The sequence below is a fragment of the Desmodus rotundus genome, chromosome 10, assembly GCF_022682495.2.
Source record: "Desmodus rotundus isolate HL8 chromosome 10, HLdesRot8A.1, whole genome shotgun sequence".
Taxonomy (NCBI): domain Eukaryota; kingdom Metazoa; phylum Chordata; class Mammalia; order Chiroptera; family Phyllostomidae; genus Desmodus; species Desmodus rotundus.
In genome coordinates, this window is record NC_071396.1 from 97,284,038 (window position 1) to 97,428,216 (window position 144,179).

Below are 144,179 nucleotides of genomic sequence, written 5' to 3' on the forward strand. Positions count from 1 at the left end.
AGGGCCTTTATCTCTGAGAAGGATTTGACAAATATGGTCTCTAGGCATTAACATTCTGTGATTTTTAAAAAAAAAACTTAAAAAAAAAGAATTTAAAAAGTGACATTTGTACTTGTATTTGAAAATATGCTTCTTTGGTGATAATTAACACTGGATTTAAGAGTCTTTTTTTATTCTGCAACTTTGTGGTGCCTTGAGCTTTGTAAGTGATGGCTGGGATTTGGGACCAGCATTTCCCAGGTCTTAGGCAATCAAACATTGGGAACTTTTCCAGACAGGAGCTCACTCTGAAGGAAATAAGGAGATAGAATAGTAACAGTCCTTGACTAGTGTTCTTTTTTTGTTTGTTTGTTTTAATTGTGGTAAAGACATATAACATAAACTCTACCCTCTTCACAAATGTTTAAGGTCCCTGCAGTAGCGTTGCCTATTGCACGGAGGGTCTCTAGAACATTTTCGTCTTGCACGATGGCAACTTATCCTCACTGCTCTGCGACTCCCCATTCCCCGCTTGGCCTCCGGCCCCTGGCATCTACCACTCTACTTTCTGATTTTATGAGTGTGACTGCTTTGGAAACTTTACATAAGGGGAATCATGTAGAATTTGTCCTGGGAGGGGCTCACTTCACTTAGCATGATGTCTACAAGCTTCATCCATGTTGCAGCTGTGACAGACTTCCCTTCTTTCTAAAGGCTGTGTAATATTCCTTGGCTTGTGTACTACTCTGAAATTTTTTCTGAGTTTCATACAAATAAAATTAATATTCGCATATTTTGTCCAACACCTTTTCTTGCTACTGCTGGTAATTCATGGTGCCTTCACCAACGCAAGAAGTCTTGGGGCACATTGGCCTAGTCCCCACTCACATCCAAGGATGGCTCTCTTTACCTTTTGATGTATTGCCAATATTGCATAAAGATCCTTTTATTGTTTTTCATTAGAGTTAGGTTTATACAAAACAGAAGCCTCTGTCTCCAAACATGGCCTTTTTGATCAAATGATCGGACTTTTGGGGGATATCCAGATTCATATTCTGACTTTGAGCAGTCCCCAGGGCAAGTTCTTCCCACCATGGGCCTCAGTTTCCTCATCTGTAAAATGGAGAGGTTAGATTAGTTCCACAATCCCTAATGAAGGCAATTTTGCCCTTCCATGGACATTTGGTAGTGTCTGAAGATGTTTTTGGTCATCATACCTGGCCTGTCACTGGGGAGGCCAGGGATTCTGCTACGTATCCTGCAATGCACAGGACAGGCACCCTCCCGTCTCCCCCACGAAGAATTATGCAGCCCCCAAGTGTCAATAGTGCTGAGGTTGTGGAATCCTGGACTAGCAAATGCCTAAGTCCCCCAGCGTCTATAAAATGCCATGACTCCTTCTATCACTTCAATTTCCCCCTCACTCTGTCTTTGGCTTGGGGCTTAGATTAAAGTGTGAAGCAGGAGGGTTTATCTAACTTCTTCCTTCTCCTTTCGTAGTCTGCCCTTCCCGAGCTTCCATTCTCTTTCCCCTTCCTTCAGTGCTTCCTCACTATCTGGGGCAGGTCTAAGAGGCAGATGCTTTCGAACAGGGTTTAAACTCTGGGTGGCATAGGGCTGGCTTGAGGAAGAAAGACAGGATCCGCCGGGGCCTTTGTTGTCACATCTCTTCCTTCTCATGTTCCAAGTTAACATGTGACACCCCCACCCTCCAGTTATGTAAGCTGGGGGAGGGGGCAGTACAGTTTGGTATTAAAATAAGATGATCTTTAGCTTCTAGTTTTAATTTTAGCTACTGTTGGGTTTTGTTCCTTATGCTTTCCTATCCTGACAGTTGTCGTCTTGTGCAGAACTCTAATGTGTGAAAAAATAATAACAGGCGTACCTGCCTGTGTAGGTTTGGTCCCGAGAACCAAGGAAATAACATCCCTTGTATCTACCTTGCCTTTAAGATAAAATCTTTAATAATCTATTCCTAGCATGTCTTTATGCTAGAAATATAGTAACTATTCAAACATAAAAGCCAGAACCTAGGTGCTGTCTTTGATGCTTCCCCTTCTCTCAGCTTCAGACTTAATTCATCTCCAAGTCATGTCCACTTTGCCTCCTAAATATCCTCCAGATCCACTACTTAAGCCCAGCCCTGTCAGTAACTTCAGTCCAGGTTCCTATTACCGCCTCCTGGACCACAGCAATCTACTCTAAACTCTCTAAGCACATCTACCCGGTCCCCTCCAGTTTTGTTTACATTGAAACAAGAGCCACCATTTCAAAATACAAGTTGGAGTACTTCAGTCCCCATGGTAAAACCCTGCAATGGCTTTTTACCTTGCTGAGGACAAAGGCAAAACTCCTTTACAGGCCTCTATTCTCCACTCCTCCTCCTGCTCCTCCTGATCATCTGCACCCTGCCCCCACCCCCACCACTTTTTACTCATTTTTTAAATTCCAGTAACAGGAGTCATTTTTCAATTCCTTGAACTCTCCATGTGCCTTCAGAGCCTTCGCACAAGTTTTTTCTCCAGTCTGGAATGTTCTCTCCATCTTTACTTCTACCCTTTTGTCTTAGGTTGGATTCTCCCCCAAGCAGACCCTGACAATTGGGACTTGTGTCTATATACAATAAGCCCCCTTATCCATGGTTTATGTCACCTGTGGTCAACTGCAGCCTGAAACTATTAAATAGAAAATTCCAGAAATAAACAGTTTATAAGTTTTAAATTGAACACCGTTCTGAAGAGTGGGACAAACTCTCATACTGTCTGGCCTTGTCCCACCTGCAACATGAATCATCCCTTTGTCTGGCATCCGAGTGCTGTAGATGCTCCCTGCTCCTCGGCCACTTTAATAGCTTCATTGGTTATCATTGCGCTCATGTTCAAGCAACCCTTACTTCATTTAATAAGGACCCCAAAGTGCAAGAGTAGCGAGGCTGGCAATTTGCATATGCCACAGAGAAGCCGTGAAGGGTTTCCTTCAAGTGAAAGGGTGGGTGATGCAGACAGTGAGTGGCCAGGAGTGTCCGTGGCGTTATGGACGAGATGAGACAAACTCACACGGAATACAGAAATCCTGTGGAGGAAAAGGGATGACGCGGCCCCTCTCTCAGTGAAAGAGAGGGCCACCCTGGCCCTTGCCTAGACAGGCTTTTATTTCTTTTCTGGGCACATTACATTGAGGATGGCCTTCATTTACTATGCAGAGGTTCGCTTTAGGTGGTTACCTTTTACAGAAAACAAAGGAGAGGGTGTTGCTAATTACATCAAAAAAGAAGGATATTTGCAAATGTAAAGGGAAAAGTGGTTGAACTGGTTACACTTGTCCTTGGGAGGTTCAGCATAGATTTTAGGAAGTTACTTTAAAGATATGCAGTAAAGTTTGCTGCCTCAATTCAGGGTGAGGGAGTTTTAGCAAAAAGCAAGTCTCAAAGTGGCCTAGGTACAATGCAGGCCTGATTCTCCACTGGAGAGCCTATCCGTGGGTGTGGGTCCTGTGTGCCAGGTCTCGCTCCCCACTGGCCTTTCCGAGTGGGGGCTGGACTACGCTTCCCACACCACAAGGAATGAATGGTTCCATATAGGTGGTGGGTACAGCTAGTCCTTGCATAGAGCTTCAACGTGGTTTCCATATAACATTGATGAGGAAAAAAGTTTCTTCCAGCTGGTGCCACCATCTGTGTGGAGTTTGCACGTTCTCCCCACGTCTGTGTAGGTTTTACTGGGTCCTCAGGCTTCCTCCCATATCCCAGAGGTGTGCATATGAGGTGAATGGCGTATCTCCATTGTCCCATCTGAGTGAGTGTGGGTGGGACTGGCCCTATAATGGAAGGGCACCCTGTCCAGGGTGAGTCCTGCCTTGTGCCCGAAGCTGCCAGGAGACACTCTGGCTACTAGGACCCTGAACTGGAATAAGCAGGTTGGAAAAGAGTTATCTGATTTGTTTCTATTAATGTTTCTTAAATGTATGGATAGCTTGCATTTATTTCAATGTTTAATATGAGAAGAGTTTTGGCTTCTATTTAGAAGTTTGATGATGGTTTTGTGCTGTAGGAACGTAACTCTTTTTGCATCAGTGAGTCTACGGTCAAACTGGTTTCGTTATCTGTCATTTTGCTTACAGTTGCAGTTTCCAAAAACCTGTTGATGATGTAAGTGAGGGCTTGTGGTACAGTACAATACTATATTTTGACACAATACTTCTGAATTTTGAGAATTAACAATTTTCTAATTTTTATGAGCTTTTAGCTTAGTTATGAGATAGTCGAACACTTTACCTCAGAGGTATGTACTTATTTATATTGTGGCAGCATTTGTTTCTTGATGAATATTGGGTTAACTCCTCAATTAAATACATTTTCTTTTTTGTTTTTCTCCTCATATTCTCCAGTAGTCAGTATAATATTACAGCATACCTAAAACATTTTTGTGTGGCTGCAATTTCTCTGACGGAATCTGGATGGAGACAAGGCAGGAATCTATCCACCCTGTGTCTTTTCTTAAACTCAGGCAATCCCCACCTCGGTGTAGACCCTCAGGCTGCTGTCTGCCTCACTGGGGCCAGGGTCAGGGCCTGAGCTCCTGGTTTTTCTGCTGCCTTCTTGGCTGGAGATTAAGCCCTGAACTTCTTCTGACTTGGGGAGTGGCTTCGGCAAATCTGGCCTTTTCAGCAATTGTCAGGCTCCTTGGGTAAGAGACTAGCAGCTTCTGGTGATCATGGGGGGAACACAGTCCTCCACAAACTGGCTAGTGGTGAGAGGTTGCAATGAAAGCAAATCTTTGACAATATCCTGCCAGATACACCAGCATAAAACCCATCATGTCACCTGCTGCTGGAAGCTCAGGGGAGGCTCCTGTCATTGACTTCAGGACAGTGTTAGCTGCAGGCGAGTGCTATGATTTCTGACGACTGGGGTCAAGATTGGCCGTCCTTGTCATCATAGATCACTGCATCCACACAAGGTGCTTGTTGGAGTCCCTGAAGTGTGGGGACAGGACTTGTCTAGAGGTTTCTCCCAAGGTCGTGGGTCCTGGGCTTATCTCATCCTTATACTTCATTCATGTTAGCATAGAAGGGGTGGATAATTTTTTTAAAATTTTGGTGAAATATATATAACATAATATTCTCACCATTTTTAGACGCAACACTTCAGCGGCATTGGGCACAACCACGCTGTTGTGCCGCCACACCACCATCCAGCTCCAGAACTTGCTCATCCTCTGAACTGAAACTCTGTCCCCGGAGATATTCCCCCCAGCCCCCCAACCTCTGGCAATCAGCATTCTACTTTCTGCCTCTAAGAATTTCCTGCTTTAGGAGTCTTATATGAGTGGAATCGCACAGTATTTGTCCTTTTTTGTCTGGTTTGTTTCAGTTAGCATTAATGTTTTCAAAGAGCCTGCATAATTTTTTTATAGCAACTATATTAGAAATAATTTATTTTTACCATCCTTTATGCTCTTTAACAAACCCATGGAGTAGTTTTCAGTACCAACGTTTAAGGGGATTCTCACTTACAGTTTTTCTTATGCTAACTAATCACCATTTGCACGTGGCATAGTTCAAACCAAAGCCTGTTTGCAGTAAATTACCGCATGGACACTGAGGCATAGTTAACATGCAAAAGCTCCTGATGGAGGAGGTGAAGGGCTGAGTGTTAATATGGAAGGAAGACTTCTCATCAAGTAGCAGGGTCACATTTTGGTTCTGTGGAGCAGTAGGGTTTTGGGGATGTCTAGATCTCTGTTCCTGGGGTAAGTTTAAGTTCTCAGCGTGGACCATGGTCTCCCTAAAAATGTCACAAACCATGTTAGAGGGTGAAATACTATTTTCTATAGTGTCTTGGAGGGAACAGATGGCAAAACCATCTGTTATATATCCATCCATATATCCAGGTGGGATGGGACAATGTGCCGAATGTTTATGTTACCCCCAAATTCAGATGTTTGGCTCCTAATCCTCAATGTGATGGTGTTAGAAGGCAGGGCCTTTGGGAGGCGTCAAGGTCATGAGGGCAGAGTTTATGAATGGGATTAGTGTCCTTATCAAAGAGACTGTGCTATTCTGTTGTAGCAGCCTGAACTAAGATAGGGGGAAATACCTGAAAGCTCGGATTTGTTGCCTCTAAATCCTGAGTCGCCCAGAGCTGAGGGTCCTGGCTGGGGGTGGCTCCCAGCAGCAGGCTGAATTGAGTAGAGCTGCTGTGTCCTCCTTGCTTACAGAGTTTTGATCCTTTTAGCTGATTACTTCCTCTAAACACGTCTCTGATACCATGTGTGTCTTCCTCCCAGAAAGTTGCCTTGGCTAATGGCTCTAATTGGTGTGTGTGTGTGTGTGTGTGTGATCCCCTAGCTGGAACTATGTCCAGGCCTTCAGCATGAGTGTCCATATTTTGTAATTCCTCTTCTCAGGGTCAGCAAATTCCTACCAGATCTGACGCCTTAACACTTTTCCCATCCATGAGGACAGCAGCTGCATCTCACAACTCTAGGGGGCACTGTTCACTTTCATTCTGTGTGCACGGCACGTCCTGGAGTTGGGCAGTGCAGCAGGCTTGTTAATGAATTATCAAGGCTTTCTCGTGGGGGCGAAGGCCACCAGAATCTTCACCGACATCTTTTCTCTCCTGGCCAATTTACTCCTTCATATACATGTTTAGCAGGGGGTGTGGACGAGATTAAAGAAGAATCAAGATGAGGACACTTGCATCTGTCTTCCAAATTAGCAAGGTGATTCTTGGTATTTTGAAAAGATTTTCACAGTGATCAGCTAATGAGGGAGCAGGGAGATGAGTAACATCAGGAAGCTTTCAAGGCAAACACCGCCTCAATTTTACAGGCTGTACACTGCTGTAGCCTTTCTTTCCTATACTTCTCAATGATAGGCCGATTTAGCAAGCTGACATAAACCATTCCCTCCTACCTGGGATGCTCTTCTCACTCTGCCTGTTTAGTTTTTCTACATTCTCGGATCCCAGCTCAAGTCCCACCTTTTCCAGGAAGTCTTCCCTGACCACTTCTGCCCACAGTCCCTGTTCCCTTATCTGAATTCAGTACCGCTCAGAGCGTGCACCGCGCCGTTAGCATTTACCACATATTGCTATGCACTGTTAGTTTTATGTGCGTGTGTGATAGGATGACATTTGGAAGTGTTACCTGGTATGATTGTCATTGTGAAACCGGAAAAGACACCGGCTTTCGGGCTGCCTGTCACTACCAAACCCAGTAAGCAATGACAGTGATGAGTCTTTATGGGTGCTGTATTCAGATGGCGGTGATCTGAGAAGATGGTGGGTTCATACGTTAACAGACCATCTTCTTTTTTCTTTCCAGGCCAAGGTTTTTACAGCAGGGAATAAACAAGGTAGGTGAGGGGTTTTGAAATTCAGGGAGGGTCAGGTAGAAGAAATTGCAACATTCCTGTCCTGGGTGGTTGTCATTTGCCCCTCCCTGAAATACAATGGCCTGGATGCCTCCACTTGTCCCCAGGCGTAACCTTTAGCAGTGCCCCAGGAGGTCAGCTGTTTTCCCAGGAGCCAGGACAAGCCTTATCTATAGTTTCTGAAACAAGTGCTTTAACATATACATTACCTGCTAGACTTACAACTTTTTACCTTAAGCTAAAATTTTGCAACCCTTGAGTCCCCTATCAATTGCTGGTAATTTTTGTGGCTCTGCAGTCCTCCCGTCCCATTGAAGGGGAGGTATCTACCGAATCAGGGGTTGCAGACCTAGAGGGACAGTTTCCAAGACAGCCCTCACTTCTGACACCAGTTGCAAGTTCAAGGGGTTTTGAAGAGTGTTCTCAGGTTTGATAATTCACTGGAAGGACTCACAGAACACACTGAAAGCTGTTACACTCATGGTTATGGTTTGTTACAGGGGAACGATACAGACTAGCCATGGGAAGAGACACGGGGCAGAGTCTAGGGAAGTGCCAAGTGTGGAGCTTTCTGTCGTCCTCTGCCATTGTGATGGATAGTGTTGCTCTTTCAGCAAGGACGTGTGATAATGTGTAGGGAGTACTGCCAACCAGAACCTCAGTGTCCAGAGTTTTTATTGGGATCCTAAGACCGACAGCTTCATCAGAGGTTGAACTGATACTATATGACTCCGAGCCCTCACCATAAATCATCCTGAAAGGCTTTCTAGTGTGGTCCAAATCCCCCAGGAAAGCAGGGGCATTCTTATCAGGTAGGACATTCTAAGGGCTTAGAGATGACTTCCCTAGGGACCAAGACAAAGGTTAGACTTCTTTGGGCAAAGTTAAATTCTTTGCTATATAGGCTTTTTTTTTTTTTTTTTTTCCTTTCCAGAATCTAACTGAATAGTAGAGACCAATTTCTTTTCCTGACTTCCAAGATAAATTCTCAAGGTGTGCTTCAGAGACACAACTGTGATTTTCATTTGCAAGATTTTTATGTGTAGAGCCAGCTTCTTGGGGAGAGGTAGGGTTTGTGGGTTCTATGGGAGTCAACACTGAAGGACTAGAGTTTCGAGTTTATACAGGTGAACAATAGAAGAGAGAGCTAGGGAAGCTGTGATATAATGGTGGTTTTCCACACACAGCGAGGAAATAAGCTGTGGGCTGGGAGGAAGAGCTTGGGAGATCAAGAGAGGAGACCATGGAGGGGCTTTAGCTTGACCCACCTATGGAGTTGAAGCCAGGGGGTAGATGTGGGGGTAGAAATTCCCCAGATTCATTTGAGGATCTGCGTGCAGAAAGGACACCTGCCCTTCCTTCTGCCTGGAAATTTTGGAGGCGACCAGCTCACACCAGTAAACTGTGAAGATAAAGCACACAAAAAGTTTTCTGGGTTGTAAGCAAGCCCCATATCAAGATGGCATGTGTGGGACCACGTGCATATCCATTATTACGCTGCATGATGGTACATAAACACAGAAGACTGCCCACATCAATGGCAAGAATTAGTGTTATTTTTTTCAAGCACAATAGGCAATTTACAGTTTTCTTATCTTAGTTGTCTACTCTCTGAATAAGCAGATTCATAAGCAGATAGTTGTGGGCAATTTATAGCTGATTGCACTGGGCTATATCTTTCTTGCTCAGATGCTAGTGATAAAATTCCCTGTTCTTTGGCCTGGTGTTTGGGCCTCCAGAGTCTGGCCTCAGCTCTCCTTCCCAACGTTAGCTTCTATTCCTCCTGCTTAACAGGACCGAGCAGCTCCTGAATGTGCTTTCCCTCTTTGTGCCTTTACTCAGGCTGGCATTTCTTCCTGGCCTGCCTTTCTCCTTCTCCACTGGGCTTGAATTCTACTTCCTCCAAGAAGCACTCCTCAGTGTTTCAGACCTGATGTTCACCTCCCATGGCACACTGGCCTTACCTCTGTTATAGGATCTACAAAATGTTGCATTTGCCATTATTATCTATTATCTGAATACAGGTTGTCTCCTGTGTGAGACTGCCAATTCCTTGAAGGCAAGGACCACACCTTTTCTTACCTAATCTCCATTTCTGTAATAGCACCAGGCACAGGGCCCTGCATGCTTAGGTGCTGAGAGCATCTGCTGAATTCACACACACACACACACACACACACACACACACCCCTTCAGTCTCAGTCTCCCAGGATTGGGGAATATGGGAGCAGAAGGAGTAAAATGATTTGGAGGGAGGGCATTTAGGGGTTGCTGAGGTTCAACTCCAACATGAAGGGCAGGGGAGGGAGCTAGCATGAGGCTGGGATGGGGTTTGGGATTTGTGTAGACTTGTCATCAGGTGGGGTGACTTCAAAGTCCTAGAGCAGGAAACTAAAAGAGCAGGTACTTTTTCATCAGCGCAGACCCATGCTTCTGTGCCTCTACGCATTTGGGTAGCAGGCTAGGGGCATGGGCTAGGGTAGGGGTGGGCCCCGTGAGAAATGGAGAACTTCTCTTCCGACTCTTACGAAGCTGTGAGAGTAGAGAAAAAACAGGCTTCCTTAATATCATCCCAAAGTGTCTTTGTGGCGGGGTGTCCAGGGGTCCAGGAGTAAAGGTCAAGAATCACCATTCAAAAAACAAAGAGATAAAAACAACCTACAGCTATTTTCAGAAATGGTCATTCTCACTAGTAGTCCAAGAACTGTGAATTAAGATGACCATGGGGTTGGTTGCCCCTCCCCATGTCTTGTTTTTGTCCAGTGGTAGTGAGGGTGAGGATGAGGTACAGGTTGTTCCGTTGGTGCATTTATTTACAACACAAGTCTAAAACTGGTACAGCTGTGGCCAATTTAAAAGCTTTAAAATTGCTTATCCTCTTTGTTTCAGCAATTCTACTATTAGAAATTTATCTTTAGGAATTATTTATGTCAATGCACAAAGACCTGGCAAACATGTTCACAGGGATTCATTAAAAACAAGTCCTAAATGTGTGATATTTGGAACTGGATAAATAAACAATAAATGAAAAAAAAAAAAAAGACGTAAATACCGATTCTCACCATAGAATACGCTGAAGTCCGTAGACATGATGTTGAAGATTTTGGGCAGCGTTCTTTGAAACTGTAGTCCTTGATTCAGGGCTGTTCTGTGTAGATGACCTGCTGTTCACACCAGGACCCTCTTCTGTGCAGTCCCTGAGAAATGAGGCTCAGATCCTGCTACCTTTGGGACTGTCCCGTGCTTGCCTGATGATGCAAACCTCACCGAGACCAGAATGAGTGGAAGGTAAGGGCGTGCCTGCATATCGAAGCTCTCAAGCCTGCATTTTAGGGGCTTGGCTTGCACATTGGCGCTAAGCTGGCCGGCTGCTCGTTTGGGGTGATATATGATCAGCCACTCCCAGGAGGGTACAGGTCAGAAGGGAGTATGGTCTCATCTTCGGTGGCTTCTTTTCCTGTATCTAATGGATGGAGGAAATGGCAAGGACATTAGCCTGAATCACTGACCTGCCTGACGTTAGAAGAGTATTTCTCAATATGGAAAGATGCTCAGTATACTTCGCCAAATGAAATAAGCAGTTCATAAAACAGCAGAGTGCAGTAAGTATTATTTCGTTTTTTCCCATGGAAGCTCTATCTATTTCTGCATCTACACCTACTATCTTTATCTATACACATGTATAAGAATGTCTAGAAAGAAGGCTTATCAAAATGTTTACACCTGTCATGTCTGGGTAGTAAAAATGCGGTATTTTAAATTTGTGTTTAATTAGTATTTAAAAGTTTTGTCTTCTTTCTTTTTCTTCCATCTCGTCCTTCCTATTCTCCTTCCCTCCTTTTGTTTGTTTCTTTCTTTCTCTTTCCTGCAAATATATATGTATATATACACACACACATTACTTATGTATATATATTATATATATTACTTATGTAATAAAATTATACACATATATTATTTATATAATAAAAGTTTAAAAAGAATAATGAGCTCTGGAGAGATTCACCTCTGATTCCTCTTGTTCTGCCAACTAACCCGAAGTAAGGAACTCCTGATTCGAGGTGTAAGTGGCCTGCAGCAAGAGGCTGGCGGAAGAAGCCATTTGTTCTGACTGGGGCACCTGGAAATGTCAGGAAGAGGTGGCCTTTGAGAAGGGGGCCTTTGAGAGGGGGACCACGCTGTGTTGAGGGTGCAGAATGAGCAATGAAAAGAGCATGGCCTCATGGTGGGCGCTGGTCTTCCCTAGGCCTCTGAGGACGTGGGTGCTGGTGCAGGGTGCTCAGAGAGGCTTTGAGGGTCAGTGGGGTGTGGCAGATACTCATACTTATTGTGTTCCATCTGTACCATGTGTACCGCCTATTAGCACTCTTATACCTTTTGAGGTTCAAAGTCTTGGCGTGAAAGGAACTTCAGGTTCATGGGAGGCAGACACTTCTTACGAAATTTGCTCAGCAGGTTTTCCCAGCAGAGGGGATGCCCAGTGGATTGACAGGACTTAATGCAGCTGCAGGGAATGGCTTCCTCCCTCATGTTCCTGGGGTCTAATGAAGCCAGCCTATGGAAAGAGTTTCTTTCTCTAAGGATGTTCTTAATAGAGGCAGGAGGGGTACTCATAATAGTTAAATCGGGTTTACAAATAACTGCCTCTTTACTCCTCACAATAGTTCCATAACAGAATAACTCAAGCTCACTTGTCCTCTGACATCCTTCTTGCCAGGGAGGCTGCCAGCCTGCTGAGAATTACATCACCACTAAGATCCTCATGGCAGAGCGAACCATTTTCACTGATGTACCCTTTGTAATTAAATTACTCGCACGCTTATGAATGTTCCTCTAACTACCACGCTGGGAACAAAGAAAGCTGGCTGTACTACTTGGGGTCTTGTCAAAATCTTGGACTGACATGGACGTGCAAGAGAGGTTCCCCAGACTGGCCTCCCTTGGTGTGTCAGGGTGGACGGTGTGGCGGCTCTGAGGTCTGTGAGGTGCGAAAGCCAGAGAAGGGCCACGAAGAATGCTGGTGTGAGGGAGCTGAGAGGGGAGAGCCCGGGCGGCAGGTGTGAGGTCTGAAGCCTCTCCCCTCTGCTCTCCAGAGCATCCCTGTGGCAGCCGAGGGGAACTTGCAAGGCTGTCCACCAGGCAGCAGACTTGGAGGGGGTCATTTTTTAATAGTTGGTAAAGTTGGCTTATTGCTAAGGGATGGGGCCCAGGTCCTTGAAGGGAATAACTGAACGTGGAAACCACACGAGGAGCTGTGAGTCTGGGGTCCTGGGGTGGAGTTGGCAGTCCCTAACCCCATTCCCTCACAGATAGGACCTGTGAACATACTGTCAGCAGGAGCGTTCACTCCAGACAACCTGGGAGCTGCACTTCCTCTTTGTTCCATTCTCTGGAGGTAAAGTGAGTCCTGCTTGTTCTACAGGTGAGTCACGTTCCTGCTCTCCTGACCATATTCGCCTGCTAACCCACATATAAACCAATTCAAGACTGATTTTATCCACTGTCTCCATCATAACCTATGTCAAGTGAAGAATGCATTATTGAGGAGGCAAATCTTACCCGGACGCTCCTCACTGGACTTCTCCTTAGGATGCATAGGCCAGGGTCAGGTCATATGCTCATTCCCCAGCTACAAGGGAAGCTGGGAAACTGAGGAAATGACCCCGTGTGGTGGGCGATGGGCTGTTCAGTCAGGAAGAAGGGCCAAGGCAATGCTTGTTGCGTAGGAAACCATGAGCAGCTGCCACATGTCCCCAGTGTCTGGTTCTCCAAACATCCGATCAAGGCCATTGACAGCAATGTCCAAAAGTCCAACAAATCCAACTCAGCTACCTGAGCTTGTTCCCTCTCTAGCTTGGAGGCTGTTGCTAGAATGTGGAGGTCCTGCTTATAGCCCATGCACACCATCCCCTGCCATCACCTCTTATCACTGTGCCCTGTTGGCCAGAGCCCGAATCCCAGGTGCCAGTCTGCTGGCAGTCTAACTAGAGGCTCTGATACTTGCTCCACCCTTCTCACCATCTCCTTGGAGAGCTGCCTTCTTACTACTCTTCATCCCGCAGCTCCATCCCCTGTCAATAGTGTCAATTCTGTTTGCAGACAGGGGGGTGGCTGGGCCGACCTTAGTGGGGTCTGGCAGCACCTCATCTGTTTTTTTCCTTAGTTCCCTGTCTTAGGAACCTGAAAGACGACAATTTATAACAATGACACTAACTCAGGGGAACGCGCCCGGGGAGCGCACCGCTGCGCCTCTCCTCCCAGTGGGTTGGTTTCCAGGACAGCCCGTGTACACTAGTTCATGTGTTTCTGACTCATCAGTTACAGTTACATCTGACAGTTTATACCAGAACCCTGACTGTGAAGAACCAAATAGAAGTTTTATTTTTTATTTTTTTGTAGAAAAAGAAGTCTGGGGGAAGGCAGTCTGGAACTGATGCGAAGTGCCCACAATGTTATCAGGGACCCAGACCTGCAGCTTTCGTCTTGCTTGGCCATCTGTAGTCTGTGGCTTTTGTCATTGCAGGTTCAAATGTACCTCAGAGTCATGGGACCTTCCCATCGTCCGGGTTCCCACAAGGCAGTCAATCCACATGTGTGAAGGATGGCTTGCAAAACTCCCCCATCCCCCAGAGTACTGGTACATACCGGCATTGGAGCATTTCTGCAGGGGGCCCGGCTTTTTAAAAGGAGTTACTCACTTCCGGCTTCCATCTTATTTCCTTTCTTCCAGCATGCCTGCCTTCCTTCCTTCCTTCCTCTTTTTTTCTTCCCTCCCTCTCTCCCTCCCCTCCTTTCTTCCTTCCTTTCCTCTTCTAATACTTCTTGAGTCCCCAGTCTGTGTCAGACAATGTCCTAGGCATTTAGGGACACTGGCTGACTTCTCTGCTTCCTCTACTGAGCAAGATGCCAAGTATGGATGCCACTGGATGCCACACAAGAACCGTGGCTCTCTGGTGGGCGTCACCAGTTCGGAAGTAGCCAGGCAGGGGATGTGTGCTTGTGGCTCATGAAGAGTTAAGGGAATTTCTGGAAAATGTGTTTGAACACACTGCAACCCTTCTGAAGGATTGCTCAAAGGGGAAAGATACAGGCCCCACATCTCCCTGAAGGACTGAAGCCATCCCCAGCCCTCTGTCTGCAGACTCACACACGTGTGTGGGAAGCTTGTTTTCCCTGTTACAGATGGCTGGGCAAGTTAAATCAACTCAACAGAGCTGTGGCACGAGGCATCCCCTTGCTCCTGTTCACGTCAGTCGGGGATCTTGCTGGTGACAGATGCTGGGAGCAAGGCAGCCCAGGGGCCAGCCTTAAGGAGGCTTGTGGCAGTATAGTCATAGGTTCGTGTCTGTGCGAAGACTCCGTTTTGAAAAGCTCTCCACCTGTAGATGACAAAGATGTGTGTGACAATTCATCCCACACGGGGGGTGTCTGCTGGGGAAGGTCTTCATTAACCAGGAGCAACTATTAACATCTTATGTTCTTTATAACCACTTACATTTGTCTGGCAAGTTATACCTTTCCGAATGCTAATGCGTACCTCGTCTCATTTGATCTTTAAAAACATTTTACTGTAAAATCTGTCTCATACTAGTTCAATAGTTCCTATTGACGTATTTACAACTCTTTTTCCTACTGCCTGTTGGGCCCAAAACATGACGCCCCAAAATCTCCCACGGTGGCTTATTGATTACTTTGAATTACTTTGATTACTTTGCAACAAGCCGCTGGTGCCAGAAGGGCACCTTGACCTTTTCTTGTCTCCTTGAGCGCAGGAAATAAATCGGCCTCATGAAGCCTGCCCTCCCCGCTCTGGGACGCCTGAGAGAGACCATCTTATCACCGGAGGCAGAAGATCCAGGGCCAAAGAGCCTTTATAAACTATTGATTTGTTACCCAAGCCCCAACTTGAGGTTCCTCACTGACGAATGCCCACACCGCGCTGAGATTCCTTTCTAATGAGCACTAACTTTCTTTGTCCTGTCAATTTCTCATAAATGTATTGTTTCTTTATCTAAACAAATATAAAAAGGTACCCAGCTTGATCATTTCTCCAAGTCTCATTTTTTGATCCGAGCATCATGGTGTGATTCTCCTGTGTGCACGTATTAAATTGTTTTTTTCTCCCATTAATGTAGTCTTGTGTCAATTTTATTATTTTACTACTAAGCCAACCATAAACACTAAAAAAGGGCAGAGGTGGAGAATTCTCTGCCTCCCTCGCATACCTAACAAAGCCCATAAAACGTCCACAGTCGCTGTATTTATACGTCAGGGACGCTAACCGCGGACTGCTTTGCTCTCTCCCACTTGCCTCGTGACCCTGCTTCACAGCACACATCTGTACTTCTCATTCTCCCACGGCCTCCCCACATTCCCATTTCCCCAGTCTTTATCCCCGATGTTGTGTTCTGATGCCCCACTCTAACCCACTTTGTTGTTTGTTTTTGCTGTTAGAGTTAAAAAAAAGAGTTGATTGTATTGAGGTACAGTTGACACAAAGTGAACGGCACACACCTGAAAGTGATAACTCACAAGTTTTGACACTGGTGTAAACCCATACAGCCGTCACCACAGTCAAGACAGGGAACACACCCATTTATTTTGAGTGCCTTACGTTGGTCTTTATTAGTTGCAACCAAAAGAAACTGAACTGAGGTACCACTTCACTTACATTTTCTGGTTCTAGGCTACATTTGTGGGCAACTCTTTCTGGTTCTGGACTCCTGGGGCTGTCAGCTTACTCTGTACCTCGGTGTTAACAAGAGATCCCGTATTTCAAGTCTCGATCTCCCCAGTTTCTCAGCAGGTTCTGTCCATCCCATGGGGTAGTTGAGGAGCACAATTGTGGAGCTGGGAGACCCGAGTCCATGTCCCCGCCATGCTACTATTTATAGATGTATGACGCCGGAGGTGATGATAAGCATGTTACACAACTCACCCGATTGCTCAGGATCACGTGCGAACCTCCTTCCATAACAGGATGTTAAAATGGAAGTTTCTATACAGACACCAAGTCACGATACAGTTATATTCGGAAGCCAAATCACCACATGGACAATGTTCAAAGAAAACGTGCCCAGACTGGTTGAAGATCACTTGAACGCCGCCTGATTTGAGATCGGCACGAGAGTGCAGGAGAGGACAGAGAGTGTGAGGAGGTTTTCTTGGGAGAGAATCATTGCCGTGATGTAAATTCCTGCCCCTCTGGAGTCCAGTGGGGGCAGGTGACTCAAGGGGACCATTCAGAGAGCTGATGTGTGTCCCTGAAGTTGGGGGAAGAGCCGGCAGGGGGGTAGCTCATTCATGGCTGAGAAAGCCACAGAGGCCCAGGGGGCAGGTGGGTAGGGGGTAGAAATGGGCTGTAGTCATTTAGTACCCTTCCTGCCACTGGAGACGGTGAGTGGGAAGAGCAGAGGAGGCCCCGAGAGAGGTTGTATGGAGGGGACTGCAGAGGGCCATGGGGGACAGAGAGCAGTCCCCCGAGAGACAGGGCAGGACCCATGTTTTGGGAGTGTGGCCAGCGGAGTGGCCTCCAGTGAGGCCAAGAAAGCACCCGTGGGGGAGGGAGCGGCTGTAACGTCCACCGACTGGCCACGAGAGTGAAAGCTCTCAGTCACAAGGACAGCTCTTTGCTCCGCCTCACCCCTTCCCCTCTTCCCTCCCCATGTGCCATCCCTTGAGGGGCATCGAGCCACCTCCCAGGGGTTTGGGAGGGCAGGGGAGAAGTCTCATCTTTCAGGGTGTCTTCTAATTTCTGAAATGGAAGAAGATGTTATCTCAGAATGAGCAGAGGAGGCGTAAGACCTGACCATGTTTTCTTCTAGGGACGGGTGAAATTTACTCCTACATTTTAGAGTGAAAGATGAAGTTGTGTTTTAATTACATCACAGATTATGCTTGTTTGTCATATAAGTTACATTCAACTTGTAAATCATCACACAAATCGTGGTGACTGTGTTCAGTACGGCCTTTATCATCATCTCTCTTCATGGGTACTAAGGCTGTGGCTCTCGAATGAGCTGCGTTGAACTGGACGGCTGGTTTAAGCGCAAATCTCCGGCCCTGTTTCCAGAGCTTTATAGACTGTGTGGTACTGTGACTGATGATGAGCAGGATGTACATTTGGTCTTTGTCCTATTCCTGGCAAGGGGCCCCCCACCCCTTGGTGTTTCCCCAGTGATGAGAGCAGTAAAGGTGTCTTTTGTTATGGTAATGAGTGGAATTTTGGGATGCCTGTAAGGATGGTGGTTTTTCTCCAGTTAATCCAGTCATGTTAATTTTATTACTAGTCCAGTCATTATTTGTGCAGACTTTTGAAATGCTCTTAGGTCACCATGTGATTGGCAGGTTGGAGCTTTCAGCACCACCTCACCCCCCACCTCTGACCTCCAGGGAAGGGATGGGCTGAGAGTTGAATCCGTTGCCAGTGGCCAACGATTTAACGGGTAAGTGTGTAGTGAAGCCTCCGTAACAACCCAAAAGGATGGGATTTGGAGAGTTTCCAGGTCGGCAAACAGGTAGAGGCTTGGAGGAGAGTGGCATGCATTGGGGAGGGCAAGGAAGCTCCATGCCCTTCCCCACACCTTGCCCTGCGTATTTCTTTCATCTGTGAGTGATATCCTTTTATAATAAACTGGTGATCTAGTAAGTACAACATTTTTCTGAGTTCTATGAGCCACTCTAGCAAATTAATGGATCCCAAGGGGAGGGTCGTGGGGACATCTGATTTATGGCAGTCAGTGAGAGCACAGGTAACAGTTGTGAGTGGCATCAGAAGTGGGGCAGGGGCAGTCTTATGGGGCTGAGCTCTTACGGTGCTAACCTGTCTCTAGAGGGGTGTCCAAATTTTTGGCATCTCTGGGCCACACTGGAAGAAGAAGAGTTGTCTTGGGCTACACATTAAATACACTGTTAATGTAACCACACAAAAAAATCTCATAGTGTTTTAAGTAAACTTAAGATTTTGTGTTGGGCCGTGTTCACAGCCATCCTGGGCTGCATGTGGCCCACAGGCCACAGGTTGGACACCCCTGCTTAGAATCTGTGGCTGTCGCCTGGTAGATAGTGTCAGAATTGAGTGGAGTGGTGGGACACTCAGCTGGTGTCTTGGAATTGCTCCTTGTTAGTGTGGGGAAACTGGAAGTTAGTCTCAGAAAGTGGTCCTGGGGTGAAGGGACAACACTTTGCATTTCTAACAAGTTCCCAGGTGTCCCCGATGCTGTGGATTTGAGGCTCTCCTCCTTGGAGAACTGTGGGGGGGCTCCACCTGCAGGGCCCCCTGTCTGCCACAGATGAGAATAAGTCTACCAAGACATGATCTGCTTGGGGAGGAAAGGTGGCTAATCTCTCAAAGGAGAAGGGCCAAGAGCCTTTTCCTCAATTGGCTTTTACTGGGCTTAATTTGCATAGGAACACAGGGCGTGTATATATGTAAAGCTCAGTCATTGTCAGGCAGTAATGATCAAACAATAGATAACATTCAAAGAACTATGAGGGCTTATTTAGAGTCAGGGTCAGATAGCTAAAGGGCCTTAAAACTTTAGGGAACAAACTCACTTGTGCTTGGATCCTTATCATTTAAATTGAGGGTATTAGCAAAGCAGGTTTCACAGGATTTTATGCATTCTTTCTTAGGCCTGATCACCCCAGGGAACCCGCCCTTTCCAGCACAGGGCTGCACCCACCTCCCATTGTTTCAGGCTTAAGGCAGGCAGGGGAAGTAAGGCAGCCAAGACATTAGGAGACTTCTTGCAGACAGAATGAGGACTCAGGCTATGTCAAAGCCGAGGGGTGAGGGTCCATGGCCTCCTTTTTCTATAGCCCTCCAAGTACTTCCCTGAGGGCCTCTTCATGACCATGCCTGTCTTAGGTCATTCCTCCCTTGAGGAATCTTACCTGTCATTGGCTAACCAGTCATGCACTGGGGGCCAGGCAGGGTGAAGTAAAGGGGGCAGAGGTGGTGCCCCTGCCAGGGAGATAAGCTTTGTCTCCTTAGTGGTTTAGGGTCCCAAGGTCTCTCACTCAGCTTTAGCCATGGGGGGTTACAGCTTCTGAAACCAGGCAGGGCGGTCCCAACAGAACCACAGCTCTAAAACCCTGGTTCTCTAGTTCATGAATTAAAAGCTGTCCAAAGAATTAGAGGGGAATATTTACTTTTATTTTTAATTCCCGATTTACCAAAATGAGGGTGGGGATTTTGACTTTCTGCCTTACACATTTTGATGTTTTTTAAATTTTTAACAATGAGCATGTATCGCTTTATAAAGACCAAGCAAACTCATGACTTAATTCTTCCCATGCAACGGGTCCATTTTAAAGTGTACAATAACTCTTTGAAATCCTGATGATGTTTGGAGCTCCCCTCTCTCCACTATTCCTTTGAGCATTTAAAAATTTCTTTCTTTTGGTCAATAAAATGTACAACCCAAATTCTGCCAAATTTCTATTAAAAGATTAACTTCAGCTAATACTATGGGGTGTTGAAAATGATTTTATCTTACACCTTATGTTTCATAATCTCCTTCTTTCTCTCCTACAATCCAGAACATTCCACCAATCCACTTCTCTTGCTGGCATATGTATTCGAGGCATATACATGTAAGTAAACAATCTTTTGTGTCCTCACAAGTCAGTGAGAACACTTATTGAGGGTTTATGACGTGTCAGACACTGTGAGAATTTTTTTTCCATTTGACAGATCAGGACATAAAGGCTTAGAAAGTCTCAAAATTCATTATTACAAGATTATGTAGTTAGCATTATAGTTCTCCTTCCTGTGCAAATACTTGCTGACTGTGAACCATTAGTAAACAGACAGAAGTAATATGTTCAGTTTCTGGCTAGGTGGGTCGCCCAGTTTCTGCCAGAATGTATAAGGCAGAAAGTTATGAATTCTTCAGTCTTCCCAAACTCTGCCCAGAGATACTATTTATTATGGACTGATTTTTGGTGACTTCTAATGTGTCTACTTTTTTTTTTTTGTACACACAAATATTCTTGTGGGAAAGGAAGATTACTTTTGGGAGGCAGTTATACATTTTACTACTCCTGGGCTCCATTCATACGTAGCATTATGAATGTATATCCGGCAACTTAGAGCTTCTTTTTCTCAAACATTCTCATTTTGTATATTAAACAAAATTCTACTTCCACATGATTCCCTTTCCCTGTTATTAACTTGTGGGAAGACCCCTAAACCCATTCCCTTTATGTACACTAAAAATCTCTCTAGGTCCCTGGCCAGTGTGGCTCAGTGGATTGAGTGCCGGCCTGCGAACCAAAGGGTTGTTGGTTTGATTCCCAGTCAGGGCACATGCCTGGGTTGTGGGCCACATCCCCAGTGGGGCCCCTTGAGAGGGAACCACACATCGATGTTTCTCTCCCTCTTTCTCCCTCCCTTCCCCTCTGTAAAAATAAATAAATAAAATCTCACCAGGTTTTGTACAAGTGACTCTGGAAGTTGACATCACAGGGGGTGGCCACATGTCCCCTTTATGGCACAAAACAGAGTGGGCCAGCACCTGGCATGAGAACGAGCAGAAGAAGCCACAACTTAAGACAGACTCGGAACAAATCCAGTATTCTGCCAGGAATTCCTCGCCCACACACTAATGCTCTGGAACCCAAACTAAGTTCTGTAGAAACATGAGGTTTTCCTTCTGGACACAAAAATTTACTCCTGTTTCTATATGGTCCTGTGATCCCTCCTTCTAGTAAGCATTGAAAAATGCCACCAGATGCAGCAGAGGCTATGAAAATACCATAAGAGACGTACAAAAATCCAACCTCAAATAGCGTCTCTCTGATTGTCATACCCTCTTCCTAAACCTGAAGTCAACAGATTTTCTCTGTATTGGGCACTGCCAGTTGTCTCCTGCATGTAGCATGTGTATCAGGTACATTGCAGAATGAAGTTCATTAAAAAAAAAACAAAAACCTCTAGGTATTAAGTTTTATTTCTTGTAGTATTTCTTTGTGTGGGCTGAGTACACCCTCTTCTTGTAGTTGAGCCTTGGTTGCTGTTGGCAGGTCAATGAGAGGGATTTACCCAGGCCAGTCAGCTGCAAGGATTGGCTGTGACCACTGACCACCAACCCTTGCCCTCTGTGCAGGATCAACTGTGCAGGGGCAGGGTGGTGGTGTTCAGATTGGTCTGTAGCTGTCCACGGGGTGTGCTGGCCCTAGAGTTTCCAGGTGGTGCAGGCCAATGTCAGCCCCCACCTATGTTCTGCTGGGGGTGACCCTGCACGAGCTATAAAGCAATCTGAGATGGCTGTTACTTGTGCTGGGCTTGGAGGTTCCCAGGCAGAGCCAAGCTGTGAATCAAGGCTGGCCGCTGCTAGTTCCAGGTCTGGGGCTCACTGAGGCCAGCTGTTGCTTGTTTGAGAAGATTTACGAAGTTGTGAAGCATCAGCCAACATCAGCCATTCATGTGGAAAGGAAGGTTGGGTGGGCCCCTAAATTGGGTGGGGCGGAGTCTCTGGGGATCTCTAAGTCAGGTCAAAGAGTGTGAGCCAGGTTGATGGAGTCTCAGCTATGGCACCAGCTTGCTGGCTCTGTGGAGGGAGGGTTTAGAAAAGGGACAATGGCCTCTGCTCACTTTCATGCCAGCCACTTCAATTCCTCCCTGTATGCCACTGGTGCCTTTCAAGCTACCACCCTGGTGCTGGAGCTCAGAGGGAGAGAGTCTGAATAGGTGAGTCTGTGTGTGGGTTCTTTAAGGGGAACTGCTTGGGGATCCAACAGTTTCTACCGCCAACTCAATCCCTGCTGGTTTTTGCAGCCAGAAGTTGTGGGGACTTATCTTCCTGGCACTGGAACCTTGGCTGGGGAGCCTGGTGTGAGGCTGTGACTCCTTGGTCCCGAGATATCCCTCCCAAATTTTTATCCACCACACGTGGGTGAGAGACCAGCCCCTTCCACATCTGCGCCCCTCCTACCAGTCTGGATGGAAGTGGTTTCTTTAATTTGTAGTTGTCAGACTTCTGTTCAACTTGATTTCTGATGGTTCTGAGTGATGGTTGTTCTATATTTTAGTTGTAATTTTGATGTGGGTGTGCAAAGGGGTGAACCACGTCTGCCTACACCGGCATCTTGACTGGAAGTCCACTTGATATATTTTGACAGATACCTGCCACCTAGCATGACTCCACAGACAGGGACCATAGTTTAGGGTTCACAGTGGCTTTCCTGCCCCCTAGGCTCAGGGACTCTCTATGTTGTCTGGTCATTAGTCCGTTCCCTCCTTTAACATCAACACCATAGTCACCTCAGCTGTTCTTTCTCTGCCTTTTTTGCGTCTGCTGTTACTCTCTTTGCACGTTTCTCCACTCCTGCTCTACGTCTGCATCCCTCTTTGGGTGTGTCATGAGAGACGGTCTAATGGGTTCAGCCAGCCACCACCAATGCGAGCCATCCCTGTGAGGGGAAGCTTGCCAGATTTCAGATTTACCTGGCACTGCAAGCAAATTGTTATTTTGATTGCTTCCTCTTGAAGGAGGCTGGAACTGGCAGGCTCAGCATCGTGTCCAGGATACATAGTAGACTTAATTCTGCCCTCAGAAGCTGAAGGCTTCCTCGTCCATAAAAGAAAAAGTACCAAGCATGTGGCTAACCCGTTTCTTCCTTTGCTATAGTTTATCTCACTTTATATCCCTCGTATCGAACCTCTTTTGTGTCTTGTTACTTTGCTGGAACTGTTAGTCCACCTTAGTAAGTAACTCAAGCCTTTGAAGCTTCCTGGAGGAGGCAGACCTTAAACTGCAAGGGGCTAATCACTCTACTATGTAAAAAACTTGTGTACATCATCAAGAGAATGTACTACAAACCAATAGATAAATGGACAAAGGACATGAATAGCTGGCTCACAGAAAAATGAATTAAAAAGGCCCTAACAGGTGAAAAATTGGCTTTGACTAATAAGCAAATATACTACATGTAAATATATCATTACATATAATGTATATAATTATTAATATATACACATATAATAAAATATAAAAGTAATAATAAGGAAACTATCCATCAGCACTACAATTAGGTATTATTTCTCACCTATCAGACTAGCAAAACCCTAATCCTCTAACTTTTTAAGAGTCCAATCCAGCTTCACACGACACTCTTCTCCATGGTCAGTCAATGTTAGAAAATCCTGGAGGAATGCTCATAAAGTCCGCAGGGAAATACAAACATTTTATACCCAGTTAAACTGCACAAGGTAAACAAGTAACTGAGAAATGTTTTCAGGCACGGCAGAACTTAAATGATGTCAGACATGGCTGCGTCACGTGGCCACTCATCACGCAGAGTGTAACAGGACGGGGCTCCCGGGAAATGTGCGGTGCACAGCCCGCCCAGACGAGTGCAGCAGTCACGGACACAATCCCCACGAGACCTTGTGAGACAAAGAGGACATAACTGTCTAAAAGGTGAATGAGGAGGCTGTAGCGAGAGAACTGGCAGTGGAGATTGAATCTATCTCAGTGCAACTACAAAACTGACAGTAATGGCGATCGTTACAGAACGCAATGCAAATGCTACACAGGAAAGCAACATGCAAAAATAATTAACAACATCAGATGGTAGAGGGAGTGAGAAGGTGGGCAATCGTGTGTGTGTGTGTGTGTGTGTGTTATCTTTTCATAGCAGGTGATCAAAGATATCATTTAAATCTGCTCAAGCAATCAGATGTAAGTACATATAAAGTATAAAATATAAAATAAAAAATAGAAGAAAGGGCTGTAACAACAAAACCTGGGCCATTAAGGGGAGACAAATTTGGTATGAAGAAATACATTAATTTTGTCTTATTCATAATGTGTAGCCAATAGTTTTCCTTTAAAAATAGAGCATTAAAGTCTGATTCTTTTCCGCTACATAGTGGGAAATCAAAAACACCATGGTTAAAAGATGAGGCTTTGAAGTCAGACTGCCTGGCTTTGAATTTTGGGTCACTCACTAGCTGTGATATCTTGAGCAAATTCATGAAATTTTTTCTTTCCTTTTCTCATTTAAAGTGAGATTATAATGTAAAATCTATTTACTTTTCAAAAACGTAATCTTCTATTAAGCAATTATATCTATGGAATTGTTTCTGATGTTCTAGTTCAATTTTTAGACATACTATTAAACACATGACCATAAACAATTGGTTCACATGCCCCATAAAGTCATCTTAAGTACCCCCAGTGGTTCACATAGCACACTTCGGGAGGTTCTTCTTTTTATTCATTCGATAAATTCTTCCGAGTGCCTACTACGTAAGAGGCACTGCTCTAAGCAATGGAGATGCAGCAGTACATTCGGTCTACAGAACTTCCTGCTTCATGGAGCTCACGTTCTACCAGGAGGGACAGATAACAAACAAAATACAGAAATGTCATTTACAGTGTTTGAAATGGTGATATGTATCATGAGGAAAAACCAAGCAGGGACAGGATATAGCAGTATTGGAGGAGGTACTAATGGGTGGATTAAAATTTTAAATATACTGGTCAAGAAGTTTCCCTTTGAGCCAAGTCCTATAGGAGGTGAGTGAATACGCCCTGTGCCTCTTGGGGGAAAAGACTTCCAGGCTGATGAAAAAGCAAGTTCAAAGGCTTTGAGGTGGAAACATGCTTGGAATGTCCGAAGAACAACAGGGAGGTCAGGGTAAGGAGGGCCGACAGCACCGCAGAGACTGGCAGATGGGGGAGGTCGGAAAGGTCACTATGGGTGGCCCAGCAGGCAGGACCTGCTGCTGCGACTGCTGTTGCTGCCGCAGCAAAGTCTATTATTTCAGGGTATGAGGCAGAAGAAGAGAGAGAGGGTAAGGAGACATAATATCCACTAATCAGTTTGAGTGTAGAGCCTGATTCTTAAATTTTTGCCTGTGGGCCTCTTGGTTCTTGCAAGTCATTAAACCTGCATGCCACTTAAAAATCCATTGCACCAAATCTACCACCTGAAAATACTCCAACAAGGAATAATGGAATAAATGAGAGGAAACTTACTGGCCACTTTTGGGCCATTACTCTACTAGGCTCAGTACAGAATACAAAAGAAGTAAGACTGGACTTTTGATTTCAAGGAACCCATAGTCTTGTCGGAGTAAAACACCTTCCAGACAGATAGGAAATTCTTGGAGCATAGGACACTCTAAAGTTCTGTGTCATTGGCTCAGTGCAGGAGGTCAGGGGGAATGATGACTCTAGAAAGGATGGTTAGGGGAGTTTCCTGGACAGGGCAGGCCTGGGAGCTGCACCTTGAAAAGTGAATGGGCAGGGAGAGGGAATTCCAAGAAAGAATAAACAAACAAAAAACTCCCCCCAAACCCCCATAACAATAGCAATGAACTTAAGCTTGGGTATGGAGTGGGAGATGAGGTTAGGGAGGATCTTGACAGCTCAACGGTGAACAGACTAATGTACATTTCCACGAGTGCAAAAAGAAAACTCACTGGTATATTATAAACCTTGCAAGAGAAGAGATTGGCCAGAAGCCCACCTGGATGCGCTGCAAGCAGAAATTCGCTTGGAGAACTGCCGTGGGGAACAGTATGCTGAAAGGAGTCCCTGGATGCTTGCTGGCCCCAAATTCTTTTCCTATCTGGGGGCAGTTGGGAACCTCTCCTATCAGACCCCTGTCTCTGGCTGCCGCAAGCCAGACTGAAGCCCGCAAGTTCCAAGATTAGAGGTTGCAGAAATGTCAGGGATAAAGGCTGTTCTCCCGTTTTCAGCAGATGGAGGGGAATTCAGAGAGCAGAAAAACAAGAACATCTGTTGTTGAAGGCAGGGAGCCGGGGTAGAAATAAGGCCAGCCCCACACCCTCCTGAACCCAGAAGTCCTGCCTCAGGCAGAAACCGCACATCCACCTGCTGCAGGTGAGCTGCTGCTGCTGTTCCTGAAGCCCCACGGACCCCTTGAGTGTTTCCCTCCGACACAGGGGTCTGATTTTCCGCCTCCACACCTTCCACAGCTCAGAGGTGGGATGCCATCCCCTCAGCTTCCCATCTGCTCATTGCTCTGATCTTCTCTGATCTTGAATCTCTTAGGGAAAATGAGCCAGAGGAACAGAGAAACCATGTGGGGGAAGTTTTGAGATTATCCCATTTGCTATGGCCTGATCCACAGGCCCTACATCTGCTTCCTAAGCAGTTCTTAGAGACTCAAAGTATGTCCAAAGCATCATTAGCAGAAAGGCAGAATCTCAGCACCCGCCTTCCAGCCGGCCCCAGTGAGTTAGAATCTTCATCTTACCTAGATCCCCCAGCAGATGATTCAGATGCACATGGGCATTTGGGAAGCGCTGGCCTGGTTCCATCTGGGTATCAGAGCTTCAGGAAGAGGCCTTCACAGACTGCAGTTTGAGAAGTAGATGAGTTGGTGCTGCTGTTTGACTGGGAGAGCCTGGCTCCCTGGACTTCTTTCTGGGCTGTCCCTCTGCTTCCTCTCTTCAGCCTGTAGACATTGGATGAGTGCTTGGCTGCGTGCTAGGTACCAGCCTAGGCTCTGGGATACAAGCATGAAAGGACCAGCCCAGCCTGATAATCCAATGGGAACAAAGCATGCATATGCCAAGGGGGAATACAGGGAGATACCTGTGTCCTGTTAGGTGAGGCAGATACTTTCCCAGTGGCTCCTCCTCCTCCTGAATTCCCTGGCAAGCTTAGGTCATACTACACTGACTCTGAAAACCCTTTTTCCTGGGATGCTGGACTCTCTCTGTAACTGATTATCACTGCTCTTCAGTGTTCCCATTAGTAAAGTCCCTTCCTTCCTACATCAAGCCCTTCCTCTTTTGCCTCTGCCAATTCTGGAACCTGCCCCCTTTTCTCTAACTTCAATACGATTAGCCTGATCCAGGCCCTTTGTCTTTATTAAAAATAACTCATTACCTTTGAGACTGGTCCCCCTGTCTTGTATCTTATCCCTGTCAAATCCATTCTCCACAGCAGACAGAGGGATCTTTCCGATACACAAACTGTGTGCTCTTTAAAACTCTTCATTGCCTTCTGGTGTAGGATACGTTTGTTCTAAGGTCCCCATCAAAGCCTGTGGCACCTCTCATGACCCGTCTTCTGACTGTCTGCCTCATCTCCCAGGGCTCTGGTCTTGTATTTCAGCTCCCACCAACCCCGAGTCTTCTTGTGTTTCATCTCCCTGCAGGTGCACAGATAGTCAGCCTTCTGTTTGGAATGGTGTTCTTTCCTTCTTCACCAGGTGGATGCCTGGTCACACTGCCATGCCCAGTTTGCCTTCCCTCTTCTACAGGTTTCCCACCTAGGCTGGAAACCCCTGTTCTACAGGACCCTCTGAGGCCTCTTGGCCATTGGTCTCCCTCAGCTGCTCCCAGTTCCGCGTGCTGCCTCTGGTTTTCTGACATTTCTGATCACGATAAGGCTTCCTCCAATTCTCAACGCAGCCATCATTTTCAATGAGCTGCCTCATGAGGGGGGAAATTTCCTGTGCCTTTTTATTAAGCAAACACTGTAGCAAAAAGATAACTTCTCTTTAAAATCCTTTATGATTGGCAAAATGTCAAAGAAAGACATTTTTCAAAGAAGCAAAGGAAGGATGGTTTGTTTGCTTTAGAAAAAAACTTGTGCACCGTGTGAAGTATTTGAAGGAAACAGCAAGTACAGATGGAAAAAGAAACTGAAGAATTTCCGTAACAGCGATAGTAATAATGACAGTAGCTAACACTCCGTAAGCATTAATTATCTAAGTACAGTAGTGCCCCTTCATCTGCCATTCCACTTTCAGACCCTTGGCCAAGCAGGGTCTGAAATCGTAAATGGAAAACTTGAGAAATAAACAATTTGTGAGTTTTAAATTGCACAACATTCTGAGTTGCAGGATGAGATGTTTTGCTGTTCTGCTCCATCCCACCTGAGACGTGCATCGCCCCTTTGTCCATGAGTCACAGAGTGGCCATCTCAGGGATCCGGCTGACGGTCGCAGTGTGGCAGTGCTTGCATTCAAGTCACCTGTACTTTACTGAATCATGGCCCCACCGGCATTCACATGACTTTTATTACAGTCTATTGTTATAATTATCCTATTAGTTATGGTTGTTAATCACTTACTGTGCCTCGTTTATAAATTGAACTTTGTCACAGGAATGTGTGTGAGACAAACACGTATAGGGCCGGATACTATCTGTGGGTTCAGGCGTCCCCTGGGAGTCTTGGACCATGTCCCCCACAGACCAAGAGGGACTGCTGTACTGTCCTGAACGCCTCATGCGCGATGGCTCCATTAATCCCCAAATTCTCCCTTGGCATTGTTTCTATCAATTATCCCCATTGCACAGGTGAGGAAATGGAGACACCCAGCTGGTACACACCCTGCGGTGTGGACCAGCAAGTTGCTCAGGAGACAAGTGAGTTAACAGTAAAAAGTATGTCACGGAGCTAGAACCATGCAGAGGCGGGAGACATCACTGAACATCCGCGAAAGCAGATCACTGGAGAAATCTTCCGGGAAAGTGCCCCTTCCCCAGCACAGAGTTTACACGCTTTCAGTGGTGTTGGCCATCATCCAGTTGGCTCCGTGACTTCGAATGCAGTGAGAAAACCCTGGGAACAATGAAGAGAATGCTTACTCTGGCTTCAGGGGGCTTTACCAGGAATAGATGTTATCTGTCGTCTAAACTTTATTGCATTTTTATTTCCAGAGACATCATTCAGTCTAGACCATGCTGAAAAATTCTGCCAAAAGACCTTTTAAAGATTATTTTAATATTAAATATTTGGATTTAATATTTGCATTTAATACTTAGGAGGTTTCTAAAAAAGCTATACCAGTAGTTTCACAAAGTATACCTCACATATGGTATTTCTATGGTCTAAAGGGCTTTCCAGAAATGAAACCTACATTTTTACAACTACACCTATAGGAGATAAGCATTCCGTATGTGGGGCTTGTATGTGAGGCTTGACAACTCTCCTGCAGGCTGTTGGCCAAGCCCCAAGCAGGCTGTGGGTAGGCCTGTGTGCACGTGGGTTCCTCAATAGTTTAAGTGCATGTTTTCTCAAGGGCCAGGATGAGGTGTATTCACCTTTTTATCCAGATCCTGGCGCTGTACTCGATATGCTTATTGAACCAAACCAGTACCAATGGCTAGTGCTGTCTTCTAAGTGCTTTTCATTTACAGACTTGCTCAATTCTTACAGCAACTGTAGGAGATAGACGTTGATATTACCACTTTGTTACAGATTAGGAAAGTGAGGCAAAAACATATTAGTTACTTGCTCAAAGTAACACAGTCCCAGGAAAGCTAGCTGTTCGGTTTGCACCAAACCACGATATGAAACCGCCTTCTTTAAAGTGGAAACTCCCTGCAGTGAGGGCCCCTGCTTTCTCCTTCTTCTCTCTCCCAGATCGGTTGCTTAAACTCTCAGAGCCAAAGATTTTGCCCAGTGAGGATGGTGATGCTTCTTGGGAGGGGCAGTGTGGGGACGAAGGGCTGTCATACCTTGGGTGGCGTGGTGCCAGGCACGCGGTAGGTAATCAAATGTTTTCTGGACAAGACTTAGGGCTTCTTCTTTGGACCCCCCAGTTTTTGCTGCTGTGTTGTTAAGGAAAACTCAGCTGTTTTTGGACAGAAAAGCAAATCTCTGCTCATGTATCATTTACATCAATTAACATAGTGAGTATAAACAGATTTATTTCAAAGAAAAAATGTTGAAAAGTTAAAACCACCAATACTTGAGCTTCAACTCATCTGAAACACATAATAGGTTTAAGAAGATGGCCCTGGCTGGTGTGGTTCAGTGGATTGAGTGCTGGCCTGCAAACAAAAGGATCACCGGTTTGATTCCCGGTCAGGGCACATGCCTGGGTTGTAGGCCAGGTCCCCAGTTGGGGGTGTGTGAGAGGCAACCACACATCGATGTTTCTTTCCCTCTCTCCCTCCCTTCCCCTCTCTCTAAAAATAAATAAATAAAATCTAAAAAAAAGTTAACTTAAAAAAAAATGAAAAGAAGTTAATCTCCTAATCTGTATTGGGAGATACAGCGTAAGGCTTGGGCCTGGATAGGCAGTATGCAGATTCAAGGAGACCCAGAAACTTGGCCTTTGTTTCAGGTAATTTAGCTAAAATGACTCCTTAGCACAGTTATATAGGATAATAATCACAACAGATATGTTTTGGAATTCTTGTCCTATCCACAGCCTCCTTTTTGAAACTGCTTCTCTTCTCCACCAATAGTCTCAGTGGAAGGAGGGGTCCAGGGGGCTGTGTTTACACCAAGTGTCCTCCCCTTCCCTGATTGGACCTGTGGTGAATACCTGACCAGAGTCCAGCCAATCCACTGGCTGGCAGCACCCAATCAGATTTACTCTTTTGAGAATTGGAAACCAGGGGCCCAGAGAGTGAAGCAGTCCTGAAAGGTCTAGCAGACTTAGGCTTGTGGATATAATAATGCAGAGGAATCTTCCAAAGAGAAATGGAGAAGAGGGAGAGAGCAAGGAAACAATGTCTCGCTCCCAAGAGATGGAACAAGGTCTGTTTCCAGCATGGGAATTTCTGTGTATCCTGCAATACATTCCTTTTTTGCTGAGTGGTGAGTGGATTTGTGTTCTTCAAAATCCATTGATTCCTGAGTGGTTTTAATCATATGATCCTCTCTGGTTGTGGAGTATATATCGCCTTATACTTGGCATGTTAATTGATATACATGGAATACAATGTAAAGTTGTTTTCCTTCCCCTCTTTTTGGTCAAAATGAAGTTGTGTTTCTCTTGACAAGATAGTATGATATTTCCAGAGTAGACTCTCCAATTCTGGTCAGCAGATATTTGAGGCCTGTCTCATATCAGAGGGAATCACATAATTGGATACATCAGCACTACCTACAGACAGCTTTTCATCAGCTGTTTTTACATAGCTAAGTCCTAATTACTAGTTATCATTATCCAGCTTACTCGCTTCTCTGTCTTTCTGCTGTGATTGCACTTTCCAAGTTCACTGTGCTTAGGCACTTCTGTCTCTAGATAGAGGGAAGAGGTGCAGGGTAAAAATTTAAACCTGCCAGTCTTGCTCCATACTTTGAGTTCTAGTTCTAAGTTTGGTGGAGGACAAGGTTTATAGATCGACCAAGAAGATATTTAATTAAGAAGACTTTGCCTCTGAATTCTCACCTACATCTCCATTAGTTTTCCTAGGCTCCTCATACCATGGCGGCAGCAGACTGTGGTGGGAAAAATTCTGACCAGTAGCCTGTGTCCTTTCCAGTCCTGGCTTTGCTATCTGGGGGACCTGAGCACGGGTCACCTCCCATCTCTAGGCCTCTATTTCCCCCATCTATAAAAAGAGTGTTAATAATGCCAGTTCTGTCTAGATCAGGGTGGTTGTAGGATGATATGAGAAGATCGATGGAAGGAGATTTTGAAGCCATAAAGAGTAAAAATGTGTGTGGGATCATTAGCAAGGCCATACTGGAGAAATGACTGTGTTCAGGCAGTATAAATCTTAATTGACTCAACTCACAGCAACTCCAAGAATACAGACTTCTGGTCAACCCCCAAACCCACTAACTTCCTCAGGTTCCTTTCTCTCTTAACTCTTTTTCTTCTGGAGCTCTATTTCAGGGGGATAAAAATGCTTCCAGTAGGGCTACGGAATCCTGAAACCAGCTTTCACTTGGGAATACTTAGAAAAGTATTTGTCTTTGTTGAGGGTTCTTGAGGTAAATCATTGCCAATCTGAGTACCAGCCATTGAACTTCTTTTCCCCAACAGTCTAATTCAGAAAAAGGTGGAAAAGCACACTCATCAAAGGGCTGGAAGCTTTCCTGTGTGCATCAACCCACTGGGGGCTGCCCACCAAGACCCTGCTGCCCAGCCATTCTGTCTTAATTGGTCTGGGGTACGACCTGGACTTTGGTGCTTTCAGAAAGTTCCAGGAGGGTCTAATGCACATCCAGGACTGAGAATTTACTGATCTTGTCGAAACCTTCAGTTTATAGGTGAGGAGCTGGAGCCCTGATTTCTCTCAACCTACAGCCTTCCATTTAAATTTGTGTTGGCCTCCCCTGGAAGTTTGGCTAATACCTAACTCTCAAACATTCTAAAATGGAAAAATGTTCCTCTCAAACCAGCTTAAACTCTCAATGTCACTACCATCATCATCCTGAACGCCTACCTGAAAACCTCAGGCATCTTTAACATCCTCCTCATTCCCAAGCTGAACTCCGGAACTGGGAAGAAATATCTTTGGCAGATGTCTTGCTTTACTCCATTTCTCTCCGTTTCCACTGTCTTCATACTAGCTCGTGTCTTATTAGCTTACATTTAACGTTGTCCATCAGCCTGCAAACTGATCTCCTGCTTCTTCTCTCCTTTTTACTTTGCACCAAATACGAGGCATAACAGAGGGTGGGGTCTCAACTCCACAGCCTGGCCTTGAAAGGCTCCTGCTATTTGGTTTTGCTCTACCTTTTTACCTGCTTGGCTGAACTGGACCTCTACTTTCTGAACACATTTTTTATTAGGTTTTGCTTTTGATCTTCCACACTTTTTTTTTGCCTGTACAATTCACTTAATCCTTCAAAGTCTAACCTGAGTATGGCACTTCTGCTAAATCTTTCAGGATCTCCTCCTGCCAAAGGGATTTCTCTCTGAATTCCTGTAGCACTTTATTTGCTCTGGACTTTGGGTCCTTGGTACAACTGAGTTTCTCATGGAGACTTTGTGGGGACCAGTGCCCTGTTCTATACATCTCTGTGACTGTCTAATGCAGCAGAGCCTTCTTTGCCATGGCAGGTATGCAGCAAGTATTGCTTGTGTGAATAAATGCAGAACTGCAATACAGCCAAGTGACTTTTGAAAGATCATCCAGCTCGTTTGATGGGCTGAGTTGGAAGAGATTCCATGTCTCTGACATGTGCATTCTGTGCCACTTCAAGAAGTACAATTTGCTTAAAGATGGCTCACTTTACGTTTTTTTTTAATTAAAAATATAGTTGTCTCACCCTGGCCAGGTGGCTCAGTTGGTTGGAGCATTGTCCCACACACCAAAAAGGTTTGTGGGTTCGATTCTTGGTCACAGCATATGACTAAGTTGCGTGTTTGATCCTCGGTTGGGGTGTGTACAAGAGGCAACCAATGTTTCTCTCTGTCTCTCTCTCTCTCCCTTTGATCAATGATAAAAAATATCCTTAGGTGAGGATTAAAAAAATATGTCCTCATCAAGGATATCTGTTTGCTAACTGAGAAAGAAAACAAGTATGAAAAAAGTTGAACAATTTGGGAGAAGAAAAAACAATCTTGTGAGCAGCTCTGCCAAAACCAACCAGAAAACCAAATATTAATATTTGTGGAGAGTTACAGTTTCCTGTCATTTCTGGAGAATAGGGGAAAGCCCAAGAAGAAAGGAAGAAGGGACAAGAACAAGCTTCTTCCAGAAGATTAAGGCCCCAGGCTTTCTGAAAGCATCTGTTCTATGTGGCCACTCTGACAGCTATATGCTTTTGACAATGCAGGACAGACTGCGTACAGCCGGGTTCAGTGAGGGCTGGGCAGTTTCTTCTCCATTACCCCTCGTTAAACGTCTGAGTGCCGAACTTTGCTAGTGCACTGTATTAGGATTAATCTCTCCTGAATCCCACACATTTCATTTAAATGGCACTGTTAATTGCCTGAGGGGTCACTGAAAATGCAGCATGAAATGCGTGGTAAGTGACCTGTTATACAGACCTTAAATTCTACATTTCTGATGAACTCTGTGAGCTTAGCACCCATTAATGGCCTTCTCTTTGAGTACTAGCATTTGGTTTAGGCCAGTGAGTTAGCACTCATGCATGCTTTTAAAAATCTTACCTGCCACCTTGATCCCTCTGTTTCTCTGTCTCCCTGTCTCTCCCAGTCTCTCTCTCTCTCTCTCTCTCTCTCACACACACATCTCTCTCACACAGACACACACCCACATACACACAACTCTGTTCTATTCCTGGGATGGTGTATTTCTGAAATTATTCACTATCTTGAGAATTCTCTTTTGAAATGAACGCTAGAAAAGCAATGACTTGACCATTGGACAGTCCTGGCTTCCCATCAGGCACCTGTTCATAGAGGTGTCTCATGTGCTATGGGGAAGCCTACGGTCCCTGTCCCCGTTCCTTAGCTCTATAATGATGAGGTGTGAGGGTTCTGGCGAGGGTTCCCTGCCTCCCAGGTTAGTAAGTAACCACCAGGCTGGGCATTATATTCATGCAACCTTCTTTCCCCTGATCCAAGTGGGAAAATAAATCCTGTTGTCTCATGTGTTTTAGAAGAAAGGCCTTCCATCTGTGAGGTCTGGTTCCTAAGGGGACCCTGTGGCTGAAGAGCTGTGCCTGACTCACTGCAGAGGTGGCCTGGGTGTCCCTGCTGGCACATGCAGTTGGTCTGAGGCGGGTGAATTGGCTCATGGAGAATGGTGGATACATGATTGCAGCAAATGTTTGTTCCTAACTGATTTGCATAGGATTGTATAAAGTTGGATGCTCATGAAAACATGCAGGTGAAGTGTGCGAGGGGTGGATATAGAGGAGGAACTGAGGAGTGGAGAGCTTTGCCCTGAATTCTGACCCTGCCCTGTCACTGCATGTGTCTGGCCTTTTGGCAAGTGGCTCACTGCCTTGGACCTGCTTTCTCCATGTCTAAGAGGATCTCTTGGGCCCTTTCATCTGTGAGAGACTGTGATGTCTAGGAAGGCCCAGACGCACTACCTCCAGTGCTCAGAAACCATGTGGAAATACTTTAGCATGGACCTCTAAGGATAAGGAACCAAGCCACGGGGCGTGTATTAATAAAACCCACGCAGGTCCCAGTGCTGCCCCCATTGTCAGCATCAGCTCAACGAACTTCATGGATCTGTCACCTCATTTAGTCAGGTCCTATCCTTCCTTTGCTAACTGACCTCACTCAGCATTTGCCATTGTATATGGGCTTGTAGACTTTTCCTCCTTTCCTGTGGGCTTAACTGTCTATAGCAATTGAAATCTGTGCTTGCTGGTGATTAGGAAATACTGATTAAATTAATAGCTCTTTCCAACAAGAATATCTTTAATGGAGGTAATACAAAAATGTCTAATTACAGGCTTATCATTGTCTGCTTTGAGTCTAAATAAATTTACCGTTTAACTTGGGTGGGCTAAGAGGTTAATTGGGAAATAGGGGTTCGACTGCACCCGCATGCTCACTGGCTTTGAGCAGGGGGGGAGGATGACTCTATCCAGTGTAATCCCCTCCCAGTGGAATGCTTTTGAGGGGCACAGGCCTGGCATGGCTCATGCTGTGGCTCCTCCACCCAGCACATTCAGGCAAGTATGGAGTGAGGAGTAGATGTGTCCTGCGAATGAAGATGCCTCACAAACACAGAACTGAAGGTCTTTATCCAGTCATCTGCGATGGATACTTAGGTCATTTCCATGTCCTTTGACTCCTTTTGATAGCCAGTCATCCCCTCATTTTCAGAAGTGGGGAGTTTAATGGCAGATCTAATGCTTGGCATGAATATCTAACAATTTCTGAGTTTGTGGCACCAGCTGGAAAATTGTCTGTATCTTCCTCTTTGTCCCCCCAGAGCACATCTGCACACACTTATGACCACACATAAGCCAACTATAAGTGAAAGATGAGGGGTGAATCCAGGCTATGTGACCCCTGACTTATTTGATTCCACCTAATTTATCAAGTGTTTATTAAGTGTTTCAGCTAGCACTGTGTTCTAGGGAATTAAAAAAAAATAGTTTAGAGATAAACCTTGACATGGAAATGTGTGGGAAGACAAGTTTTACTGACCAGAAATAATCAGACAACAATCGTGGTCGGTATATAAGCAGCTGCTAAGACAACTATAATCAAGTTCTAATAGAACCAGTCAGAATAATGTGCTGGGGGCTGGGCAGAGGCAGAGCCCAATTGTCTTAGCTGAGGTGGTTCCAGAGGCCAGGAAGGAGGGGTCAGATTGGGACAGAGGAGAGGAGGTCGGAGGATATTTATGAAAGAAAGGGAGGGACACAGGTGCCGGATGGTTATTCTACTCTCTGCATGGAGTGAAGTCCATTCCACTCTTGCTTCAGAAGGAGAGAGACCCCCGCATCTGTTTATTCCCTCTATTTGGTTGACCACCTGGACTACGAATGCCCAGGGAGCACCCTGCAGTCAGCAGTTCTCTTAGAGGGCTGATGGCAAAGCATGCGTGTAGACCTCGCAATCACAGAGGCAAACTTCCCACCTTAGGATTGGCCTCACCTTGATTCAGCTTCTTCCCATAACCCATCTTTACATTTTAACATTCAGGAGTTGAATTTCTGGCCTCCTCTTTCTAGGTCAGACCTCTCCCCTGGGGACAAAAATATGAATATTATTCCAGGAATTTTTTTTCCCTAGTGATTAAGGGTGGAGTTGTCCTCTGTCCAGGGACCCTCTGTTAACGTCCAGGTCTACAAACAAAAAAGAGATTAAGATGTGGATTGCTCACTGTAGAAAAGCAATCTGTTACAGAATTAAAAGTGTTGTGGACACTCAAGTGATCTCATGGCTTGTTTTTAAAACCCAGGCTATGTTAATACTCCTCTCTGTCTTAGCAGAAAGTTCTGTAATAAAAATTTACAGCTATAAGCCCTGTGTGCTTCTCGTTGCTGTTGCCTTATAAGAAAAGAAGGTAGAGAGTAAGAGATGGAAATACTGTATCCTCTTAAGATGATATTGGTCTTCATTTTATCAATTGTTCAAAATGCACCTTTTTTTTCTTCAGGAGGTGGCAGTTTTGCTTGTAAGATTTGCTGTTGTTTTATAGAGAAGGGCTTCTCTTCATAGCAAATGGGGAAAATTTATCAGGTTGCCTGTACTCACCCACCATTTCAACTCGGCAGTTGAGTGACTCGTGTAGACCACCTGAGCAGCAAAGGTGAGGTCCCGCTAGTGCGTACTGAAGTGATCAGACCACTGTTTACTTTCTTTACTTTTAATTTCTTTGCAAATGTTTTTTTAAAGGCAGCCCAAGGTTAACAATAGAAATTTACTGCCGTTTGCCCAGAGCAACTTCTGAAGCCTGTTTTCTCAAGCTACTTGGTGGAGGCTTGATAACAATAAGGCTTTTTATCTTTGAAAGCAAACGTCCTTTTTATCAGTGGGTGTCCTAAATCCTTTCCGGGGCTAATGAATGCAGTTACAAAGTGGAAATACGGAGTGACAGCAGAGGGGAAGGGAAGGGTGGCTCCTAGTGGTAACAGATGATGCCTCTTCTAGCCTAACGTACGTCTGGCAAACCCGGTCTTCTGTAACACAGACCATGCCGGGCCTACTCATCAATTTAAATGGAAGAAGATATGTCCAGGTACCAATGTGTCAGGTCTGCTCTGGTCATACGTTACAATAGTAGTAATGATGGCAATATGGCACCATAGAGCATAGTCCACGCACCAGGCACTGGGTTAGTGTTCTGTGTTGGGGTTTCTCCACCTCGGCACCACTGACATTTGGGACTGGGTAATTCTTTGTTCTGAGAGGCTGTCCTGTATGTTATAAGATGTTCAATAGCACCTCTGTTCTCAGCTCACTAGATGCCAAGAGCACTCCACGCCCCAGTTTGTGTCAACCAAAAATATCTCCAGACCTTGCCGAATGTCCTCTGGGTGGGGGTGGGAAGGGAGCAGAGCCATTACTCTACATGGACTATTTAATTGTAGATTAACCCACTAATCCTCTTGACACTGTGAGAGACACTAGGTTATCTCCATGTTATTATTTCTCAGGGGAAACCTGAGCGGTGAAGAGGTTAGATGGCTTGCCCAAGGTCACAGCATATACAGGTGTAGGCAGTGAGTGTCTGGCCAGAAAACCAAGGGGTCTATGAGGACAAATTTGTGCATTCTTCTTGTAAATAAAAAGCCATGTCGGCAGTGACATGCTGTCCTACCACCCAACTCCTACTCACAGACAGTCGTTTATCATGCCTTCCCACTCCGGGACACAGCTACCTGAGGCATGAAGTGTCCTTGAATGTTGGCTGATTCATCCTGTCTAAAAAAATATTTCACACATATCAGGACATATAAGAATACATGACAAATGCCCAGAGACACACATGCCTGGTTAATTTAATAGGTTTAATTTAATATTTTGTCATATTTGCTTTAGATATTTTTAAATTAAAAAAAAATTTGAGGGAGTTCATCACTAGACTTGCCTTACAAAAAATGCTAAAGGAAGCTCTTCAAGTTGAAATGAAAAGACACTAATTAGTAACATGAAAACATATGAAAGTACAAAAGCCACAGGTAAAAGTAAGTATATAGTCAAATTTGGAGTAATTTAACACTGTAGGTGGTGGTATGTAAATCCCTTTTAACTCTAGCATAACAGTTAAAAGACAGAAACATCACAAATAGCTACAGCTACAGTAATTGTTAATGGACACACTATATAAAAAAGGTGTAAATTGTGACATCAATAATAGAAAATGGGAAAAGAGTAGGAAAAGTGTTGAATTTTTATATGCAAATGAAGTTGTTATCAGCTTAAAATAGGCTGTTATGAGATGTTTTATGTAAGCCTCATAGTAAAGCTTACACAAAATGTAAAGCGGAGGGAATCAGAGAATATCATTAAAAAATTAAATCACAAAAGAACAGTGAGAAGAAGAAAGGAACTACAGTCAGAAAGCAATTAGCCAATTGGTAAGAGCGAATCTTTACCTTAAACATAATCAATAATTACTTTAAATGTAAATGGATTAAATTACGCAATCAAAAGAGTGACCGAAAGGATTGAAAAAAACAACAAGGTACAACACATCTACCAGGCACTCATTTTAGCTTTAAGGCACAATTGCCAATATATGGAAACAACCTAAGTGCCCATCAGCAGATGAATAGGTTTAAAAAGTGCGACACACACGTACACACACACAGGAGTGTTATTCAGCCTTAAAAAAGAAAGTAATACTGACGTTTGTGACAATGTAGATGAACCGGGAGGACTTATGCCAAGTTGGTTCAGCCAAACACAGAAAGACAAATACTGCTTGAGCTCACTTATACGTGCAATCTAAAATGGTCAAACTCACAGAAGCAGACAATAGAGTGGTGGTTGCCAGGGGCTGGGAGGTGGGGAAATGGGGAGATGCTGGTTAAAGGGTACAAAGGGCCAGTTACACATGGGATGAGTAAGTTCTGAAGAAGCAGTGTACAGCAGAGCGACTATAGTGGAAACACCACATCATGTACTTGAAATAAGAATTGTCCCTGCAAAAAAAAATCATACCCATGTGAGGTGATGAATATACCAACTAGCTCGATTGTGGTAATGATTTTGCGGTGTATCCACATGTGAAACATCACATTGTACACCTTTAATATGTATCATTTTTATTTGTGAAATATACCCCAAAGATGAAAAACACTAATCTCGTGTAATGCTAGAGCTAATTAATTTGTGTTTGTAAAGGGCTTTGAGATCTAAAATTGAAAGTAGTTTCAAAGCACAAAATATCATGACCATGGTTTATTTGTGTCCTGTTATTTAATGTTATTTTATGGCTGAGGTTATATAATTTATTATCACAAGGTGAAGGAGAGCTCGTTGCATGCCAAGATGAAAATATATAGTAGATACAACAATATATCTATTACACATGTTTTAACAGGGAGCTACCTGCTTGCATTTATCACCTGTGTTATGTGAGGGTGAGTTATGAGACCTCACACAAAAAAGGTGTATCTCTTTTTCGCACTCATAATTTAGAAATAGTACTAAATGGATTTTGGAGAAGCCTTCGCACACGCGTACACGCACACACAAAGGAGCACCGTAGGACTCATATCAGGTCAGGGATTTGAATGACTAGAGCGATTTCTCTGCCTGGGGGTGTACTGAAGCGAAGTAATGAAAAAGTACATGCAAAGAAGAGATGGCTATGACTTTTGCTTTATTGCTGTGGCTGAGTACTATAAGCTGATGATTTTCAAACTAACAAATATTTGGAGGTGTCATGCTACTTAAATAGGGAGGTCATTTTTATTTCAAGTGGTAGAGTCATTTATTATCCCCATTTTATAGGTTGAAAAACCAAGCTAGAGGAAGATTTTTCATCTGACATCTGATGAGAAATTGCTGCAGTTTTCATCGCCTTAGCGTTAGTCACTGAGAATAATAACCAGCGCGGTTTATTGGATATTGCCCATGTGGGTTACACATGGGCACGGAGCTTGGCACATGGCAACCAGGATGCTGGTGTGTGAGACAGACGCTGTGCTGAGGGCTCCACTTGGATTACTTCATTAGGTTCTCTCATTAGCACTAAGGGGTATGAGGTATTAGCTCCCATTTTAGAGACGCAGAAACTGAGGCCCAGAGAGAGTAAGTTAGGTAGTGACGGATCAGGATGCAAATCTGTGTTCATGTGACTCTCAAGTCTCTGTCCTTGACCATGGACTCTCCAGCACTGTCCGATACAGCGGCCGCTGGCCACACACGAATAGTCAGCACTTGAAATGTGTCCAGTCAGACTCACAGTACAGAATTTGCTGGGAGAGCGACGTAACTACTGGATTTTGAAGACTTTGAACAAAAGAAGGAATATAAAATACCATTAATATTTTAAAAATATTGGTTATGTGTTGAACTGATAATATTTTGGGTATATTGGGTTAAATAACTATATAATATTAGAATTGATTTTATTTATTTCTCTTAAAAATTATGTAACGTGGATATAGGATGTAGCATGCATCACATTTCCATTGGACAACACTGCGAGAACCTGCTGACTCCGTCCCCTTGTACTTCTTTCCACGGTTTTCTGCCCACAGTAAGCCCTCCCCTGTTCTGACTCACCCGTGATTTATGTAAGCATCGTCACAAGCCAGAGAAGAGGAAAAATGATAACATAAATTGCCAACGGAATCTTCTTGGCATGAGTGAAAAACAGCTTAAAAATCTCAGAAGACAGATTATAAATTGGCAATTTTCCAGGGCTCAAGCCCCCATCATCCCTCCCCCCACCCAATCCTTCCTCCTTTCTTTGGGAAACATTCTAGTCTGACTTAGACTAGGGCAGTGACTGTGCAAGGCCCTTGAAATGACAAAGATGACTGAGACCCTTTAATCAAGGAGTTCACCCCCTAATAGAGAAAGCTGGTCTACTGCATTATGAGTATGCCAGGGCTGCAGTAACCAGGAACCACAGAGTGGGTGGCTCAAACAACAGAACCGTTTTTCCTCATGGCTCTGGGGGCTGGAAATCTATACCCACGGTCAAGGCCAAGGCTGGCAGTGCTGCTTCCTTGGCTCTCAGGCAGCCATCTTCTCCCTATGTCTTGTCTTCTCGGGGGTGAGTCTGTGTCTAAATTTCCTCTTATAAGGACACCAGTCATACTGGATTAGAGCCCACCCTAATGACCTCATGTTTACTTAATTCTCTCTGTTAAGACTCTGCCTCCAAATACGGTCCATTCTGAGGTATTTGGATTAGGACTTCAACATATCAGTTTTTGGGGAACCCAGTTAAACCCAAAACATGAGCTATGAAGCCAACGTATGGCCACATGGAGATGGAGTAGCGCACTCTGTGGCTGCACGGGGAGGGTGGTCGGGGCAGACGCTGCATACGTGAGCTGGAGGCTGGTGGGACACGGAAATCAGTGGTGGCAGCCGGAATGAATAACAGCCTCCGAAAATTCAAAGGCTTTAAAGAAAGGACTTGTGGACACTTCTGCCTAGTTTTCAACCCAAAGAGTCAAGTGCTTTTGATGGGGGCCTGGTTTAGCCCACGTGTTACTGAAATTGAAAGCCTTCCAGGACTCACTCCCTTTTGAGGATTTGAGCTTTGGGGCCAGTGGATGACTGTAGGGGTGTGGACCTGAAGAAGGTGCCCTGGAGTCCAAGTGCAGGGCCTGTGAAGGAACTTGGACCAACTGGAGCATCAGGGCAGAGTAGACAGGTGTCCATGGGGCCATGTACAGGGAACACGTGGCTGTGAGGTGTGTATAGCATGAAGAAGTGCCCAAGGTTTCCAGGGTAACACAACGGAGCAAGGAGAAGTAACCACAGAAGTGGGGACCAGACTCCAATTCTTCCTAAGCTTTGGCAGTGATTGACCATTTTGGGATAAATTAAGCACCTTTGATTTATTAAAAAAATTAAGGGAAATCTCAAGAGAAAGATGAACTTAAGCAATTTTTTGGCAGGGGGGAAGATGTGACTGGCCCCAAACCTTGAGTTGATGGAGGCCATTCCATGGGTTACAGAGTGGGTGACATATGACTTGGAATTGGAAGGATGCATTGGAGATTTGTTGGAAGGCACAGTCAAAGGGAGACATTTCTGGCAGAGAAAAGAGCAATTGCAAAGACCTAAGAGAATCTGGTCTGTTAGAGAAGTGACTGCTAGCGTGGGCCATAGAGTTTATGTGGGGGAGAGAGAAAGGGATAGAGCTTGAAAGGTGCTGCAATCTTTCACATACGTTTCTGGACTTCATCTGACAGGTAGCGGGAGGATTTGGTGATGGGAGCTGCGCTTCTCTAGGTGCAGGGTGGTTGAGAAGGGGGAGAGGTGCTGGAAGGGGATGTAGCCACCCTCATCGCTGTAATGGGGACTGCAGGGGATGGGGCTGTGGCAAATAATCCCCTAGGCTGTTAGGAAAACAGAATTTCTATTTTATGTATTTATAATTAAAAAGCATATAAAGCATTTATTGGTGTCTATGTAGGGAGCCACCCTGGACCCTCATCTCGGTCCACACAGCGTGCATCTGCATGCCTTACAGGACTTCGGGCATCTCGAAGTGGAGGCTCTACCAGGCAGAGGCGCTGACTGTGGGGACCCTACTTCTTGGCTTGTTTCTTGTGTATTTTTCTGTCCACTGCCTGATGAAGTGGATTTATAGGTTATATTTCTTAGCTGTAGCTCATTGAACATGCACAAAATGGACAAGAAGGTTGAACAGTTCTAAAATGAAACTGTGGTTTTAAGGTGACGTGAAAGTTGTAAACAACAAGCCAATCGTGGGCGGATGGCAGAGCCAACACCTCTCCTTCTGGCGCAAGTTCTCTGCAAACACAACATGAGGTAACAATGGAACCACCTAGTAAGAGGTTGGCCCAAAATATTGCAATCAAGAAAATTATTTAAAATATGAATTTTATCACTGTCATCAATGTCAAACCTTACCCTAAATGTATATTGGCCAATGATATACTCAGTAAGATATTTAGCAGAAATATTATTTACTTCTTTTTGTATCTTTTAAAAATATCTTTTTTTGGTGAATGTTTTATAATATACATATTATTAAAAACAATGGTATATGTATGTAATTCACAAATAAGTAGATATATATAATTAGGGAATGCACGTTCAAAATTTTCCCTGAAAGGGTTTATGATTACAAAATTTTGGAGTCTGCTGTTTTGGGTGATGAGAAATTGAAGTAAATGCATAGTCCGCTTGTAGATTTCCGCTCGTCCTCCGGGCGGCCTGCGAGTGTTTTCCATGCTTTACAGATAACCATGTAACGATTATTAGTCCACGCTGCTCTCCCTGCTCTGGTTACCTTAGGGTGGGTAAGGTAGGGGTAGGGTTTGGATAGGGCAAGGTTTAACATTGAAGATAGAGGTGCAAGAACTCCTTCCTAACATCCTGTGCTCCAAGAGGTATCTAGCAGTTTCCTTGGGCTGAGGCATTGTGGGAAGTATCTTCATAGCAGTCAAATTATGTAGCTTGTGAAGATCCAAGGCACTGGCAGAGCCTGGCTGCACCTCACTCACAGTGGCTTGGAAGTTGGTGAGCTCCGGGATGCAGGCGAAGTGATGCTCCCATCCACTTGTGGACAGTAACCGGTGAGTGTCGCTGACCTAAGCGGCTAGAATTAGGTCTTGGGCTCAGTCTGGCTTCAGGGTTCCTGGATAATTTCCCTTCCAGCGGTTTCTCTCCCTGACTGCCAACTGTGTCTTTCCAGAGAGCACACCTACCCACAAAGGCGAAGGCTCTAGATTTTGAACCAGAGCTTATTTGATGTGTCCTTTCCCTACTCTAGTTTGTTCCAGCCCAACCGAATTTTCTTTGTTTCCAACATGTGGATCCTTCCTTCCTTCCTCTCTTCCTTCCTTCCTTCCTCCCTTTCTCCCTCTCTCTCTCTCTCTCTCGTATCACATGATTCTTGATGCAGCATAGAGGAGCATATGTCCCAATAGACACATCTCCAAATCATCAGCAAAACAAACTTTGTTTCCTCCTCCTCAAGGGTAAGAAAGGCTCAGTGTTTGAAAATGCTATGCCAGTGTCCATGTAGAGAATGGGGGTGGAGAGAGAAAAGACACTTTCATTCTTTCCTTTGGAATTAACACCGAGACCCAGCTGGATCAAATGTCTCCCTCTAATGTGGAAAGAAAATTAAAAAGAGTAAAGTAAGGTGTATTTTATAGAAAAAAACACAATGAACAAAACCCTTTTTTCCCCCAATATACTTTTAATTTGGCCCTGACAGTGTGGCTCAGTTGGTTGGGCGTCATCCCACAAAGCAAAAGGCCGCCAGTTTGATTCCGGGTCAGAGCACATGCCTGGGTTGCGGATTCATTCCCAGGCTGGAGCTCGTATGAGAGGCAACTGGTTGATGTTTCTCTCTCACATCGATGTTTCTCCCCTTCCCCTTCTCCTTCCTTCCTTCTAAAAATAAATAAATAAAGTCTTTAAAAATACCTCAAAAATATGTATACTTTTAACTTGGCTTCTAGCAGAGAGTCCTTTCAAGTGACACCTGGCCTCTGACTATTTCCTCCTCTCCGGCTCTTGTTTGCTGTGGTGACACGTGTTGTGGACGCAGCCAAAACGCAGCTGGGCTCTGAGTCCTTCTCTGTCCTCCTCTGTGCATTCTCCATTCCAGATGGGAAAGGTCTGTCTAGATGTCCAGGCTGCCAGGTCTGTTTTGAGCTCTAACCCAGCCCAGCAACAATCTGAATTAGTTCGGGCTCTTGATAGCAAGTGACAGAAAATAATTTTGGCTGCTTTTGGCCCAAGAGGGACTTTATTGGCTCCCCTTAAGTGGAAAGTCCAAAGATTGGAGCCAGGTTCCTGTGCAGCTTGACCTTTGGGTTCATCAAGCCTGAGCTCTCCTTCTTTGGGCTGGGCTTGAACTCTCCTTGGCTTCTTGCTCACAAAGCTTTTCTCTTGGAGCTGTTCTAAGTGCATATTATAATTTCAGCTCCCAGTCTTGGGGAAAGAAGGACCTTCTCTCTCTCTCCCAGAATCCATATATCAAGCCTCATGAAGGGCATCGGATTGGCTTTTCTGTGATCACCTGCCCATTCTGGAACTCATCACTGTGGCCAGGGGAATGGGAAGGTCTCACTGGCCAGATCTGTTTTTATGGCTTCTCCATGGCTTAGGGCGGTCGTGCTGTCCTGTCCAAACCCAGTATGGGTTTCCCACAGGAAACAGAGGGTCTGTAATAAGCAAAAGGGATACTGGCTAGGCCAAAGCAAGAGCTATCTTCTAGAAATCCTAAATAGGGACCACTTGTGCTATACTTTGTCATCAGGCTACAAAGCAGTGACCCAATGGTAGTAACAACAATATCATAGAATATAAGAAGCAAGTACCAGACACCTTGCTACATGGTTTATGCATCCTCACCTTTAATTCTTAGCAATCCTAGCATGTATGTAGATCGCCATCCTGTTTTACAGGGAGACAATGGAGGCAAGGGGCTTGTCTAATATCCACACAGGTACTCACTGTCTTACAGAGATTTGAACAAAGTGGTTCCAGCTTCACTCAATCTACCTCCTCTTCTTCTTTTGCCTTCTTGTTTTTCTTCTTCTTGTTTGTTATCTTCTCTGTAGACTCAGGCATAAGGTGGAGAAAGCTGAACTTGGCTCAGAGACTAGTTCAGAGACAGACAGTATGTGATATGCTAACTCCATAGTCCCCTCTAATTCCTTCCTCAGCACCGAGACTCTCTCTTTTGTTAGGATAAGTGATTACCCATGGAGCTCCTTGGCGATTTTAGGATGAACACTGATGTGGTTCACAAGTGGACACGCTGGTCTCTCTAGCCCCTATTTCTCCAATTGACTTGCAGTACAGAGCTTTCTAGGTTCTGTCCTCCATTCTGTTACCCTTGGGCTATCATATACCCTACTTGTCACCTCCTTTTCCAGAGGAGGAACTAGCCTCCAGGGAAAGGACTTGCCTCAGGTCACATAGCTGGTTTGTTGCAGAGCTAGCGCTTCACTTTGTCTAGTCCACCGTCAGCATTGCTGTTTTCTGCAGATAGAGGATAGTCCCAGCGCTGCAGTAGGTGCTGGGAGTGAGGCCCGACCTCCTGCCTATGTGTCAAGTTGCAGCATCAAATCCTCTGGACTCAGAGTCAGAACACTCTGATTCTGGGTCTGGGTTCAGTACCACCTGCTAGGGCTGCTCAGAGCCTCAGGTTTTCCTCGCCTCAACACTGAGGTGACAACATCAGCTCTGTCTCCCTGAAGGTATTATTGAAAGGGTAAAATCAGGTGAAATACTTCAGTGGGGTTTAGAAGCTGTATTTTACTCTGTAAACATTTCCTAGTATTTTAGTGGAACTCACTATAAATCTTCAACAGATGTTTTCTTATTAAATGGTTGAGTGCAGAAGCCTTCCTCTCTGAATCAGCTCCTGAATCCTCTAGTGGTATCCAAATAGCATTTCTTCTGGCTTTTGGCTGATAATGGGGATTCACTGTCATCCTCAGATGGTAATTCCAAAGTGATATTTAAGGTTTTTTTTCCCTACAGTTCCAGGGAAGGTTACTCAGTATTTGCTCAGAACAGGCACATATAATCCATAATTGTGGGGCTAATATGCTTTATAGATTTTTCCTGATTAAAAATGTTAACACATTTGGGAATCTGTGTGAGCTGATGGGGAGCTTTGCCCTGCTGGTGGCACACCATTTAGAACAACTAAATGAGCAAAATCTAGTCTGTTCTTGGGCAGAAGGGACTAAAAACAAGTTCACCTCGTGCGTCCTCTGGGCTTTTGTGTGTCACTAAAAGCAATATGTCTTCAAGAGGCACTGTGAGAACTGAGCTCAGGTTTAAGTTCCCTCTTGTTCTGTGCTTAGCCTTGGTCAGCTCAGGTCTTTGTTGTCACCATCAGAGGTTTCAGAACCATTTCCCTGGACTGGGCACAATTACACTTCCCAACTGTGCTTCCAAATTTACACGGCGCACTTGCATCATCTTCAAATTCTGCTTTCCATCCCGCTCCCTGTTCCAGGATCTTCAGGGGTTTAAAACCAAATTAATCTAGTATTTGAGGAATTCCAGCATGTAGTTCAATTTACTTTTCTAATACTGTCTTCCATTCGTCTTCCGTAGGAATCTTTAAGTCCAGAGTCACCTAGTCTATTCTCCGAGCTGCAAACGCACCCCATGATTTCTTGGACCTTTGCTCACCCCTATCCCCCATTCTGGGGGTCAGGGAGTACGTCTTTCCTTTCCCTAGTTTCTCCTCTATCTGCCTCTTCAGCTCCTATATATCCTTCAGGATCTTCAGATTCTCCCTCCTCTCTGGAACCATCCTAACAACTGCAGCTTACAGAGATTTCTATTTATTTTGAACTCTTATTTCACCTACTGGCTATTACTTCATAATGCATCTATCTATTTATCCATCCACCTATTCAATTTGTAAGGATTTATTGAGCCAATTTTATAAAATTCTCAATGCAGGGATCATGTCTTATACTACTTATTTCCTCCAAAGCAACTTATTCATTCAGTAATTACCAACTTGTGTTAGTCAGGATTCTTTTGGTTAACAGTAACAGAGATCCAATTCAAGATAGGGAAAAAAAAAAAAGTGGAGGTGGGGATTTCATAGTGGGATTTAGGAACTCATACTATATTGCGGACAGTCTTTTTCTGCCCTTCATCTCCCATGTGTTTCTGGTAGCAGAGTGACGACTCACAGCTACAGGTTCACATGTTCTCAGCTCAGCAAACCTTTTAGATAAAGCTAGTGTGTGTGCATGGCTCCCCACATCCATAAACTAACGCAGGGAATAGCCCTGATGATTAGACCTAGAATTAAACGATTCATTCTCCTTGGTCATTCACTTTTGCCGTGGGTGTGAGATGCTGTGATTGGCTCAGCCTGGGTCATGTGCCTTACTTTGTCGCTATACATAGTCTTGAGCTAGGGCACTGTTATGTGACAACCTTACCGTAACCAGTGGAAATATGGGAGGAGCAATTCTCCCCCCAAAATAGGGAGAGTGGGAAGACAAAAACCACAGAAGTCTTCCACATATGTCAGCCCCGAACACTGCATATGGTCTATGCTTGGGAAATATTTCATGGTTAAGTGTTTGACTTTTTAGCTTCAAAATTACCTTCTAATTTGGGGAAAATCCACTCATACTTAAAAACTCACTCAACCCCAGAATTACTGGATATTACTGTTAAAACTTCTCGAAGTCCTCTCAGTTATGTCTTCCTTTTGGTATTTCCCTCCCCCTTGGGTATTATACAAACAGTTTAATCCCACAACCACAAAATAGCCCTTAACCATTAAAGAAGCTGTCTTGTGCCCTTTCAATCATACTACTTTTAGGCTGAAAATTAATTTCCCCAAACTGCTTCTTACATACATGTTTTCCAAACCCTTTGCCATGCTTATTTTTCTCCAGTGTTTCATGATCTGGCTGAAATGAGGTTCCTGGAACTGAACCAAGCAAAGTATTTTTGAGGTAATGGGATTCTGTTTCACCTCCCTAATTGTATATACTACACATTTATTGGCTTAGCCTAAGATTTCATTAGGTTTTTAAAATAAGCATGTCATGATGTATATCGATGAAGAATACAAGTTTTTAAAACAACTAATTAGCAAAGATTGGTCGACACTCCTTTCTCAGTCCTTTAGCTCTTGTGTATAGGCTGATGTACTCATTTAAGGAATCCAAATCAGGTCACTTCTGACAGCCTTGCTGATTCTCCTTGTACCCCCTCCAGCAGCCTGGCAGGTACTTACCCCAGAGAAGCTGAAGACGCAGGTTCCTGAATCACCTCAAAACATCACCCCTGTGTCGGTCCCCTGCAGACCAAGCTGATTTAATCTGCCTGCCCTTCTGAACCAGGAATGACTTTTGCATTGTATAGTCCAGTGAAGGTAAACTCATCCAGGCACACCGAAGAAAAAACCAACTTAATTAGTTTACTCTGGTTGCCATAACAAAGTCCCACAGACTGAGAGGCTGAGACAACAGACGTTTATTTTTATCACAGCTTTGGAGGTTGGAAGTCCAAGATCAAGGTGTTGGCAGAATTAGTTTCTTCTAAGGCCTCTCTCCTTGGCTTGTAGAAGGCAGTCTTCTGACGAAATCGTCACAAGTGCATATCTGTGTTCTAATCTCCTCTTCGTACAAGGACACCAGTCATACTGGCTTAGGGCCCACCCTAATAACTCCATTTTACCTCTTTGAAGACCATATCTCTAAACACAATCACATTCGTGGGCATTTGAGATTAGGATTTCCACATGGGAATTGGTGGGGGTGGGTGGGGAGGGCAGACACAATTCAGCTCATTACACCAACCAACCAACGGAAGGTGCGCCTGTGCGTGTGGACGCCTGTGTCCAGCGTTGGTTGAATGGCTGCAATCATGGGGCGGGAGAGCTGAGCTGGACGGACTAGGCATCTTGGTTGAAGCTCAGAGTTAAGAATAATCAGGTAACAAATCGAAACCGAGTAGGCAAATGTTGACCATTACAATACTGGGGAAATTTTTCGTTCCAACTAGATCAGGCCCCTGAATACGCTGCTGTGGGAATCAGGGAACTGACAATAGAAGGTTTGCACCTAAAAAGCAGCTTTTCAATATTCTGGGTCAACCCAAAGGACACATTAAATAGAAGCTCTTATTTAATACTTTTTCAGTGATGGGAATGATGGACCAGCAAGTGAGCGTCAGGTTTCCAGTGACACTGTGGACATCATTAAATAACAGGCAAGCCATTATCTAGGGGTGTAGACAGGGCGCCCAGACTTCATCATTTTTATTCCCACCCCTGGGCAAATTTGGCAGCATAAGGCCTTCATCCCTGCCCTGAGGAACTGCTCTGAAATGCAAAGTTTGACTCAGCTAGCAAAGTAAAAGAAACCGTTATGGTCTCATTTCTATCTTTTTGAGTAATGATATGCCAGTTTCCCAATAAATTGCATAAAGGTGAAAAGAAAAATAAGTCTTTGACCTTTCTTGTTTATAACTACACTTAGATATTTCTTCTCCTATCTTATGCTGGTCACAGCACTTTGCATAGTGGAGATTTAATTTCCTGCTGCTGCAGGCATTAAAATGGATAGGACCTCCCTCCCCCTTCCCTTCTCCCCTGCAACCTGAAGCCTTCTACGTGGTGACTGTCAATCACAGGACCTCAGTCTGGGGTGTTGCAGGTGAAATCCTTCCTTTCTAAGCAAACCGTTCAGACATTGCCGAGCAAATTGGTGCCCCATGGGGAAGAGTTGTGAACACACTGCGATATGGCAGGCAAACCCTCTGGGCAATGAATATCTTTTATCCAGATAAATGTGCTTCTAATTTGTTAGTTTAATTACTGTGGCCCTGCAGAGTCTTGAGCCAGTAATTCCTTTCCCAACAAATTAGAGGTCTTAAATAATTCTGTGGGAAGACTAATTCCTCATTCTAGTTTTTGGAAGTTCCTCTGAAACATATTTCCAGAACTCAGTTGGGTGCCATCGACCACTGGTGAGATGGTCCTGGTCTTGCTGTGGTGTACAAATCTCTCCTTGGAGTGGCTTCTGCATTTCTAATATTGAAGCATAAATCTCTTTTGGATAATTACCTTTCCCAGCTCCTCTTGTAGGGTATGAGGAAGATTTCATCTTTTCCAAATAACTAGCAGCCTTTGTTCTAAAGGAAGAAAGTAAGGGAGTCCTCCCCCAGCCCAATCCCAGTTCTGAGTTTGAAAGACAGGTCTGGTGAGGACACATCACTTACTGGGAACACAAGGGCTCTCCACCTCTGCCTTTTCCCAAGGTTGGGACTGGAAAATTCAAAGTTTGCTTTTGTAAAAAGTATGTGCCTACTTTCAACTGCTGCCTGCTCATTTGGCCCCCATGTATTAATTACCTGCCTGCTTAGCTTCTCTATTTTGCTAATGTTTTTCTTCTCCCCCAAGTGAGAGCCAGCTTAGCTGGCTTTCTGTCAATAGGAAATCTCTGCTAATTGGCATTTCTCTGCTTTGCAAGCAGAATGATAATTGATATTCATAATGATATTCCAGAGTCTCTGCAAGATCCTGAAGGGTCTTATGAGTTCTCAAGAAAGTGATTGACTTCTGTACAGAATAATTGTAGTATCAGGTGTATTTTATGGTTTTCTGATTGACTGTAAATTGAATGTCTGTGTATGGAATATAACTTTCTATTTACCAGAGTAGCTATTAAGTGGAACCTAGTACTCCTTTGGAAGAAATGGAAAACAGGACTTTTTCAACTTGGAAGCTCCTGGTGGCAGGACCAGGGTCAAGTCTAATGCTTCTTTTATCTTTGGAGAACTTAGTGAGTGCTCAGAGGGTGCGAATGGGATCGTTGAGCAGTGGAGAGGCACGGGTGGCTGTAGGCTTGACAAATGATCATCCCCTAAACAGGCCTGAACTGGAGGCCTGAATATTCTTGTTAAACTTGAAAGGTCAGACAGATGGGACTAGAACAGGCTGCAAAAATGTAGAAGTTAGGAAAACTCACACATGGAATGCAGGTCAGGGCAGGCAAAAAGATCTAAATCAAGGGTCTGAGACACTGAGAACATTTCCAGAAGGCGGAAGTGCCAAGGCGGACCACTTTTTCAAGATCAGGAGATGTAGCTGACCTACCTAATACATAGAAATGAACAGGTTTTTATTTTTTAACTTACCACTTTTATTTTTTTATCTGTTTTGCACAAAACAGGTCATCTCAGAGATTCATGTTGCAATTCTGTCCTTGTTAATTTCATGTTTTTGCTAACTGAGCTGTTGAACCTGAATCTAACAATGCACTATGTTCAAAACACCTCGCCTATTGGGAATTCCTGTTCCACCCAGGTCCCTTCCTCCCTCTCTAAGGCCTTGTGTGTTGAGTTCTTGGTCTGCTCTCAGGACTAATCACAAGTCCCACCTCCTCCTAGAAGCCTGTCTTGACTTCTCCAGCCTGTCATGAACTCCCTCCTCTTCGAGCTCAAGCACTCTGCCTTATCTTCCCTTCAGTGCTCTTCATCAAGTAGAGTTTGCTTTCATTGCAGGGTTTCTACAAGTGTTTATTGACCCCTACAACGCCTCTCTTCCTCTCCCTATGTCCTCCAGCCCCTGTTACTGGCCAGGGCAGCTCCATCTTACCGGTGCAGGGCTTGACATGATGGAACCAGAGCTGTACAAGTAGAAACAAGCTGATTGCACAGGAAGCGTCTTATGGGTTTTCATTTTCAAAAATATCTCTTGTTGGGAAAGTGTCCTGCCGCCTCCTCTGGTCAACGATCATACTGATTTGTGCTTACTGTTTCAGATTTCCAGGTCCTACTGGAGTGAACAAAGGAGCTTCACAAGCATATTTGTCAGAAACAAGAGCCTCTTAAATCAACATCTTGCTCTCCATTAGTAATGTCATCCATCACTCTCCTGATCCATTCACTCAAGTCGTCCCATGGGGCATTAGGCTCATCACCCCAGCAGCCCAGAAACTTCAAACTGCGCTTTGGGCTCCACTGATTTCTGAGGATGCCAAACGGGAGACTGTGTCTCCAGAGCAGGCAGCCCACTGTGCAGGAGCCAAAGCTTCCTGAGGCGCATCTCAGTGGTGCTCAGAGGCTGTCCTGGCCGAGCCCTCTGAGAAGTGGCACTTAGAAAAGGTTGATTATGGAACAAATCTAATCTGTCACTCTGCTTAAAACCCACAGCTCTGCCATATGATTTAGTTCCATTTTCTTTTTAATTCTTTAAAGTTAAATTTAAAAAGTTTTGAGGTGGTCGTAGGTGCCCATACAATTTCAAGGAATAGTGCAGTGAGAACCCCTCTACCCTTTACCTGGTTTCCCCCAATGGAAACTCTCACAAACTGAGGGTGCAGCGTCGCAAATCAGAAGGGTGGGTGCTCCTGCTTGCTGCTGGCTGGGGGTGGGAGTTCTGGCCCCCACAAAGTCTCTTTTGACACTATGGAGAGGTGCTTGTTATTTCCAGATGGACAGTGACACCCCCACCTCCACCCAGTCTCTCTGGCACCTCCCAGTGTGGGGATTGGGCTTCTGGTCACACAGCCTGGTGGGGGTGGCATCTGGGCTCCACGCCCTGCCTTTTCCCGCGTGGGTGGCGCGGGGCCCGGAGTCTGGCTGGAGTAGAGACATTGTCAGGTCAAAGTTTTCTGTCTTTCTGGCTGCCTCCTTCCTGGTCCTTTGGCTAGAGAGAGAAGCTTTTGCCGTGGTTTTTTTTTTTGTCTGCGTCTGTTGGCATTTCTGGGTTGCAGGCACATCAGCTGCAAGTCTGGGATACTTGACCCCTCCAAAAAAAAATCCAGTGAACTTATTATTGTGTCACTTTTCAGGTCCTGGGGCCCCTCTCTGGTCTGCCTTTTTCTCTCCAATTTTCAAATCTTATTAATAATGTCCCGGGTTTTTAGTCGTAGTAAGTGAGAGGAATGGAAAAAGGTACATGTAGTCCATCTTTTTGAAAGCAGAAGTTCCCAGGTATCTTTTCTTTTTCCGCTTTACATACGGAACGCCACGATCCGTCCTTGCTCACCTCTCCAGCATTCTGGTAGCACCTGGCACTGGGCAGGACGCTCGAACAGCAGCTAGGGGTGAAACAGCCCTGCTGTCGTTTCTGCGGGTCCCTTCGCCCACGCTGTTACTAATAAAAACACACTGACCCGGTGCTTATTACGCGCCAGCTAAGTACCGTACTATTATTATAGAGATGAAGAAACTGAGGCCCAGAGAGGTGAGGTCATCACTGTGGCTCACGCAGCCAGTGAGCGGCAGAGCCCGAGTTTGGACCCAGGCAGCCTGGCTCAGCAGCCGCGTCCTAACCGCTCCGCTCTGCCTCCTCCCTGCCAGTTCCGGTTGTCTGACTTGCGTGGGCAGTGCCCCGCAGGGCTCCGAGACACCGACTGCTGGGTCCACCCCCAGAAATTCTGAGTCAGGTAGGTCTGGAGTGTGGCTTAAGGACGTGCGATTCTAACGAGTTCCCAGGTGATGCTGATTTCACTTTCTGGGACCCACACTTTGCAAACCCATCACCTTCCCAGTCTCTTCCCCGCTGGTGGCTCCACAGCCTTTCGATTTGCCACGGGCGTCACCTCCCCTGATGTGACCTACTCTTCTTTCTCCCACCCTCAGATGCTCCCGCCAAGCTTCCCGCGCAGTCTCTGCCCCTCTCAATTACTCTAGTTGCCACAGTTCATGAAAAGTACCTATAAACACATCACTTTTCCATCCTCCCACTGCCTTGAGGGCAGAGAGGAGAGTGAAGAACACAGTATGTATTATTCATCTTTGCAGTCACTTGGGGTGACTGTTGAAAAGAGATTCCTGGGCCCGGCCCCTGCGTTTTGAAGTCAGTAGATGTGCGGTCGGGCCCAAGAACCTGCCCTTTAAAGAATCTACTTCCACGATTCTGACGCAGTTGGCCCACTTTTGAGACATTACCCTAGGACTCTGCCTTGTGCTGGGCACTAAGTGCTCAAGTATTATTTGTTAACTGGATTTTGTTGAACTGAACTTTGCAATGAAATGATAAGTTACTCTTTATTGCCTTTTCTGCGCTTTTTCCCTTTACCCCCACCCCCAACCCCCTGAGGGCAATTTTTTTGTAAAATCTAGTAGGTCCTCTTCCCCCAAATTCTTTCTTTTCCATTCACATGCTTCAGTGAAATTCAGGTAGCTGTTGAATAAACTTGGAAATATTTAAACAATTTTGGGAGGTATCTTTTTCATGTTGAGACATTTAACAAAGAAATGTGCGCAAGTCCTGGGTGTTCACCTTGATGCCTTTGCCCCTGTACAGCTGGGCAAGACCACCCAGGCCACGATGCCAGACATTTGCAGCACTTAGCAGGCTCTCTCGTGACCTTTTCCTTCAGCACACGTCCTCCAGGGGAACCCCGCTCTGACTTCTGTCACCAAAGATTAGTTTTCCCTGATCTTGAACGTCATATAAATAAAACTGTAAAGAAAGTACACTTTGGGATCTGGCCATTTGTGCTCAACATTATGTGCATGAGAATCATTTATGTCTTGGTGCACAGCAGCAGTTCTACATTGCTGCGCTGTGTTCCATTTTGTAAATATAAAGCAATCAACTATTCTTATATTGGGTATCTTTTTGGGTTGCCACGTAAACAATGGTGATGAAATATGCATACTATAAAATGTAACACTGTAACCATTTCTAAGCGCACAGTTCAGTGGTGGTAAGTGCATTTCCCGTCTGGCACAACCGTTACCACTCTCCCTCTTCATGGCTTCATCTTTCCGAGTAGAAGCTCTGAACTCATTAAACAATCACCCCCTGTTTCCCTTCCCCTGGCTCCTGTCAACCACCGTTCTGCTTTCTGCTTATGTGAATTCGACTATTCCAGGTACGTCATCTAAGTGAAATCCTATAGTACTAGTCTTTGGTGACTGGCTTCTTTCACTTGCACTAATGTCCTTAAGTTTATCTTTTTGTAGCGTGCTTCAGAATTTTAAAGACGGAAGTATTTCATCCTATATATGTAACACATTTTATTTATCTATTAATTTGTTGATGGACATTTGGGTTGTTTCTACCACTTGGCTACGGAGATTCTCTTTTAGTTTCAGGGAGTCCGCAGCGGGTCAGTGCTGCCCCAGAAGAGGGCACAGGTGCAGACACTCAGGCCATCTGACAGTGGAGGTGGTCAGTGGTTATCCTTCCTTGGAGATCCTGCAGCTGGAGAGAAATTTGGGAAACAAAGCAAGAGACTCAGGAGCCTGGGAAGCAGGTCGGGTGATGTGCCACCCTGGGAATGCGCAGAAGAGCCGCAGGTCTCTTTAGGACCTATCACTCAGTGGGTATCACAGTCCATTTTATATCTTTCACCATATGCTCCACCCATGCTGGTCATTTTCCACATACTCTAACACTGGACGTGACTTTGTGCCACAGTATCTCTGCATGTGCTGTTCTGTCTAAAAGTAGAACACTTACAATCCTACTCATACTTGAAGAAGCGGGTTTCCCTGCCATTCTCCTCTCACCTTTTTTCTTGGAGGAGGTAGAACTTTGTGCAGTCTGGAGTTTTTACACTGTGCTACACATCTGAGGGTCTTCACATAGTCCCCGGGGGCCACGGTGAGCGTCTGGACTTAACGGTGCCCCCTGATCTGACCCAGTGTAAGCGTCTTTGGTGGAGATGGTGAAAGGAACATATTTGAGTCTACCATCTATTTCCTAATGTTCCGACCTTTGGCACATGAGCCTCATCCATCAAACTGAGATAATATTACCTACTATGTGGGAATTTTGAACCATACATGGATAGATATTTGGGAAACCTCTTATAAGTCTACGTGCTCTAACTATTAGTTATCATTAATATATACTTCACTCTTTTACTCTTTCCTTTTTGTATTTCTCTGCTTCCTCCCTTTTCTCTTCATTTTCTACATCTTTTCTTTTCCTATATTTTTCATATATGTTTTGTTCTTTCCCTTCAGACTGATAGTCATACCAATAAGCACCTTTAGCCCTGCTCGGGGCTGCTTAGACTTGACCTCTGCACTTGCACTACCCGTGATCGTGACCAGTCTTACGTTTCCCCCATTTGTTCAAACTTCTCTTCTGGGACTTAACACCTCCTACTGGCCTGGGGAAGAGTTCTCCAACTTACACAGTTTCTTTGTTGTTGAACTTTTATTTTATTGTTTATTTATTTAATTTTTAAAATGGAATTTATTGGGGTGACATTGGTTAATAAAATTACATAGGTTTCAGGGGAACAATTCTATAATGTATCATCTGTATATTGTATTGTGTGTTCACAACCTCCCCCATTGTTGGACTTTTAAAAAAGACTTTCTGTGCAACAGTGTCAGCTGATTAACCTTTAGGCCTGCAAAAAAAAAGTGGGGGGAGGACATCAAAGCAGTAATATTTTCAGCTGTTTTTCACTGAAGGGTGCATCAATCATAGAAATGTCTTTGACTCCTGTTTGGTCACGGCACCAACAATTGGGTATAACTCTCTGAGTCAGAGGGAGTTAATGGTTTCTTGGGGTAATAAAGCTGTCAGGAGGAGGGAGATTTTCATCTCACACCATAAAAAATGTGCAAGCATTGGGTGGTGGTGCAAGGACACTGAGGAGATGGCAACATCTGGAGAATCTAGAGACCAGAGCAATCTGGGGATTTATGGCCTGAGAGAAATGCATTAGGCCAGGAGCCTGGAAGCCTGGGTTCTATTCTCACCCCCATCGCTGACTTCCAGAGTGACCTTGGGCGCGTGACCTTTCTTTGCTTCTATTCACTCGCTAGACAAGGATAGTAATACTGCTTGTATTTATCAATTTGTTACCCGAAGAGAGTTTTAATTTCCTCTCTTTTGGTAAATGAACAAGGCCCTTTCTCTCTCTCTCTCTTTCTCTCTCTCTCTCTCTCTCTCTCTCTGTATATATATTACACATATAAATTACAATTTCGTTGGAAAGAGCTTTAATTTATTTTATTAAGAATTCATCAGACCTGGGATGCTAAGAAGTTTAATATTAAGGCCATGCCAACTTTAAGGAGGAAGAAGTTGCAGCTCGGAGAAATTCACACTTGCAGAATCAGAACTTTAAGTTGCTATTAATCACAGTAGGTTTCTCCTATTTAATCATAGACCCACAGGACCAGAGAGTAACTTTGCAAATAACATCAGAGGATCTTGGATGTGTAACTATCTGTTTTAATTATTGGCAAGTGGGTTATATTCAGTGTGGAGTAGAAGTGAAGTGTCCACAGCCCAGCTGGGAGTATCACACCGCAAAGCAGAGCAGGGACAGGGTTAGGGCTCAACTCAGGTCCCTGCTTTTCCATGCAGACTTCCCAAGGCACCATGACATCCCTTAATTTACCGAGGCACAATGAGGTCACTTACCTTGGTATTCATATGTCTTATGACTCCTATCTTTCAATTATATTCTATTTTTCGAAGTTGCTTTCTTTCATTGCAATTTAGCTTTTAAGAGACGATTATTCCTGTGGTTACAAATTCATTCATTCATTCCACAGATATTATGAAGTGCTCATGAGGTGTTAGTCAAAATGCTGGCCCGAGAGACCATTAGATGTGGCTCCTACCCTCACGGATCTTGGGAATGACTGGGGAGAGAGACATCCAGGCATTGCCATGCCAACATCCGGTTGCAACGGTGATAAGCGTGAAGGAGAGAAAGCACCCAGAGCTGTTAATAGAAGTAGTGACTGACCTCCCAAAGATTTTACCTAGTGTTATTATTACAGCTCCCAAGCCCCCTTTCCATCCTCCTTGAGGCCACTCCATCAGCCCTACCAATATCCCTTCCTCCCTGGGGTGTAGATTTTTGTTTTTTATTTTAAATTGTAAAACACACGTGACAAAATTCATCATCTTAATCATTTTTAAGTGCACAGCTCGGCGGTGTTAAGCACCTTCACGTTGCTGGGCAGCTACAACCTCCGTCCGTTGCCAGAGCTGCTTCTGTCTTGCAGAAGTGAAACTCTAAACAACTCCCCACTCTCCTCCCCTCTAGTCCCTGGTAACCACCGTTCTATTTTCAGTCTCCATGAATTTGACTCCAACGAGTCCCACATACAAGGGGGATCATGCAGTATTTGTCCTTTTGTGACTGGCTTATTTCACTCAGCATGACGTCCTCAAATTTCAGCCACATGTGTCAGCATTTTCTTCCTTTTTGAGGCCGAGTACTATTATTCCATTATATGTATATACCACATTTTGTTTATTTATCTATCAGTTGAGGGACACTTGGGGTGCTTCCGCTTTTTTGGCTATTGTAAGTAGTGCTGCTGTGAACATGAGTGTATGAATAACTGATAGGGACTCTGCTTTCAATTCTTTGCAGTAAATACCCCCAAAGTGGAATTGCTGGGTCAGGTGGTAATTCCATGTTTAGTGTTTTTGAGGAATGTGTGTGCATTTTGTACTGCGTTTCTGGTCTGACTGTAACCACACTGTGTCTCGTCAGTAACACATGGTGGCCGCCGGTGCAGAGCACGTCTGATCCACATTTGTTTCTTATTTTTCCCCTTCACTCGGGAGGATTGTGCCAAGACTGTGGTGTGCTTCCACTTTCCTCTCCTTTCCTAACGCACGCAGAACTTGGCTAAGACCCCCTAAGGCAATCTCTTTAACTGAGGCATATACACATTTTCTCTTATGGTTCTCAATTCATTGAATCCTAATATCTAATTAGGGCAGATAAGTGAATAGCAGATAATCAGTGATACTGTCCAGGGAGTATAATGGCTCCCCCTTATCTGTGGTTTGGCTTTCTGGGGTTTCAGTTACCTGTGGCCAACCAGGATCTGAAAATATTACATGTACAATACCAGAAATGAACAATATGTTTCAATTGTGTGCTGTTCTGAGTAGTGTACTGAAATCGTGGGACCTGGGACGCGACTCTCCCCTTATTCCAGCGTCTCCATCTGTATCCGCTCTGTGCCCCTTAGCCCCTTACTCTTCTGGATTGTCAGCTCTGTTGCGGTGGTATCACAGGGCTTACGTTCAGGGGACCCGTACAGTAGCCTGACGCTAGTCACAGTGCCTGCGTTGTTCACCTCCCTTCATCTCATCACACAGGCGTTCCGTGATCTCACAGCGTCACTAGATGAGGAAGGGTGAGTACAGTGTAGCAGGTCCTCCAATTCCGTTGTTTCACTCGGTGTTGTTTGCGATAACACTGATGAGAAAAGAAAATTCAATTTCCAGCTGGGACCACAGTCTGTCTAGAGTCTGTACATTCTCCCCATGCCTGTGTAGGTTTTCTCTGGGTCCTCCGGTTTCCTCTCACATTCCAAGGATGTGCATGTGAGGTGAATGGCGTGTCTCTATTGTCCCATCTGAGTGAGTGTGGGTGGGACTGGCCCTGTGACGGAAGGGCGCCCTGTCCAGCTCAGTCCCAAGCTGCCAGGAGAGGCTCTGAACAGGAATAAGCAGGTTGGAAAATAATTATGTTGTTTGATTAATTTTTCCTATATGTTTGTATAGGTCACATTTACTTCAATGTTTAATAATAGAAATGTTTTGGGTTTTTATTTAGAAGTTTGGTGATGATTTTGTGACCAACAATATGCTGTAGGAACTTAACTCTTATTTATATCATTTAGCCTAAGGTAAAATTGGTTTCATCAAATGTTGTTTTGCTTATGAAGGATGTTAAGGTAAGACTTACTATACGGTACAATAAGATATTTTGAGAGAGAAAGAGAGAGAGAGGTCACATTCACTTAACTTTCATTACGGTATGTTATTACAATTATTCTATTTTATTTTTAGCATTGTTATTAGTCTCTTACTGTTTCTAATTTATAAATTACACTTTATCATAGGTGTGTATGTATAGGAAAAAACATTAAGTATACATGGGGTTTGGTGCCAGATGTGGTTTCAGGCATTCCCTGGGGGTCTTGGAATGTATCCCACGTGGATAAGGAGGGGGCTCTACTGCAGAGGCTCTTTGTTTGAAGGTGAACGTAGAAATTATAAATAAGAAAATCAGTGCCATCAACCTCCGAAGCCCTTGAAATGCCCACAACTCCTCCCTCCCAGGTTTTACAGGCTTCCCTTGCTCTCCAATCTGCCTTTAATTTGTTCTTCTTTTCCTCAAACTTCAGCAGTGAAGATAATGAAAAAAGCAATTTCTTATTCAACTCTATTGTTTTTCTGTGCTGTTTCATTACAAGTTTTGAAATATGTTGTTTTCTACTGTTTTTCATTGCAGATGTGCGAATTTCAATTACATTAAGATCCCTTGCAACCCTGGAATTTATTATAGAACAAATAGGCCTGTTGAGGGCTCACTTAAGAACTTAACCACAGTTGATAACATTTTTTCTCCTCCCTGGTGAAAGCTTTCTTGAGGCTTGAATTCTAAGCAACATACTTATAAATATTTAGAATATAATTCTTTTGCAAGACCATCCAGATTATTAAACTCTCTTTTGTATTGGAATGTTTGTATGCAATCATTTCTTCTAAACTGCCCATTGCAATGCCTTACACATATGAGGCATTTCCTGGATGTTCGTTCAAAGTCTGAAAGAGGGACATTCCTTATTCTCTCTCCAGGTAATTCAGGTTTCGTGTGACATAGCTTCTTTTGTCTTTGACGGTGTAGCTGAAATCAATTTCTGTTTGCTTTGTCCTTTGCCAAGGTAGAAGCAGCTGATTTTAAATGTAACTGAGTTTTTAAAAATTATAAAATGTCAACCATACGGAGTATTGAGAATTATACACCATATACCCATCATTTACACTTAACAGATAATAACACTTTGCAGTATTAGCTTCAGATAGCTTTTTCTTTAAGAAATAAAATGGTGCAGTTAAACTCTCTCTACATTGACCTCCATCCGTGTGTCTTCTTCTTTCCTTCACCAGAGATAACCAACATCTTTCAGTTGGCTTACTTTATTCTCATCCATTTTACTACATATATATGATGCTTTAATATTTTGCTACATACATATGATGCCATAAATAATATAGGTATTGTTCTGTGCATTAAAGCACATAATAATAAAATACTGTATGTCTCCTTTGCAATTTGATATTTTTACTTAACGTGAATTTTGAAATCTATCGTGTGCGCACATGTCCATTTGGTTCATATATATTAATTGTCATATGCAGTTCCATACTGTGAGTAAACCATAGTTTGTGTTTCCATTCCCTCTCGATGGACAGGGCTTCCCAGAAAGCAGAATGTAAGACCGAAGCTTCTTAAGGAGTGTGGTCCCAGGGAGGCAGGCATAAAGGAGAAGTACAGTGAGTCAGGAAAGGGGTGGGAGCTGATGTGCGGATTCTGGCTGCTGCCTGCTGCCCACGGCTGCCAATTGCTTGATTTTGTGGGACTATTTGATGCCTACCGATCTTGTGGGATGCTTCATACTTAATGAACTGTTATGTCTCAGGACAGTCCTAGGGAAGTAAGAAGAATTTAATCACCACCTGTCTGCCCTTTAGCAAAGATTTGGCATTGCCAGATTTAGGAAATAAAAATATAGGATACCAGTTAAATTTGAATTTCAGATAAGCAACAAATAATTTTTCAGTGTAAGTATGGGCATGCAGTATTCAGGGCATACTTATACTAAAAGGTTATTTGTTGTTTATCTGAAATTTAAGTTGAACTGGTATCCTGTATTTCATCTGGTGAACACAGCTTTACCAGGTGTTAATACCCTGCTTTTCTAGAGAAAGCCTGTGGGGAGGCTGCTGGGTCCTAGTGTAACACCTTGCACATCAGAGAATTACAGGTCTGAAGTTGGAAATCACCTTACTGGCCCTATAGGAAAGTAGTTCTCAATCTTTTTTCACTTCCACTTTCTGAAGTTCATAACACACTCCTATTCATAATAATGGCTAGTAATATTGAATGGCGTCTAAACCGGGGCATTTGTAAGCACCAAATGAGAATTCGGTGGTGGTGGTGGTGGTGTGTGTTTGTGTGTGCGTGTGTGAGAGAGAGAGGTGGTAGGCCACAGTTCAGAGGCACATATGTTTTCAAAACATGTTTTGAAAAATTCTGCAGTTGATTCCAATACATCCCCTCATCCCCTCATCAAATCGCTGACCAGCTTCAGGGATCGCGGAACACTTTCTAAGGAGGTGCAGTCTGAGCTAAAATTTGGGGCTTGACTAGGAATTAACTGCCTGAAGAAAAGTGGGATTGAGGAAAGCATTTCAAATTGGGAATAGCATTTTCCAGGACCTCTGCAGGGGAGGGAGCACGGCATGGGGAGGAAAACCGGCGATGGAAAGACGAACTGAGAGAAAGAAGGGGAAGAATGATGGGATACGTGGCTGGAGAGACAGGCAGTCCCCACACATCCTGTAGGACTCAGTGTGCCATGCTAGGGTTTTGGACTTGACCCTAACAACAACGGAAAGCCATAACATGATTTGAGTAAAGGAGAGACATGAATTAATCTCATTTTTAGAGGAACAACATTAGGCTCCAGTGTGTAGAGCAAATCTGGGGGGGTATCATTTAGACAGTGAATGTCTAGCTCGGACATGATGTTGGATCGGGCTAAGAAACGGCCGTGTAGATTCAGAGAGGTAGATGGATGTAAAAAATCATCAGTGGGTAAAATCGACAGGACTTAGTGCTTTGGAAGTAAAGGAGAGGTATTAACAGATGTCTGAGATCTCTGGCTTGCATGGTTTGATGGTTAATGGTGCCAATCATTGAGATAAGGAATCTTGAAGCAAGACGGGTGTGGAATTAGTGTGGATCTGATCATTATGAAGTGCTTTTAAGACATCTGAATGAAAATGCTGAAGGCCATTGGCTGTCTGGGTGTGAGGTTTGGCGTAATGACTTGGGCTGGAGGTAGAGGTTAGTGGTGCGTGCCCTGGGCGTGAACGAGAATGCCAAAGTGCCTTAGACAGAGGTCAGGCAACAAGCACTTCTTCTGAATAGTAACTAGTTAACCTGATGAGCTAATTCTTGAGCAAATCTCTTGAAAGAAGAGACTGCTTTCCACTCTCCCAGGCAACCAAAGGGGTAGCTTTAATGGAAAAAATTCAAGTTGTGTAGCAAGCCTGGGGGAGAGCATATTTGAGCAGGCAGGGCCTTGTGGTGTCTCATAAGCCACACTGGGCTGGAAGTTGCCTTCTGGTTGGTTCTACACCTATAAGAGCTTTCTGTTTCTCCACATATAATGTGTCCTAGACAGATGGTAAGCCGAGAGACAATGAAGACATTTAAATTCATGAATTTGTGAGACCCAAGGAGTCTCTCTCTTTTCTGGTTGTGTATGTGAGTGTGTGTGTGTATGTTTAGAAAGAGGCATATACGAGAAAAATAGGGGAATATTGGATAATATTTTTTTGTAAAGAAATTCCTAGAGGATCTCCAGGCATCAACACTGCTTCAGCACCATCCCCTGCACCTTCTCTGTCTTCCACACCCGCAAACAGCAAGCCCTAAACAATGATGCTGCCATTACTGAGGTCCTACATACATGTATCAGACACATGGATTCTCTATGGGACACGTACAATGTAGATATTATTACCCCATTTCACAAGTAAAAAAGGGAGGCTCAGAGAGGTTAAATAATTTGGGTAATGTCACTGAGCTAGTAAGTGACATACTGGTGATTTGAAGCGAAGTCTGACTGACCACCGGTGCCATCTCCCATTTACTGTACTTCTCTAAGTGTTCAGAGTGAAGCCAGCCCCAAATTTGAATAAGACTGGACCCTAAAACAAAGGTTCCATTCTGTCTGCTAGAATCCATTTTGTAATGTAGGGAAGTGGACTCTGATGTTTTGCAAGCTGCCTGGAGTAGAAAGTGTTGTTGGGAACTAGCCTTTCTTTACCTAGAAAATCCGATGGACAGAACTTCATTCCTCATATACTCCTGCTAATTGCTGTTTGACGGCGCCCCAGGGAAGAGTGAGGGAATTGCTCTGGGGAAAGAGAGTGAGCAATGCAAAGTCTGAGCATCCCAGGTCTGAGGATAAATTGTGTGGTTAAGATTGGGGCTCCCTCCTTGTGCTTGAAGTTCAAATCGACTTTGAGTTCAAATCAAATGCCTCACACGAGTTCTTCACATTAGACGAACAGTGTTGGGAAAAAACACTAAGCACCCTGCGACTTTCAAGCTGCATCTTGGAAGCTCTTCTTGGCCCTATTGGGCTGGTCTGCTTTCTCATTTATTTTCCTGATGTGTTTTGAGGTTATTTATTTTACTCTGCATTTAGACTTGAGAAATCCTTATATAATTAGGACCTCATTGTTTTAATTGCCTTCTTTAATTTTTTTAAATGTTCACCTGAGGATATATTTATTGATTTTAGAGAGAGATGAAGGGAGAGAGAGAGAGAGATGAAGGGAGAGAGAAAGAGAGAGAAACATCGATACAAAGAAAAATATTGATTGGTTGCTTCCTATACGCACAGCCTGACTGGGGGTTGAACCACAACTTAGGTATGTGCCCTGATCAGGGATCGAACCTGCAACCTTTTTGTGTATGGGACAACACTCCAACCAACTCAGCCACCTGGCCAGGGCTGAATAGCCTTCTTTTAAATGAAGGGAAAAAAAAGGTAAAAAAGTCCGAGCCACTGTTTAACTACACATGTGTTTTGTGCTATTTTGGTTATTTTTAAATAGGGTTCTCCTTGGAGAATGAGCAGTGAGACTGGACACTGTGCAAGGACATTCCCTGGGGGGTCATTGAAGAGCAGCTGAGAAGCCCGGGGTCTTGGATGTCACCACATCTGGAGACCCTTTCTATTTTGTCACTATTGCTGTTTCAGGCATATGTGAATTGCTAGTTGGGGCATTTATAGGACAGCTGCTATTATACCCCTTGTCAGGCCATCCTAACAGCTGTGCCATCTTGGTCATCGGCGCACTGGCATCTGTATTAGTTTCCTAGAACTACTGCAATAAATTATCACAAACTTGGTGGCTTAAGACAAGAGAAATTTATTCTCTTGTCGTTTTGGAGGTCAGAAGTCTAAAATTAAGTTGTTGGCAGGGCCCTTTGGAGGCCCCAGGGGAGGCCCAGGGAAGAAGCTTGCCCTGCCTCTTCCAGGCATTGCGAGGCTTGTTGCTTCATAACTCCGGTCTCCGCCTCTGTTTTCACAGGCCGTCTACTCCTCTCGCTCACGTGCTCTCTTGTGCGGACACATATCTTTGGATTTAGGACCCATCTGGGTAATGCAGGATGGTCTTATCTCAAGATCTTTAATGTAGTTACATTTGCAAAGATCTATTTTCCAGATAAGGTAGCATTCACAGGATTACTCTATTTGGAAAATAAGGTGTTAGGGTGTGTATATGTCTTTTGGGAAGACACTATTCAAGCCACGGCACTGTCTGTTTCTCTTTTAAACTATTTTTATTGAGGTCATTGACATACAAAAAGCTATGCATATTAGTGTTGCAATGAACAGGAATGTGTGTGTGTGTATACATGTGTTTTTTTTAAAGAGTTTAAGAAACATTGGTATGAAATCTTTAAATATTTGGTAGAATTTACCTGTGAAGCCTGGACTTTTCTTTCTTGGGAGGGTTTTTTTTTTTTTTAATGTTTACCAGTTTTTTTTAAAATTTTTATTATTATTCAATTACAGTTGTGTGCCTTTTCTCCCCTTCCCTCCCCCCCACCCCAGTTGAACCCACCTCCCTCCCCCACCCCCACCATCCCCCCCGATTTTGTCCATGTGTCCTTTATAATAGTTCCTGCAATCCCCTCTTCCCACTGTCCCCACCCCACTCCCCCCTGGCCACTGCTAGACTGTTCTTGGGAGGTTTTTGATGAATGATTCAGTCTCCTTATTTGTCCTTCACCTGTTCAAGCATTCTATTTCTTCTTGATTCAGTCTTGGTAGGTTGTATGTTTCTAGGAATTTATCCATTTCTTCTGGGTTGTCTAATTTGTGGATGTATAATTGTTTATAATAGTCCCTTATGATCTTTTTAAATTCCTATGGCATGAATTGTAATGTTCCCTCTTTTATTTCATTTTATTTGTTGAATTGGCTCTCTTTTTCCTTAGTCTAGCTAAGAGTTTGTTTATTTTTTTTCAAAAAACCGTCTCTCCAATTCTTAGTTTTATTATTTTTCTACTTTTCCCATTTTCTATTTCATTTATTTCTGCTCTAATCTTTATTATTTTTTCTTCCTTCTGCTAACTTTAGGCTTAGCTTGTTCTTTTTCTAATTTCTTGAGGTATGAATTAGGTTGTTTATTTGAGATTTTTTTTTAATGTAGGCATTTAGCACTATAAACTTCAATCTTAGTACTGCTTTTGCTGAGTTCATAAGTTTGATATGTTGTATTTTTGTTTTCACTTGTCTCAAGGTATTTTTAAAATTCCCTTTTGATTCCTTCTTTGATCCAATGTTTGTTCAAGAGTGTGTTATTTCATATCCATGTATTTGTGAAGTTTTCCTTTTTTCTGATGTCATTGATTTCTCTTTTCATTTCATTGTGGTTAGAAAAGACACTCGGGATGACTTCAGACTTTTGAAATTTGTTAAGACTTGTTTGGGACCAGCATGGGACCTGTCCTGTGTCACGCCCCATGTGTGCTTGAGTAGAACATGTGCTCTGGTGGGGCCCACACGTGCTGTGGTCCAGGTCTGAGAGCTGGTGGCTGTGAGCGCCCTCCCCTTGTCCTTGTTCTTAGGTGCTCCCAGGTGATCCAGCCATGCCAGTTCCCTCAGGGTCTTGGGTCGGAGAGAGGGAAGTGGAACCCTTGGGCAGTGTCCCAAAAGGCTGAGGCAGCTGGATCCTCACTTCACCCTCTTTTTCCCCCATGGAAGAAATTGTAGGCCAAGGAGGTCTTTCTTGGCACTGAGTTGTGCTGGGCTTGGGGAGGAATGATGTGGGTAAAGTGAAACTGTTCTTTTGACTCTTTTCAACACAGATGTTCTTGGATTTTGTGCTTTACAGGTGCTAGAACCTCTCTGTTGGGCTCTGGCATGCTCATTAATGTTTGTTCGTCTGTGGATGGTTGTTAGATCGGTGTTTCTGCGGGAGAAGGCAGGCTGGGTCTTCCTCTTCTGCCATCTTGCTCTGAAAACTGTGTCTGCCGAGTTTCTTCTTTCAGCGCAGCTTTGCCTGTGGCGTTGACAGGAGTAGAGCAGTTATTGTCTGAAAGTTTCTGTTTTGCTGGCTGCTCCTTTCCTGGTCCTTTGCTTAGAGAGAGAGAGAGTAAGCTTTTATTCTCTTTTTTTTTTTTGGTCTGCACTCATTAGTTTTTCTGGGTTGCTGGGTTCTCCGCCAGTACCTCGTGGGATACATGTGGCAAAAAGAAAACCCAGGAAACTCACCTCTGTTCCCTAGCCAGTCTGCCTTCTTCTCTCCATCTTTCAGCCTTCTTATGTTTGTTTTATAAATAATGTCCAGAGTTTTTAACTGTACTCAATGGGAGGAATAAAGAAAGGACATCTACTACATGTTTTTGAAGGTGCAGGTCTCTTTGTTGGTGTTAATATGATACAAAGAGTGTTTACTTTTTTGGAGTAAAATTCTCTTTATTTTTTTTTTTGCTGTCATATGTCCCTTCTAATAATTATATAAACATTAATTTACTTCTTTTTTAGTATTTCCATCATTTCATCTTTTATATTAAATCCTTAAGCAAGTGTTTATCAAAATGTGGCCTATCGATCTCAGTTTCTGGATCCACCTAAGAACTACTGAGTCAGGATCCCTGGGAATCTCCCTTTACATCAAACTCTCCACATGATTAAACATATGCCAAAGCTTGAGATCTACAGTTTGGTCCATTCAGAAAAAATTAATGTGAGTTTTAAGGCAGGAATCTCACCATTTTCCCCCTCCTAAATGATTAGTCAATTGTCTTAAAACCATTTATTAAATTGTTTTCTTTTCTGCACTGATTTAAAATGCCACCATGATAAAATATTAAATTTATATATAACTATAAATATTTGGGTTTGTTTCCAGATGTTCCATTCTGTGTCATCGATCTGTCTGACCATTCTGGCGCCAGTAACTTATTTTTTTAGTTGCTGTAACTCTAGTCTGTGTGGACGTCTGAATGTTGCTTTGCACTCGTCTCTAAAAGCCTGCTAGGAAACCATTTGCCAGGAGAAAATTAGGTGACTCATATGTAGAGATGCTTTGTAGATTGCAAAGATCTCTGGCTTCTCAACCCACCCCTGACACCAGCACTTCCTAAAACACTGATCTCATCCTGTCCCTTCCTGGCTCCAAAATCTTACTCATAAGGCAAAACAAATCATCCCGGCATTCAAGGCCCTTCCTCTGCAACCTGGTCTCCATCTACCTTTTCAAAATGACCTCCTACTTGCCTTCAATAAAACCCTCTTCTCTAAAAAATATTGATCTACTCTCTGTTTTCCAGACTTGTCTGACACATTTCTTGCATCAGGTCTTGTCGTTCTCCTCACTTTGAAGTATGTCCTTTAAGGCCAAACTCCTTCCAGGAATCTTTGTATTTGAATTTGTAGCTTATCTGACCTCTCTTTGCCCTCATGCCACTCATTTTATATATCAACCTCTGACAGCTCTCCTAAGGCGAAATTACTTAGTTATTCATGTTTTCTGGAGTGTATATATCCTATCACCCAGTGACACTGTCATTTCCTTACATTCAGAGCTTTGCCTTCTTCTGTGAATGCCTCTGTGTTCCCCTAGCAAAGTGTGATGCACACAGTAGACATGCACTCAGTACATATTCACTGGCCAGATAAGGCAGGGTAATCCTAGAGCTCAGTAAAAGTCTGTAATTGATTTGCTCAAACCCAGGCAGAGGATTAGTCTCCTTGTTTCCTGTATTTTCGGGTATGTGTTCAATTTAGAGCCAAGTCACAGGTAAAACCTGTGATCTGAGATATTGTCACTTTATGTTAATGAACAAGACCATGATCTCGCGGGACACAGTGATCCTGTGCAGAGCTGTAGGAACCCATGAATATCTTCTTTAGAGTCTTGCAGAATCTCCCTGCAGCTCATGATAATCTCTATGGAAGAGAAAAGGGGATGTTTTAGAGATGCTATCATTGTCTGCCTCACCAACAACCCTGTGCTGAGAATTTACCCATGTAAAGCCTTTGATTTCTCAGCAACCATTACAATTTAAAAAAATCTCTTTATCCAATTCCTCTGTGGCCCCAGCTGATTGGACTGATCAAAGGTGCACAGTGATGAGCTGGGCCAATCTGCTTCTTGTTGTGGTGAATCAGAACTAAGAAACACAGTTGCCATTGGGATACGGGCACTGAAGCTGAAAGACTCTGCGAGAGAAGTGGGGCCAGGGCAGCTGTGAGGGCAAAGAGAAGCTGCGATACAGAGTACTGGGTGCACAGGAGAACAAGCCAGAGAAAGAGGGAAAAGGTGCTTCTGGCAGAGGGCTGGAGAGAATGTCTGGGCCTGACTACACGGATTCTGGAAGTACTGTCTACCAGAGCTCTCTAGCTAATTCCCTTCCTCCTTAGTACTGAATCTCCTCTTATGGTCTCTGTAGGTCAGGGATTTGGGAAGTACATGGCTAGGTGCCTCTGATTTGGGGTATCCCAGGTGGTTGTTGTCAGACAGGGACAGAGCTGGAAAAGCAGGAAACTAGACTTCCTGTGAGCTGGCAGGAGATCTCTGTCTCCTCCTGTAGTCTCCGCGGGTGGACTAGTCTGGGTTTTCTCACAGTATGGTGACCTCAGGGTGGTGGCACATTTTTACAGTTCCTATGTGGTTTCAGCAAATACAGTGGAAGTGGCATCATTTTGTGTAACTTAGCTTTGGGTCACACAGCTTCACTACCATAGCACTATGTTAGTTGACTGGTCATTAAAGTTGGCCGGAATTTGAAGGGAAAGGACATAGATCTCACTTCTCGATGGAGAGAGTTACAAAAAATTTGCAGACCATTTTTAAAAAAAAACACATTATTTTTGTAAAGTAAACGTATATATTTCTGTTTTTATTAATTTCTGCCTTAAAAAAAAAGATCTGATGCGCTGGTTAGTATGACTCTGTTGGTTGGAGCCTTATCCATAATTGAAAGGTTGTGGGTTCAGTTCCCATTCAGGGCACAAACCTAGGTTGTGGGTTTGATCCCTGGTCCAGATGTGGTCTGGACGCGGGTCCCCAGTCCAGGCACATACAAGAGGCAACAAATTGATGCTTCTCTCTTGCACCTCTTGCACCTCTTGTTTTATCTCTCTCCCTAAAGGCAATGAAAAAAAAATCCTTGGGTGAGGATAAAAACAAACAAACAAACAAACAAACACAGGTTCTGTGTAATCAATTATAAAACAAGAGGAAAAATGAAAAATCAGACTAAAATAAAAAAATATGAACAAAATGATGAGAGACACAGCTATACCACACACCTGGACTGATTCGGGTTTCTTCCATATTCACTTCTGGGCAGTGAAGATAAAGCATGAAGGACCTTGGTGTTTATAGCTCGACCTGTTTAGTAAAGACTTTATTGAATGGGTCCTTTCATCAGAGCTGTTGGAAAACAGAATAGTCAATGCCTGCCTTTGGTTGCTTGAGAGAGAAATGCTCTTTTAAGTGCACACTTGTGATACCATTGCTCTGTGAAAACAGAGAGGTGAATACTAACACCAGCTTTCAACTCATTTCCACAGGGAACTAAGATGTGATGTGGGTATGTGGCTTTCTGAAGGTCTAATGGGGTACACTCCAGGGAACCCAAAGCAATGAGGTTTCAACTCTGCCTGTGTATTAGACTCAAGAAGGTGGGGACACCTTTGAAAAACCCTGATGTTCAGGCTATTCCTCAGACCAAATGAACAAAATCTCTGGGGGTGGGACCCAGCCACCAGTATTTTTTTTAAAAGATTTTATTTTTTAATTTATTTTTTAGAGAGAAGGAAGAGTGGGGAGAAAGATTAATGTATGAGACAAACATCAATGGGTTGTCTCTTGCCCACACCCAGTCGGGGACCTGACCCACAATCCAGGCATGTCCCCTGACCGGGAATTGAACAGGTGACCTTTTGGTTCATAGGCCAGCTGGTGCTCAACCCACTGAGCTGCACCAGCCTGGGTTGCCATTATTATTTTTCAGAGTTCCCCATGTGATTTCAATGTACAGTCAGTTTGGCAAACTTTTCCTGAAAATGGCCGCAGAGTAAGTATTTTTGCTTTGTGGGGGAGCATACTGTTTCTCTTGCAACTACTCATCTTTGCCTCTGAAGAAGAAAAACAGCCACAGACAGTATTAGTGAATCGGCGTGGCTGTGTTACAATAAAACTTTATTTACAAAAGACAGACAGTGGCTGCATTGGCCTGTGGGCCCTAGTTTTCAACCTCTTCATTGGAGGATAAGTTATTTTACAGTTTTTTCCAGCATCATCATCTTCATATGTGGTGCTCCAGGAACGCAGATATGAAAGAGGGAAATACTTTCCTAATTATTGTGGCTGACACAGCAGCAATTTGAGTGGTGGTTTGAATTATTCTTTAGTATTTCTTTTCAGTTTGCAAGCTTATGTATTTGTTTGCCCATGTAACCCCACCTTCTGGTTCTCCCATGCAACTCTACTTTCCATAGGACACAGAACTTTGGAGTTAGGAGTGACCTCAGAAATTGTTCCTTCCCCTGGCCCTCCAGGACTGCGACTGCCCAACATTGCTAGGGCTGGAACCGGGAGGGCAGGACCAGAACTCTGGCCCTGCAATCTGGTCTAGAGGTTCACCTCACTGTTCCCCATTGCTCCCCATTTGTACCCGACTCTCACTGTCCGACTTCCTAGGATGTCATGTGCCCACTGGGCTTCTGCTCTTCTGTCTCTTTAGAACACTTACTGCTGAGTCCTCGACCTTGGCCTGGCCTTGACTTGTTCCCTCATCATTGTAAATTATTTGAGGCTCGGTAATCATTCTGCACCCCTACCCTCCAATAACTCTCACTCCCGCTTCTCATTGTCAGTAATGCACCACACTCCATCTATGAGCTTCTCTCCGTCCTAAAGCCCCTTCACTCCTCTGCTCGTAAGGCTGAGAATCTTTTCCTGTCCACAACCTTATCCCCAGATTCTTTTGCTGGGGCTCAGAGGCCCTGTACTCTCCTGGCCCTGCTTCTAGGCCTCTCTCTGGCCTTTCAGCATCTTCAAAAAGACAGTCCATGCTGTGTTCTTGTCAGTGCTGGCTGAGTCTTGAGCTGTGTTCCATTTGTGTAATTTTTTGCATGATCTCATCTGTATTTATGATTTTGGACTCCAAACATATACAATTTCCTTATTTCTGCCTGGTAATATTGTCCTTGCCCATTAGCTAAACTAGTCGATTTAAAATTCTTGTGATGTGTTAAAGACTTGAGTGAAGACTGACTTGTTCACATTTGAAACTTTACTGATAACTCTATGCTGGATTAATCAATCCTCTTTGCCCTCGTAACTATTTTTAAAATTAAAAAAAATTTTGAATTACAGTTTCATTTGACATTATTTCATATTAGTTTCAGGTATTCAGCACAGTGATTAGACAATCATACTTTCCAACGTATTCCCCTCGATATTTCCGGTAACTAACTGGCACCATACATAGTAGTTACAATATTAGTGACTATATTTTCTATGCTGTACTTTACATCCCCATGACTATTTTGTAACTCCCGACCTCTATTTCTCAATCTCTTCACCTTCTTCACCCAGGCCCCTCAGCCCCTCCCCTCTGGCAACCATCAAGTTTGTTCTCGTATTTACGAGTCTGTTTCTGCTTTGTCTTCATTGATATTGTTCTTTAGATTCCACGTGTGAGTGAAATCGTATGTATTTGCCTGCCCTCATAACTTTTTCTTTTAAATTAGTTTATGTGGATAGATTTCCACCTGAGTGAGGAATAAGAATTATTAATGAAAAGGTATGGACATGTTGGGGATCTTGATTTCTTTTGCTCTTAATTACCGGCTATATTCAGTGTCTAGATTATTTGATTCTGAGATGATTCCTATGCAGTAAGTACTCTGTACATGCTTATAAAAAGTCTAATTAAAAAAAATCAAATATCATTTCTCACCTGTTAAACCAGGTTTAGTTATTAAAACAACTATTTTCTGTCTTGGTAGGACTTTATCAAAACGGGTAGCAGCATAACTTAAAGTACCTCTGTTAGAAAGCAATTTGGCTGCACTGAAGGGGTGTTTTTACAATAAAAATGCAAGGCATTACATTATCATACTGTGTTTGAATGTACTTAAAATGTTCAGGGAAGAAAGAGCTGCTTGGGTGTGAGGGTAGGCAGGTGGGGTACGGGACGTTATAGTGCTGGGCTAGTTCAGAGAGTTTCATGGACCCTAGGGGCAGGCCGTTTAATTTACCGTTGAGTTTCTTATTAGACAACCTGTTTTTGATTGGACGAATGGCTTTCTTTACCAATGTTTCAACTATTACGTATTCCCAGCAAACTCTCCATTGGAAAATAATGAGAAAGAAGGGCAAAGGTAAGTGACTGGCAAGAGTGAGGGCTCTCCCTGTGCCAGGGTAGGTGCTTACCAGGCTGGCCGGTAAAGTTTTCTTCTGAGAGAAACAGGAAACAAAAAGGCAGAACATGGTGGAAAGGTGGACGGCCTGGTGAGTCGTCCTCAAGGCCTGCCCACTGCCCAGCTGTGTGAAGGGTTTTATACGTTTACATAGAACCACCTGAATCAAGCCAGAGTGTACTTGGAATCTTACACATTTTTTTCCCAGATTTGATCCTTCCCAGCGTGAGCCAAGCCAAGACGTGAGTGTGTCAGCAGTTAGCTGCCTGTGTTTTACATGGAAACAAACCAGGGTTCCCAGGCTGAGCTCAGCCATTTCCTGAGTGGGTTGCACGGAGCTGATTGAGTGTTGAGTTGATGAATTTTACGCACATTAGGAGAAGCAGGTAAACTCTGCTCGCCTTGCGGCGGAGTTGGGGAAATGAGACCTGGCCCAGCACCCCGTTCTCTAGTAACGTCACAAGAGCTTCCTCAGCAAAGCTAAGCAGAGCAACCGAAGGGGGAGGTGTATTTGGCTGCAACTGGATTCCTTTTTGATTAAGACAGAAGATGATCATGATGGGGTGCTGAGCAGTCTGGGAGCGGAGTCATGCTTCAGATTTTTGTCCCTGAAAAAGAATACAAAGTTATTAGCAGAGGAGGCTATCATGAGCCTTTCTCTGAGTGGCCAGCAAGGCTGAGTTTCAGTTACCTATTGCTGTGAAATACAAAATTCTAAAACATAACGGCTTAAAATAATGCATGATTTCTTGCATTTTGTGGAAAAAGGATTGGGACAGGGCTTAGCTGGGTGGGTCCTCTGCCCTGTGTAGTGTTGGCTGGGTCCCTCTAGCAGCTGCATTCAGGTGGGAGCATGGCTGGGGCTGATCATCCACAGTGGCCTCTCATTCTCCAGGACTTTTCTCATATGGCATCTAACATTTCAGTAGCTTGGTCTTGACTTCCTAATGGCATCATGGCTGGCTCTAACAATGCAAAAGTGAAAGTTTCCATGGCTACTTAGGCCTGGATGCAGAACTGGAATTGCACTGACACTCATTCTATTGGCCAAACAAGTTGCAAGACCAACCCTGATTCAAGGGGGAGTGATTTGGCCTCTACCTCTTGATGGGTGGAGAGGCAACTTAACTCATGAAGAATCCTAAGCATTGATAGGGTTGTAATTTTCTTCAAAGAACTCAAATTTATTATGCAAATGAAATTAATTGTTAAATAATTAATATGTATGTTATTCCTGTTTTTCTTTTTCTTTTTAAAGATTTTATTTATTTATAGAGGGGAAAGGAGGGAAAGAGAGATGGGGAGAAATATCGATGTGTAAGAGAAACATTGAGACTCCTGCACACCCCCAACCAGGGACCTGGCCTGCAATCCAGGCATGTGCCCTGACCAGGAATTGTATTGATGACCTTTCAGTTTGCAGGAGTGATGCTCAACCTGCTAAGCCACATCAGTCAGGGCGTAAGTTGTTATTTCAACAAATGAAATGATAAACGTAAAAGAACTTTATAAGTGGCAAAATACTATAAGAAATCAAGTTCTAGCTTAATGGAAAAGTATAATTGGAAAACCTCCTAGAAAAGGAAAAGCTTAGGGGTCCTTATTTAACATCTGAGGAAACCAAGACTCTGATAAACGTTTAACTTGTTTAAGTTAATTAAAAAAAAAATTAAGTCATTAAGTCTTTGTTTATCACTTTGACAGAACAAGGATTAGAAATAGCTCATAATTCTCAGTTCAGTGTTTACCCTTTCCCTCTGCCTCCCGATCACATGGCTGAATGTTCTGAGACTGATCATTGTAGTGGAGGAAAATATTTCCTCTACCCTTCTAGGTCCTTTTGGCTATCCTAATAATTAAATTGGCATAAGACAGGATAACGTGAGAAAAACAAATTTAATTTTGTATGTATTGGATCCTCACATAGACATGAGAGGCTCAAAGACAGTTGGGGCTCTTGTGCCATCTTGAGCCAAGGAGAAGGGGCAGGGATCTTGAACTACACAGGGAAGGAAGAGAATTCACAGGAAAATGGAAAGAGCAAATGCTTGGTAAATAAATGTTTGCCACACTCTGCAGCCACAATGGGACTCCAAGGGGACTTGGAAGAAACAGGCCCTGCTAAGCTTCCCCCTACCCCACACTCTTTGTTGTTATCTCTGGTGATAGTTCCCTTCTTGGACCAGGACCTCGATCTAAATTCTTTTAGGAAGTTAAGAGGGAGGTAAAGCCCTTCCTGAGTCTTGTAGGAGTTGATTGTATTTAACTCAAAATAATCCACATGCCAAAGTGGCACATTTTGGGGGAGCCCATTCTGTTCCCCTTCAACAATTATGCGTGAAAATAACCTAACCAGTTGGTTTCCCTTTTTATAATTCAGAGTTTTTTTTGCCTTTGGCACTATGGACATTTTGGGCTAGGTAATTCTTTGTCCTAGGAGATAATGTCCTGTTCATTCCGGAACTAGTAGCAGCTCCCTGGCCTCTACCCACTAGGTGCCTGTAGCACCTTCAATCCCCACCTGGTTGTGATAACCAAGAGTGCCTCCAGGCACTGCCAGACATCCGGACGACACCCAATGTCGTAATCCATGACGCCCACAACTCCAGCTGCAACTTCCTGAACAGTCTACATAATACTTAAGAATGAACTGTTTTCCAAAACAAAACCCAGGACATCGGTCTGATAAAGTACCCCCTCTTCATTCATATTTATAAAATACCTTTTAAGTTATAAACTAAACATATAAAATTAAAATAGCACTTTACACAGTTACACGCATTATACAGATCACCTTTACCAAAAAAAAAAGATTTAAAATCCAGTTGTTTTGGAAAACCTAGGATATGTAGTTTATAGGACTTTTCTGTAAGCCTAAGTCATAAATGTTGGCACATGGCAGCTGGTATCTTTTTACCGTACCCCACCCTGGATTTACCCGACTTCACCTTGGACGGACCCAGCTGGAGAGATGGTGCTAAATAGCAGTGTGTTTGTAATACACAAAGTCAAGGAGAGGTGTGGCAAAACGTCTCCTTGATTTGAAACAAGTAGATCAGAAAATATTCAGTTTAAAAACACCTCTCGATTCAAGTATTATTCAGATTGGCTTTCTACACTAATCAAATTGTTTAAATATTCATTTCATTTAGTATTGTGTCAAAACAGCCAAAGTGGCTGATGCATTATTCTTTTCTAGTTGTTTATGACTCCAAGTGTGTGTATTACAAAACTGAATTTGCTCTGACAGTTTCCATCTCTTTCCCACGTGAACGATAACGTTGATGGAACTACAGAAGCAATACCAACGATGAAATTAAATAATTTCAAGGTTTCTTGCCGAGGAATTCTAAGGCACTTCCAGAAAGTGCCCAGGAAGGCAGAGCAGAGTGTGCCCAAATACTTCATACGAGTCTTGATTGTTGAATAATGGTTAAAAACCAGTCAAATAACATTTATTCTCCTTCGCTATTATAAATGGACCTACGAAAATGGCAAATAAATCTTCATGGCTTCCCTTCCTTTGTATATATATAAATGCGTGCTTAAATTTGTACTTTGTTGCATTTTTGAGCTTTCCCACATATACCAATATCTGCAATATCCCAATATGCTGTTCTGCTCATTTTGAAAAACTGCCTGATAGTTTCCCCTCTGGCATTTTGAATAACTGCTAGCTGAGGATGCTAAATAACTCTCAGGTCTGTGCAAGTTAATATTTCTGCCCAGCTCCTAATAAAATACAGCTGAAATCTCAACCGAAAGATGTACTCTATTGTCTGACATGCACTTGACTGTGATAATGAAATGCTGCCTGCCTCATTCCTAACTGCTGAACTTAAGATCCACGTGGAATAATTTCAGCAGTCTGGTTTCTCCCAATTTTTCCATGGCGTGTGAATTAAAAGCTGTTTTGCTCAATGATGTGAGATAAAGACTTGGAATGGTTAAGGTGAATTTGGTGACATAATACACTTAAGTATTTATCATCTTAATAACTTGCTTTCCTGCAGTTTTCTCCTCCCCCTTCCTGCCCACCATGAGATTTGATGCTGAGTGGTTGTCCTGATCTTTCTCTCTGTCTCACATCTGGATTTGACTTACTTTTATTTATATCCTCAAGGAGCCCAATTTTCTCCACAGAAGAATTCTCCTACAGAGTTGCACAGTTACATAAGAATACGGCCCATTAATTTCTCTGTTATTTTTAATTCTCCTGAGTATCAGCTCTTTGGCAAAAGTATAAAACTTCACTGACAGGCTAAGACAAAAAGACAAAGGAGCAACATTTCAGATCAGAAATAATTTATATAAAGAGACAAATCATTGTAAGCAGCACGGATATTTGGTTCTCTAAACCAGAATGTTATTAGCCCAGCCACACAAAATAGAATAAACTCAGGCTCCAAAAGAACTTTAATAAGATTTGCTGCACCTTTTGATTAATTTCCTGTGAGACTTTTCTGGAAGGAAGATGAGTTGGGTGTAGGGAGTTTGGTCACTGCCTTTGTTGCCCCGCGGACTGTCCTCATTTCAGGGTTGCAAAGTGAGGTGTTGTGGGAGATGAATTGCCGGATCCATCCTGAGTGGCTGCCCGTACAGAGAGGAAGGGCCTCTTTTGTGAAGACCACAGAGTCTCCCCACCTCCGACTCTCCGCCCGTGGAACTTCCTAGCACTCTAGCTCCAAATGGCTGATGAAAGCCTGGCATAGTTAAAGTCAACACATCCAGTTGAATGTCTCCTTCCAGTGTACCACACAGAATAGGTGTAAAACAAATATCCAATAATCAACCTGGCACTTGAACTTAAATTGCTTTGTGGAAGCTCTTTACGTTGCTGGCTCTGATGCCGTTTTACTGTGTTCATAGTCTGATTTAAGATTAGGGGGTATTTTAGGCAGAGTCTCACACGACATCTGCAGCCAAGTGGTCCCTGGGCCCCTTCAAGGGGCCGCTTCCTCTGTTTCCCATTTTCAGGGCTGTGTTAAGGCACCTGGACACTGGGGAGCCTGGGACCTGGGAAAGGGAGTGGGAGTGTCCTGGGGGATATTATTCAGTCTGGTTGAGAATTTGCTCTGCTCTTCTAGGGCCTGCATTTTCAACAGAGGTGATATTGTCTTTGAGGGGGTGAAAATTGCTTTTTTGGGGGGGATTAAAAAACCCTTAGCTATTAAAACTATTTGTGGCCTTCTAAAGCTCAACCCAAACTGGAAAATCATAGCCCTTAGTACTTAATTTCTCTCATTAGGGAGGAATTTTATTTAAAATATACTAATTAATTTAAATTAATTTTAAATTAAAGTTAATTTTCTCCTGGCAGGGAGGGCATTGCTGAGAAGCGCTGTCCTAGCATAAACACCTTTTATGTGATTCTGGAAACCGCCTGTGATAAGCGGCTGTGTATTCTTCCGTTATCTCCCTCAGGTAAAACTAACACTTTAAAAATATTCCTCACTGTGGCCCTTCTTAAAATGAGCCCCTGGGAAAAAATTGGAAAAGGACTTTACGCAGACGCTGGAGGCAGACAACCAAATGTTGCACCAGGGGCGAATCTCCCTATACCCCCTTGCCCTCACTCCCCACCATGTGGCCCCAAGTTTCCATCTCTCCCACATGGCAGCTGTTTCCAAATTGCCGGTAGGCCAGGCCTTATTAAAGGTCACAAGTCCTACTTTGGGACAACTGTAAATTTCTTATTTTTTTTTCTCCCTTGGAAATGTTCAAACGATTCCTTCCAGGAAAGATACAGTCTCTGGAGGAGGCAGCTGTCTCTCTCCCTGGCAAGGCAGGCAGGGAGGGAGGTACTGCCCTTGACATTGGAGAAAATTGCAACCACCACTCTCCTCTGTTTCTGTGAGGTCAGGCAGCTTTTTTAGAGCCCACATGTAAATGAGATCACACAGTATTTGTCTCTCTCTGTCTGATTTATTTCACTTAGCAGAATGCTCTTGAGGTCCATCTGTATTGTTACAAATGGTAGGATTTCCTTCTTTTTACGACTGAACAATATTCCATTGTATGTAAATACATTAAAAAACATCCATTCATCCACTGATGAACAATTAAGCTATTTCCATGTCTTGGCTAGTGTGAATAACGCTGCCACCAATGTGGGAGTGCAGATATCTCTTCAAGACAGAGCACAGCAAGGATTCCTCTAGATAATTGGGCCAAGGACATGCCCAAGCAATTCATGAAAATGTGATATGAATAGCTATTGAATGTATAAAGGAATATTTCACTTCCAGAGAAATGATAGAAAGGCAAATGGAAGCCATTGTGGCAGAGACAGGGTGCTTGCCAGCTGTTCCATGTTCTCCTTGACATTTTCCCTCTTTCTTTGCAGTGAGGCTGGGTCATATGACTAGTTGTGGTTAGTGGACTACCATCAGACTTGATTGAGAACTAGCGTGCTTCCTCTAGCCCGCTCCGTCCCCTGCAGCAGTCCTGAAGAATTCGTGTTTTATCTGCTGCAGCAGCAAGATGGAGGATTTATGAGAAAAGAGATTGGATTTTATGGTTTTAGGCCATTGAAATTTTGGCAATAAGCTCCCTGTGGTCTAGAAACAGAGAGAAAGCCGATAGAGTTGGCTTCTGGTGGACTGGGGAAAAAGTGGCGGGAGGTTATGTTGGACAAGGAGGCGGAAGCCAGGTCAGGGAAGGCTGCGTAGGCAATGGTGAAGAGTTTGAATTTTATTTTTTGGGCAATGGAAAGCAGTGTATCAAGTACATGTTCTCAAGTACCTCAAAATTGTCCCTACTCTGAGTCAGAAATATGTAGAATCCATTCTAAAGATTTGAGAAAAAAATCTGAAGTGTAGTCAAAGATTTATATACAGGGTTTGGCAGAAGTAACACCTCCTTGAGTGTGGTTGGTGGGGTAATAATAATTCATAGTTTTAATTTGAACATTTCACCTAACATGTCATATGGTGTGCTCGAGTATGACATTCTTATGTTACAGAATTACATGCTTATGATTTGATAATAAAAGATTTTGTAATAAAAAGGGGTGTTATTTGTGCCTTACCCTGTATAATAATATTTTTAAAAATTATAATAGCAAAAAGTCAAAAAAGCTGAAATGTCCAAAAAGACAAGAATGAGTAAAGCATAATATGTTATTACTGAATAGATCTTATCCTTAAAGATTATAAACATAGAAATTCTATGTTGCATTTACAACAGCAGCAATACTTTAACATTATGTCACTGAGATGGGAGAAGATCTTTAATGAAGGATGGAAAGGGTGACCTGAATAAATGCAGGGAAATATCATGTTCCTGTATCCAAAGGTTTCATATTAGAAAAGTGCCATTTCTTCTCCTGTTCAGGGAGCAATCAGTAACATTCCAATAAATTTCCCAGAAAATATTAATTAAACATTGCAACCTTGAGTCTAAAGTTCATGTAGAGGAAAAAAATGTATGAGAAAAACTAAGACTAGTTAAAAAAAAGAACAATGTGGACTATCACATAACCATGGACATTGGCTCAGTGGACAAAGTAGCAATCCAGAAGCGACCCGTGTTTATATGAACATTCAGTGTATGATAAAGCTAGAATTTCAAAGCCATGGGAGGGGGCGGGAGACACTATATAATAAATGGGCCTGGGATAATTGAATATCCATTCACATGAAAATACGGTTAGTTGTGTCCTCCCCAGAATTCTCAGAAAAATATTCCAGGTGGGTTGAAAAACTTTTAAAATTTTGAAAACAACCCACTATAAAAGCAGTGGAAGAAAATGTATGTGTAAAAGGGAACAAGGTGTTCCTCAGAAAAGTTAGGCAGAGGTTTACAATGTGATCCAGAAATCCTACTCCTGCATCACCCCAGAAATTGAAAACAGGGATGCAAACAGATGCTTGTGACCTGTGTGCACAGCGGCGTTATCCACAATAACGAAAAGGGAACCAATGCAAATGTCCACCGACAGATTATTGGATAAACAAATGTGGTACATAAATACAACATGCTACTCTTCAACCTTAAAAAGGAGGGAAATTTTGACACATGCCACAACACGGATAAACTTCGAAGGCATTTTGCTAAGTGAAATGAGCCAGTCACAAAAGGACAAATATCACATGATTCCTCTTATACTAGGAATTTAGAATAGCCAAATTTATAGACCAGAAAGCAGAATGGTGGCCGCTAGGGACTGGGGGAGGAAAGGAGCAGGGAGTTACTGTTTCATGGGCACGGGGTTTCAGGGTGTGATGAGGCGGAAGTTCTGGAAGTGGGTAGTGCTGATTATTACAGAGCCTTGTCAGTGTACTTAATGCTACTGAATGGTGGCACTGAAGACGGTAAAATGGTAAATGTTATGTGTATTTTACTGCAATAAAAACGATAAATAAATAAAGGACGTACACGGGGGGAAAAGGCAGGACATCGTGTCGAGTACAGGGAAGGTCTGGGTCGCAGAAGTTCCCCGATCACTGGGAATAAATAGACGTTGGGATTGTTCAGAAATTAAAATGGACAATCCTATAAAAGTGCAGCTCAGAAAAAACAAACAGCTGAAAAAAGAGAAAGTTTTCAAAAAGACAGTGTGCTTAAGCTTTTATACATTGGAAGACAAAAGGGCGCAGGCTTCTAGTGAACGTGACCCAGGTAAGAGCCACAAACAGGCACGACACATTGCTTGTTTGATGGGGATTTCGCTATTGGTCAGGAAATTAGAAGAGAAAATTGTTTTAATTCAATTCATAGCTTGAACAGATCAGAAGCAATCCTTGCCACCTCGTGCTCTTCCCGGAATGAAGATTTAACCGCGATCACGAAGTGCACTTGCACCCAGCAAGACTTGCATGCAGTTACTAGAATGGACCGGAAGGGCCGAGGACATCGCAAAGCACGGCTAGTATATTCCACAAAGGCAAGTGGGTGCAGAGCGTCGACACAGGTACAGAACATCGTCATAACGTCCTTAAAAACAAAGCAGAAAGAGGATTTTCGTGGTGCAATATTTTCTGGAAAAAAAGGACAATTTCTAGGTTCTGTAGAAATAATTTCAAAATTTAACGTTAGAATGGCCAAACATGGAAGATGAAAAAGAAATGATAAAACAAATGACCTAGAATGGAGAATTCAATATATTATTATTGATTTAATAGGTCATTAAGTGGGACAAAATATCATTCAAAATTTTTAAAGGCTATATACAACTCAGTTCAACCAGATTGTGGTGGGAATAAAAGTTGTGTTAAACAACTAAAATTTTGTACATGTTGTTGAACCAGAATACAAAAACAAAGAGGTTGAAATGAGTAAGCATTACATTGCTTCTACACCTGTTGCAAAGAGTATATTTTAAAATATTAACTGAAGAATTAAAGATTTTTTAGACTTTAGGCATTCACTTAAAAGGCAGAGGAGGGAGGCCTAGGGCAATGGTACTGATGTGCTTGGTGAAGAAAAAGATACACGAGCTAGACTTTTGTCTGAAATCCTGAACCACTCTTTGTATCTGATTAAATTCTAACTGTGGATAGTCAGAATTTATTACTTGGAGATGTAGTCTCCACTATGCCAATTGCCATCACATTTTCGGGAACAATTCAGAGATTAGGCATGATAATCTCTGGACTAGTGTAAAGATGGCCTACTTTGAAGAAACTGCTATCTAATTTGATCTTGCAACCTCGCTCAGATAGTCTGATTGGGAAATGTGAAAGCAATTAGATTTAATTTAGATATGATACCAGATGCATTAAAGAGTTAGGCAAAGCGGCAGAAGATTCTCAAATAGAGTGAATTAAAAACTTTGGCAGAAAAAGAAGTTAATATTGGGTTTGTAATGTGGTTGCTATTTAGTAAGATGTTTGCAAAAGGTTACAAGAAACTCAAAGCAGGCTAAGTTTAGTCGTTCACTTTAAAAGCATGTAAAAAACTTATAGAGGAAACAATTTTCCTAAATAAAAATGATGTGAGAAATATGCAATAAAAATGATATTGCAATAAAAATAAGAGAATTATAATGAGGAAACAAAAACTTTTCCATGACTGTGAGAAGTAAGATTTGTGTGTCAAATGCTTTTGAAACTAATTTCTTTAGAGATTATTTTCTGAGTGTGATGGATAAGTCATAGTCACAAGTGAAGATATATATGACAAAACTGAATAATATGTTATTATAATGTAAGAACATTTTTGGTTTTCTTTATAAAATCTGAGCATTGATAAATTTTAGTAGAAGTTAAGAAACACATAGTATGAATGTAGCTATTGCTTTAAAAGATGGTGAAAAATCATAATCTAAGTAATTTTGGTGCCTTTGTTTCTTGCTGTGGAAGGGGATCAGAATAGGCCACCCCAAAATGTGCCACTTTGGCATAAGCATTATTTTGAGCTGAAGGCAATTAAGAAGCAGCAAATGTGGAAGGAGCTCTTTGTCCTTCCTGTCTGCGGAAAAGCAGGGCATACATTTCTTTTGGTGAAGGTGTCTCCTTCTCTCCTCTCCTGCACCAGAGGGGAGGGGTGGTAACAACCTATATCATTGGAAGCAAAGTCAGCACCAAGATGGGGCTATGTAAACAATCTTACTAAAATAACTCTTGTTTTCCATTAGTTCCCCTTCCCCATATTCACTTTTCTACAAGTCATCACTGCTAGGAGTCCAAGACCCCTGTCCTTTATCTCGTCACTTCTCTACAATTTATTGCCCTTTGTTAAAGTGGTATATACACCGCCCCACATCCCCAGAGTTAACGCTTCCTTGGGCTGTCACTTCTTTTATAGGAAGGCCTCTGTGCACATAAAAATCATAACATTAACATCAGGTAAGATTTGCATGCTGTTTCTCCTATTAATCTATCTTCTATCAGTGAAATTTGAAGGTCCCAGACACAGAACTTAAGAGGCTACAGGATAGTTTTTTCTCCCCTACACTATTGTTATTCTTTGTGAGGCTATGTTTCCCAGCTCCAGATCTGCTCTTTGGAATTTGGCTTTGTGATGCTGGAGCTGGGGAGGTGGGAGGAGAAAGGCCAGTGCTCCTGCTGTTTGCTTCCTCTTCCTCCGACAGTCACCGCAGGCTTCTGCACCCTGGAGAGGGCACCTCCTCCCCTCCAAAGCCAGTGTGCAGTTTCCCAACACCTGTAGAACTCACCACAGTGTCCCATCTCTGACAGGCTAGCAGCACAAGCCATCTGGGGCCCCTTCTTTCGGGACCTGGGTCCCAGGCCCTCAGGGTCCTCCTTATTTCTAAGTTTTTATAATTTCAACCTCTTTCTTTTGTTTCTTCCAAGACCTAGGGCCTGTTGCCTGCGCTAGCTACCTCCATTAACATTAGAGTTCTCTAAAAAGATTTTTTAATATTAAAAAAATTAAAACAGTTGTAGTAAAATATCTATAACATGAAATTTACCATCTTAGCTATTTTCAAGTGTACATTTCAGTAGAGTTAAGTACATTCACATTGTTGTGCCCCTGATCCCTAGAGCTCCATCATCTTGCAAAACTGAAATTCTGTAACTCTTAACCATTAAACAATAACTCTTCCCTCCCCCCCATGCCCCACAAGTACCATTCTGCCTCTGTGTCTATGAATTTGACTGGGTGCCTCACATAAGAAGAATCATACAATATTTGTCTTTTCGTGATTGACTTAGCTTTGCATAATGTCCTCATGGTTCAGCCATATTCTATCTAGCATGCGCCAGAATTTCCTTCCTTTTTAAGGACAAATTCTATTCTATTGTACCTACATACCGCATTTTATTTATCCTTTCATTCATCAGTAGGCCCTTTGGTTAGAGTTCCCTTTCTTACTTTTTCAGGTGTATTTAAACATTCTTTCTATCTCGTTAGCAATTCTATTCATATATTAAATTCTCCTTTCAAATAAGTGGTATGATTTCTGCGTCCTGACTGAAATCTGACTGATATGATGGCCAATAATTTTGACAGAAAATACCTTTTGGATTTTGTTGGGGTAGTCCGCGAAGGGAGCCTGTCTTACAGGAGGTCTTATTCCTGGGAAGAGAAATAGTTGAAGAGCTGCAAGAGTCTGAGGAGGCGGCTTCAGAGTCTGAAGACCCAATTTACACGGCTGTTTGCATGAATTTAGCAACCCGTGCTGGAATGCACGGCCCCCTGCTCAGCCGTCTTCCTGCTTCATTTCACGTGGGCCTCCGCTGATATCTGCAGATCTTTTTCTCCCTCTACTTCCAACCCTGACACCAGGCACCCTTCCCAGACAGATTGGCCACTGCTCAGCCCTGTTGTCTTGGAAACACGTCTCTTCTTGCTCTTAGAATTTATGGACGTTGAGCTGGTTTGGCTCCTGGAACTGCCCTGATTTCTGCAGTAGCTCTCTCCTGACCTGCATTTTGGATGTGCACCTCTTTGCCAGTCTGATTTTCATGCTTTCTACTTTGTAGGATTTCTTCTCTAATCTCTTGATGTTATGCCTTTTGGTTTTCTACCACGATGAATGTTTACTTCTTTAAAACAGTGTATTTCTCTCATGTCAAGGGATTCGGAATTAGAATGGAGATATTCTTAGTCCACTATTTTAATCCAATTTTCTATATACTTCTTTATAATTGTTTTCCCTTAAAGTTTCTATAAATAGGTTTTACTTTTTTATAATCAGAAGGAAAAAAAGCTAGTTTCCTCCAAAGTTTGTGTTACTACTCTTATAAACTATTAGTCCCTCAGGGACATAACTTTTAGATACTTCAGAAGGAATTATAGTTATGATAATTCATGAAATCTCCAGAAGCAACACATTGCAACTTAATTTCTTATATGGCATTTTATTCATTTCATAATTGCACGGATGAATAATGTATGAAAATGAAATGGCAATTATGATCTTCATAGCAGTGGAAATATTCTTAAAATCATTTGAATTTATTCAAGAATTGATTCAAGGGCTGACAAGAATTTATTGTATATTGAAAAATGTTGCTTAACTAGGTATCTTCTAATATTTGGGCTCAGGATCTCCAAGAAGTTTCAGGGAACTAACGTAAAAGAAAAATCCCCTCTGAAATAAACTGAGAATGAATGAGGTGTTTGAAAATACAACATGTAAGTCTTGCAACAATTTGCTGGCAAATGGAACATGTAGACATTATGGAGATACTCACTATTCCTCAAGCACAAGGGCAGGTAAATAAATGGTACTCGTTACTTTGGCAACGCTTACTCAATCCCTGCTGCCTGTCCAGTGTAGTGCTAATGGTGGGGGTGCAATGGATAAACAGCGCAACATAGTCTCTGCTCCCATGGAACTGGGACTCTAGTGGGGGGTATAGATATAGAGACAGACAATGACTATGCGGTGTGCTAAACAATAGGTCGAGATAAAATCCAGGGAGCTCAGAGAGCAGAGGCAGGAAGCTTCCTTCAGTCTCCAGTGCCAGGGAATAGTAGATCGTGACAGAAAGAATTAATAAAGAAACTGATGAAAGAACATTTAAAGACAGATAACACAGGCCGGCTCCATTTGCTCTGGTCGATCCTGTGGCCTCTGCTTGATGCTCTGTTGCAGATCAGGGATGGGAATGCCTTTCAGCATCAGCTAGGCCATTTTTCACGTCGTTCTCTTCTTGGTTCCATTCCCTTCTCTGCGTCTGTCAGTGGGAGCAGAGGAGGAAAAGCCCTGGGAGAGCAAGTGTTGAGTGTGCGGTTTTCAGCAGGCTCTGTGAGCTGAGGCTTGCAGGCTGCACCCGGGGCCGAGGCCTAACTCACACCAGGAATCCTTTCCTGTAAATATCAGGTATGCTCTCATTTAGAATTTAGAGTGTCTAGCCCTGAAGGGCGAGGCTCAGTTGGTTGGACATTGTCTTACAAAGGGAAATGTCACTGGTTCAATTCCTGGTCAGGGCACAAGCCTGAGTTGCAGTCTGGTCCCCATTTGGGGTGTGCTCAAGGGGCAGCTGATCGATATTTCTCTCACATCGAGTTTTCTCCCAGCCTCTTTCTCTCCTCTATCCTCTCCTAAAAATAAATTAAATCTTTAAAAAAAATTTAGAGTGTCTATTTTATTTTAGAGTTCGGTTTTAGGCTTGTAATCCTATATATGTTTTAAAACATTATCCGTTTGGGTACATCACCCTCAACAATGATAGAAAGGCTTAGTTTTGTTTTATTTGGAATAATTTTGCCTTATAAAAAAGCATCCTGCATTTGAGATGAAACCATTCTACCCCATCTATCACTCCCCCACCCCCCGACTTCTAATGTCAAAATGCTACTTGCCTCCGAACTCTTCTTCAGGTTCTTTTCTCTATTTAGTAACAAGCAGAACGTATCCATTACATCAACAACCCCCTGTCAAACAGTTGGGAATCACCTCATTTTACGAGTTAGAGAAAATGCCTGGTCACCCAGTTCACTAGACATTCAGCAACACCTCCTTAGCCCTCAGGATGTACAGAAGAGAAGGAGATTCATATCAGCGATGAAAATAGCTCACCCTAAGCAGAGTAGCGATGACAATTTTAATCTCTGGTCATCCGGGTTGTTATTATAATTCCCTTTCTTGCTCTCTCTGTTCAGAAATTCCTCAATTCTGGTGGATTTTTCCTTGTAATTAATAATAACAGCTAACATTTATTGAAGACCTACCGTGTCTCAGGCATTGAACATATAGTTGCTCATTTAATTCTCAGAAAAATCCTATAAGGTAGACACTGTGGCCCCCCTTTTACAGATGAGAAAACTGAGGCACAGCTAGTAAGAGACTGGGCCGTGTTCTGAACGCACATAGTCTGACTCCAGAGGCTAAGCTCTCCTCCACTCTTCCCCATGCAAATCACTAAGTCGTAAAGTTCTCAAGACGGATTGGTCTTCTGCTGTGCAAGGATGATTGACTCTGTGGAGAATCGCCATTAACTTGGCTTCGACTGACTTGATGGTGTCAGGTAGGTGAGGACGGCCACTCTTTGTTTCTATATTTAATAAGCACTGCTGATTAGTAATAGACACAAACATTTCCAACTCCTTTAGGTCCACAGAAAGCTAGATCTTTGTATCACCCGGCTGTACGTAGCCTCAGAGGTCACAGCATTTTCTGTTAACACCAGGTACTTCCAGTCTGTCTTTCTTGGGAACAGGGCTGGTGCCCAGGGGAAACCCACCAGAACCCTGGCTACCCTAGTTGTTAGAATCACGACATGCAACAACTAAATAGCCATTACCTCCACCCCCGCCTCCTCACTGCAGACTCATCTCTGAGATTTCCATCTCCTCATACCACCCAGCAACTAAAGAGTTAGTGTCTGCGTGTATTTTTTCTAATTAGTGTTTCAGATTTCTTGGGATATATTCCTAGAAGTGGAATTGCTGGGTTATAAAGCAGTGTCATTTTTAATTTTTTGAGGGCCCTCCACACTTTTCCACAGTGGTTGTACCAGTCTGCGTTCCCACCAACAGTGCATGAGGGTTCCCTTTCCTCCACATTCTTGGCAACACTTGTTGTTTGTGGATTTATTGGTGATAGCCATTCTGACAGGTGTGAGGTGTTCATTGCACATTATTTACAGCGGGCAAGATCTGGAAGCAACCCAAGTGCCCATCAATGTGGAGGGGCTCCGCCTGCAGGGCCCCCCTGTCTGCCACGGATGAGAATAAGTCTACCAAGACATGATCTGCTTGGGGAGGAGAGGTGGCCAATCTCTCAAAGGAGAAGGGCCAAGAGCCTTTTCCTCAATGGGCTTTTATTGGGTTCAATTTGCATAGGAATACAAGTAAAGCTCATCAATCATTGTCAGACAGTAAGGATCAAACAATAGATAACATACAAAAAACTCTGAGGGCTTATTCTGAGTCTGGGTCAGTTAGCTAAAGTGCTATAAAACTTTGGGAAACAAACTCATTTCATTCTTGGACCCTTAACAGAAAACTGAGGGCATTCTTAGCAAAGCACGTTTCACAGGATTTTATGCATTCTTTCTTAGGCCTGATAGCCCCGGGGAATCTGCCCTTTCCAGCACAGGGCTGTACCGCCCTCTGTCATTGTTTCAGGCTTAAGTCAGGCAGGGGAAGTAAGGCAGCCAAGAGATTAGGAGACTTCTTGCAGACAGAATGAGGACTCAGGCTATGTCAAAGCTGAGGGGTGAGGGTCCATCACCCCCTTTTTCTATAGCCCCTCAAGTCCTTCCCTGAGGGCCTCTTCGTGACCATGCCTGTCTTAGGTCGTCCCTCCCTTGAGGAATCTTACCTATCGTTGGCTAACTGGTCAGGCTCAGGGCCAAGCAGGGTAAAGTAAAGGGGGCAGAGGCTGGTGCCCCTGCCAGTGAGATAAGCTTTGCCTCCTTAGTGGCTTAGGGTTCCAAGGTCCCTCACTCAGCCTTAGCCATGGGGGGGTTACAGCTTCTGAAACCAGGCAGGGCGGTTCCCAACATGTCAGTAGATGAGTGGATAAAAAAAACTGTGGTACAAATATATAATGGAATACTACTTGGCCATAAAAAAGAATCAAATCTTACCTTTTGTGATAACATGGGTGGACCTAGAGGGTATTTTACTCAGTGAAATAAGTCAGAGAGAGAAAGAAAAAATACCTTATAATTTCACTTACATGTGGAATCTAAAGAACAAAAGAAACAAACAAAATAGCGACAAACCCATAGGTACACACTGCCAGTTGTCAGAGGAGAGGGGGCTTGGGGGCCTTGTTTTGAACTCAGAAAAAGTGTTTGAACTGGGTGAAAAAGGTGAAGAGGTTAAGTACAAATTGGTAGTTACAGAAAAGTCATAGAGATGTAGATTACAGCATAAGGAATACAGTTACTAATACTGTGATAACCACGTAGGGGGCCAGGCAGCCACTGGCAACATCGGAGGGACCGCTCTGTAAAGGACGTGATTTTCTAACTCCTATGCTGTAAGTCTGAAACTAACACAGAATAATATTGAGTGTAAACTGTAACTGAAAAATTTTTAGAAAAGAGTTACCGTCTGACACATAAGGGGGCTTCCTGACCCTGGTCTTGCTTTGTTACCAGCATCCCTTGCTCCAGACGTCCATTCATCCATACTGTGGAAAAAGCTGTATCTGCTCTTTAGTTCTGAGGCCCAGCTGCATCCCTGGCCTTCCCATGTTGTCTAAAAAGCACACTATTCTACATTTCAACATATTCTTCAGCAAGTGTTTAGATATGGGAATGCTCACTGAATCTAGAGCATGTAGAGAATGTTCAGAAGTGTGGCCAGCTATCTCTGGGGGCATGATTTCAACAGATAATTATGGCCCAGATTAATTGATATTAATATTTAGCATTGTAGGTATTTTACATAGTTGAAGATATCTTCCATGAGCAAATTCAAGTTCTCAGTTCACGTTAATGATGTTTCACTGATTCTGTGGGTATTTTGTTTTTCAGAAAACGCATTACACAGCACATGCCTGTATGGATCACAGTCAGTTTTTTTCCTCCACGTTTCACTGGTGGGAATGAATAGATGCTTTTTCTCATTCCAATTCGCTTAGTCTCATGAAATAAGTAATTGGAAATAGAAGAGAAGAAGAAATTCCAGGCATGCAGAACACTTTTCTACTTTAAATGCGTATTTTAGCATCGTGTGCACGCACCCAATTCTTGAGAAACTCCTGATGTGCCGAGCTCATCTCTTGTGACTTTGTAACATTACATCTGTCTGTTTTCCATTTGAAGAAAAGGTTTAGGTCTTGACACCTGAAACCTTACAAGACTATAAATATTCTTGTTTTTTCAGGTGTACATAGAAGATAAACTCTAAGAAAAAAATCCTGACCCCCTCCCACTACTCTTTTTCTGTGTGGGTGTGTGCTGCAGAAAGGAAGTCTTGGCATTTATACAAATTCTGCAAGTTTGGTGGAGATTTCTGGCCTTTTTAAATGCTGCTTTTCTCTCCCCAGTGTGCAGACAAACCTTAACATCGATTGTTTTTACCAACTTATGAAATGGCTGCTTGGGCAAAGCTCTGAAGGACAAAGAGAAGAGAAAGAAGAATACAGTTCCAGGGGAAGGGGAGAGGGAGGAGGCAGGTATGATGCATCAAGGACAGGTAGTGAGATCTGAACCAGATTTCTGGCAAGCCGGAGGGCACGTTCCCTGGGGCAGGTGCAAGGGACAGGTGCTGTTGGCCCTAGTAGGGCGAGGTCTCAGGTCTGGGCCTGGTGGCTCGAGCTCTGAGTCTACATCAGGTGTGGTCTTCAAGTCTGCAGTCACATGGGAGGTGCAGGGCTCCAGATATTGAAGCTTCTCATTCAGGTAGAACATGGGGACCAAGTCAATTCACCGTGATAAGACTCAGGGCTGGGAAGAGCCAGGCTCTCATTGCGCCAGGTGGGCACTGACCAAGCTGTTTCCCTTGGAGCCCTGCTGAGGGGTGGTGGAGGCAGAGCTTGCTAGGCTCCAAGCTCCAAACTCTGCTTCAACCATAAACATTCCTTTCATGTGGTTTTCATGTGGTGGGGGTTGTGGGGGGGGGGTAGGGTGTATAAGATTTGAGAGAGAAAAAGCGTTCTGCTGCTAAAATATTGAGAAGTTAGAAATCTTCCCTTCAAAGATGTTGTTTTCAGCCTGATGTTATGAGGAAGCCAAAAGATGCCATACTGGGAGCTGCTCTCATGTCTGAGAATGAATGTGCTTCCCTGCCTTTCAAGGAAGTCCCTTGGGCTGTCCGTGGTCACTGATGTCACCGTGAGTCATGGAAGAGGGACAAGAGGAAGTGCTTCCCAGGAGGAGAGAGGTGAGGTTATAGGAAGTGATGTAAGGAGGGATCGCTGGTAGGAAAACGCTCTTCAAGGAGAGACCACAGTTAATGTCATGTGACTGTGGAGCATCTATGTCATTTGACCCCTGCAGCCCAATAGCAGTCAGAGGCCAGATGTCACATGGGCAAAATAAGCAAGTGTGAGCCTTGCACATCCTAACAGATGTTCGGGTCCTGGAGGGCGGTTATTTTATTTCACTTAGTTTTTGGTCACTAGGGTTTGCCAGGTCACAGACCTATACAATTGAATGAGGGACAGGGAAATTAATTTATTTTGACTTCAGCCAAGAAATCAGACCCAAGTTTAGTCAGTAACTTGATTCAAGTTGTTTCCGCTCTGTGCGGATGAATGCATGGTATTTGGGTGGGGAGGGAAGGGGAGCGTTTCCAGCAACCCCCATCTTTTGCATGGGGTCCTGCAGGCCCAGCCAACCTGAATGGGACGTCAGCCAGGGTGAAAGGATTCCAAACCACTGATGACACATGAACTCTGAAATCTGAAGACCCCTACCTAACTGGGGAAGTCAGAGGACCACCTGTGTAAAAGTTGCTGAGTGTGTCAAAAATGCAGGTTCTTAGGCCTCACCTAAAATTCACTGGATGAGAATTTCTAGGGGTGGGATTCAGGAATATGCATTTACAGCAAGTCCCAGAATAACTGTCGGGCTTTCTAATCTTTGAGAGGCATTGCTTTAAGGCTTGGAATGGCTCGGATGCGAAGCTTTAACTCTGGGGCAGTATCATTCCACATTGCCCTCCATGGTGGTATTCTCGAATAACAAGGCCTCCACAAATTGTATTGCGGGGCAGTGATTGTGTCAAGAATTGCGGTGCTGGTGGTGGGGGATGAATCTTAGGGTATGAAACCAGCCTGTGACTGCTCGCTGGGAGGAGAGAGAAGAGGGGAGATCGCGAGACGAGGAAGAAAGGTTAGAAATTAGAAGAGAAAAACATGGAGATCATTCACGAATATTTTTAAGTAGGAAGAGGAGTCAGACTACAGGACAGTGACAGGGAATAGAAAATGTGGAGGAGGAAGTGACTGGCACTGTTGTGAAGGTGCAGAGAGTCCGGTGTTTTGAAGAATGATCACTGGATTTGGGCGATGAATATCAAGCAATTCATAACCTTTAAGAATATAGCTTATAGTCACTGGAGGAGGTGGGGTAGAATAAAATATCAGAGAATTGACCAGAGAATGGGGGATAATGAATGGAGGATTCTCTTTCAAGACAATTAGCAGTAAAGGAAAGGGGGTTAGTAGAAGAGCTGGGGGGAAGGGATTTTTTTTTTAATGGAAAAGCAAGAGTAGCAGCCCAGCCACAGAGCTGAAGGGCCGGGGTCGAACGTGAACATGGGGGCACTGCTGGGCTACTTATTTGAGCTACTGATTTGAGCCTTAGCATTTTCTATGGTTTTGGTGTTTTTATTGTTTTTTTATTTTTTATTTTTTAATGGTAGTTTAAGATATACGTATCACGTTAAATTAATTTTTTTAAAAAATATATTTTTCAGTTTATTTAGAATGTGCAAGTCTGGTAATTTTAGTCAAACGAAATATTTATATAATGGACTTTCTCCTCATTCTGCATTCATCATGACTTTACAGTACCAACTGATTGTGATACTTATAATATTTTGCAAAAGTTAGGATTTTGCAAGTACTAGGTTATTATTAGTGTTTCTTTGAGAATCCTAGCATGTAAAATTTGAAGCTTTACACTGACACCTATATTACACATGGACTATATAGGTTTGTAGTGTTTCAAAATCACATAACTTCTTTGAAAAATATAACTAATATTTGGAAGCAGACTATAAACAATAGATTTTCCATTTTATCAACTGAAAAGTTTTTTGTTAGTTTTCACTACCTCATTTTTTCATTCATTTAATCTTTCAATTATTGTTTTTTGTTGTAGATTTAAGTATTTGATTTAAAAAAATTTTTGGTGTCTTTTCAAATTGGCATGTCTTTAAAATATTTCCCGTCCTTGATTAAAAAAAGTGTGTGTATTTAATCCCATCAACTTTACCAAGTGAAACTAAGCCATACTGTTTTTGAGGCAATTAGGAAAACTGAAACTTTTAAAGCGGAACATTTCGGAATGAAGAACACAAGTTAAATGATTTACTGTATCTAAACTATTGAAAGAAACTGCGTTGAGAAATTCATCGAAATTTTTAGCATGGTCTGAAAAGCAAGAGAGAAGGCAAATTTTCTGGTAAGAAGTTAAAAGGAGGAAAACAAAGAGTAGTTTTGCTTTAAGAAGTCTGTGCTACAATGTCAACAGAGAGAGTAAAAGCAAATTTGGGGTGTACAGTTTAAGTTGTAGGAGGCTTGAGAGGAAGTGAAAGTTATCTACCTCTAAATAATTAGTTTAAAAAGAAACAATGAAATGTATAGAAAATTTGACAGCATTGGATCAGTTTGGATGGATTAATTCATAAGAAGGAAAAGATGCTGGTGACTACTGCAAAATGTCACGTGAGTGATGTCCAGAAAGAGTGGAATTACAGTGTAATATTTTTCTGTTAAAATAACAGTGGGATCCTCATCTTTAAAAAGGGGGAATAGTGCAGTGGACCAAAAGCCCCAAAAGAGGGAATTAGTGAGAAGTTCAGGTACATGTGGAACATTATGTGAAATATATTTGGACAGTGGAAATGAAAACTGAAAAGCACTGTAAATATATTAATCCAAATGAATTCTCTGTATACACGAATCATATAACTAAACAAACAAAGTACACAGAGAAAACAAAAGAAAAAGGCAGGAGGGGGAGGAACCAGGGTGTGCCCTGAGGCTCTGTCCCTGAGAACAGAGATAGAAACAGTAGCCATACACTGGGGGATTTGGAGGAGTTCTGTTAGATGACCTTGATTTTAGGAATGTAGGAGGAGGCAGAGCCATGGATTTACTGAGATATAGGATGAGGTTAGCCTGGAGGTTTGAGCAGGGGATAAAGGTTTGCCTGAGCTCCGTGGGATGTTTGACAGGGAACCAACAGGAAGTAATGTGAATATGGTTCAGGTGTTTCTTGAAAAATGCGGAGAAGAGGGGAGGACTCAAAGCATGAGTAGCAAGAGTAGAGGACAAAGTGGTGTGGGCTTCTTATCTGCCTTTAAAAAGTGCAGGCCCTGGTGTGGTGGGCTGTCTGGAGACTCACAGGCAGATGCATCATCAGCCCACCTGGGCTCTGAGATGATTTCAGCCTCCGGTCTTCTCCCCAGATCACTTGGTCTTGTTAAAAGCACCTTCTTAAGGTACAATTGACTTGATTTTGGCTTTATCTACTCTCCCTTATGAATTTACTTTGTGATCTTGGAAACAAAACAGAAGAACAAAGAAGAGAGAAGAAAGGTTGCCAGAGGGCAGGCGGGACTGGGGGACTGGGCGAAAACGTGAAGGGATTAAGTACAAATTGGTCATTACAGAACAGTTGTGGGATGTAAGGTACAGCAGTAATGTTGTAATAGCTCTGTATGGGTGCCAGGCGGACCCTGGAAATAGTGGGAACACTTTCTAAAGGATAGGATTGTGTAAACACTATGCTGTATGCCTGAAACTAATGTAAAATTAAATTGAATATTAAAAAAGCAAAGCAGAAGAAAGAAAAAGAAGTCTCCACCCACATACCCCTTATCAGAAAATTTCAGTTATTCTTGCACGCTCCTGAGGCAGTTTCCTGTTATCTGTTGCAGGAGAAGGAGGGAGAAGGGTTGTAAGGAGGGGATGGGGGAGGGAGAGCTAAGAGCTTAGGTGGTTTGTCTAACTCCAATTTCCTTTCCTGATGAAGTGGTGACTTCTCGGCGGTAATTTTCTCACAAAGTCGCCGTGTCCTTAGCCCTCCTTGACACATCTTGTCCCCAGTACCCTTCGCCATATTTCTCCTTTCTCTTAACCAGTGAAAGTTCTTCAGGCTCCTTAAGGCAACAACCTTCGCCCCAATTAACAGGATGGCTACTTTGTTTGGTCCTCGGTGTGATTTAAGAAGGTTAGGCGAACATTTACGGAGAGGTTCTTCTGAGCAGGCTCTGGATCTAGTGCTGTGAGCAAAACACAGCTGAACAGGAAGACACAGCAAGAGAGGCCCGGCCTGGGGCGGCCAGGAGAGGGACGGCAACATCGGGCAAGGCCTGGAGAGATTGCTTCCAGCTGGGAGGGCTTGGGACCCATTTAGCTGAGGGTGACTTATAACTGGGCTTGCAGGTTGTAAGGGATGAGGCAAGATGTTGAGCAGATGCCAGGGAGAAGGGGCCAGAGCCTTCGTGGTGGAGGAAACCTGGTGAGCAGAAGCATAGAGGTAGGGGAGCAGGAAAGGGGAGAGAGCCCAGCGCGGGCTGGGTTGGAGTAGAAGCAGCGTGAGGAGTAGGGTAGGGTCCTCAGGGTAGGGTCCGCTCTACTTGCTTGCTCTGCTCAGGAGTTTGGATTTTCTTCTGTGAGCAGTTCAAAGCCTTTGAAGGCTGCCTGTACTTCATTGCAAAAGCTTTCTTATGTATCTGCCTATTTGCAGTTAAATCTGGGGTTCCTGGTTTCATCTGTTAAGAAGCAAAATTTGGAGCTTCTTTGGCTGCTGTGATGCCAGTTTTGAATCCTGTGCTTCCCACTAACCCCTTTTTATCTGGGTCCTGCTTTTTGGCTGGGCTCTTCTCGACTGCCTTCCAGTGCTGTCTGCACAGAGCAGGCTCATTTGCTTTGCTGCCTTTGAGAGTTCAGGATCGCATTTTGCCAATTTTACATTTTAATAAGTGTTCTCGCCTTTTCATGGCTGTCTTTAAAAAGAAAACATAGAACTATGCAACAAGCAATAGATGGCATTCTGAATATTGTTTATGTCACAGTTGAGATGAAAACATTAACACAGCAAAATCTCATTCCCTCAGAAGGCTTTTCGCCCTAAACCACTTTAAATAAAAACTGACAGGTAAAGAAATGCAAAACAGGATTTTGATCCATGTAACTTTTGCTTAGTAACCTCAATAACAGAAGTTTTGGAGGGTTCTTTTTGCGGCACTTAATAAGTGCTCAATTAAACAGCGGTTGCTCTACTCCGAGAGAGGAGTTCATGACTAGGTGGAAGGCGCTGGGAGATTTTCCGCCATGCTGGCTGCACGTTGTTTTTATTCCACCTATAGCCCCCAGTCTCCCACAGTGCAGTGCTGTATTATTTTTCATGAAAATGTGCAAGTCATCTAAATGGTCAATCGAAGGCAACACTGGTAATTACAACACATCCACTTGATAGATGCTCATGTCATTTTTTAAAAGGTGGTCACTCAGATCACTACGAAAATGTTTGGATGTAATATTAAGGGGAGAAAAACAAAGTAAACTTGCATAGCACTCAAGATTGAAACACTTTAAAAATAGAGTGTGTCTATTGTACAGACAGCCTCTCAGATGCTGAAGGCAGCGTCCAATGACAGGTCAAAGGTGGACCCCAGGAGGGGTTGGCCAAAGGCAGGATTGCAACCTAAATCTGAAGCTAAGTGAGCAATAAACATTTCTGAATATCAATAATTATGTTTTCACTGTATGTCTTTGGGTTTTGATTGTTGGGTCTTTCTTTGGTGAGTCCTTCCCTCCAGCTGGTTAACTGAGGGTCACTCCATCCACCACGTCTTGTATTGTGTCGTGCAGGTGTGAGCAGGTTGTGTTGAAGCTGGTTCTTCTGTGTGTACAAGGTTTTGAGGATTCTTTCTCACTCTCGTTCAGTTGTTTGTTCAGAGTAATTTCTCCACCATTTAGTTGTATTTCCAGATTGGTCCTGGGTTGAGTTAGTGTGGCTTCCACTCCCTCCTTCCCCTTCTTCTGTTGTTATCTGTTGGTGGTTCCTTTGTTGGTGGGTTTCCTCTTCCAGCAGGTATCCTGGTGTTCACAGCTCCCACCTACGTGTCTTAGCTGTTGGAATGACCCCTCTTTGGGTCCAACTTTGGTGTTTTCACAGCTCCAGGTTTTATTGTCTCACGTCTGATTTTTCAATGTCCTCTGCAAGTTTTGGTCTCCAATCTTCATATATGCTGGGATACCGTTGGCTGTTTGCTCTGTTCCTTAGAAGATCAGCTACGTGTTTCACCTGTGCACAGGGGGAAGTGGACTCTCTTCCCACCTATCTTGCCACCATCTTCCTAAATATCAATAATTATGTTTTCAAAAGAGACCCACTTTAGGGAAACAGTGTTGCTACCGACCAAGAAAAACAAATTTTTTTGCTAGCCACTCTGTTCTCTGTCACTTGCTTATCTCCCCGAGTACTTTACATTTGGGTTGTTTCCTCCAAAATTGATGTACAGGTGACCTTCACCATCAAATTAATGTTGTATGCACACCTCCCAAAACACTCAGACCCTCTGATTAGGCTCACTGCTGCCCGTGGCCTTGAGCTTTCTCTGAACCATGAATTCTGTCTCTCTCTGACTGGTGTTAATAGATGAACTCATCTACATTAGGACCTGTGGCTGCCCTCTTCCCTGAGTGTCTGTGAGTGGAATTCTCAGTAACAATGGATCACCTGGCTCTCACAGATGCAGCCTGGGAGGTGACTTAGGTGGATGAGCAGGTGATAGGTTTATGGTGGAGGACCTCTGGAACCTTGTCAGGAAGTTGCTTGCCTATTGTGTGAAGATCCACAATAAAATCCTGCTTTAAAAAAAAAGAAGAGAGAAGGGAGGGGATCATTTCCTGGGTTTTGATCACCCTGCTTGTCAATGGACACGAAGGTCATTGCTGGAACCTTTTACTGTCTTTGAAGAAAGGAAGTTACTTCAGTGCTTCCTACTCTCTGGAACACAGCCCTTATTTTCTTCTCCCCCCTCATTACCCTTCTTTTATTTTATTTTCATTTTTTATTGTACTTTTTCATTTCCATTTATCCCCCTTCTACCCTCTCCCCCCTCCCCCCACTCTGCCATCACACTGTTGTCCATGTCTGCAGGCCTTGTTTTTCTCATTTGTGGGCTGTGCTTTCTCCACAGCGCCTCTGGTCCAGGGCTCTTGGAGCGCAGTCGCAGTTTACCCAGTCTCCTTCCCTCGCTGTTCTCCAACAGTCGTGTCAGTTTAGGACAAGCTGGAAAAGCGAAAGCAAACCCCTCTCTATTCCCCTTCGTTCCTGCTTCTGCAGTGGTGGAGTTGACACATCGCCTTTCCAGAGATGCCAACCCTGAGAAATCATTAAGGATCTGTCTATCCAAGCTGACCTTTTCCCTTCCTGCCCGCCCCATACACACCTGTCAGCTGACATCATACTGACATGCCTCCGTGTGTGTGCACCAACACACACCCCGGAAATGTCGCTCTGAAATGGCGGTGTCTCTGCTCAGAATCATGCAGCTGAGAGTTGGCTCATTAATTGCCTTCCTTTCTTCCTGACCCTTCCCCTCCTGATCTGAGAGCTCGAGGGCTCATGCAGAATGCAGGACTGAATGGGCTCTGGAGATGATCTGGCTCCCCTCCATTCTCTAGATGAGGTAACAGATGCCCAAACAGCATTGCTTGAGATCCCATAAGTGACAGATGTAGGACAACCTCCAAGGTCACTTCCGTCCCAATCTGGCAGCCTTATTATTATGTCCTTATGATTCCTAGAGTTACTTTCTTGACCCAGAAACTTCCAAGACACTATGCAGGAAAAGCCCAGGATTTCCTCATAGCTTTGTCCAAACACCATCTCTTTCACAAACTTTTCATAGATGGGCCTAGATGTAAGAGAACTCTGCATGCTCCAATCTCCCTTTCCACTTTTAAAACCATGCAAAGCATTTTTAGTTAACTATGCACATATTTTACCCTCCCTACTGGAATGTGAGGGCTGCTTGAGGGCAAGGAGTATACCTTTAAAATTTTTTGTGTGTGCCATAATGTTGGCACAGTGCTTGGCAATGGTGGATACTCTGTAAGTGTAGCTGCACAAGTGAATGAGAAAATGAATGGATGAACAATGGGCCCACTGGAATAGCACTTTTGTCCCCTCCTGGAGTGGGGGTGCTGTAAATCAAAGTGGGATGCATCTCTGGGACTGGAGGCTTTATGAGTTATGGGGAATCTCTCTCTCCCTCTCTCTGGCTGAGAAGGCAGTGATAACATTAAAACTGCAACCTTGGCATCGCTGGCAGTGATTTAGGAAGTACGTTCTTATGGGCTCTTCATAAATAAATCAGCTAAATTGCTGCCACTAGCCAGTCAGGCAGATCTGGCCTTGAACAGAGCAGGGTTCTGGTGCTCACCTGGCTGGGATGTGGATTGCTGCTGAAAATCGCTCCGGCATCGGAGTTCCTGTGTAACTCGTGCCTTCTGCTCCTCAGCGTGGGCCCTGAAAGGGGACTTTCCTCACTCCAGGAGGGGAGGGCAGAAATAGCTCATTGCTTAGTCACTGCGGTGAGGGCAACCTGGGGCAGCTGCCCCAGCTTCAGGTCTTCCCTAGATGTGGCTGTTTTTTTTTTTTTTTCTTCTTTTTTTGCCTGAATTTCTTCACTTGATAAGTTTTCTTATGGGGGATTCAGTGGTTATGGAGTTCAGAAGCCATGTCTCCACAAGAAAAACCCTCTGAAGTCTAGTCCATCTCAAAGAATAAGTGGAGTTTGGAAATGATTAAGGGACTCCGTGCATCCTCCTCCCCATTAGAACACTTTTGCTTCTTTATCTTAGTCCCAAAGAATGGGATCTCTGGATTTACAAGGTAGCAATGAATTGAGCTGAAGTGCTGATTTATATTACTGAGTTAATAAGAGATGATAAGCGAAGATTCTCCAAGTTCCTTCTTTCCCCTATAATTTATTCAACAAAAAGTATTTGCTGAGTGTCAGGAGCCGAAACAGGCTTTGCGGATATAAAAATGATGGAACCTTTGCTTTGAAGAATTTTATAGTTTGATAGGGACCACACAGATAGACATTGATGAGACTATACATGGAATAGACCTTGTGATAAAGACGAGGTCAAGGGCTCTGAGAATAGGAATGAGAGAGAAGCATGTGGGCTTGGGGGAGGTTCACTAAACTGGGACTTCAGGAATGAGTAGGGTTTCACTAGAGGACAAGGAGGGGGCCTCCAGATGAAGGGGGCAACATGGAGAAAGGACTTGCCGGTGCAGTTAGGGCATGGGGATGGATCATTCACACATCCATTCATTCACAGGAAATTACTGCTCAGTCCACATGGCAGTCTCTGGGCTGAGCACTGTGTCCTTCAAGAACATAAGCTGTTTCAGTTAGGGTCTCTGTCTTTCAGGAGCTCAGCGTTGAGATGGAGGGTGGATGAGGCTGGGAGGTTGGGCTGGCAGACTGAGAGCTTCTGGGGCTGGACTAAGGAGTTTGGACTTCAGCCAGCAACGCCTCTGCTTATGGCACCTAAGCCAAAGACCAGTCTATGAATGAAGGATGTTTAGGGTGTGTTTCTATTTTTTTTCTTTTACAAGCGTATTGTAGTCAATAACTTGTAGACATGTCGTTTCATGCATGTGAGAGCAGACCTTTGGGATCAGTTCCTCAAGTGGTATCCCTAGGTCAAAGGGAGTGTGCACTCGCAATTTTCATAAATTTTGTCAAATTCCCTTCCCTAGAGGTTTCTCAGTGCTCACTCCCAGCAGCGGTGTATGTGACCTGCTTTTCTCCCTGCTCTGATTCTGCTGAGCATGCACGCACGCACAGGCTATGAAATGACACTGTACTTTCACTATTACAGTCTATCACTGTACTTTCTAACAATTGTCAGCCTTGCAGGGACCTAAGGTCAAGTTCCAGCTCTCTGTAATGCATAAGTTTGAGAAGGATGAAATTCTCTCCCGGGCAGATCCAAGCACACCTCCTGCATTTCACCTAAGTTCAGACTTGTGTCCCACAGGGACCCAGAGTGAAGCATTGTGCGAAGTCACTGGACTCCAGGCTGTTAGACAGAAAGATTCAGTGTCCCCATATACAACTACTACCTGGGACTCTTACTAACTCACAGTGGAGGGATCATTGATGAAGTCTTAAAGTTTCCCTGATTCATTTTTTCATGTTTTCAGTGTGTGGTGCCATTTCCTGGGGAAATGATTGCTCATTTGTCCTAAACTTTTAATCTTGCAGTGTGCAGCCCTATTTAATCAGCCTACTACATCAATAAGAGTTTATAAATATTGTCATTTTCATGCCATAGTTAAAAAGCTAGAAGCAAGTGATTACTTGGACATGTTACAAGAACTTCAAACTTAAATCTTTCAGCATCTCCTTCTCCCCCACATACACATGTAAGTGGAAGGTGAGGGCAGAAAGTTGTGCTTTTGGGGCACAAAAGCCATGCACATGAACTGAAAGATAACCGAAGTTTGGCCCGACTATCTCAGGCGTGGTCTCCCTGCTCCATCTGACTACATGGGGGTAAGCACTGACAGCAGGCTGCCCATACTAAGGATGATGGTGCTTTCAAAAGCTTGCAAGGAACAATGTGACTTTTTGCAAAAATATCAAGAGCAAGTTGCACATTTAATTTGTGGCCTCTGTATTAAACAGATACTTATTTTTATGGGATTAAAAAAATCAAGCAAGTAAGCAACTTGGATTTATTAAGGACCTTGTTCTTCTGAGGTTCTCTTCTAGGCGGTGTAGAAGGTACTTAGTAAGCACGTAAGGAATAGACCAATAAAGAGTCAGAGTCCCTGCTCTTTAAATAATTGGAACGGAGAGAGAGGAAAGGTGAACATACGTGACCAATTTAATGACTACGTGGAAGTTAACAGTATGAGGTTAGAAGCACACGAAACTGTTCAGTGCCGTACAGTCGGGCCTGAGTGACTTAAGCAGCTCGGAACTAATAAGATCAGAGTTTCTAACTTGTAACTAAGTTACAGGGGTGTCCCACCTGCGGCCTGTGGGAGTGCAACCCGACAAAATCGTACATTTACTGAAAACATTATGAGATATTTTTTGTGATTCCATGTTGCAATGTACTGAAAGTGTGGCCCAAGCCAACTCTTCTTCTTCCAGTGTATCACAGACATGCCAAGAGGTTGGACACCCCTGGCTACAAAGTGCCTTATGTTCAATAGCTTATACACCCCTTTCACTTTTAACCCCATCTTATCATCCCCCAAAAGAGCATAGTTTACACTTCTTGTCACCTGGAATAATGTCATCCTCACCCCCCACCCCCCACCGTGTTTGAATCCGATTCATTTACTAAGCTCCAGATCAAATGCCATCCCTTGAGCCTCACGTGGAAATATACGCATGCTCTGGTTGCTCCAGAGAACCTTGGGATTTAAGACAGTCCCTGATTATAAACCAAGGTAACTAATGCTGACATGGGCAGAGATGACACTATTTTCAGTATTTTCTTGATATTTAGACACTTCAGGTGAACAACACAGTGATGCACCAATACTGACACTATTTATAATATAATCTAAAGGTGTGATGGATGGAAGGGGGGTAGAGATGATATGATTAGTCAGACATGGGCAGGTCAAGGGGAACTTGTTGATGGTTGGTTAGTAAAGCCTCTTGAGTGCAGGGAGTCGCTGGTACAATCACCATATACGGTGTCCTCCATGGCACTTGGCGTGTGGCAGGCTTTTACAAAAATCTTCACTTAGTTCTTTTGTTCATTCATTTATCCATTCCCTCTTGGTGAGAGTATGGTCTTCAAAATGTAAGTCCCCCGAGGAAAAGGACCACGTCTCTCTCGCTCCCCCATCCCTTGCAGAGTGCCTAGGTTAATTCGTCCTCCATAAACATTTGTCGAATGAGTGACTGAATTGAGTACAAACAACGTGAGTCTTGGAGTCTGACCATCCTGTGCTTAAATCCCAACTCAGGCACGTAGCTGTGTTCTCCTGCAAATAAGGAGGTGGATAAACCCAACTTCACAGTTTAGTACTGGACGCATTTAAAAAATGATAGCTGTTACTGATCCATCAAGTAATTATCAAGCCTGAACACACGTAAAGAACAACAAAAACAACTCCTTTTGGCAACTTAAAATCATCTGTTCTTGTGCTTTGGTCGCGTGAACTGGGTTGTGGGTTCATCATTTATGCATTTATCCAACAACTATTTATTGAGCTCTTACTATGTGTCAGGTCCTGTTCTAAGAACAATGGGAAGCCAAATGTGTTACAAAGGCCCCTCTGCTTTTCTGTGTGGAGATGGCTCAGAGGCTGGCAAGAAGAAATGCTGGAGAATAAGAGAACATGTGTTGCACTTGTCTGGATGGAGAGGAAAGCAGCTTAAGTAGAGTGGAGGCAGGGAAGATGGAGAGGAGACTTGGACCACGCATGGGAGGCTGCACAAAGAGGACTTGATGACAGGTCACACAGGGGTGGGAGTGAAGGAAAGGAAGGCATTGGTTTAAGGCTGAAGTACTGTGCTTAGGGGAGCTGCTATTTCCTGACTAGGTGGGGAAGAAGAGGCTTGGAAAGGAGGTTTGATAATCACAACTTAGATGTAGTATCTTTGAGATTCCTGTTGGATACCAACGTGGGGTTCAGTACCCTGATCAGAGGTATGCATGTCTAGTTAAAAGTTGGTGTAGAAGGTCCTTAAAGACGTGATGAGGCACTTAAAGATGAGGATGACGAGATCCCCTTAAAAGAGAAAAGATAAGAAGGCAAAGGACTGATTGTGTGGGGCTCCTATAGTTAGAGGTCAGGTAGAGAAGGAGCCCCGCAGGAGGGCTCGTGGAATTTATGGGAGAAAAGTATTTCTAGCAGGAGTGACCTCTATATCATCTGCTGCTGGGAGGACTGAGTAAGCTGCGAACAAAGAGGGGATCCCTGAAACTGGCATCGTGGAGGTCATTTGTGATTGGGTAAAGGCAGCTGCAATTAAGTGGAGGGTGTGGGCATCCCCAGGGAATGGGTGGATGGGCCAATGGGAAGTGTGGAAATGGAGACCACGTGGACCATTCTCTTGAGAAGTTTTCTGTGAGGTTTGGCAGTGAGAGGGGCTGTAGTTCAAAGTGGATGTGGGGTTCGGGCCGTGCTGCTGTTTTCAGTGGGAAACTCCTAAGGCATGCCTGTGTGTCGATAGGAAGAATCAAGAAGAGGGAGAGACGATAGCAGCAGAGGCGAAGTCCCTGACAAGGCGAGAGGGTGAGGGATCTGACCCACAGAAGGAGCGTTGTGTTTTGAGATGCTATTCTGGGAGATGGAGGCCTAGATAATGCCCGCTTTGTGGCACTCTGGCCATGGGGCGGAAACGAGATAGAAAAGGTTCATTCTATGTACCAGGCACATAGATTTCTTGAATCATTTTCTTTAAACAAACATGTGATCCTGTGAGTAGAGGTCAGCCACCTCCTATTGTCAAATATTACCAGGAGACCTGATGCGCCTAGGCTTGAGCCCTGGGGAAGGAAGATGGGCAACTTTAGAGAGGGAAGAATGGAAAAGGAAGAGGAAGACAAGAGTGTGGGAGCAAGGAAAGAAAGCAGAAAGAAAGGGGTGAGTGGTTGTGTCAGACGCAGCCCAGGGACATATGTGACTCTGCCTTTAAATAAGTAACTAACTAACCAATGAACTAAGTAACAGCTAAGGACAAGAGATGCGGTGAGTCACAGGAAATCACTGTAACCAGTGCAGGTAAGAGTACACAGCCCAACTTGGCTCGGGCGGGTGGGAAAGGAAGTGCATTGAGAGGGGCCAGGCTATAATTAGCACCCACCCTAGAAAGCTGCCTGCCCTGAGGTCTGGGAGTTCAGAGCTGGCCTTGGAAACAAGGGGTGCAAACAGACCATGGAAACTCTGGCGGGAGGTTGGTGTGTGAAGTCAGCGTCAGGGCTGCCTGGCTTTAAGCCTGAAGGCTGCACGGCTCCTGGAGCCAGCGTGGCTGATGTTAGAATGAGGGCTTCCAGAATTCCTGGACTATCACTTATCTGTCTGGGCAAACGTCCTTCATGGCTGGCTTTCCCTGGCTCCCGGGGCAGCCCCAGCCTGGGGGAGTGGCACTGCCTTGGCAGACGGGGACTGGCCTTGGCAAGGGCAGTGCTTTCCCAAGGCCGCGTCTCCTTGGAGAGTGTCTGATGCCTTGGCACAGCCACGCTGCTCTCCCCCATGCAGGCCCGTCTTTGGCTTTGCTGTTCATTTCCCACATGCGGACATCTTTTATAAAACCTTTGCGGTGAAACCCTTCAACAGGGGGGGCACAAAAGACACCCCTGCTGCTACTACTCCGTTAGTCATTGAACCTCAGCAGGGGCGGCGTGGATACTGCCCTCCCAGGCTCCCGGGCCCGAGGGGTGGTGTTCTGGCCTCCCTGGCTCTCTCCACCTGTCTAACCCTCAGAAAATTCTTCCTTGTACAGATGCCACATTAATGTCCTTGTAACTCTCTATCTCTGGTCTTGATTTTTCTCTCTGGACATCCCAGAATTAGCTGCCTCCCCTCTTCCAAAATAAGAGCCTTCCTTTATATTTGTGAAATATCATTATTTCTTGCTTGTTTTCTCTTTTCCCAGCTGATCATCCCCAATTACTGTGAGCACTCATTAATTCACTAAATATCCATTTCTCGCCAGCTGAGTGCCTTCTTTGGCACTGGGTGCTGGGTGCTGGGTGTTGGGATGTGACCATTAATAAAATATAGCCCCGGGAACTGGGGAAACTCACATTTTTGTTTAAAGGAACACTAGTGGACAAAATAGAAATACCATGAAATGAGACTATGAGATGAGAAGAACCATAATGAGAGATGAAAAGTTTCCATGGTGATGAGGTTTGCCACAAACGCTGCCAAGTGTGCCATGCACCAGATCTTAGAATTCACAGCCTCATCACCAACTTACAGACAGGTCAAGCACCCTGCCAGCCTCACAAGGCTGTTTAAAGTGGCTGCCAAGATTACACTGAAGGGTAGTTCCAGGATTTCAAACCACTGACTCAAATGCAAAGTTTCACCCTCAAGTTCACATGCCAAGAGCAGGGGTTTGAACTTGGGCCATCTGGCTGCAGAGCTCATCTGTTTGACCATGATGCCAGCTTGCTTTCCTGGAGGGCTGTGGGAATAATGAGAAAACAAGGAGATAGGAGCATCCTTAGCAACCTGTGCTGAAGCGGTGTTTTTAGAGGCTCCCCCAGCAGGAAGCACGCTGGGCTGGCTCTGACCTTGCTGTGGTTCTTGGCATGGGCCATTCAATTTCATGTTACTGACACCTCCACTGTTCTGAATACACACTTTCTTCCAGCTTTCTCTTCACGCGGTAATGGAATCTATCCTGCAAAGGCGAGGCCACTCCACATACTTCCAACAAAGGTCCATTCTTAGAAGAATCACCTTCCAGAGCCATCCCAGAACTTTTGAATTAAATCTTGCCACTTGGAGGCCAGCAGTTGTCCCTGAGAGGAAGGGTGGAGCTTTTTACCGTCATCCGACAGCCTCATTCAAACGTCTGGAGGAGACAGGGATGTCCTAGGTGTTTCTGTGACGTAACTGCTTAACACCTGTTCGTGGTGCCCACTGGGAGGGGCACCAGGAAAGAAGCTAATTGCCGCCTCCTTTCACCATCTTCCGTTCCAGGCCCTTAGCTGGTTATTTTTGGCAGGTCCTATCAGGGCTCTGCAGGCCTGAGCAGCCCAGCAGGACACCATATTCTATTGCATTCCTTCGCTCCAAGCAGCTTTCTGAAGATTGCATATTTCAGTACGGAGTTGTATGTCTGCTTATTATTCCGTTCTGGATGGCGGTGTGACCCACACTGAGCATGACAGGAAGGAATAATTACCATTATTATCATCATTTTGAACACCAATTGGGCACCAGCGGGTGCTGTTAGAGAACAGAATCAGACCTACCCATCACCCCTTCGTTATGGCCCCGTCGGCTCTCCATTTAAATTAAACAGGGATTTGTCATCCACGGGAGGTTGGAATGCTGATGCTGGGGTGTGTTTGGCACGAGAAAACGTCATTTGTTTCTCTCTGTTCTGGGATGCAGGTATTAATCCGTGTACTTCTTCCCTCTGATTTTTTAATAAAAACCTGTAACAATAATAATGATATTATGCAGAATTTGGACCTCTCAGGCAACATTTCTGCAATGATTTCAAAACTCTGGGAAAAGCAAGATTTCACTGAGTTTGAGAATTGTCATGATGGTCTTGGGGAAGCCTGGGCTGCAGGAGGTGGAGGGGGCGGGCAGGTCAGAGATGTTCTGCTCTGAATTTCTTTGTTTGCTCGTTGTTTCCAGAGCAAGCGTCTGGTCCCTCTGTGTCACCAGTCCTCTGTCAGGACGGCGTTTATGTCTCCCTCTGTTCCAGTCTCCTTTCTGTGAACTGCCGCCCCCACTGCCAGCTCCAGCTCTAGAGAAAGGTTCCCGAACGAGCAGTTTTGTCCAGGCCACCCCCTTCCTCGGCATCCTTTGCTGCTTCCCTTTCGGGCTGCTGCCTCAGAGCTAAACGCTGTCAGCTCTTCAAGTTCTTACAGATCAGCTTCCCAACGCTTCAGCCTCACACTGATTCTCTGGTGGCCAAACCTTGATTTTGTCCTTAGCTCACAAGCTCATCTTGCTTCCTTCTGTTCTGGGCCCCTGGTCAAGTCCCTTCCCTCGCCTACCCTCATCTCCTTCCACCCCCACTCATCTATGGCCTCCCAGTGTCCTGGCCTGCGGGCACCTGCCCCCCAGCCACACTCCTTCAGACTTCGTAGGATTTGAATTGTATTCGGGGGCCTATGTCTCCCAAACTCCAGGAGACATATTACAAGCTCTTGAGTTATTCTTTAAAGCTTCTCTTTCCTTTTCAACTTGGGCAGCCCCACCCCCTTTTCCAACCCGTGTGTGTATCTGTGTGAATACACAGTGCACCAACTGCAACACTATCCAAGGAAATTATACCTCCAACAGATTCTTTTTTCTTTTTCTTTTTATGTATGTATTTATGTATTTACCTATTTTTCCATCACCATTTATTCCCCCTGTAACTTCTTCCACCTCTACCTCCCCTCCCTCCCCCTCTCCAAGTTACCATACTATTTTTCATGTCCGCAAGTTCTTTCTCTCTCTCTCTCTCTTTTGTTTTTACTTTTTGGCACAATCCGTTCAACACCCCCACAACCCTCCCCACAGCCCTTCCCAGAGCTGTCAGCCTGCTGCTCTCCATCTACAAGTCTGTCTCTGTTTTGCTTTTTAGTCCAGTTTGTTCATTAAATTCCACATAAGAATGCAATCATGTGGTACTTGTCTTTCTCCGACTGGCTTATTTCACTTAGTATAATCCATCCAAGGGTATAATTTTCTTTCTTTTTTTTTTTTATGGCCAAGTAGTAAACAGCTATGGTACATTTACACAATGGAATACTACTCCTCCAGCAGATTTTTTAGTGCTGGATGTCAGCAGACCTAGTTTTTTGTTCGGTTCCTTTGCAAGTCTTGCCTAGATGGTCCAGCATCTTGCTTGAGAATGTTGAAGCCCTTGGCCTATGTTAAAATGCCAACACAACAAGGTGAGGGCAAGTGACAGTTTGCCTGAGTCAGGAAGTCTATGGTTTCTAGGTCTGGCATTGTCTAGCTGTGTGAAGTCAGGGACATCATTTAACCTTTCGGAGCTTCAGTTAAGTGTATGTGTGTATATGTTTGGAATTCTGATGGATTCTTCCAGCTCAAAATTTTTTTTTCTATTTTACCTTTATCCTTATCCTGTTAAGGGGGTGGGGGTGGGGGGGACGTACATCTCCTGAGTCACAGCATTTCACTTTAGGGCCTTGTGGTAGGCTGAAAATAGCTCTCCAAAGATGTCTCTGTCCTAATCCTGTGAATGATTAATTTAGATAGCAAAAGAGAGGTCCTTTATAAGGTCCTCTGTAAGAGGGAGGGAAGCTGGAGGGCCGCAGACAGAGAAGAAGATGTGAGAGTGGAAGTGGGGGTAAGCGCGATATGAAGAAGGGTCGGGCACCGAGAAACGTGGGCGGCCTCTAGAAGCTGGAAAAGGCAAGGGGATGCCTACCTGCCAAAGCCTCCGAAGGAGTGCAGCCCTGCTGACACCTGCATTTTAGACAGCTGACTTCCAGAGTGATAAGTAATACAGTCTTGCTGGTTAAGTCTTTGAGTGTTGGTACTTTGTTCCTGGAGCATTAAGAAATTAATCTAGACTCGATGAAGAAAGACCCTATGGGGGTGTCTTTAGACCAACCGGCCCCATGGCTCAGGACAGCTCTGTTGATGCCTCAGGCCCTGGGCATGCCCTCTTCCAGCTGACACTTTTCCTTCCAACTTCTTCTTTTCTTAAACCTAGGAGAGTCTTAAATAGTGGCTTACACCAACACACAGTTATCTTATAATTTTGTCTTGAGGCATTCTCCAAACTGTTCTGCAGGTGGCTTCGTGTGGGCACCAGAGGATACGGAGATGCTTTCCTAGAGCGGGTCGTCAAACCATCCTGGGGACACACAGGTATATATGGGGAGCCTGTTAGCTAGACATTCTCCCCGCATTCTCTACAACAGGCCCTCGACTGGTGCTCATTCAGCACCATGTCCTCTGTAGGAAGAGAGAGAAGGCATTGAAGGAACTGCTGGCCCAAGTGGATTCTTGCCAAAGAGAGGGTTGCTCATTAATGAAATAGCAGGAAATGTTGGGGGGAAATGACACTGTGAATTGCCAAATGATGGCCTTTTGGATGAGCTGGGCACACACTCTAGACTTTTGAAAAGCTGGGTTCAAGAGGAAAGGCAGAAATATGCACAAGGCCTGAGACTCTAAAAGGGAAGCAGTACGAGTTGAGTGTCAAGAGCCAAGAGGTTCCTTAATTATCCAAATACTCCCAGTAGACTTCGTGCTGTTTCCTTTACGCACGTTCCTGATGTTCACACACTGCAAGTACGAAGAAGAAAGCAGAGACGGCCTGTAATCCCACTGCGAGATAACTGAGCTCCTCCTCTTCATCCATCAAGGCTCTCTTAGTTTCTTGTATTCTTCTGGAAAAGAAAGGCTACATGTAAAAGGACCATTCTCTCTTTCTCCAAGTACACTGTTCTGCACCTTGCCTTAAAAATGTTAATTGTATGTATTAGAGATCTTTTCATGTTAACAGCCATAGAACTACTTCATTATTTTTAATGGTTGTACAGCTTTCCTTCATATCTTTTACTGTTCTATACATATTTTAAAACCACTGATGTTGTTTATGTTTGTTTTGCTATTGCTAGCAATGATGTGATAAACAATGTTGTACACATATAGTTTCCATAAACTGGCAAGTATATCCATAAAGTCCTATACAGATTCACTCAATCAGAATATACATGCATTTTAATATTGCAAAGTGCCTCCAATATACTTCATACTCACACAAGCAAGACACGAAAATGCTTGTTTTTCTACATTATCGAAGACTAGCTTTTAGCATTAAAAAACTGCCAATCTAACAGGAGAAAAAATCATATTCTTGTGTTTTGATGTGCATTTATTCATTAACAAGCTGAAATGTTATTTCAAAAGTTTGTTCATCATTCTTATTTTTGTTTTTATGAACTCCTCCCTATGTCCTTTGTTCATCTTAATGTGTTGCTTAACTTTTTATTGTTGATTTGAATGATATTTAGAAATTAAAGAAAATTATCCTTTGTTCATTATATGTTGCAAATATTTTTCCAGTTTGTGATCTGTCCTCTAAATTTGCTTATGCCTTTTTTGATTTGTCACAGCCATTTAAAAAAATATGTAGTCAAGCTTATTGTCCTTTTCTTTTATGGCCTCGGATTCATGGCTTTAGAAATCTAAATGGGGTTTCTAGATTGGTAGATTAGCAAAATGACACAAAACAGTTTTATAAGGACTTTATCCATGTGCTTTATAAAATTTGCCATGATATCCATGTGGAAAAAGATGGAGAAACCAGAGTTAGGTGATGATGTACATCGAAGTGCCTTTATAGTTTATTTAATGAATGTCCACAAGGAGTGCCGATTAACGGACCCATGTCAACAGAGTTCCTGTGGTCTTGGTGAAAAAGGGAGACATAACTCTTATTTTTTTTTCCCATATGGAAGAAAGGTCAAGATGCGATATTTAATCCTCTGGATAACAAACATCAAGATTCAAGAAGATCTTGACAGGCCAGAACAATGAGTGTAAAACCAAGAAGACAAATTTAAGAGAGAAAAATGAAAGGTTTGTATTTTTCTAAAAGTTCAAGTATACAAGAATAGAGGGGAAGGCGTGGGTACCAGATATTCATGTAAATAATATCACAGCTATACAATTTAGTGTGAGTTAATGGTGTAAATACCAAGGAAATCAGTGTGGTCTTGGGTCCTTTCTGGACTACTCAACATGTAAGAAAAAATTTTTATTTTGAAATAATTATAGACTTACAGAAATTTGCAAAGAGGATATAGAAAGGTGTCATGTACCCTTTCCTCTACACTTTTCCCAGTGGTACCCTCCTACATAACTACAGGGCGATATTGAAGCCAGAAAATTGATATTTGCACACTCCGCACACCTTGTATTTCACCAGTTTCACATTCATTTATGTGTGTAGAGTTCTATGAGCTTTTATCAGATGTATAGACTCCTATATTCTTTATAGTTTTCAATTGGTAAGTAAAGTAAAAATACACTTACCCGTAGAAAAATTTTTTTCCTCCATTTCAGACAAATCAACTCTGGAATTTTACATACGTGACGTTCCCTGGGTTAGAGAATAGACACGGGGTGAACTTGCACAAAGTAGCATGTACTTTGATCGTGTTATGTTTATGCTCCTAGGATTACATCAAGATGTATACTGAATGGAAAGGAAATGGGACTTTGAGCAATAATTTTCAAAGGCCCTGCAGAGGCCTGTTATGCAATGAATGTGTTAAGGCTATTCTGCGTCATTTCAGTGGTGGTTAAGAGAGATTGGAGGCAGTTACAAGAAATTGACTTCTTGAAACTTTGACTCAGGGAAATTGTTTCTAACAAGACAGGCTGTAAAACAGGAGGCAGGAATTATTTGAACGAAGGCGGAATGACCACATTTCAAGAGGAATGTAGAAGGGGTTCTTAAATTAAGTTTGGATTACAAGACCACTGGAACTCTTCTCAACTCAAAGAATCTAGGACTCGACGCTGGCGAATGTCATGAAGGGGCTGGAGTGTTTGAGAGGATGGGTTTTTCTGTGTAGGCCATGATTGGAAAGGCAGTGGAGGAGGAGGAAAGGGAGAGAGAAGAGATAGAAGGAGGTGTGGGTGGCCCTAGTGGCACACACATGGAGTGAAAAAAAAAGCAAAAGCAGTTATGAAGATATACCTTTAAAAACTTTCTCTGTCAAACTTTTTCTATTAACTTTGTAAAGACCAATAATTGTGTGCAGCTATGGTGCCTATTAATTTTCAATATAAAGATAGAGGTTTGATAGAGATTTTTGTTACTCTTTGTCATTCTCTCTTCTTTGCCTTTTTCTCTTTTCTAAGTAGATGATACATGTTTTGCTCTAAGAATACTGTATCTAGTACACTCCTGATACTGTTTTGACTGCTTTTTCCTAATCTAACTTGAACAGACCTAGATTTTTAGCTAGTGAGTTTACAGCTCTTTATGTCACACACTTTTGTTGCCAGTAAGGATCCAAGGAGATGGGGAATGTAACATGAGGTGGCTGCTGTTGTTCTCTGAGGCCTGGTGTGATAGGAGCCTGTGTAAGAGTGGAAGCCTGTCCTGTGGAGCTGTAAAGGAGAACATATACTCTAAAAGCATCCTGAGTAAGAGAAAAGTTGTCTGGTATATCAGTTTGAATTTTATACATTTGAATATGAGAGAATACTCAAATACAGGGACTTCAGCAAATGAAGATTTATTTATTTTTCACATAAGAAGAAGTTGTGAGATAGCAATTGCCAGCTTTATTTCAGTGGCTCTATCATGTTAGGCCAGTGTCTCTTCAATTCCCCCCCCCCCCCCCCCTTGATCTCATGAGGGCTGCTGCAGCTCCAGCCAGCAGGTCAGTATTCAGGGAAAGAAGGAAGAAAAACAAGGTAGTGGAAAGGAGGAAAGGGAAAGAGAAACAGTTGGCATCAACTTTTATGAAGAAATGTAAATACCTTCCCAAAGCTTTCCCTCATATTTCACTGGCCAGTTTTTTCCCTTTTGCCCACAATCTTAGGTCTCATAAATTGATTGAGACATTTGTACAATGCTTTAATATGAGAGGAACCAAGAGAGGGAGAGAGTTTTCTGTAATGTGCAAATAGTTTAAGGACATTAACTCATGAGGAGGGGCTATAGATCTCAGAGAGTTAACTTGACATTTATTTGTAGACTATACCCCCACCCCCACATCATCCCCATATACTTGGGATTAAGAGAAAAGAGGTAGAGGGATAAGGATTTTGATAACTCTCCAATGAACTGAAATCATCTATGAGATAGGATATGAAATTGGTTATAAAAACTCTTGTGATTTTGCTGCAGCCATTCTCTGGAAAAATAGCAACTTCGAGCGATTTCTTCATGGTCTCTGTTTTGTACTGTAAACAGAGCGAGACGGTGTTCTGGGCTGTGGCATTCTGGAGCTCCAGCAGGTTTCAGAAGACCATCCCTCTCCGTTTGAGTGTTGTGTTTCTGTAATTGAGACCAGAGCTTGACTCCTTGTGTCCACAATGCTACTAAATTGAATTAGGGATTTCTTGGAAAGAACAATGAAAGCCCAAATTGTGTTATTATGCTATTGACTTAATATGTATGAGCATTCAGATCATTTAAGTGGTAATATAAAACAGGCACTGCATTCTTAGGCTCTAAGTGCTGGTTTCAGAGAATGTGTCTGTTGACATAACTCTGATTGTTTAAGGGAACTTTGAGCACTGGGGAAGGGAGGTTTGAATTAGCCCCCTTTTATAAAAGAGGCCATCAAGGGTCATGAGAGTTAAGGAACTTGACTGAAGTTTCCCAAATACAGCTGAGATTCAAGTAAATCCTGTTCCATCCATGCACCTCTTCTTCATAAGGAGGGCACCCTAAACCACTGCTGAGCTCCACAGAGAGAGTAAAATAGGGTGCATCTAGGTGAAGAAACGAGGCCCAGATTGAAAAGATTGTTCCTTGGGCCCGAGGTCATATGGTTTGGTGTTGGTGTGCCGCCTTGTGATTTAGTGTGCGTGTTAGAGTGATGTAGAAGAGAACCCATGAGCTCAGTCTTTCTGTGGGTGTGGATGCTTGATGCAGGGTCCGTGCTTTGTGGCTGCGAGAGACAAATTCACATCACATGGACTACAGAAGTCCATTGGAGAAAAATGGACGGCAGGGCCACTCTCTAAGTGAGAGAGAGGGTGAAAGGACCCCAACCTCTGCCTGGACAGGCTTTTATTGCTTTTCTGGGTACATTACATTGAGGATGGTCCTCATTTACTATGCCCAGCTGTAGGTGATTACCTTTTACAGATAACAAAGGAAAGAATGTTGCTAATTACTTCAAAGAGAAGGATCTTACAGGTCAAGGGGAAAAGTGGTTGAACTGGTTACACTCCATACTTGGGAGGTTTAGCACAGACTTTAGGAAGTTAAAGATACTCAGTAAACATTTGCTGCCTCAGTTCAGGGTGAGGGAATTTTAGCAAAAGCAAGTCTCATAGCAGTCTAGGTACAATGCAGGCCTGATTCCCCATGGGAGAACCTGTCTGTGGGTGGGGGTCCTGCCTTCTGAACCTCGCACCTACTGGCTTTTCCGAATGGGGGCTGGGCTACATTTCCCATACCATGTGGATAGGTTCCCTATAAATGCTGTCTGTCTGTCTGTCACTGCACTCCAGTGCAAAGGGGACCTGTCTTCAGATGTTTGTCCTCCCACCTATCTCCCACCTGGTCCTGAACCCACACCCCTGTGGGCCTGGTGTGCCCTTATACTGTGGCCACCACTACACACCTGGCCACTAGGGGCACACTGACCCCTACCATCTCCTTCTTCCTCAGCTGCCCAACCTCTCAGAGGAGACCAAACACTTTTCAAAGATCCTGTACTAAGGGGGAAGGTTTTTTAAAAAAGATGGAAAGGTGTAGAAAGAGGTACATTTAACAGGAGTATTTCTGGTCACATATGGACTTGGCTGGCACAGCTCATTTTTCTTCATGTCTGTCCTGTCTAAGGGATGCTACTCTGAGCCTGTCCTTGGAAGTGTCTCCCTTCCCTTCTCTGTGTGGTGGCCCCTCCCCTCCAGCCCCAGGTGCCAGAGCAAGTGTGTATGCATTCACTTTGCATTCAAAGGCTTTTCTTCATGGATGGCAAGGGCTGGTTTTCATGTATATATTTTGCCATGACTTTGAGTGAATATTGACAGCTCTGGTAAAATAACAATAAGCAGAAAGGTTTTACTCACATTTCATCTCCAGCTCTCTATATCAGGCTTGGCACTCTTCAGAACAAACCATTATATATTATGTATGCACATATGCATGTGTATATGCCCACATACATGTGTACTTACAATCTATGCATATCCACACATGTCTCTATGTTTTGGGTATAGTTGTTTAGAGTGCTGCAGTAATAGGCTGGGCTTTCCTTTATCCACATGTTTTAGCAATTTAGCCATACCTATCGTAAGTCATAAATATGGACATATGTTTGGACACAGTAATTCCTCCTCAAGAAATGATACCAAGGAAATTATTTATAATAATGATAAAATTATAAATATGTTGATGTATTTTTTAAACATACAGGGTATATTTATTTACAGTTCACAAGGCCTTTTCACATACATCTCATTTAATCTTCAAAAGAACACTCAGGGGTAGGTGGTTTTATTGCTCCTTTGTTAAAAAAAAGATTTTATTTATTTGTTTTTAGAAAGAAGGGAGGGGAGGGAGAAATAGAGGGAGAGAAACATCGATGTGTGAGAGAAACATCGGTTGCCTCTCATACGTGCCCTAACCCAGGACTGGGCTGTACCTAGGCTTGTGCCCTTACTGGGAATCAAACTGGTGACCTTTTGCTGGTCCTCCTTATTTTATAAATGAGGGAACAGGCTTAGAGAGGTGGTGTTTTGTTGTTGTTGTTGTTTAAATTTGAACAATTGAATTGGCAGTAGAGTTTAGAAAGTTTTCCTTAGTTTATAAAGCAGGGCAACCCAACCTAGAAACATAGGACATTAGACAGAAAGATCCACAAAAAGCACTTGAATGTGCACGTCCTTTGAAAGAGGAAATGGGAAATCCAGGTCTTCAGACTCCAAGCTCACTGTTCCCTTTACCACACAATCCGCATCCCCTGGGAATGTACTTCATGAACATCAGGGAGGCCTTACATACTGTAATTAGAGACTATGAAACAGGATGGAAAGTGCTTATGTCATAATTTACGTTAAGATAGGAAACAAAATAATTATATCCACAGCATAAATATAAATGTGTAATGTGTGTATATTTAAAAATGCACATTGGAAGGGATCATGGAAAAATAAATAGGCTGCTATGAAGGGTGATTCTGAGTACGCTGCCATGGATACTGGCTCCTCTACATGTTGTGTGATGGGAATTGTAACTAAGTTTTCACATATTTTTTAACAGATAGAATTAACAATAAATTTAAAACATCCAACTAATAAAAATGAACATTATTGAGTGCTAGTGCTAGGCTAAGTGCTTTTCACACCTTGTTCCTCCTAATTATAACTCCATGAAGTAAAGATGATTATAATGTCCACTTTGTAGATGAGAACCTCAGGCCATAGGAAGATTAAATAACTTCTCAAAATTATAAAGCTGGAAGTCAAGGTGAAGGTACTTGGGTTTAGGCTCTGTTTCCTTCAACCCCAAATATCAACAACCCTTCAATGTATGTCGAGTAAAGGGGACAGTCGGTCATTAAATTACCCAACTCACCTTATGTGTTGATGTGTCTACACACTCTTTTATCTGATCCTTGAAGAACTTGAGTTGATTGACAGGTATTCACAGAGTGTCTAAATATTTAGGGTCTCTTTGTGGACCGTCCACAAATACTGGATGAAAGGCACTGAGGAAACAGTGATTTATAGCCTTTTTTTGTACACCAGGGGTTCAGGACAGCAGAGGCTGCTGTGAAGGGCAAGAGTCTGTGTGTTGCCAACACTGAGTCTCCTACAGGCTCAATGGCAGCAGTGACCAGGATTTTAGTTCACGGGGTCGGGCCGTTTGACAATCCACAGGATGCAGAAGTGGGGTTGCCTCTTCCGTCCTAAGGAATAGTGTTAGCCTTTTCTTACATCTTCATGAAGAAAGCCAGTATTTTGGTGTTCGTGGTCTGAATTGGTAGGATAAATGCCTCAGTTCTCTACCTGACTTTGTCCAAGCTTTAGCTATTTGCTGATAAGAAAATTTGTCTCTCCCAGCAGAAGGGAGCCACTTGAGTTCCTTGGTCCTAATGGGGCTGGTTTTTTCCAGGGGCGTGGAATTCCTCCTGAGACTTGAGTAATCCCTTGTAGAAATGTCATTTCATGCTGCACATTACAGCATTGCTAGTCTGTGGGAGCAGATTGTTCTTGGAGAGAGAGATTCACACAAGACTTTGGTGAACTGAACACAAAGCTATTCTTTCTCACAGCCCTCATGAAAGAGCTGGCCTCCCAGACACACTCCTTCCCAGGACCTAGTTTTCAGGCTGTAGGCTTCAGGTACCTTATGCCTTACCTTTCCCCTTTCTTCTTTCAAAGCAGAGGCTCTTTCAAGTGCTTTGTTGTCGATCTTTTTGATCAGTGTCCTATCTTTCTTGGTTGTGTCTCTTCGCTTTCTAAAAGAAGCAAACAGAATCACCCTGCTCTGTCTCTGCCCCATTTTGTTTACTGCTTTCGGTTACTTTAAATCTTGAAATGTGTTCTCATTCAAGGGCTTTTATTCTTTGGTGTGAAAATTGGTCCAGTATTACTGCTCCTCAGCTGCAACATATAGGAGTCCTCCTCTGCAAAACACTTCACACAGACTAATTAATCCTCTCAACACCCCTTCTCCTGTGGGGACAATTAACTGTTGGCTAAGAATAGGAAGAAGGAAACTGATTCTTGCTCTTTTCATAAGTGTCTTCAAGCTCCAGGGCACATTTCTCAGTTTTAGCTAGAATGCAGAATAGGAAACAGAGAAGGCAGAGGAGAGATTTTGAGAGGCAATGCCCCTGCCACCTTCATGAAATTCTCCATCTCGGACTTTGGTGTAGGTTCATTAGAGACAAACTCTTTGGAGCCAGCTCTGTCTAAGGACTTGAGTATGGGCTTAATTCTAATCCTAGTTTCCCTTCTGATTTAGAATCATAGAATGTTAGAGGATTCAGGCCTCAGAGACACAGTAATTCAACTCCTTGACCTTACAGATATGAAAACTATGGCAGAGAAAGGTTGGATTTCATCAAGGTCACACAGGGCTAGGTTGGCTTGTTCCTGGGCATGCCCTTAGCTTCTTGGCGAGACAGGATGTCTGCTCACCTTGAACATCTTATGAAAATGTCTTAATTGATTATGTCACTGGCCAGTGCTGGGCTTAGAGATTGGGCTCTGCTCAGTGTCTCCATGGCTCCTCAGTGAAGTGGAAGTTACTTGCTGTAGCCGGCCCGGTTGGTGTGCCGAAGAAAGACAGAAGAAACACTCTCTTAGCACATGTAGGGGAAATGGCATCTAGAAGACATCATTTGTCTTCAAAGAGAGTCAATGAGTGTTTGACTTAAACCAACATCTTGTTACGGTGTTCATTGTAGCAAATTATGTGATTATAAGTTTTCTGACAACTCCCATTACGAAACCATTTTCGTCCCTCTGCTAGCTATCTGAAGAACCATAGATTGGGAGGAAATATTTGAGGCCGGACCCCACCTGGTAGAGAATGGATGGCTTTTGGGAGCACAGGGAAGGCAAGAAAACCTCATTAGCTGCCTGTCAGTTGTTGTCGAATGGGAAGAAGCTTCTTTTTCCAGTTTGCAGAAGAGTTGAATGTTTCTCTTCTTTTTATTGTGAAATTGTGAAAAACGAGACAGAAGGGAGACCTCATTTTCAAAGCTGTGTCGAATCACTAAGAAATGTTGGGAGAAAAACAATGCTTAACCGAATTTCTTCTAAGGCATGGGTGGGGCTACTCATGATTTCAGCATCTGCCTACCAACGTTACAATTTACATTTTCATACCCTCTGTCTTGCTCAGTGAGTCCTGGCCATCCTGGGTTCCTGCAGTGGATAAAGGATTTGAAATCTTGGCAGGGAGAAGAGAGACGGGGCACATTTGTGATCATCTCTGAGGTGGTAGACCTGGCCCCAGGGGTTAAGTGGACCAAGCTCATTTTGTACAGGGTTGATGCAGAGCCGCATGCCAACAGGTGACTGACACACTCGGAGGACACAGAGTTCTGAAACAGGATTTCCAACACTTAAAAAAATCCTTCCTCATCCTGTCTTGAAATGTGGCTTTTATTAATCACAAGCAGACTTCCTTCCCTCAAGTCAGTCACATGACTGTCTTCTCTGTGTGTTGCGTTTTTGACTCAACTCCTTCAGCCCATCTTCCCTCTGATCCCGATTCTCAGAAATCTCTCAACGCTAACCTCAGTTTCTTGGTTTCCTCTCCTCCCCCAGACCTCCTCTGATTATCTTAGGCTATAAATAAGTCTTCGTTCTCTAAATTGATTTGCCATCCTACCAGATTAAAATACTTGCTTATAAATGATTTATATGGTTTGCAAATTGTTTCATACACATTTCTTGTCACCTAGATTACAAGTGTTTAAGGGACAGGGGTCATTTTTCTTAGGTATGCAACTTGAGCTTCAGGGCAATTCTAAGATGTAGTAGTACCTGCACAATCAATCAACAGCTGCTGAGTTGTCATATAGTATGTGTGGCAATGCTTTTTTCTCCTTTATAGAAATTCCCTTTTAGGAACCCACCTTTTTTTGTGTGCCTTACACTCATTTGATGCTTAATAAATATTTTAAATTAATGATTTGTGATCACTTGAGGTTTCAGAGAGGCCCCTTGTCTTTAGCTTCTCACCAAAGGTCCAGGCGCTCGATGCCCTTACAGGCATTGACGACTCTGCTTCTGAGGAAACCTCTTCATAGCTCCTGCTAAGTATCTGGAATGAACATAGGTGCGTGGGATTATTTTTGGACGCTGTTGCTTTTCCTCTGATACCCACGTGTTTTTAAAAATTGTTTCTGTAGGAAGTTGTGCACTTTTCTTCATCCTTCACACGCAAAGGCAGGAACTTGAAAAATAGTTTTATGGCTCTATTATGTGCCTCACTTCCTCATGCTATTACTTTTAGAGTTCTTCAACCTTATTTGGACATAAGTGGAGATGAAAATATTGAATAAAAGTATTCACAAGGCGCGGACTGTCTAACCTATAGTAAGAATCCCCGCGGCCCTCTACCCGGCTCCCTCTCGCTTCTTCCCCAGTGCGGTGGATCTACAATGGGATGGAACAGCTGTATGGTGCTGTCAGGGCGGTCTTCCTGCGCTCTTCGACTTCACCACGTGGTCGCATGAACTCTTAGCCTGAGGACCTTGTATCCCAGCAGCTTTGTTGGACTAGTTAAACTTTCTTGAAAAATTTTTCTCATTAAAAAAAAAGCTCACCTATTATTACTTTTATAATATAAAAGTAATATTATTTCCTAAAGTAATAATAAACTTATTTTTGAGTTGTATTTTGTTACCACCCTGTAACTATTCCTTCACTGATAAAATTGTTAAAATATTGTAATTTACATAGGTCCTCAGACATACTAAATATTTTGAAACATTTAACTAGCCAACATATTTTATTTTCCTCTTCATTTAACAAGCATGTACTCAACATCTACTCTGTGATGTTTAGTGAAACATTTAGAAAAAAGATGCACCTTATCTTGCTTCCTAGAGGTTTGCAATCTAGAAGGTGACTGGAATGACCTCTAAATTGAGGATTTAAGACCTGACATAGAGGCAGAAGCTGCCCATCTAGGGTCTGGGGTCTCAGAGAAAAGAACCATTTGTTATGATTTTGAATAATCTGAAAAGCGTTTCATAAGATGAAGCTTTTAAAAGGAACCTTGATGTTTGAGTAGATGAAGAAAGGGTGGTGTAGGAGTTAGGGTAGACTTCTACAGGCCAGGGAGAGTGCTGGAACAAAGACTAATGGATATAAGTGCGTGGTAGTTTAGGGCCAGGGAGGCTGGCAGGCTGGGGCAGGGTGTCAGGTATTGCTGTTGGGTATGTGGGATAACAAAACAAAAAAGAAAAGAAAACAAAACAAAATAAAAAACAAAACAAAAAAGACACCTTTTTCTCAAATAAGAAGAAGCCATACTCATTCCTCTGTTTTATGTCTTGCTGCTGAAATAATTAATGTGGCAATATTATTAACATTGTTTCTTATATGTGGAAGAAAGTGCAGGTGCCAAGGCCTGTGGGGAGAAGGTACTTTGGAAATGGAGCAGTGGACCTGGAGTCCTTAAATCATCCCCAGTGGCACCTTGATGGACTAGGGGAGCTCGGGCTGCAGATGTTCACTTCATCACTCGAGTGTTCGTTTACAGGCTGCACAGAATGGCAAACATCGCACAAACTGAGTAAGGGGTCCTGAGGTCTAAACTTGCTGTGTGCCTCTGGGGAAATCATCTCATCGTTCTAGACTTCCACATTCTCATCTGAAAAATAAAATGGTTAGACAAAGAAGCCTTTAAGGTTTATTGGGCTCGCCCTATGCTTCTCTGGGCCAGGGTTTTTCAAGCTTCCTTGCATATCTGCTTCCTTTGGGAGCCTCACTCCCGAGAGTTAGTTTTAGGAGGTAATTGCATTTTCCACTGAGACTCCCCAAATCCCTTCTGTCCCCGCCAAGGATTCATCTACAGGTTGTCCATGATGAGGATATCTGTAGTCTTTCCAGATTGATCCTGTTTATGCTAATCTTGCTCTTTCCAACTCTAGAGTACTGATTCCTGGAGGATGGAGACCTATTTTTAAACTTTTCTTGTGGTTCAGCACTGAGCTTCACGGAATGTTGGCCTTATTCATTTCAACAAATCTTGACTGAGACTTCCTGGATGCCAGGCAGTAGGGACACAGAGAGAAAAATTCCCCTTAAGGAGCACTGTCTGATAGGTAGGACAACTGTGCTGATGAAATCAACACCTGGACATCTAATCCTGTTAAAAAGCTGAAGCCCTAAATATTTACTGATTTCCCCCTACTATCCCATTAAATAACAATTATCCAATATCTTTGAAGGACTAGAAGGTCAGGGAAGGGCAAAAATCATACCGGTCATTGTTAATTTATTAACACCCACGAAGCAAAGGATAATTTCTGCAGTCCTGGTGCCAGGGCCCCTCAATAAGCTGGCCATCGGTTATGTGCACGTTTGGTTGATTTCCCAAACTTCATGATGGAGTGGTCTTGTTTCACATCCCCCCTCTACTTCTGTTTCTCCTGAGCTTCCTAATTTTTATCTGTTTTCTCTGCTTTCCCACTTCCTCCTTCATTTTTCTATGCTTTGACCAATTTTCTTCCCTCATTTGCTTGCAGGTACCTTTCTTTATTAAGGGTTAGCTAGCTATGTACCAGGCACAGGATGTTACTTTAGCTAGATCATCATTCCATCCCAACAACAATGTTTTTATGGAGGAGGAAATGGAAGCTCAGTGATGCTGTCACACAATAAGGTCACATAACAAGGAGGGACCCGGGTCAGTCTGACATATCAAAATCCATCCTATCCATCTTCCTTGCAAAGCAATTTTCTTTCATTAATTTAATGTGCCTGAAACTTCTTTTTAAAACTTGTTTATGCTATTACAGTTGTCCCACTTTTCCCTGTTCACCTCCTTCCACCCAGCCCATCCCCCAGTTCCATAATCAGTCCCCTCACCGTTACCCATGTCCACGAGTCCTTCATAAATGTTCTTTGACTAATCCCTTCACCTTCTTTCAATCAGTTCCCACCTCCTCCTCCCCTCTTACAGCTGTCAGTCTATTCCATGATTCTATGCCTCTGGTTCTATTTTGTTCATTAGATTTCTCTTATAAGTGAGATCACATGGTATTTGTGTGTCACTGCCTGGCTTATTTCACTTAGCTCCATCCATGCTGTTGCAAATGGTAGGAATTCCTTCTTTTTTTCTGAGGTGTAGCATTACTCCATTGTGCTACATTATATCATGATCCGCAAATGTGTTCAGTATTTGCTGTGTGTGGGCACTAAACTAGGTACTAATCATGCAAAACTAAATGAGGCACAGCCCTTGTCTTCAAGGAATTTCTTTACCCAACAAAAAACTGGGGAAAGCTGAACTTTTCTAATAAATTCAGATTGCAAAGAAAAGTGTTGATTACATCCCTTTGTCAATGAAAATAAGAAATTCAGATTTGAAATGGTCAGTTTTCCACTACTGGTAATTTTTTTTACTAAGGAATAAAGCTGTTACGAACATGTATGTAGAAGCCTTTGTGTGGACAATATATTGTCATTTCTAGTGAGTAAATACCTTGGAATAGAATTGTTAGATTACATGATATTTGTACGTTTATTTTTTATTTTTACTTTTTTATTTTCTAAGATTTTTTTATTGTTATTCTATTACAGTTGTCCCCACTCTCCCTCACCCTTTGCCCTCCTCCACCCATCCCACCCCCCAATCCCACAGTCAGTCCCCACACTGTTGTCCATGTCCATGGGTCATTCATACATGTTCTCTGACTAGTCCCTCCCCCTTCTTTCCACCATTATCCCCCTCCCCCCTCCCCTCTGGTCACTATACGTGTGCATTTAAATTTGTGGGAAACTGTTAAACTTTTCCAAAGTTGTTGTCCCATTTATATTTCCACCTGCAAAGCATCAACACATAGTACCTGGTACATGTTTGGAACATGCTAGACATGCCACAAGTGTTTGTTAAAGAAGTTAGCCATTAGTTTCATTTAAACATTTTTGAAATATTTATTTTTATTGGTTTTATATTGTTACCAAGAAGTGGTTCAAGTCCTTTTACAAACTGCAACCATGTACTTAGCCATGTGTTTGAAGATTTTGTATCTACGTATTATTTATATATACATGTGTAATATATATTTTATATACATATGGCTTGACCTCTCAGAGTTCATCATTTATCAGGAGAAATAAGTTTTAATAGAGAAATATTTATTATTTAAATAATGATAATAAGTTTAAACAAAAATTTGGACATATGAATTGGCTAATGGAACTTGCTGGCAGTAGGCATCAGCATTTCTTGTTCTTTGACTGACTGGAGCTCTAACCCAGCTTTCTATAAGGAAATGCTTCTCAAACTGTACTATGCATTGGAACCACCTGGACACCTTTACAAAATGCAGATTTCGATTCAGTAGGTCTAGAGCGGGGCCTGAGAGTCTGCAATTCCAATGCTGTCGATCAAAGACCATACTTATAGTAGCAAGGTTCTAAGACACATTATTATTATTATTTTTTACACTTGAAATCATCTATGTTTAGTAGTTAAGTGTTCTAGGCTACCCTCTTACTTATATTTCCTGGGAGCACGTTCTTAATAAATCTTCATCTTAGGGTTAACTTCTAGGCCCTGAACCTAAGACATCAGCCCCCTCCTGCCATGCAGATACTGATCACTTAAGGTAACTGGTAGTATGAGCCTTTGTTCCCTCTCATGCACAGACAACTCCAATTCCCAATTTCTCCAGGTAAAGTTTTTGGTGAGTTCATAACTTTAATCAGTGAATATTGTACTCACCATTAATGTTCATTCACTGTTCAGGGTTTTTATTTTTTTAAATACAGATACAAAACAAGCTTTAATCCAAATGGCAGTGAAAGCGCCAGGGGCTGGGAGTCCTCAGGGGTGCAGGCCAGGAGGAGCCAGGAAGGCAGTGGTCAGGACCCTGGGAGGGAGACAGGCACTGGGCCTAGTCTGGGAAAAATATTGCTGTGACTCTCGTGGCTCCTGTCTTGCCTCTGCCCAGCCTGTCAGCCCAGATCTGAGGATCAAGCTCTTGTATTGTGCTTTGTGGGAGCTCCCCCTTCCCAAGGGGTACATGAGCCCAGATATGGGAAGGGAATAGTGGGGAGGAGCAGGCCTGGGCTTGGGTGTGGGGTTGGGAGGTGAACCTGTAAGAGCTGGGGCCTGGGACAAACCTAAGAGAAAACTCAGGAGCTGGCATGCCAACACCTCACGTAATGTGGTGAATATTCATCATTTAATGTGGTACATGTCATATTCACCACGTGATGTTACAAAATGAATTTAGGAGGAAGTCTGTTGTTTCTTCCTTTTCTCTTGCATATGAGGCAGAAATTTGATTTAATTATTTTAAGAGTTTATCAGCTATACAGTTATTGTTTATTCAGATACTGAACCTTTTTTTTGTTGTTGGGATTTGACTCTGGTTCTTCAGATCAGGTGGCCCTAATGAAAGATCAGTCTGACAGTGGCAGAGCTCTTAGGGAAGGAAACCATGATCGTTGCTCGTAGCAGAGGACGTGATCCCACATGGAGGCAGGGTTTGTAATGGGCACTTACCTGCTGAGCACTGTGGAGGAGGAGGATGCAAAGTTGTGGAATTGAGTCCTTGCTGAGATTGCTTGCTCTCCAAGGGATGAAAAATGATCAAATGTGCGGCAGTCTAGCTCAAAATTGGAAAAAATTGCCAGGAAATTTATTTCCAGGAAAAATTTGCTCTGATTCCTAGTCCTTGAAGAACACTACCGAGGCTGAGGTCAACTAAGAGTCAGATGACTAAGGATATTATTTCTGAAGTTGATTTTAATCCACACTGTAGCATAAAACCTATTTCCTTAGATAACGTTTGATTTAGAGAATGCATCTATGTAGGCTGGAGTCCTGGGACTTGAGAGATAACTGAGAGGCGATGTACAGTCACCTCTCACCTCTCAGTGAGGCCAGTGTTAGCCTAACAGGGTACCTCAGCCTGGCCCAGGCATATGTGGGGTGCAGAGTTAGGGTGGGATACTTCTTAATTCCAAGTATCCATTTACATTCACTGAGTTGCTTTCTGGATAAGCAGTGACAACAACACCACTGACCACAACAGCATAAACTGTCATCAATTTGGGCTGAAGACATACATACACAGACCCTTTTCTTGTTTTCGGATCTGGGAGAATGATAGGGGTGTGGAGAAGTAGAGGCATTGGGCGAGCAAGGTGGCAGGAAGGTAAAAATGTGTGCCCTACAGAAGGTTTACCATCAATGAAGAAATTGTTCTGGAGAGTAAGCCGGATGCTGCAACAAGGCCTGTGGGTCAGAGAGGTACAGTGGTTGGTTATGGTGGGCTGTTATTTAAACTGTCTTCACCCAGCTACCCTCATGGTGCCTATGGGCCCAGCGACCCTCACTGTGCACAGGTTGAATGGTGGAAGTTGGGAGCATCATGGGGTTTCACCAAGACTTCTGTGACAGCCTCCATTTTAAACACAGCACAAGTCAGAGGCAAGAGCATTGTTCTTATGGATTTTCAAGAGCATCACTGACCACACCTGGTCAGGGGGGCCAGCGGGAACATGACGGCTCCTTTTGCAGGAATGTGTCTGGAGGTCAGGAGAGAAGTGCTTCCCTCTAGAGTCCTGGTTCAGCTCATTTATACCCACAGGTGGATGATGCAAAGTGCAGGGGGGAAGAGTTACCTGGATATGAGATTCCAGAGGTGGCCTCCGGTTCCAGGTGACAGAACATGTAGGAGTAGGAAGGGTTGGCGGGGGAAACTCTGGATGGTGACTCTGGGGAATGACACAGTCGGGGGAACTGGACTTGTTAAGAATCCTTGGGCTGCAGAAAGGGGAGGAGACGAAAGGAGAGATGAGGGGAATTCAGGAAATTCTGGGTGAGACTGGGTGCTTGGGGAAGCTGGGAGCCATGAACGGGAGGAAGAACATTTCTCTGGTCAGAGTTTGAATGCTTTTCGAAATGGAAGAACAAAAAACTAACTCCAGGGTCTAGACTAGAGACCAAACTGAAGCGATAATTGGAGAGGCAGGAGGACTGAACGGGCTTTGGGAAGCTAGTCATGCTTTAAACTCATGCCAGGCTGACAATGATGACTTCACATGCACATAATTTACAATATCCATATTACAACAGTCGAGGTCCCATCACACTGTCCTGTGTGCACTAGAATGGCTTCAGCCATCATACAGTGAACCCGACTGGGGACAAGAGAGAGGGAAAAGACTGTGGTTCTAGGGGCAAGTTTCCTAGAGGAGGGGCCACAACTGAATGAACAGAAAAATTCAATAAGTAATAATTATCTGGTGTCCTGTCATATCCCTGTACAATATGTTGGACATTCAATGGTCTCTGCTCTCAGATGATGTTGCCTGGTCGGAGTTCAGAGTGACCATGTGATAGGATGATCGAAGGAGAGGGAGCAGAAGAAATCGAATACATGTCACAGGCTGGGTGATACCCACATTGATTAGGGACTACTGACAAGACCTTTTCTCTGGGCATATTCATTACATATCTGGAGCAATCACTAACATTATTTTTAATGAAATATTACAAACACTAAAAATTTATAAGGGATAAAAAATGGATTGTTTTAACCTAAATTAAGAAACAAAAATAAAAAACACAGATGAAGTCTCTTGTGTCAATAAGTCTTAACTTGTCTTTAAATATCCTAGCTGGGCCCTAGCTGGTGTGGCTCAGTGGACTGAGCACCAGCCTATGAACAGAAAGGTTGCCAGTTCGATTTCCCGTCAGGGCACATGCCTGAGTTGCAGACCAGGTTCCTGATTTGGGGTGCATGAGAGGCAACCAATCAATGTTTTTCCTCTCTCTATGATGTGTCTCTCCCTCTCTTTCTCCTTCCCTTCTCCTCTCTCTAAAATAAATAAAACCTTAAAAAAATCACAGCTTAGCTGGGCAGATTTCTTACAGGACCTATCTTTGGGCTGCTAAAACACAATACCATAGACTGGGTAGCTTCTAAACAACAGAAATCTATCTCCCACAGCTCTGGAGGCTGGAAAGTCCAAGGTCGAGGTGCCTGCAGACCTGGTGTCTGAGGACGCCCATTCCCTGGTTCCGAGATGCAGTCTTCTTGCTGTGTTTCACAGGGCAGAGGGGCGAGGGAGCTCTAGGAAGTCTCTTTTATAAGAGCATTAATCCCACCCGTAAGGGTTCCATCCTTATGACCTAGTCACCTACAGATGACCCTACCTTCTAATATCATCACATTACCATTTAAGTTTCAACACGAGTTTTGAGAATAATAAGCATTCAGTCTATGGCAGGAGTTTAACCCTTGTAGGCCCCTGGGTGAATTAGGACTGTGATGGGGGAAGAGAGCTATGAAATAAGGAGGATTAGTCTCAAGAACACCTAACTGAAAAAATCCTCTCTTTTAAAATGGAATCTTGTTCTTTCAGCTCAGAACCTGGGGATCAGGAGGTCTCTTGCCTAACACTGAGAGGCTGAGTGAGGGCTTGGAATAAGCCAGGGCAGAAACAAGAGTGTAAAAGAGCACTTAGCCACCCCATAAGCAGGCCAAAGCTGCTTATCTATTTTAGAACATGGAACTTCCAAAAGGAGCAATTGTATTTGAAGAAACTGTCAGTGGAAATGCTTTTAAAAATAATTTCCTTGCAAAATGCATAATGCGCTTATGCAGAACTCTCCGACACTGCTGTTTAGCAGCCTCTTCCATTTGTATGAGCTCTGGAATATTAAACATTCCGTGCCGACTCAGAAAATAGCTTGCTTATCCCACCGTGCCTGTCAGTTGCATTGTGGGTGCTGTCCTGGCACAGTGGGGCTGCCTGCAAGGCCAATTCTGTGTGATACCGTCTGCCGCTGAGATAAGGGCCTTTCGGCATCCTGGTGCTTGAGGATTTAACAGGCAGTGGATGGGTTAGCAGGATCTTTCTGCCTTTTTCCTCCCTGAGCTCTTGGTTAGGGCTTCAGTGTCGGGAAGATCCTGCCTCAGAGGTCTGGTGGAAGTTAACAATGATCCTGGGTAGTTCAACTCTCCCATTTTTGGCTGTTGTAATCTGCAGCCAGGGTGTGGACAGAAGGTTCCAGAAAGATTCAGCATAGTCTAGGGACCAACAGTAGGTTTCTCACTTGGCTAATCCCACAAAACTATCGTGACAATGACGGCAGCCAGTAATGACGGTGCATGCACAGTGCAAGACCATACACTGGACTGAGCCCTTCTTCTATGTTGTCACACTGATTCTTACACCCAACCCTATCAGGTAGGTTTTCCCTCCCCCAGGGTATAATTGAAGAAGAGGCTAAATAACTCCTGTAGGGTCACATACCCTAGAGGTAGCCACACTAGGGTTTGAACCTAGGTCAATGTGGCTTCAAAGTATGTTCTTTTCACCTTGCCAATGATTCTTAAATTCATGTGCATGAGAATACCTAGTAGTGTTGTAAAAAAATCAGATACTCAGTCCTTGTCCCCCATGGATTCTGATTTCTTAGGTCTGGGGTGGGGCTGCTTCTTTTACACGCATTTTAAATTCACTCTGTGGGTGCTTAGATGGTTGAGGAACCACACTTTGAGAAACACTAGAATGTGGCTATATCCATGGCCACGCCACCTTCTGAGCATCTGTAGTCACGCGGGAAGGGGAAACTCCATCACAGGGAGTGGGATGTTAATTCTGCTTTGTTTCCTTGTCCTAGAGACCCTGAGGGGTGGCTGGCTGTCAGCTACCCCAGTGGCTCGGGTTCCAGGGATGGGTAGGAACAAGTACATGTCATCAGCCTGGGCTTCTGGGTCTGCTGAAGAAAAGCTCAAGGGCCCAGGTGTTTTGCAGAACTTCTCTGCTGTCCACTATGGTCAGAAATGCTAGAGGGCAGCCAATGGGGTCAGGGTCTCATTGGCCTTTCTTCACCTCATTTGTCTCTGCTCAACTCCATGTAGCATAATTGGTTAGAATTATACTGATTTGGGCAGGATACATGACCCCATCTCTTGGCAACATGCTTCCCAATGGCACATGCTCCAACCCTTACTGGGAAGCCACTGGGTCCAGTTCTGCTTCAGTGAGGCATGTGGGGGAAGACAGTTCAGATCAATCCTACTAGGTCTGGTGCAAACTCAACTGTCAATAAATACTTACTGAATGATCTCCCTTCAAGAAACCACTTCAGCAGATCACAGTCCCTATCTCCTTTCTTTCAAGCAGGTAGGAATGATCAAATGAGCAAGGGTCTCCTTCCCTTCCTCTGTCCTTTGCTGTGTCAGCTTTTATTTTCTTCCTTTGTGCGGGGTCCTCATGCCCACGGAGGAACCTGTGCAGGCAGGCCTCATGCAGCACCCACACCCTGGGTTTGCTGGGCTGCATAACAGGATTAGAAAAGCTTCTCTCCAATAGGCACACTCAAATTCAGCCAGTTTCATCCTGGCATGTGGAAAATATGGCTGCACAGCCACCTATTGGGAAGATCTGGGAGACAGAGAAAACTGGCTGACCTGTGTCGAATTTCTACAGGACCTCAAGGTCAAAGGATTTGTCAGCTAATCAAGCCAAAATGTCAGTGATTTACTGTGCTCTTCTGGGAGCTTCTTGTTTTAAAGGAGAGGGCATGAAAAAAATAGAGACCATACTTTAAGAAAAAGCATCTCAGGAAGTGACGGCAACCAGGTGGCTGGAGGAAATGATGAGGGAATAAAGCCTAGGTTGGAGCCATCAGATCAGAGAGCTCGGGGAGGACCCACCTGTAACTGACCTTGCCATGGGCCCTGCGGCAAATGTCCTGGGACTGTGGGCACACTTTGATGGTTAAGCCTTTTCTGGGTCTCTAGGTGGTGAGCTTGGCTGTGTGGAGTCTGAGCTGGGCTGGTGGACGCTGGCTTTAGCACTCACCTTCTCTGTCACCTTCTTAGGGAGGTTCCTGGTTGTGCTGGGGTATCCTCCTCAGAGTGGCTTTTCTCTGGCACTTGGGTGATATGGGGCTCAAGTTGGATATCGTCCAAGTCATTTTCAATGCACTAGAGCAGTGGTTTTCAACAGGGAGCTGATTTGGAGCTCCATGCCACAGGGAACATTTAGCAATGTCTGAAGACATTTTTGGGTGTCATAACTGGGGTGCTGGTGGTGTTATGATTGAGATGTAATGGGTAGAAACCATGGACACTGATATCCTACAATGCACAGGGCAGCCCTGGGAAGCAAGGAATTATCTGTCCAGCGGGATCCTATTTTACGTGGGTAGCGGGACAAGTGAGTGGCTACCACTAGGGCTGGTGTGGGGTTCTGAGTTAGGGACCTCAGGAACGGTTTTGAGCTCCAGTTGCGATCCATAAATTTAGTAGTGCAAAGTAGCCCTAGTTGCCATTTTCCCTCTAAGGAAGGGAGGAGAAAACGAAATCCAACCTTGCCTTCCCTCCATTTTCTTAGGTCCCTGTGGAGGAGGATACGTATCTCTGCCATGGAGCCCAAATGTCCTGAACTAAATGAGAGGCTATGGACAGGCTTTGCATATGGCTAGGGATGGCCACCATCTGCCTGTCAAGTGAGCCTTTCCTGGAGAGGCAAGGTCCTAGGGCAGTGGAGAGGGGGTCAGGGCCCAGGTCTGTTGTGCTCATAATAGTCTCCACAGCTTCTAGCACAGGGTTTGACACACACACAGAGCAATCGTTAAGTATCTGTTGGAGAAATGAATGAAAGGGTGCCCAACTAAGCACGAATCATTCTTATATACTTTCCACTCGGGACCTTCAGAGTGGTTCCTGGCAGAGTGAATAGGAGTAGGCCCTCATTTTCTGTCCTGTCCCAGCCTTGGTTAGCACTGGGCTGCTCACCTGTTCAAGGTTATGTAGTGGCTGCTGCAAGGGCTTCACAGTCAGGCGGACTCGTGCCTGCATCCTGGCCAGCTACTTCCAGGTGGTGTAAGGCTGGTCAAGGGGCTTAACCTCAGTGAGCTTCTGTTTCCTCATCTGTAACTTAGCAATAATGGCCATTCTCTACTTAGTTCATCATGTTCTAGAGGATTGCATGAAATAACGCAGAATGAATAATGATATCCAAGAGATTTGCCCAAGTATCTGTAGTCAGAGTATCAGATGGAACAGTAAGCAAGCAAATTAGGACAATATAAGTGTCATAGGAGAAATATGAATGAGATAATATATGGAAACACCTACATGTGCCTGGCACTTGGGATGGATTCAACAAACATCAATTCCCTTCTCCTTATGAAAAATGCCATGGGACTATGGAGGAGGGATAGACATGAGAGTAAAGCTGGGTGTACATTTGAGCTATAGAAGGAGTAGGTTACACAGTTCATATTTCATGGAACAGTGTCACTTCCAGAGGGAGGAAAGGAAATGGGGGCAAGGTTTGAACTTGAGAAGGGTGAGGAGAGTTTGGGAAGTCCATGTGGGAACTGGGAAGAGGACTCACTGGGAATGAGAATGCTCATGCTGAGACACAGCTGAGAATGAAATCACAATTGTTTTGAAGAAGTAAGTAGGCACACGCACACGCTTTCCCCCGTTTTCTCCTCCAGCATGGGACCATGGCTGGAAGAGGCAGCCCTCATGCAAGCCACGCCCATGGGCTGTGAGGAGGGCAGGGACATTGTAGTATCAACAGGAGCTCAGGTGAATTAATGGGGTCCAGGGTGGTGAAAAGGGATGAATCCAGAGGGGTTGGGGAGCAGACTAGGAAAAGGAACCTAGCAACTGGGCCTATGAGGAAGGAGAAAGAAGGTAAATAGGAGGACCGGAATCTGGGCTCAGAAGAGAGCACCCCAGAGTTGCTATTCTGCAGAAGCAGAAGCTCCGGGTGATGAGAAGTTCCACGGTGAGGCTGTGCACATGGGCTACTGAAGGAGAGCAGAGGGCCTTGGAGAAGAAGCAGCGGAGTTCTATGCATATTGACTCTGCCTGGGTGGTGGCGGCAGATGGACCAGACTGGAAGTGAGTCATTCAGAAAATCCCTGCCCCTTGTTAGGGATTGAATTGTTTCCCCCAAATATATGTTGAAGTCCTATCTCCCAGTGCCTCAGAAGTATGATTTTCTTTAGAAATAGGATTTCTGCAGAGGTAACTAGTTAAGGTAAGGTCATACTGGAGTGAGGGGGGCTGGGTCATCCTTAATCCAGTATGACTGGTGTCCATGTTATAAGAGAAGAGAATGCCATGTTGCCATGTGAAGACACAGAAATCCACAGAAGTATACTTTAGCCTCTACAACTATGAGAGAATAGAAGAAATTTCTATTGTTTCAAAGAAATTCTATTGTTTTAAGCCACTCAGTTTGTGGGACTTTGTTTTTGCAGCCCTAACAAACTGATACACCACTCCTCTTCCTTGGTCCCACACGAGCTACTTGCCCTTGAAGGCCCTGCTCAGTTTCCAGCACTTCCGGCAAGCCTTTCTAACTCATCTCGTCCCATGGACCTCCCTGTCTTTCTTCTCTGAATTCCAACTATGCTGGAAGTCTGGAACGATTATGCATAATTTAAGCCTGTAATTCCAATATGTTTTATGATTTCCTTAACATTGATTCAAGATTTGTCTTTACCTGAGGTATAAGCACCTCATCTTTCTGGATTTCTCAGCCTGCCCAAGGCAGTGCTGAGCATCTGGGAACCACTCACTCACTACTTGTGAATCTCTTCCTGGCATTGCATAATGCAGTCTAAACTTGACCCTCTCATTTAGGTCACTTGCAATGCACTTTTCTGGGGCACCACTATCCTGCCGGGGTTTGAATACTGATGGCTTATTATGGAAAGCTATAAAATGTACATCATCCAAAAGTCATAATGTATTTTTTTTTCATGAGAACAATTGAAATGCAGGATGCTCAACTTTAAGGAAACTCCCAACATCAAAGAAAAGATACAGCTCATTAAATGGTGGTAGTGGCCGGGGAGAAAGAATCTTTTATTAATGCAAAGATTTTTTTTTATGTTTTAAATTACCTAATAAGCCTAATACAATTTTTATTTTTTAAGTCATTTTTTCTATTTATATCTATCACAATAAACTTAGATTCATACAACTGCCTGGGTACATGGGCCCTGAATAAACTAGGTCCACTTGTACTGAGAAAACTTGCAAAACTTAGAGAAACACTGAAGCAGAATCTTTGCATACAAGGGGTGCTATAGATGCATAGGTACAGGTTTCTGCAGAGAATGGCTTTTGAAGTTTATGCAAGAAAATGGTAGTGGTGACAGTTTCCGGAAAGAGGAACTGCAGAACTACGGGGCAAGAGGAGAGGAAAGGGAGAAGTTTCACCTTATACTGCTTTATGCTAATTTAATTAATTGATTGATTGATTAATTAATTTTTAAAAAACATGTGTTCTTAGGGATGAGAGAGAGAGAAAGGACGAGAAGAACAAACAGAGGGAAGGAAGAGGCAGGGAGGACAGGAGAGAAGAAATAATGGTAGATTAGACCACAGGACATTAGGAATCAAAGACAAAGTCCTTAAGAGGATGGTGTAGGCTTGGATGTGGGGTAGCAGCCTGCACTGTGATGTAGTCAGGGAGAGGTACACACACACACACACACACACACAGACCATTAGTGATCGGGTTTGCTGTCTTCAAAAAGCTATATTCTCATTACGCTTTTCATGGGGAAGATGATGTTGTTCTTGATGTTAACCTAAGCTTCTCAGGCAAGATTTTCCTGCTGGTTTAATTGCCTCCCAATCTTCTCCTTAGGGGAGGCTTCGTCCCTTTTGGTCACTTTGAATAACACAGACCTCTCTTCCCTTTATGAGAGTCATTTCCTATGTCATTTCCTCTGCTTGGTGGTTTCAAATTATGCTTTTCTCACCTTTTGTAATGAATTGCATGCAGCCAATACTTAATGGCGACACTGGAAACAATGGGCTCCAATCTCCCTAGGTCACAGAGACACAGAGAGAGCACTTGCCCAGGTCACACAGCTTGTTAAATGGAAGAGGTGGGGCCGGGCTCTGGTGCTCTTAATACCACAGCGCCCTTTCCGCAACACCACAGGCCAACACTCACATCACACACCTCCCACTACTTCAGAGAGATGAGGAGCGGGGCAGGGAAGCTTGGAAGAAATGCTCTGGACAGCATGTTTGCATTTCAGACAGCAGCAGAACTGAGTTACGGACAAGACTCTTTGAGAAGATCATTAACTTCAACGCACTGGTTAACTCTGGTAAAGGAATAGCTTCTGGATGTCTCACTCATCAGTGGTTTGGTCTTTAACACTCTCTGGACTGTGTCGGATTCATCGTAGCATTCATCCCAACCAGCCCAACGCCTGATGCATGGTAGGCATATCACAAATTTGTGTTGAGTCAATGCACTAACTTGCCATTTTATATAGAAGGGAAACATCCAGTTCCTTTAGTTTTGCAACCAAACTGAGCTCATTTGGAAGAAGAATCAAGGTGAAAAGAAGTGTGTCCAAAGGAGCAGGAAGGCAGGAACAGGCTGTGTGGCCTCATCACCGGTGCGTGAGTGCAGTGAAGAGGAAGGGAGCTAGAATCGGCTCCAGGCTGGTTGGGATCAGGGACGGTGGCATCACAGCCTCTGTGTGCTGAGTGGCAGGGCCCTGCTAGGGGAAGAATGCAGCTGTGGGGAGGAAGGTGGACAGACATCAGGCCTGTGTGTTCTGAGGCAGCTCGTGGGAGAAAAGTCCAGCAGCACAGCCATGCAACAGTCCAGGAATCAAGGACACGTGCTAAAAGGTGCAAAAATTGGCAAGCCTGGAGCAAGCCTGTGTTGCAGACACACAGGGACATAGGTGCACTGAGCTGCTAGACAGTGTCTGTGGGGCTGGCCTCCTTCCTGACTCCCCCACCTCCTTCCGTGCATCCCAAAGCAGCTGAAGCAAACCTACCCGCCTACTGAGAGTCAGAAGAGACAGTTACAGTTTAGGGACTGTGTGGACCAAATTCATAACCTGAGTCTATTAGCCATCAAGGCCATCATCATTCTCTTGGTTTAGTGAGAATTTTAGAGAAAAACCACAGTCCCTTATTCAGAGAAACAGGAACAAGGAGCATGGAAGACTGTGTGTGGAAGCAAAGCTTTTCTTTCTAGTCATGTGCCCTCTCTGGGGACTCTCGGAATTAGAGCCTGAAGACAGGTCTGAGCTCACCTGGTCTAACCCCCCTTAACAAATGAGGACAGAGGTGCAAAGGAAGGATCATGACTTACTCAGGGTCACAAAACCACAGGAGATGGAAACAGTAGTCAAATCTGGATCTTCCTGTTCGAAATTGCATGAGGTTTCCATTCCAGCAGTGACCTCACTAAGGCCTGTACAGGGCATCTTGGACTCAAGATCAAGCCGAACCATTGCTAACAGCAATGCTGGACTACAAAGGAGGGTCACCAGGGCTCTCAGCTGAACTACAAATTTACAAATTAGGCTGTGGTTTCCCTTGGGCCCTTTTCCTTGCTTTTTTCAAGCTCACTTTCATTTCTTGATGTCTGCTTTCTTCTTGCTCTTCCCTGACTCCTGCTGTCCCTGATGTCTGAATGCCCAGGTGGCTGTGTCCACCTGGTCAATCTTCCTTCCCTTGAAGTGTTCAGATGCCAAAACACTGTATTTCCTCTGAAACTGTCTAGCAGAGAATCTCTCAGCTACATGGTTGAACGGATTCTGGGACAAGAAATTCACTGGATGGCATGAATGATTTGCACTTAACCCTACCAGAGTTAAGCCTGTTACTCACTGATCCGCTATTTACTTTGTGGGTGTTCCCTTTGTAATCAGCCCCAGACTGAGGTCAGAAGAATTGAGAGGGAGGAGGCAGAAACCTGGCAAAAGAATCAGCTCCTGATGAAGTCCACGCTGAGGCAGGAGTAGAGGTGTGGGAAGTACTAGACTCCGTTAGTACCCATGAGTCTGTGGTCTTCCCTGGTTATGGCACCTACTTCATATTTATGTGCCACTAACCGTCCCTCACTGAGCAGTACTCTGGGTGACCCTTCGTTCGATTCTCTCAGCCTGGGGGACAGACATTATCCCCGTCTTGCAGATCAGGATAGAGGCTTAGAAGGATCAAGCACACCGTTGGTAAGAGGGGCCAGGATTTTAATTGTGGTCTTTCAGCTTTGAAGTCTTCCATGCTTCTATTCTGCCTCCTCACCTCCAGAGCTTATTTACCTTTTTTTTTTTTGGACCTAGCTTCTAACATGATTCCCATAATAAATTTTACTTTTTTTAATTGCTAGCTGTGACACTGACTTTCTGTAGATGAGTGACATAACCTTTATTCCAAAGGAAAAAAACCTTGAGCAAGGGAGGGAGCATCTGACCTCATGGTGTTGTGCAGTGTTGATGCTTAACATTACGTTGTGAAATCATCATCATCTTGCCTGAGCTCCCAGGGATGCCGGGAGGGGAAACGTGTGGGTTAATTAGAAAAACCATTCCACCAATGTTCAGCATTGTTCTTGTCTGTGGTGAAGAGCATGGCCAAGGGGAATACCTACCCAAGCTGGCCCAGGAAAGCCATGTTGCTGGGTGAGCTGGGCATGGATGGCTGCGGCTGGTGAAATTCAGCCAAGAAAATAGCTCTGGCTTGCTCTCTGCAGACAAAGCCCCAGGATGGTCTCAGAAGTTCAACAGGAAAAACCACCGCAGAGCTTGTGGTATTGTGTGAAGAACACAGGCTTAGGAATGCAGAGACCAGGGTTCTCCCAGACCATTGGGAACGGCCCCTCTTGGGCCTCCATTAGACCATCTGGTCTTTTCATCTCCCCCATATCTAAGTTTCTGTAACTCTGGTCCCTCTTTCATATCACAGATTTAAAAACCATTTGTCACCATCTCTCCCTGTGGTGTTCTCCTCAATAGGCTAAACATTCTCACATGACATTCAGGGGACCCAAACCCTCCGCTGTCACTCAAGTCCCAGAATTAATCACTGTGTTTCAGGTAAGGCGAGGCTCGGTGGAGAGAGTAGGAGGCCGTCCTTTGGCCTGGCTGCTCTTCTTCAACGTCACCATCTCCCCTAAGGTGGCCCCCACCCCAGGCGACCTGCTGGACAATAGTGGAATTATTCCGTTTACACCGATTACAACGCAAGGCGATCGGTGTTATAATTGCAGATCACACAGTCCTCCTGTTGGGATTTACTAAAGGGCTCATGCAGCTGGGAATGACTACGGTTCAGCTTAGGGACTGTTGGTGATTTTGACAGATTCTCTAATCTCTTCAAAAACTTCCTTTAAAAAACAAACCCTGTCTTTCAGTGACTGACAAGGGCCTACTTTTATTCTAGCTTTGGTTCCTATTTTGGGAGAGATGGAAGAAAGCCTAAGAAATGTGAAGAGGAAGCGGTAAAAAGTGAAGCAAAATTTAGATAATCTGACCCCCGTGGAAAGCCAGGGAATATCCAGTTGTGACATTTAGGATATCTAAAAGGCTCCACTTGGTAAATCCTCTTATTGCATCAAAAAATCTGTTCCTATTGAAAAACAGGTTTATCTTCATCTGTGTGTCTCCATTTAATAGTCCAGTGCTTACTTCTGGCTGGTGACAGAGGAGGGGTGTCTGTCATCTCAGCCCTTGGTTCTGCCCCTCATTCTGGTTATTCTAAATCATGCAATTCTTGCCCCTCTACCTATGGACCACACTGGGGCCCATCTGAACTCTGCCAAGCCAGTCTGCCTCACCACTCCCCAGGTAGTTTAAGTGCAGGGCTAATGGGGCAAAAGGCAGAAGTTCCCACCTGTCTGCCCTAAAGGGAAGATTGCATCTTGCCTGGGCTCTGTGCATCACTCCGGGTCTTCTGCAGGAGGTGAGGGAGCAGCTCTGCATGTGGGTCTCTCAGTCTACCTCGGACACAACTATGGAGTCAGAAGAGCTAGACTTTGTCCGTCTGTCCTGTGTCCCTCAGAGCCCTCACCCAGGTGGCCCCAGGCCTTCTTGGGACTTGGACACTCCTGAACTCTTTTCTTCCTCCCGTGCCAGTAATCAAAACAAATACATGCTGCGGTGTGTTGAGGCTCTTATGGATATTTACACTTTAGCATTCTCTAATTAGGGGTTGGCACACTTTTCCCTTAGAGGGTCAGCGAGTAAATATTTATGTTTTGCAGACCGCACGGTCTCTGTTGCAACCACTCAGCTCTGTCACAGTTGCACAAATGCAGCCGCAGACAACATTAAATGAATGAGTGTGGCCGTTCCAATAAAGCTATATCATGGGCTTTGGAATTCGAATTTCATGTGTCTAAACATTATTCATCTTTTGCTCTTTAAAAGCTATTTTTAAAATGCAAAAATCATTCTTAGCTTTTGGGATGTGCGAAAACAGAGAGTGGGCCAAACTGGGACTGTAACTGCTGATTTAACCAACAGCAGTGGTCACCTGGCTATAATCTCCAGGCACCACCACGGACTGCTGGCTCTTACCTTTCTGGAACTTCTCTTCTTCTTGAGCCAATTTAGATCAGGGCAGGGCGCCCCCGCCAAGAATAGGAGCTGGAGTTACTGTTGTTCCTGTAGGCTTAGCTTCTTAGTTTTCCCCCATTCCTTAGAGAACTTGTAGAATTTGTGGAATTACTTTTTTTTTTTCTTTCCAGAGATGTCTTGGCCCATGTATTAGTTTTATATTGTTGCCATAATAAATTACCACAAATTCATAAGATTAAAATAACACAAATTTATTTTCTCCCCATTTTGTACATCAGAAGTCCAGATTGGCTCAGCAGGTTTCTCCGCTCTGGGTTTCACAGGCTGAAATCAAGCATTGACCTGGTTGGGCTCTTACAGGAAGGCTCTGGGAAGCATCCCCTTCTAAGCTCATTCAGGTTGTTGGCAGAATCTGGTGCCTGTGGCTGTAGGACTGAGGTCCCGTTTCCTTGCTGGTGCCTGTCTGGTGGCTGTTCTTAGCTCTGCAAGGCCTTTCTCTGGTCCTTCCCAGAGGTCACCCGCAGCTCAGAACCAGCAGTGGATCCTTCTAATGTTGGCCTCTTGGCATCATTATTTGCATAATGAGTAAGAAAACATTACTGATACCATGGGGTTACTTATGAGGATTAAATAATGTAAAACATCATTAAATAATGTAAGACATTATTAAATAATATAAAACATATAAAGTGCTTACAACATGTCGTGACCCAGTGAGTGCTCAATAAATATAACCTACTATAATTTTTATTGTTATACATTTTTCTGATTCTTTTTCAAAATGAGTGAAATTAGCCCTGGCTGATAAGGCTCCGCTGGTTGGAGCATCGTCCTATAAACTGAAAGGTCACAGGTTTGATTCCTGGTGAGGGCATGTGCATAGGTCATGGGTTTAGTCCCCGGTCAGGGTGTGTAGAGAGGCAACTGACTGATGTTTCTTTCCCTCCCTTCCCCTCTCTCTAAAATCAATAAGCCTGTCCTCAGATGAGGATTTAAAAAAAAGTGAAACTCTCAAGTTGGCCCAGCTCCCAAAATGTTTTCCTGTGACCAGTTCTAAGGATATATTTCATAACAAGGTGAAGATAAATCTAAAATTCCTGTTAGTTGTAAAAGAAAATTCTGATCCATGGAGGCAACTTTTGCAGAGATGCCGTGACTGTAAATGGACAAGGCTGGCGTGTAGATGTGGCTCATACAGAACTCTGACAAGTCACATGGGACTCTGACCGATGGGCTGCAGGGTTACAAACGAAGGATTATCAGTTCATGGGTTTTGAGGAAAATTATTACTTTCTTAGTTTCTGGGTGCCAAGAAAGTGGACCAAAAGTAATTTTCAATATGGATAGGAATTTCTGTAGTCCATTTGGGGAGAAGGTTTTATCTTCTCTTGTACATAATAGTCATTTTAAGATGAATTATTAGCTTTTACATCTTACTCTGATGTCACATAATCCAGTGTGATTGCTTTGATTTAATATTCTAGCTTGAGTACATTTCCAGTGAGAAATCACAGAAGAATTATTGCTGGGGAGGAGATTTTAAGATTTCCAAAGGGCAAGCATGAAGGAGTGTTAAACAAAGGGTTTCTGGGGTTTTCTTTGAAGAGCTTGTATAATTTTTAGAGTTTCCTTCTTTTCTCTAGAGCAGGATAGATGTGGTTTTGGAAAGTCAGATCACTGGATACAGCTCTTTGATCACATTAGTTGAAAGGGATCCCCACATCCTTTGATTTCCTTCAAATACTATGCCAGTATAACACATCCTGTGACTTTCCCCTGCATTCTATTTATATCTGTGCCTTACTCTTCTCTGCAGAGACTAAACTCTGTAAGAGGAGGGAGCACATCTTACACATATATAAGTGCTCCTCTCTCCCAATAGCTAGTGTATGTAACAATTGCACTTGATAAATGGGTGGGTTTGTGGAAGTTAAGCCTAGTGGAAAGAGGGATCCCAGAATTCTACAGAAGGTGACAGTCATTGTTCATGGGCTACATCTCATGTAATCCACTCCCAAGTGAATGACCTTGAGCTTTAGTATTCTGATCATTCTGAAACTGTGGGTGATAACACTGAGTTTGTAGGGAAGATTAAGAGTCTGTACATGGTGGAGCCTGTTATCTGATATAAAATAAATCCCAAGATACACAAGACTTTAAAATAACAGCCATTTATAGTAATATGGATTTTTAAGAATATGTAATCTTTATTATATTTTTTCCATTACCGTTTAGTCCGCTCATGCCGCCCACCATCCAGTAATCACCACCCTGCTGTCCATGTCCATGAGTCCTTTTTCCTTTTTGCTCAATCTCTCCACCCCCAACCTCCTCCATCCCCACTAGCTGTCATCTGTTCTCCATCTACGAGTTACAGTAATATGCATTTTTAAATAGCTTACAAAGTATTTTCATTTTCTCCCCAATGCCCACCAGTTGGGGAAGTCATCTTATATTCTTTGGAGAATTTAAAGTTTCAATTTGACCTACTTTCAAAGAAAAATTTATGTATTCTTTGCCTCCTGGAGCATCAGAGTGGGAGAGATATTTAAGATTGCCATAAGCCCTGCTCCTGATGCAGAAACTGAGTCTGGCTTCACGGAAAAGAATCGATGGGCTTGGATCTTAAAGAGAGAGTGGGGTTGTCTACATGGAGAACTGGGAGAAGGAGA